We start from the raw sequence: 144,179 nt of genomic DNA, 5'->3' as shown, positions 1-144,179 counted from the left end.
TATTCAATAAGAAAGAAGTAGTATCAATTCTTACACTTTGCATATGTTTGAGAATTCTTTGATTTTCCGTTTGCAATTCCTCACATTTCTTCTTCCATTTTGAATTTTTAGGAGAAAGCAACATGGGTTCAGACTGTGCACTTCTTCTGATGACCTCCTCATACATAGCTTTGTACTAATTCCTTTCCCTTACCACTCTAACCATTTGTGCTCTGTTGAATTTGGAAATATCTACTCCTATATCTACTAAGACAATAGGATCAATTTCTCCCACCTTTAATTTCTTCATGTGTCCAAAATCCCTATCCACATCAATGATTGTTGGTCTCTTGTTTGGTGGATACAGTGCCCATAGCATTAGTTCTTCCTCATCTAGATCAAACCTTGACCCAATAAAAATGTCATTAACTCCCTGAATATCCAATTTGAATTCCTTATTATCAGAGTGCAGTAAACTATCAAAAATAAAAGAGGCACTCAGGTCCCATCGTGGAAAAAGAATTACTCTTGCCTCTAATAGTAATTGTCTCCCTCTTTGTGGAGTCATTTTCACCAATTCTGCTTCTATATACTCTTTTAGTTTCTTCAATAATTCTACCTCGTTTTCAGGTGCCACATTTGGGATAGACTCCCTCAGCATTTTGCCTTTGAAATTATAAAGAAAAGACTTAAATTCTTTGGATTTACTAAATACATCATCAGCCACAAAAGCAACATGTCCATCCAATCTCGCATCTTTATAAATTTCCATTTTAGTTACAATTTGATCATCTTCATTGAACTCTTCTTCCACATCTTTTGCCTGTGACCTAGAAATGGCTTTAGTGTCTTTTGGTTCATTATCTGACTTTTCTTCTTCTGACTCCATCTCCATTAACCTCTGTCTTTTGTCCTCCAATTGGTTGTTTAGGTTATCAATCAGTTCTTAAGCCTCTGGATCTTCCATGTTCCTAAATATATCTTCCGCTTCTAGACTCACATGCAAATAATCACCTAGATTTTGCCTTTTCTTGCAGCAGTGGATATATTCCTCAGTATCATAATTATTTATTGCAAAATGTTTGAATAAATTAAATTCTTCCATTAATTTCTTGTCAATTACATCATAGGCTTTTGTTGAAACAATTGTGAAATCTCCAAAGCTAAGAGTTCCTGGCAAGAAAGTATGGTTACGTAGATCCCCAAAGTTTTTAGCATTTGAGACACTCAATTGTCTGACAATCTCCAAGTATGCTATTTGATCGGGAACACATTTTGGCAACATATAGGGAGTTCCTTCAAACCCATATATCCTAAAACATGTGAATTCCTTATGGACATACCAATCTCCCCAGTTATGATTCACTATCTTTCTGTCACCAAAATATTTAGGTCTTAAAAATCTTTTAATATCATCTAAGATTGATTCATCACAAGGAAATCCATACATTCGATAAATTGGCTTTACTATCCATTCCTAAAATTTTATATAATTTGATCTTGTGTAATGAGAATCCCAAACAGAAGTCCATAATTGAATAGGTTGCTCCTCCCCATGCCTGTTTTTGACGTTAAGCCTCAATTCCCCGGGCCATATACCCCTAAAACATCCATAGAATAAGATTTAATGCATCAATAATGAGTAAAACTTAAAATTAGGGAAATTATTATCCCCGAGGTTCAAAAAACCCTCATGCAATCTCTCCACCAAATATGATGCATAATCAAACGGCCTGGGTTCATACATTTGAATGTCTGGAGCTAAAACTAATGGCCCAATACTCGTGAGGTCTGGAATCTCAACACCTCCTAACCCCCCACAAGACATATAGGTGTACTGAAGGTAATGTCTAAACAAATCAATGTTAAATGGTGGCTCGTCCTATTTTGTAAGTTCTCCCGCTTCTTCTTTATGGACAACTGGTTTCCACCCGAGGTATGTAGTGTCCATTCTTTGACATTCCTCTTCCAATTTCCTAAAAGACAAAGGTTTATCAAAACCAAAATCTAGGTTGAACACTTCATTTATAATGTTTACTGAAAACCTTATGAAGGCTTCTCCATATGGAGTCTGAATGTATCTGCCCGCAGAATTATAATTTCTCACTAGAATCTCTAAAACTTTCAAATTTGCAAAAACATTAGGGACAATTAGCTTACCCAGATTTGAAACCCAGGGGTTGCATAGCAACACCTCCCTATTTCTCCTCAAGTAATGGAATAAAAATAATTCATAGCCCCTGACCCTATTCCAAACATCCCCGACATCATTGTATCTATCTTCCAATTGATCCTGGCTAGGTAGATATTGTTTCGATCTTCTAGACTTAGGGCCAAGCGCTTGCATTTGATCAATCATATCCTGGTTCAGTTTTCTAAGTGGGGCGTCTTCTCCTGTTTTGGATTTTTTGGCTCCTAACTTTGAACTCTTGGCTGATCTCTTTTTCCTTGTAGAACTAGATGCCTCCATTTCTGCAACTGCAATTTCTCACTCTACCCTTTACGAATTAGAAGTCTCTATTCAACCAATTTCCTTCACTGTGTGAGACTTATGCCAGACACCTTCAATTATATAACAAATGTATTCATTGACAAACTCGCAATGATTAACATCCCATAAATTGGCTTCATGTGAACTCGATGCAAGCATTTAATAAGAGTCCTCTGCTTCAATTTTGAAATTTGACTTGACAACGACTCATAGGCACAGGTCTCTCCAATGTAATTTTATTTTGGCACCATCGACATAACTCTCTCCCTTTCTTCGATACATTGAGATTACCTATTGATCGACATATGTTGGTCCGATTATTTTCACAGCCTCCTGATTTCTTCTTACTCATCGGGATAACATAAGCCGATGACCTCTCTTCCTGCTGATCGATGTGAGTTATCCCGCTAGTCTCATCGAGCATCAAGATAGCTTAAAATGTGTTCAGGCGATGGGCATAATTTCCCTGATGTCTTTTCCCTCGACGTAGCTCCTCCTGATGCGTTATGTCTCCTCAACATAAGCTTTGCCAACATTCTCATCGGGAATAGTCTTACCGATAGCCTCATCGGCTATCGACAAGACAAGATTTCTCCATTGCCGCTTATGTGTGTTCTGCCGATGGACTTCATTGGTGTATTCTATCTTGATCACATGCTTCTACTTGTCTTAAGTGTTACCATCGGTTTGACTTTTGCCAATAGTGCAGATTTCAAATTTTTTGTAACTTTTGCTTTTCCTTATGAATACAAATGTTTATAATCTGCTTAATGGGTTCAATATAAACTGAACAAAACCTCTAACACAAAAATGGACTCCACTATTCCTAGTTATTCTTTAAGATACTTTTGAAGCATACATTTTGGAAAAATTTGTCAAAGTGAAATCTCATCCATATCTACCATCTGATAACAACACATGTTTTTGCTTCAAAGGAATCTTGGAAACCATTTGATAAGTAGCCACAATAACATTTTCATTTTTTATCACTCTAAGAAATGTCTGATAAACTTTCTATCCTCCAATCTTCACCTTGAGAGGATCTCTGTCCACCTTGTCTCATCTTAGTGCCACCTTCAAGCTGCCCAACTGATGGTTGGTTTACAGGAGCCAAATCACAGATGGACGGGAGTTGGTCACCTTCAAGCTCCTTTAAATGTAGCTACTCTTGAATTACTGCTTGGCCTAGTTTGTAAACTCTAGAGAATCCTAGTGATGCAGAGAGGCTATAGGATCCCTCAAATCTTTTTGAACCTTCCTGACCTTATCACTACTTTGATCTTATCAGAGTGCTTTGACATTGTTGTAATATAGATGTTGCTCTTGTGATATGTCAATGACTGTTGTTCATGATGTTACTGTGTTGAATGTTCAATGGTTTTGGTTCATTTTGCAATTTTTCTATGTTTAAGTATTTCAGTTTGGTATATTATACTGAAACATCATTTCATAACTAACATTTCAAGTTTTTTATAACTAGTTCTAAGAAGACTTTCGTACTTGCGACATCGTTTTTCTTAGTTTGTGAAGGTTATAGACCAAAGTTTCCATAGCCCGATTTTTTTGCTTGTGAAAAAAGATCATGTCAGATAATATCAACAAAGAACAAAATAAGGAGACAATTGCTAGATTGTGGTCTAGCTTGAAAAGAAAAGGTGATGGAAAATGTTATTGTCCCTGCAAAAATTGTAAGGGCTTAAATACTAGAAGACTTCTAATCACAACAACTGAGAAACATTGTAGGCAACATGGTCACATTGAAGGGGGGCATGATTATCATCCATTGGTAAGTTGTTCATTATATCGTTTTAACATTTTATTTTATTTGATAGGTAATGGGCCAAAGCCGATGAGGTATTCATACCTTACCCCCTTTGGGATTTGAACTTGTGACCTCTCTTTTAAGAACATAAGTTCTCTACCACTAGGCCAACTTAGGTTGTACATCGTTTTAATGATTTATATACATAAGAAATCACTTGATGATGAGATCATGATCATGGTTTATTTATGTCGATTGTTTTTATATAGGTGGAGCGCCCTAGGGCACATGATATGGACTGCCACAACCCGAAGAATGTGGTTTTCCAAGTGGAGGAACATTGTTGGTGTGAATATCGAAGATGGAGATAATGTTCCTATGGAAGAAGATGATCATGTGCTAGAAAACATAATTGAAGATGATGGTACAAATACATTGATCCACGACACATTCAGTGCTAGCGCAACTGATCATGATAAGATGACTTTGATGTTGTTCATGATGTACCTCTACTTGAGAAGACATACGAGCCCGTTACGAAGGCTCCCAAACAACTCTTCTCTCTTCTGTATTGTTGTCGGTGAACTTGAAGGTTATGAACAATTTATCCAACATAACAATCTCACGTATGTTAAGGTATGTCATATATGTCATCTTTTTTCATCTATTTTTGTTGTTATTTCATTATAGTTAATAAAGGGTGAAACATGCACCATTGAGATTCTTTATATTAACAAATTATATTTTTGGTTGTAGATTGATAGGTGAGTTTTTGTTACCACCATCAAATATTCTACCTCGCTCATACCGAGAATTATTTGCCATTATGAAAGATATTGGAATGGAGTATCAAGCAATAGATGCATGTCCCAATGATCATATTATATATCATAAACAACATGAATTTGCAATAGAATGCCCTGAATGTCATATGAGTAGATATCAAACAGATCCACTAACAAAAAAGGTGTCTCACAAGGTTGTTCGTTAAATTCCTATTATTCCACGTTTGCAATGATTATTTAGGTGCGAAAGCTTGGCGTAATTTATGGATTACCATGCATGCAATAGAAGTCGAGATGACATTATTCGAATGCCTACGGATGGTTCTGCATTTATGGACATAGACGAAAAGTGGCTACACTTTAAAGAAGAAGCTCGTAATCTCAGGCTTTCAGTGGCAGGGGACGATGTCAATCCACTTGAAGAGCTGAGATCTACTTACTCGGTGTGGCCTGTTTTTGTTATCAATAATAACATTCCTCCATGGATGTCAGTAAAGAGGGAGCACATAATGTTGGCAACGATTGCTCAAGGTATTTTTTCATTTAATAGTCATCCACATTAAATTATAAATATTGCAACAAAATGGTCATAATAATTATGTAATGTTTTTGTTCATTCAACTAGGTAAGTACCAAGTTAAAGATATGAATATATATATTGAGCCTCTTATTGACGAGTTGCTGGAGTTATGGAATGGTGTCACTATGTATGACGTCTCTAGACTAATAGGACAAAGACAATTTCAATTCCATGCAATGCTTGTATGGACAATTCATGATGCCCCAAGGCTAACACATTTTTGTGGTATGTTATAGTGATCAACTTGCACATAATTATAAATATAAAAATTATCATATTTAATGCAATTATACATGATCTTATATGTCTTCAAACAAAGGGAAAATTTGCATGTCTAGTTTGTGGTCCAAACATGAAATCTCGTTATTCAAAAAGTTTAGGAAAGCAGGTGTTTGATGAGTATAGGCACTTCCTCCACAAAAATGATAAGTATCAAAATACTGAAAAATATCTTTTCAATGGGAAAGAAGAGGTTACATCAAAGCCACGAAGAATGACACCTCGCCTATGGAAGTTGGAATATAATAGAATTAATTGTCAAGGTAATGTCATTCCATCTAATGGTTTATGTTTGGAATTTATATTTTTATATTGTGTTTGTTTACTGATGATGTAATTGATGATGATCGTCGTTGTTAACTTTTTTAACATATTATATGCCTCATGAAGGTCGTCAAGGCATAAATGACCACCTTCCAAAGGGACTAAAGAGTTATCCTAGACAATTTAGTAGGTTGCCCTACTACAAGCAACTACAAATTGTGCATTTGTTGATACTATGCATATTGGAAATTATATAATAAAGACATTATGGAAAATATTGGATGGAAGACGTGACAAAGAAAAAAATGTCGAAATTGGTAGTGACATTCAAGAATCCAATCATGCAATGAAAAATGTCATTCAATCAAATAACAATAGAGACCAAATTAATATAAGTGCCCTCCTTGGTTATTAATGGAACAACAAAAAAAAAATGCTATAAAAGAAGTCATACAAAAAATTCGATTTCCCACAGGATTTGCTGCAAACATAAACAATCTCATAACAAAGAAAAGTGAATTTGGGCCAGGGACGAAAACACATGATTGACATACCTTCATTAAGGTAATTCATGTTCTTATGTATTTACTATATATTTGTATACTGCATGTACTTTTTATTGTATTATGTTAGAAAACAATGAAAAAGATCATTTTATAATTGTTGCCGTACGTTCTACCTCTATCTCTCCCAGACCACTTCGACAATAATGTCAAGCAAGTTATATATGATCTTGGAAAATACATGAGGTAAGTAGTGATATTTGTTCAATTTGTAGTGATATTACTTGTTATATAATATATTGTAGATTATTTTATAAAGTCTCATTAATATATTTGTGTCTTGAATCTCTTGTAGGTGGTTGTCATCTAAAGAAATCCATAAAGAAGATATAAAATATTGGAAGAGAAAAATTCCTCATCTAATGTGTGAAATGCAAAAGTGTCTAACTTCAACTTTTTTCAATGCACAAGAACACTGTTATTCCTTTAAACAAACCAGGTAGACAACATCAGGAAGGTGATGGGGCCCCTCCAGGTAAAGAGAACCACTGTTATTCCTTTAAACGAATTTAATTGCAATTGGTGTATTGATTAATGTAACCTTTCGTGTTTCAACTCCAGAGGATTTAGAGGGTGTTCAAGATGTTGAGGATGAGGCTAGACAAAATGATCAGGAAGATGTGGCCCCATCAGGTAAAGAGGACCCCTGTAATTTTCTTTTAATTAATGAAATACTTGTAACAATAATAATAAAACTCATGAATTTAACCCATTTATTTGTTATTGCAGCGGATCCCCCTTTGCATACGCGTCCTCATCATGAGTACAGGACTAGTCATACATTAACTAGATCACGAGCACAAGGAAGAAGAACTGAAGAGGGGACAAATGATGACGACAATGATGGTCCCATTAGTCTTTAACTCCAAGCTTCAACAAGAAAGAAAAAAATAAAATGATTGTAATCTTATTATATGTTAACAACTGGATTTTATGTGTTAATGAATTTAATTATGTGTTAATGAATGTTAATGAATGATATGTGTTAATGAATTTTGATGAATGTTATGTGTTAATGAATGTTATGTGTTAATGAATTTTACGTGATAATGAACGAATGTTATGTTTCATTAATCGACGAAAGAATGTTAGATGTTAACGAGAAATTTAGAGTGATATTAGGTTGGGGGGGAGGGGTCAAATGAGCTTCCACCTTCGCATGGTTGGCCCTGTTAAGTAGAGAATATTAAACTATTCTTGAAATAAAGAGAAGCTCAATAAGGTAATGCACTTTTCAATATTTCATTATGCTCCACTATTAATCTTATTGATGCTAAGAATCTTGTTTGCAGGTTACATATTCAGTGTTGCAGGTTGTGAACATGCTTCTATGAGACAATTCCCAATTACAAGTAAATGCATGCCTCATTGGCTTTGTGAGTTTATTTTGTTCTAGAATAGACATACTTTCTCTGTTCATTCCTTAACATTTGTTCATTTTGTTTTAGAATAGACACACTACCTCATTTTTTCCATTCATTGTTCATTTTGAGTATTTTGGGTCTAATTTGAAGAAAGAGCATGCCAAAAAGGAGGTGGAACTGTTGGAAACTGACTGTTAAACTAAGTTACCGATTCTTCACTAAAACCCTTGGATCTTGATTTTGATTCTGCCTAGGTCCTGGTCCGAGATTGATTCCCCTTGGATTCCTCCAAGGTCCTTCTTAGGTGGCTGGGTCCTCAGTGATTATTCATCATCTGTTGTGCCTAATTTTGGGGCAAATTAATAAAATAGTGTTGGCTGCAAAGTGTACAATTTAAATTCTCATATACGCTACAACCTTTTGTAAGGGGTGTGATCTCACCCAAACTACTATTCAAATTGCAATTGTCATAAATACAAAGCCTATCATCATTGGTGCAATCTGATCTTTATTTCTATTTTTGTTGATTTCTTCATACTGTCATAAGGATGTGAAACTGCTATTAGTGATTTCTTATTGGTCAACTAGTTATCATATTGATTAGTAATCAGCTTTGAGATCTTCTAATAGTTATAGTGGCATTATTTATCACTAGATTTTGTCATCCTACTATCTTGATGACTAGATCTGGTATTGTCAATATTTTTCTGAGTGTTTCAAGACCTAATTAAGCATCATTAATCAAATCAATTTCTGTATCTATGCAATTCACTGTATGAGTGTTTACTTTGATTTCATTTCAGTCTGTCATAAACTAAATAAATTCAAGATTACATTTTCTCTCAGCTTCTTTTATATCATTGGAGTAGATTTTATGTCATATATATATATGTGTGTGTGTACGGACGTACCCGTACCCATACCCAAGGATTATTTTTTTTGCTGATTCCATGAATCCATACATGATTTTGTATCCGTATGCGTACCCGAATCGGTAACTTAGTTGTTAAATTGTCTAAAAACTATCTTGTCTCATGTATGACCTATGAGGGGCTTCTAACTGATGTAGAACTGATGAAATTGTCCTAAAAACTCCACCTTTTCAAGCCTCAAACTGATGATGAACTTAGAAATCCACATTTTCACTAAAAACTAATGCCTGAGCCGATGAATGATACTAAGAACTTGCATTCTAACTTGAAGTTCACTTAACTGAAACTCCCACCCTTTAGACAATTCTATGTGCATGTTTATGGTAGTCCAATCGACTAAAAAATACTATCATGACTGCACTTTCATTTCTCATAGAAGGTGATCATATCTCCATGTTGCATTGTCTAATCTCAAACTTATTGTCATGTGCGTATTTAGAACCTGATTTCTATCACAATCCTTATTCTTCACTCCTCATTACTGGTCTGCAACACTGTATCACCATTGTACTAAGCCTCTGTGCATGCCTTATGACTATTACATCTTTGAATGAATTTGAGTTCTTTTTTTTCTTTGATAGACTTGATCTTCTTGTCTCTCTATGACTATACTTTGTCTTTAATTTTCTTTGCGACAAGGTCTCTCTATGACTGTACTTTGTCTTCGATTTGCTTTGCGACAAGGCTTTTATGGACTACAATTGGCATTGATGGAATCTCCTTGTATTGCCCTTAAGTTTGGAGCCTTGAAATGGAGGTACACCTTATGATGACACTGTCTACTTTGTGTTCTACAATATTCTCATGTCTCCAACTCAGATGATTATCTTTTATGACTAGATATATCTTTTTAAGTGCTTTCTTTGTTAATCATTATCTCCTTGAGCTGTGTATGTCTAAGTTTGAAATAATGTTCTTGATAGTCTTGCTGCTCCCTATTTTGTAGAGTTTTCCTTAGGCACGTGCATTATCACATATTGCCCATTAAACAAGGTCTAGGACTATACCTAACCCTACATTGTTATCCATGACTGCATACTAAGTTCCAGGTCTCTATCTTTATAATATCCTCCTTTGATAATATTTTTAAACAACAATGTGACTATTTGTATGACTATTTATGAATGCTTTATGTACTGGCTGCAAGACATTTTTTGCATTTACTATTATGATTCCTTATGATAAGTCTTCTCATGCATTCTTGTAGCTATTCCATCTTTATCTTCCTGATAATGAAGTACCTACTACGCTTAATCCTTTGTAAGCTCACTGATATTAATCCTTTGAAATCAACAAAAGTCAACCCAATGGTAACATTGACAAGTAGAAGCATGTGATCGAGATAGCATACACTATTTAAGTCCATCGACATAACACACACTAGCGACAATGGAGAAATCTTGTCTTGTCGATAACCAATGAGGCTATCGGTAAGACTTATCCCGATGGACACTGGAAAAAGTAAAATACATCAGCAAAGGTTACGACGATAAAGGGTCATCAGTGTAGACAAAACATCAGTGTAGACAAAACAAGTCGGGATTTTTTTTTAAAAATGTTGGGGAAGGTCGGAATTCCGACGAACACCACAAGACAACCGATGATGTTTCCATACCTGTGATGACAAAAATGTCGCAGGATACAGCCTCGTCTGTCATCGTAATCATCAAAATTCCAACATCTCCTTGAAGATGGTCCATCGATAGAACACACACTAGCGGCAATGGAGAAATCATGTCTTGCTAAGACTTATCCCGATGGACACTGACAAAAGTAAAATGCATCGACAAAGGTTACGACATTAAAGGGTCATCGACAAAGGTTACGGTGATAAAGGATGCAATGAGGTCAGAATTTCGACATCTCCTCGTCAAACAAACATGCCGCCTAGTGGCAATGGAGAAATCTTGTCTTGTCGATAGCTGATGAAGCTATCGGTAAGACTTATCTCGATGGACACTGACAAAAGTAAAATGCATCGGCAAAGGTTACGATGATAAAGGATGCAATGAGGTCAGAATTTTGACGTCTCCTCATCAAACAAACATGCTGCCTAGTGGCAATGGAGAAATCTTGTCTTGCCGATAGTCGATGAAGCTATCGGTAAGACTTATCCTGATGGACACCATCCTTCTTGGACTGAGAAACCCAAAACAATCCCAAAAGTCTTCAAATCATGTGCCCAACTTGGAGTGAAAACCCTGCACACTTGATGAAATGAAAGTACACAATATAATACAGATTTATGCCCATTTGTGGGCTTATTTGGCAAATAAAATAAAAGATATTACATTTTGAGTGCTTGCTGCTAGCCCTAGGTAGGGTTTGGACAATTTTCACCAAAATGGCTATAACTTTTCAAATAAAGATCCAAAATTAATGAAACCAAAAGGAAATGAAATTATATTAATGCCACTTCAATCTCCAACCAATTTCCAAAGCCAATCAATGCATTTGATTGTGGAAAACATGTGGGTAACAAACTGCAATATTCAGAAAACTGAGAAAGAGTGCAGGGAATTCAGAAGTTTTTATTATTCAAATGTTCTAAAATTGACTGTTCTGCTTTAAAAAATTGGTCCTAGTTCCTCATTGTGGTATTGGTGCTCCTGAACCACTGTGTTATTGATCATATATTTAATATTTTGTATATTTAATGTATTATTCTTTAGGTGATGTCCATGTTCCTGTGCAAACACCGCCTCATCAGAGGCCATCATCCCCACCTATATTGCCAACTGCAATGTCGGCAATATGAAACATGCATACATCCACTAGTGCACATCATACTGACCTCGGAGTTGGTAGATCCCTCTTTTTCCCTCTCTTTTGTTATGTGTTTATTTCCCTTGAAGTGTTCTTTCTTGCGGGCATTTCATAGTGGATTCATTTTCTGTAGCAAGACATGTACATGAGGATGCAGAGGCCACTAGTGGTGATACAATAATATCATTTCTTGTATCTTCTCGTATTGCTAGTATGGGAACATTTCCGGTCACATTCGTGGTGCCCGAAGATTTGCTTCCCATAAAGATAGAGAAGGTTCTCGATACTTTAAAATTATTATGCTATATAGAGTAATTATAATTTACTTAGTGATCACTCATTTTGGACCAATCATCCCAGATGATTTGTTTGCAGGAAATGATATTTTTTATAAAAATCTTAATGAAAATACATTAGATATCTTCAGGCCCACCATACATAAACGGTGGAATGAACAAGAAAAAAAGTTAAAAGATGAGCTCATAAACCGTTTGGTTGGGTTGTTTGAAAATGACACATTCAAGAAAAGCAAGGTCCTTGACCAAGTTGGCAAACATCTAAAGTATGCGAGGGACCAGGACAGGACACATTTAGAGAAGAACAAAAAGTACGAGCGTCCCCCATGATTCCAGAGAGGGAGTGGAAGGACCTAATTTTGGCTGCAAAGAAGAGAGTTGAAAGGAAAAAAAGAAATACACCACCCGACATAAGAAGGTATGTGATACTATTAAGAATGTAATTACGTACTAATTACTCTTTATATTTATATAATTTAACTTATTTCAAACTTTTCATAGACTTCTCGACACATCAAAGGCAACTAAGGCAAGACTAGAAAAGCATGGACAATACAAACTCGGATCTGGTGGTTATATGAAAGTTGCCGCACGAATTGTAAGTATCAATAAATGAAATATTGCATCGAAATAATAAATTGCAAACAATTTTTTTAATCATTAAATAATACAAGCAAAATTCATGGTATTAAGCAAAAAATGTAGGGCTCTGAATTCAATAGAGTGCCCATAGAAGATGACATGAAAATTGCCTTTCAGGAGGGCTATAGAGTCGTGGTTGAACATCTAAAAGGATTGAGTGGGCAAACAAAAGAATCCAATGCATCCGTCAATCATGTAAATAAGCTAAATGAAAACTATTTAAAATTGAATACTTGAGCAATAATCTATTCGATGTTAATTTCCAACATAATGTGACTATATTTGTTTTAAATAATCATGCAATCATAACAATGCACATGACATTGGAATGCAACCTGCACATGATGGAACACAACCTGCACATGATGAAGGTCGTGGTGTGCATCCCAGTACTGGAGGTATTCACATGCTAAACAATTATTTTTTATGTAATGATCATTATAATTAAACATCTTTAATTGAAATTGGTGTGGTAATTAATGCAACCTTTTTTGTTTTTATTTTAGAGCATGTAGACCGTGGTGAGCAAGTTGAGCATGATCCAGGTAGACAACATCAGGAAGGTGATGGGGCCCCTCCAGGTAAAGAGAACCACTGTTATTCCTTTAAACGAATTTAATTGCAATTGGTGTATTGATTAATGTAACCTTTCGTGTTTCAAATCCAGAGGATTTAGAGGGTGTTCAGGATGTTGAGGATGAGGCTAGACAAAATGATCAAGAAGATGTTGTGGCCCCATCAGGTAAAGAGGACCCCTGTAATTTTCTTTTAATTAATGAAATACTTGTAACAATAATAATAAAACTCATGAATTTAACCCATTTATTTGTTATTGCAGTGGATCCCCCTTTGCATACATGTCCTCATCATGAGTACAGGACTAGGCATACATTAACTAGATCACAAGCACATGGCAGAAGAACTGAAGAGGGGACAAATGATGATGACAACGATGGTCCCATTAGTCTTTACCTCCAAGCTTCAATAAGAAAGAAAAAAATAAAATGATTGTAATCTTATTATATGTTAACAACTGGATTTTATGTGTTAATGAATTTAATTATGTGTTAATGAATGTTAATGAATGATATGTGTTAATGAATGTTGATAATGTTAATGAATGATATGTGTTAATGAATGTTGATGAATGCTACGTGTTAATGAATGTTATGTGTTAATGAATGTTACATGATAATGAATGAATGTTATGTTTCATTAATCGATGAAAGAATGTTAGATGTTAACGAGAAATTTAGAGTGATATTAGGTGGGGGGGGGGAGGGGCCAAATGAGCTTCCACCTTCACGTGGTTGGCCCTATTAAGTAGAGAATATTAAACTATTCTTGAAACAAAGAGAAGCTCAATAAGGTAATGCACTTTTCAATATTTCATTATGCTCCACTATTAATCTTATTGATGCTAAGAATCTTGTTTGCAGGTTACATATTCAATGTTGCAGGTTGTGAACATGCTTCTACGAGACAGTTCCCAATTACAAGTGAATGCATGCCTCATTGGTTTTGTGAGTTTATTTTTTTCTAGAATAGACATACTTTCTCTGTTCATTCCTTAACATTTGTTCATTTTGTTTTAGAATAGACACACTGCCTCATTTTTTCCATTCATTGTTCATTTTGAGTTTATTTTGGGTCTAATTTGAAGAAAGAGCATGCCAAAAAGGAGGTGGAACTACTGGAAACTGACTGTTAAACTAAGTTACTGATTCTTCACTAAAACCCCTGGATCCTGATTCTGATTCTGTCTGGGTCTTGGTCCGAGATTGATTCCCCTTGGATTCCTCCAAGGTCCTTCTTAGGTGGTTGGGTCCTCAATGATTATTCATCATCTGATGTGCCTAATTTTTGGGGCAAATTAATAAAATAGTGTTGGCCGCAAAGTGTACAATTTAAATTGCTATCTCATATACGTTGCAACCTTTTGTAAGGGGTGTGATCTGACCCAAACTACTATTCAAATTGCAATTGTCATAAATACAAAGCCTATCATCATTGGTGCAATCTGATCTTTATTTCTATTTTTGTTGATTTCTTCATACTGTCATAAGGATGTGAAACTGCTATTAGTGATTTCTTATTGGTCAATTGGTTATCATATTTAAATGGAACACATTTGTTTATTAACTAGCTTATATATCTTAAAACTTAATCTATATAAATTATTTCAAGGGTTTTAAATTTTTAATTATCTAAAATTATTAAAGTGTAATATAGAAAAAATTGATTGCCTTGATATATCTTTGAACTCCAGTTTAAGATTAAGTCATAAATGGTTGTTTTTCACTAAGAAAGAAACATCATTGTTTTTTCTTTCATCTGCATTAGGGGAAGAGCACCAATAGATAACATAGTTCCAATAACCGTCACCTTATTGTCATGTTGACCCCCCAATAGCCGTCATAGTGAAAACACCATTAATAAATTTGTTTTGTACCAATAGCCGATCATTTTTTGTAATTAATTGGCCCATTTGTGCACAACTATTGGAACATTTGTCCCATTTGTGCACCACTATTGGGACATTTGTCAACAAGTACTAGCGATTTTGAGTTGGCGGTTACTGGAACATCTTTAGTTAGGTATCAGGCTACACTTTGAAATGTGTACTTTTTGACCTTTGTGCATATAACTATTTCCACAATGTGCATCGTTACTACCCAGAAGTCAGATCAATAGCTATAAGCAGTTAAGTCGCATACGAAGACAACTAAAAAAAAAATCAAAATCCGATGTACCGTTTAAGATATGTGGGTGCGCGAAGTTAGCCATGATGGCTATTGGTGCTCTTCCCCTACATGAGTATTATTTCTTGTGGAAAAAAACTAGCATATGACTTGTTTAAAATAATGGAGCTTATAAAATACCATGTCGTTACAGATTGTGAAAGTTATTTGTATGCCTTATAATTCTACATACTATAACATTATATTATTATTAATCATTATTTAATAATAATGAGTGTATGAAAAATGGTAGAAACAAGAGTGAACTTGGACATTAAAAATACTTTAAAAAAAAAAGAAAGAGAAAAAACTGAAAATATGATTTTTTAAAAAATTTTAAAAAGAATATTTTTTACTATTCCACTTAAGGTTAAAAGGTACTTAAAACTTTGATAAATTCAAGAGATCAATTCTTTTGTTCATGACAAGAAATTTGAGCCATTTTAAATAATTTTGAAGTATTATCAACCGATAAATATTTTTCAACTTGTTAACAAAAGACTTTACTCAAGCTATAAAAAAAATAAAAAAATTGCTATGATGAAAATTTTCTATCAATTGCGAGTAGTATAATAATGTAAAATTGAAAGGAAGCAAAGGTACATAAAACACTTCCACCACTAATCTCAATGGGGGAGATAATAAAATTTTCATACAAATCTTTATCATCTATAGAAAGAGAAACACATTCAAGTAACATGCATGAAAGATTACCACCATGATGAACAAATATACATGGGAAAACCCTTTTGGGAGCAAAATCCCACACTCCAAAAACACAACATTTTGTTTTATTAGTAAACAATGTGATTAGAATATAATATCAACACTAAGGTTCTTTACAAGAATCTTCAACAATCATTCCTAAATTCTAGAAAAAATTCAAACATAACTTTACTTACAAAAAAACTTTACTTACAAACTATAAGCAATACCAATATATAGACTTTACAATGCATAGAGGAGTGAGCCCAAGGTGGACATCCAAATCTATGTGGCATGAATTAAGTGGCTATAAGAATTTCCTTGAAATACATAGTACCTACATACATGCAACCCCCTTGCATGTAAACACTATCTCACATCTACAAGACCATATGTCAATCCTAGCACCCTCCTTCACATGCATAAGATTCCTCAACATGCAGGTACCTACATGCATGGGCACCCACATCTAAAAATAAGTTTTTGTCATCAAATTTATCATAAGATGCTCTTTCACCATCATAAACCATCATACATCAATGTGTCATAAGATTTTGTCATGTTGTCATAAAATTTGTTATAACATGACACATAACACCAACATGGTGTTATAGTGTGACACCTACATCCACGTGCGCAATATGCATATCATTATAATCATCTTCCAAGCAAGATGTCACCTCATTGGTAGGTCCCACTAAATGGCATGCCATTAGTAGGAAATCAAATAAATAAGTAATAAATTAATGTAGAGACTTGCAAAGGTTGAGAAATCTTAATCCCAACATTCTCCCACTTGTCGAAGGCCTTTCAAGAGTTGATCAACTGTACAAGGCCATGAGGCCCATGGCACTACATCATCATCTAAACTTCTCTATGCTCACAAGTTTTGGCAATGCATCTACAACATTCATCTCCAATTTTACCTTCCCATCCTCCACCATATCATGAACAAAAGGAAATTGAATATTGATATGCTTTGTTTTGGCATGAAAAGTAGGATCCTTTGCTAAGCAAATGACACTCTGACTATCATAACATATACTAATTATCCCTATATAAACCCAATATCAAATACAACCATCTGATCCAAATGGCTTCCTTACAACCATGAGTAGTTGTCATATACTCTACTTTTGTTGCAGACAAAGCAACTATAGCTTTTTGAGCTTACTGATCCAACTAATCACACCACCGAACATAGTAAAAACATAACCGTTGGTGAATATTTCGCTATCAATGTTGTCTACCCAATATGAATCTACATATCCACAAATACTCACACAATGTCAAGGGCTAGTTGGATAACCATGAAAAAAAAAGGAATATTTGGAAGTACCCCTCAAATATATGAACACAACCGTAGATAATAATCACACCACAAAACATAGTAAAAACATAACCACTAGTGGATATTTTACTATCAATTTTGTCTATACAATATGAATCCACATATTCACAAATACTCACATAATGTCAAGGGCCAATCAGATAACCATGAAAATCCTAAGGAATATATGGAAGTACCCCTCAAATATCCAAACACTCTCTTAATTGTGTCTCAATGCACCCATCTAGGACTAGCCATATATCTACTCAAGACTCTCATTGCTTAGGCAATGCCTAGTCTAGTATAGACCACATACATAAGACTACTAATAACACTCACGTATGGTATAATAGCCATGTCTTCCACCTTAGTAGAAGATTTTTGATAATGATCCTCCATAGATATCTTTGTTCTTTGTACAACATGATCTACCATGGATCTACAAGTTGACACGTTGAATCTCTCACATACTTAATTCACATACTTACTTTGGCTTAACCTAATGTTTCCATTAGCTCTATCTCTTTTGATATTTATTATTTGAATGTAACCAACTACACCTAAATATTTTGTTTCAAATTGTGCTGACAACTAAGACTTCAATTTAGAAACCAAAGATTTTTCATTCTCAAAGAATAACATATCATCCACATATTATACAATATTCAAAATGTGACTGTTATTAGTTTTGAAATAAATAAAAACAATGGTATGTAGACCTTTGAAATATCAAACGAAACCCATAGGTGTCAAACTTTTGGTAACACATTCTAAAAGACTATTTCAAACCATACAAAGACTTTTTCATCAGACCATACAAATACTTTTTCAACTTGCAAACCAAGTTTTCTTTACCTTTTACCATGAAATGTGTTGGTTGTTACATATAGATTTCTTCTTCTAAATCACCATAAAGGAATGTTGTCTTCACATCCATCTACTCAACTTATAAGTCGTAAGCTACAACTAGAACTAAAAAGATGCTAGCTTAGCAACGTACTAGAATATATCACCATAATCATACTCATTTGTAATCAACTATTCTCTATGCTTGTCAACACTACTATCGGGAACAGACTTCTTCATGAACACTCATTTTCATCCAACAGGTTTACATCCTTCAGGAAAAGGTATCAAATATCATGTATTATTCTTCTTCAAAGCAGTCATCGCTTCATCCATGTTGTTCATCCAAGAATCTACATCACTCATACCCGTAGGCTCTTTGATAGTCCTAGGCTCATTAGTGTTAGAAATCAAAGAAAAAATACAACTAAAATCTAACAATTAATAATTAGAACTTTCCATTTATCACCTTGTTCTCATATACCTCCTCAATGGTTGTGGTTGAGGTTCTTCTTCTTCTTCTAAACTTTCAGAACTACTAGATCTTTCCTCAATAATAGGTCCAATTGGAGTATGTAGTTCATCTTTCATTGGAGCAGGTGCAACTTGAAGTAACTCCTTTTTTACCTCTCCTTTATCTAATTGTAGTTCAATATTGGAAGGTTTCATATCTCTAAAAAGTACACTTTTTCTATAGAGAGACTTCTCAGCCACTAAATCCCAAATCTTGTACCCTTCCATACTGACACTATAACCAATGAAGCTATGCTTAATAGTATTTTTCTCCTACTTATACCTTTTCTCATTCAACACACAAGCCTATGCCTCAACCAAATAATTTAAAATGTCTCTTTGAATGCTTCTTTATTGAGCACACCTTGATGGGTTTCTTATCAATAAGTGTTGATGTAGGAGATTTGTTTACAGATATCAAGAAGTGACTATATAGCTTTAGTGCAATTTTTTTCTTCAATGTTTGCACCATTAAGAATACTCCTAGCGCTTTCCACCAATATCTTGTTCATCCTCTCCACAAATTTATTCTATTGAGGGGTGTATAAAGTTGTTTTGTGCCTCTCAATCCCATGGTCCTTAAAAAACCTATTTCTTTTGAACAAAACTCACCACCATTGTCAATCCTCAAACACTTAATCTTTCTACAAGTATGATTTTCAACAATATACTTAAACTCCTTAAATTGACTAAACACTTCACTTTTACTTCTAAGAAAATAAACAAATTTCCTTATATTGAATTCATCAATGAATGAAATAAAGTACACAAATCTAAAAAATGAAGGAACATTTATAGGATCAAATACATTTGAATGTACTAGATCCAACAACTCAAAATTATTGTGTGAACTAGAATAAAACTAAAGACATTTTTATTTATCATATATGTTGTATTTGCAAAAGTTGAACTCGAGATTACAATCTTCAAGCCCCTCAATGAGGCATTTATTTTTTAAATTTCTAATACCCTTCTCACCATTGGACCAAGTCTCTAGTGTCATATCATTGTCTTTTCCATTGGAGGTTTCATCTCCAAAGCATTAGCACCCTCGGGCACCCAAAAAGAATGACCATCATATGTAGAAGCAACAAACCTTTTCATAGCTCAATTTGATGGTGAGGATGGAGAATTAAAATCTCTTTTCTTCAATTTCATAGAAGAACTATTTGCATTGAATTGTACAAGCATCCACTTTATATAGAGAGACAATCCAAACACCCTTAACAAACATCATAACATATAGTCATCTTGTATCCTCCTTTTGAGAAAACAAACTGCACACTCACATCATTCAATATACTTAAAAAAAAGTAGGTTGCGTGCAAAACTAAAGATATGTTGAACACCATCAATCCTCTTCAATCTACCATCAGGGAATCTAATCTTTACCCTTCCACAACCAACAATATTCAAATGAGAATCACCATCAAGATATGCCTTTCCATCATCATATTATTCATACTTAGTGAGCCAACCCCTATGCAAAGTCATGTGAAAAGATACACCTACATCTATCAACCACACATCTTTTGATGCAAAAGGTTCCAAAGTTGTGACAAAGGCATCTACATCATCCAAAGAGGATTTATCAAAGTCAAAATTAAAGAATTTTTTTTTACCTTTCTTTTTCTTGTCCTCCTTGCACTCTTTGTGAAATTGACCAGATTTGTCATAGTTCCAACATTTCACGTTGGACTTTCTAGGAGACTTAGATCACCCCAAGGATTTGGACTTAGACTTTTCATCCTTCTTACCTTTCTCTTTTGATCTACATGAACAACAAGGGCCTCCTTAGCTAATTTGAATTTTTTTCTTTGTATCTTTTCAGAGAGTAAGGATGCAACCACCTCATCCATATTGAACTTGTTGGGGGTACTCTAAATGGCCATTACAAGATGGTCGCATGAGTCTAGCAAAGAACATAACATAAGCATGTAATCACATTCTTCTACTATCTTATCACCAACATAACCCAACTGAGCAACTATCATGTTAAAAGCATTTCAATTATCAACTATACATCCTCCATCTTCCATGTTCTTAAAACACATTTTCTTTCTCATTAACAACTTGTTTACCACGAATGTAGGTCGATAAACATCTCCAAGATTTTTCCAAATGTCTTTTGAGTCTTCTCTTCAAGGACATTTAATAAATAGAATCTACTAAACAAAGCCTTATACAACCCTTAGCTTTTCAATCTATTGTCTCTCAATCATCTTAGGTCATGTTGGTTGGTTTTGATCTAGATATTACCTATAAATCTAAATCTACAAGAATATATTCCATTTTTAACTTCCATAGTTTAAAGTTGCGGCCATTAAATTTCTCCATTTCAAATCTATCAAACTTGCTTGCCATCTTCCTACAATAATATTTCGTAAGACTTCTACAAAATCTCCCACTCAAACATAGGTGAGGTACAAAAAACTTGCAACCCAATGTTGTTGGAAATAATCATTATGTTATGTTGTCATATTATGTTTATGTTGTCGTCGGTAATAATGAATTACGACAGTTAGTTAGTTAGTCGTCCCGAAGGGCAGTTGGACGCGACGGTTGGTCACACCCCTTCGGGTATTATATATTGTATACCATTCCTTCTTAGTATCATCATGATAGTGGTATTTGGGGTTTAATGTTATAAGCACCTGATGTACATGGACTGTTGAATTAATACAGAGACTGGTTATTTAATATATTTCCATTATGTTCTATGCATTTACTTTCTGCATTTAATCGTTTACCCGTATGTGGCAATCATTTGGCGCCGTTGCCTAGACATTCTCGGGAAAGGAAGGAGCGAATGGCGTACGGACACGATGGGCCTACCCGTTGGTGAGATTAACCCAGAGGCCAATGACGTGCAAACGAAACAATTATCGTTGGGACACAGAGCGTGATGGCAAGAGGCGAAGGGGAAATTGAACCCTGTAATAATCCCGACACAATGTTGATATAAATTGTGGCTGAAAGGGAAAATAAAAATAAAAATAAAAAATAAAAAAATAAAAAAAATTTGTACATGGTGTGTGCTTGCTATGTACGGAAATGATTTATGCCAAATATACTAAATAAGGACAAAAATAAAAAAGATACAAAGTGACGAATGGGAAGTGTTACAAAGAGCGTTGAATCTTAGACAACAAATAGAATGAAGGTGTAGGCTAAGGCAGCTTGCCGAGGGATGACCGACCGAGGGGTTGCTCAAAGGGAACCCAGGAGGTGTCATGGAGGTTGCGGAGGCAAAGATAGACGGAGAGAATTACACTCTCTACACTGTCGTAGGGTTGCCCGAAGGGAACCTAGGAGTCACGGAGGGTGCTGAAGGAGAACTCTACAGTTCGCTAGAATACCACCGTAGGGTAAGAAGTCGCGAAGAGTTGGTGGAACAAACAAGGCAAAGTCTAAACCCGATCGACTCTACCAGAGACCTACTAAAGAACTTGTCCATTTCGGAGGACAACCAGAGGGAGATGACCGAGGGTGACGGTACGGCCGACGATGCCGAGGGAGCACAAGGGTACCGTACGGGAGGCAATTTGTTTGGTTCGGGGTCAACAACCTTCTCCGGAGGACCCACAAGTGGAGGGTTAGGTGCAGGAAGTGAAGGCGGAGGATCACTAGGTACAAGATCACAAGGCACCAGAGGAGCGAGACCTAGCGGTGGGATGGCAAGTAAGTAGAAGTTTTCGAAGTTCAACGGCGACGGGAAGGAAGATCCCGTCCGCCATTGCCGCACTTGCGAAACCATATGGTCAGCGAACGATGTTACCGACCAGGACGAATGGGTAACACAATTTCAAGCAACCTTAAGGGGAGTGGCCATCGACTGGTACTCCGATATGGATAAGACCAAAGTCTACACATGGCCCAACCTGAAGAAGGAGTTCGGGATAGAGTTCCGCCTCCTCAGGGATGACAATGAAATAGTAGCCGAAATCTATGGCACAAAGCAGAACAAGAACGAGACTGTCCGAGCCTATAGTCAGCGGCTCAAAGAACTGTTGGGGAAAATGGAGAGTCAACCAGCGGATGGGTTGAAAAAGAGATGGTTCATGGAGGGACAGAAACACTCCATCCAGAAGAAGATGAAAATTGTTCCACCAACCTCGTATGAAGATGCATATAATAGAGCGATGGATCTCGAGAGCGAGACCAAGACATCCAAGAAGAAAAAGAAGAAGGATAGCTCGTCTGAGGATGATGACTCTTTCGAGGGAGGAAACAGCGATGGCGAGTCCGCAAAAAGGTGGAAAGCCCTGCAGAAGGACATGCTGAGGATGATGAAAGAGCTTAAGGTTATGAAGGGAGGTCCGAACAAGACCGACGAAGGGGAGCTTTGGTGCACAAAATGTAAGACGGACGGCCACACAAAAGGCTCCTGCCAAAAGAAGGCCTATTGTGATATATGCCAGTTGATGGGGCATCCCACCAGGGAATGCCCCTACAAAATGAAAACATGAAACCAACAAGTATTGCTTACATAGGAACAACCAACTACATCGGGCGGTACCGACAGCTCCCAAGCGAACAACAATGCAACAACGGGAGGCTACTGAGATAACCGGCGGGAGGACGAAACAACAATAACAATACAAGGAGTTAGATCCAATACGACTCCAAAGGTCGACCGATGGTACAATGCAGAGCGTGCAACTAGTGGGGGCACTTTGCCCGAGACTGCCCGAAGGGAGAGGCCACACAATATTTGTGCAAATGGTGCGGACCGGGAGACCACAAAGATGCCACCTGCCCGAAGTCCGGCATCAACTTTCTCAATATCGAGGAAACCAAAGAAGAGGAAGTGCTGGCTGTAACCCGCGACCAATCTAGACACACAATGTGCCCAGACCTGGAGATGGAGAAGCGAAGGGTATGGGAAGCACAAGAAGAAATTGAGAAAGAGATACGAGAAAGGGCGAAGGCGAAGGGTACGACAGGTACTTCCAGCTGACCGAAGGCGGAGGAGGCTATACTAAATCAAATTTTAAAACTGGAGGTGCCTATGAAGGTACACGACCTCCTCCAGATGATGCCTCAATTACGAATGGCGTTGCTGAATAATCTCTCCCAACCACGCACCAATACCAACCACCGCACAGATGTTCCTGGGGGGTCTACAATAGACCCCATGCTATTGGCAGTTAACACTAGAAGGAACCCGACCATTGTGGAGATGGGTATCCTTGGCACCATTCTAACCGATACCATCGTCGATGGTGGATCAGGAGTGAATGTTCTTCCAGAAGAAACCTGGCGGAAGCTGGGGAAGCCGACGTTGTGGCCATCTACATTCAATCTGCTGGGAGTAGATCAGCATGGAATCAAACCCATCGGGATACTAATGGGCCAACAAGTTACCATCGAGACACAACCCTTCATACTGGACTTCGTGGTAATCCCACTAAAGAAAAAAGGGTATGATGCGATCTTAGGGAGAGGGTGGTTGGTGGCAGCCAAGGCCACCCACAACTAGAAGAAGAACACTTTGTCTATGGAGAATGGAGGAAGGAAGTTTAACATAGACCTCGGGACACAGTTGGTTAGTGAGGAACTAGCATCATCTTCAGAATCAGAGGGTGAAGGAGAAGGCAACTTGAGGAACGAAGGACGGGGCTGCAGGGAGCCCAACGACAAAGGGATTCTCAAACTAGGAGAGTGCTCCGAGGATGAGACAAGGTCATTGAATGGGCTCTTCCACTGGCAGATGGAGGATTACAAAATGTTCCAGAGCTATAGGCTCGAAGTAGAGGAACCAAAGCAAGCAACAGAGGAGGTGTACCTGCCAAAATACAGAGAATATTGGAAGGGAGACGCCCCAAACTTCAATGACGCAGATAATCCCAAGATCATTCATGTCAGCAATGATTGGAACCCTATGTGGAAGGCCGCAACCTTCAAAATATTTATTATTCTTCTTCTTCTTATGAACGGGAAGGAGACCGTGGTTCTTGTAGAATTTATGGTTCCAGGTCTTCGGATGGCCATTGAAAATAGACTTACCATCAACGGGTCCAAATTGAAACCCTACCATGAGAAGTCGGAAGGACACCGAAAAATCCGGAGGGGGACCCAAGAGGATGGAAGGGGACTCGAGAGGCACGAGACCAAAGCGGGAGACTCTCAGGTGAGGCAAACCGAGAAGGATGAAGGGCAATCCCAGAGGCATGGGACCCAAGCCGAAGACTCTCAACAATTAGATTAGGAAAAAAAAAAAAAGAGATATTGAGAAAAAAAGTGGTGGTGGAACCACCGTGCAGTGGGCATCATGCGGTGGAACCACCGTGCAGTGGGGCACCGTTCGGTGGAACCACTCTGCGGTGGGACACCATACGGTGGACCACCGTCGACGAAGGTCACCAGCCTCAAAGGGTGTTCACCTACCGTACGACCACTACCGTACACCCGCACGGCCAAACAATATCCACCCTACGACCTTCCCAGACACCGTACAACACCAAGCTTCGGGTGACCCCAGTCGTGGTACGACTCAGCCACCGTACGACAGCCCACTCCATCGTACGACAGATAACCTTTGTACGGGCTCGGGACATTACAGTCAGTAGGCCTGAAGGAGCACGACGACAGCAGCAACGGTTTAAAAGAGGGTGAAAGGAAAAATACCACGACACGGTAGGGATAAACGGTGGTGATGGGTGGTAAAAAAAAATAACAACCAGATTTAAAATCATTTGATAGAGTCTGGAGCCAGGATACTGAAAATTTAGAGTGGAGAAGCAGGTTTTTGGCATCTTAAAATATCACAAAAATTGATGTGCGCAATGGACTCCCGTGTGGTTATGAAGGTGTTAAATTGGTGTTGGCGACGGGGGCGCTGCCCCTCGACCCCGCTAGGGAGCTACTTCAAACCCCGCTAGGGGCACTACCCCTAGATCCCTAGTTTATTTTTGAGCTACAATACACTTTTTGAGTTGGGCGAAGGCATCAGAGAAGTCACGGTAAGTGTTGGGTTGTCCCGTACCGTGAGAAAGAAGCCTAAAGCTAAGCAGTGGCAGGGAAGCCATAAGCCATAGAGGGAGACAGATTTGGAGGTCGCGAACAAATAGAGTCCGAGGGAAGGCATTGTAAGCAAGCACACTAGGGAGTTATTTAGTTCAGTTATCAACCTTTGGGGAGTTTGATGGAGGATTTGAGGCGTCTCCTAGCCTTTGTGCCAGAAGGTTGTGGCCACTTCCAGGCATGAATGGTACGCTTTGAGGAACTCGGAGTATGTCTCGGCTGGACGAGAGGTTACCTTGGTGGATGCACAGAGGGCTCATGAGGAGCTGACCACCAGGTTGGAGGCAGTACTAGCGTGAAACTTCGCTCAACGTACCCAGGAGTTGGATGTCGAGAGGGCAACACGGGTGGCTATTGAGGACAAATTGGCTAGAGAGACAGTATCATTTGAGTAGCAGTTGGTGGAGGCTGAGACTGAAAAGTTTGGTTTAGGCACCGGAGGACTGTGATGTCAAGGAAAAAAAAGAACTCCTTGCGGAAGCAATAATGGTGACATCCGCACTTGAGCATCGGATGGTAGCAGAAAAGGGTTTTCAGGAGAGGACGCAGCAGGTGTATAAGTTCCAGGCTCGACTGGCGTCAACAGTTCTCTACCTTGGTTCTATTTAATGTCATCTCTATTTTGTATTAAGTCGTCTGCAGATGATGTTGCCGGGAATAATCATTATGTTATGTTGTCATATTATGTTTATGTTGTCGTCAATAATAATGAGTTACGACAGTCAGTTAGTTAGTTGTCCCGAAGGGCAGTTGGACACGACGGTTGGTTGCACCCCTTCGGGTATTATATATTGCATACCATTCCTTCTTAGTATCGTCATGATAGTGGTATTTGGGGTTTAATGTTATAAGCACTTGATGTACATGGACTGTTGAATTAATACAGAGACTGGTTATTTAATATATTTCCATTATGTTTTGTGCATTTACTTTCTGCATTTAATCATTTACCCGTATGTGGCAAACACCCAACAATAAAACCAAAACTAGCCAGGCTCTGATACCAATTGAAAGGAAGCCAAGGTGCAAAAAATACTTCCAACACTAATCTAAGTGGGGGAGATAATTGCAATTTTCATACAAATCTTAAATATGTATAGAAATGAAGCACATTCAAATAACATGCACAAAATATTACCACCATAACACACATATATACATGGGGAAAACCCCTTTGAGAGAAAACCCCACACTCCAAAAGCACAATACTTTTGTATTATCAGTAAACAATATGATTATAATACAATATTAGTACTAATTTTCTTTGCATGAGTCTCCAACAATCATTCCTAAATTCTGGATCAATTCCGACAACAAAACTTTACTTACTGAAAAGCTTCACTTACAAACTATGAACAACAACACTAATATATAGAATTTACAATGCAAAGAGAATTGAGCCAAGATGGGCATCCAAATCCATTTAGCATGAATTGGTGGATGTATGAATTTCTTTGACATGCACAACACTGGCATGCATGCAACCTCCTCGCATGTAAAGCATTGTCTCACACCTATAAAAGAATATGTCAATTCTAGCACCCTCCTTTGTATGCATAAGATTCCTCAACTTGCAAACTCCTACGTGTATGCATGAATCACACATCTAGAAATAGGTGGTTGTCATAGATTCCACCATCATATGTCAATGCGTCATAAGATTCTATCATAACATGACACATGGAACCAACATGACATTATAGTTTGGTCGACCAATTGGGATGCCTACATCAACATGTAGCTTGCATGTCATTACAATCATCTTCCATGTAGGATGACACCTCAGCAATAGGTCCCACTAAATGGCATGACATCAGTAAGCAATTAAATTAATTAATTAATTTGTTGAAACACTTAATCCCAACAAAAAACAAGTATATTGTAGTAGGTGACATAAAAGAGCAAGTGTGGGTACCAAACAAGGTGGGCTGAATTGGTGGAGAGTCAAGCTAGAAAATAATAATATATAAATCTAAATATGAATCATTTATCTTCATATAATTTCCTAAAAAAAATGTTAATGCTATCACTAAGCCTAATATATATAAACATGTAATCTAAACCCTTATTATTTTCATATAATCTTTTGAAAAAAAAAAGTGAAAGCCCTAGAATTTCCTTGTAAACTTTTTTGGTTCAAATCTTAATTTATGAAAATATTTCATGTTGTATCCTAAGATTTTGTTGTCTAAAGTTAAAAATTTGAAACCTAAAACATATTAAAGAAATCAAGAATGCAAGATGAGTTTCTCTCATATGTAATAGAGTTTGGGGTCAAGTTAGATTTCACCAATAGTGAAGAGACACTTAAATTGAAAATCATATATGTACAAAGTATAAGGACAACTCTTCTTAAAAGCTAATTTTCATTCCAAAATCAGCTATATGAAAAATAAATATAATTAAAGACAAAAAAAAACAACCTACAAATCTATAAATACTATGAAATCATTTATCCTTTTTATAACAAATAATAGACTAGAGGGTACAAAGATTTCTCACATCATGTTTATTACATTATAACCATGGATATCATATGACTATGTGAGCACCCTATTGATATTTATTTTGCACTTAATGTTGAATTTCTTTTAATTTCAAATTAAAATGATCTCATGAAGGTAGAATCTGATATGGAGATAATAACTTGTGTAAATTATGTTAGTATCAATTAAAGGTAAAAATAAAATTAAATGTCATCAATTTATAAAATTGCAAAGTTAAATGCATCAATGAATCTCAATGGAATAGTCAATCTAAAATATATTATAGAATGTTCTTGCGATTAAGAATATCCATCGTCGTGCCATAATCCTAAATTAACATTATCTATAAAACCATGCTTTTTTTTTATATTTAGTCAACTAATAAAATTAACAACAATTAGATTCATATATGGTAACACACCATTTGTTTATTCACCCTAAATCTAAATATTAGTTAAACCACATAACAAATAACATAAGTAAATACACCTCAAATAATTAGAAGGAAAAACAATGTTTTTCTATTGAAACAATAAGCCAAGTATTGCTCTAAACCGTTAATATTCTTTGGTGGTGCAACAAATGCAACAAGTTATGTTTCAATCAACATTGATATCTTATTGAGAATAAGCGAAGGGAATGTTTTGTCACCCATGCATGTCAAGTTGTATAAGCAATGTCATTAGATTTCCACAATCCATTAGTCTATCTATATAATGCTTCTAGATTTGATTGTGTGAGTTTTTTTGCATAAGCATTAAATTGTATAAAATTAGAAATAAAAAAGAGATCATTCATTTGATTCTTCCATATCCCATGTCACACATGCATGTCAAATTGTATAGAATTAGAGATAAGAGGAGATCATTTGAATCCTTTTGATTCTTACATATCCCACTCAAAGCACTCCAATAATTTAAGAAAAGCACATCAAATGCATTGCCTAAATAGTTCACGCACTAGTTATGCACGTGAAAGTCGCTTGAGCCATCCCATCATAAACTCCTTTTCTCCTCTAACCAAAGGAATCTTCATACCTAAAAACTTTGTGAAAATTTGTGCTAGAATACATGATACACCAATCCACAAAAGTTTTTCAATCACCATAAATCTTTAAGCTCTTTAAGCTATCTAACGAGGAATATTTTTACAGGCACTTCCTCAATTCTGTTCTTTGAATGTCTAACCTCAAAAGAAATTGCAAATATATGGAGCATTTTGATCAGCATGCATCCTGCTATATTACCTGTAATATATTTCATTCAAAACAGCAACTAACATACTTAAACAATGTTGGACAAATGCTAAAGAATGCAGTCAATTATGTACAAAAGATATTCCTCCAAAACCTCCATGTTTTGTCTTGTGCTGTTAGGTGCATGTCCTTGTAATATAGATAGGTTACAGGTAGAATACTTAATGAGGAATGAAAAAGTATTATCTTTTATATTATGGATATATTCGATAATATTATTTAATATAGATTTTTAAGAGATTTGCCAATCAGTTTAGCAGTGTTTCTTTCTAAGGGTAGATATGTAGACAATCTATGGTTAAGAGTAGATATGTAGACAATCTTGTAAATTTGTTTGGAAGTATGGTTGAACATAGAATCAGTAAGTGGGTAGAAGAAAAATATAAGAGGCTAGGACAAGTAGGTTTTAGACCAAAACATTCAACAACAGATCATAGCACTACTTTGAGGCATATTATTGAAAAAAAATTGATGATTAAAAAAAAGAAACTTCTTATTGTGGGACTCGAAGAAGCTTTTGACCCGGTTCCCATGAATAAGTTATGGAATAGAAGGAAGGATCTTGGTGTCCTAGAGCAGCATAGAGTGGCAATCCATAGATTTTTTGAAGAAGTTTGAGTAAACATTAAACTCAAGCAGACCTTTTAGAAAGCTTTACGAGCAACATTGGAGTTAAGATGTCTTCTATCCACTATCATATTTGGCTTATATATTGACAAACTAGAAGAATAGCTAAATTTGCAAAGAGGGGAAAGTGTTTCTTCTAGGAGAGCATGCCGTGAGACTTCTTTTGTATGCCGATGATCTTGTTTGATTACTAGTTCCACAAAAGCACTTGTAGGTCTAGCATATTTGCAAAGAGGTGGGTATGCAAGTTAACACCAACAAAACCAAGATCGTGGTCTTCTCCAATAGAAAGAAAAAATCAGCCTCTCTTTTATTTTGAAGGGAGTATCCAAAAATAAGTGACAAATACCTTGGGATTAACTTCAACAACTTCATTGGGAAACTTGCAAAAGGAAAAGAACTTTGAAAGGTTGGAGAGTATTTTTTGTATTGCAAAACAAAAAAAAGAGAGACAAAGTTTTGGGATTGGAAAATTATCCAAATTCTATGTGAGCTATTAGATATTCTAATGGTCCTTTATGGGAGTGAATCATGGTCTATGATCACTTTAGAATTTAAAATGGAGACAAATCAAGAGGATTCAAAAAGTGTGATCATAAGCAAATTCAAATTAAAAACTTTGGTTCCTTATAAGATTCTTCTTATTGAAACAAGTACCTTCCCTATTGATGTTATCGCTATGATTTATCTCTTAAGATATCTGAAAAAAATTGAACATACAGAGGCATATAGATGGCCTACAATTATCACCAAAAAAGTCTTGAACAAAAGAAAACATCTAGTGGATGAACAAATAGAACAATTGCTTAATTCCATATCCTAATAATAACAAAGAAACAAAGGCATTTGTTATGAATAAATTTTTCAAGTATATGTGGCAAAAACATTAGGAACGATGAGGAAATGATCCCTTGATGAATTTAACCTCACTTGTGATGATCGACAAGAGCTCTATTTATTGACAAATATTCCTGGGAGACAAAAGATACTCATAGCACAATTGAAGACTAACTTACATCATTTTTGGTGTGGCACACAATTGGAAGAGACCTATAGAAGAATGGGAGGAAATGGCATGTGTTTGCATAGCTGAGGAAGTTGAATTAGAAAAAGAATTTATTTTATAGTGCAAAGTTTATAGCAACATTTTGGCTATCTACATGGATCCTTTAGCAACAATTTATTACAAGTTTTAGTGGATAAACAAATTGAATACTTGCTTAAATCCATATCCTAATAATAACAAAGAAACAAAGGCATTTGTTATGAATAAATTCTTCAAGTACATGTGGCAAGAACACTAGGAACAATGAGGAAACAATCCCTTGATAAATTTAACCTCACTTGTGATCATCAACAAGAGGTCTATTTATTGACAAATATCCTTGAGAGACAAAAGATACTCATAACCCAATTGAAGACTAACTTACATCATTTTTGGTGTGGCACACAACTGGAAGAGGCCTAAAGAAGAATGGGAGGAAAAGGTATGTCTTTGCATAGCCAAGGAAGTTGAATCAGAAAAAGAATTTATTTTACAGTGCAAAGCTTATAGCAACATTTTGGTCAACTACATGGATCCTTTAACAACAATTTATTACAAGTTTTGTTCAAAGAAGAGAAAGTTGAGAAAATCAAGAAGTTCATCATAGGAAGAAAAAAAATCAACAATTAAAAATGCTAAAATGATAGGATCTATTATTTAACAAACTATCTTTGGGCTCATGGGCATTAAAACCTTCTATTTTATTTTGTTTTATATGCAATGTGAAAAAAGAAATGGCAACCTTAATTGAATATTAGGCATGATTTTTGGAGAAAGAAGTTCATGGGATTTGTTTCAAAGTTTTGCAATGCCTTGCACTTATGTATGGATGCAAAAGATGTAACGAGGATCTCCCATCTACAAATTCAATTATTTCCTATGACTTTGCCAAAATGAGGACAATATAAAAATTTTATGTATTAGTCCACCATGAATGGGATAAAACAATTTTTGTTGAGGCAAACTATGCACCCTTTGAGCTCATCCTTAATTCCTCCCACAAAAATGCTATTTATACAAGGGCAGCAGTTGCTTTCATGGCTTAACTTTTCACATTCTTTCATTGTCTCTCGCTCCAACTGACTAAATCTATACTATCTGCTCTATAATTAGATGTCCTATTAAGCATAAATGGCCTTAAAGACTAGGCAACTTTTCCCAACAAGAAGTTTCCAGGATAACTCAATTGTGTTGATGCTAAGTATACTTTACAATGTATCACCGAGCGTGAGTGATGAAGTGAATAACACAATAATATATTTGTGCCTGTTGGATTCCATATGCAGACCAATAGCAAAATAAACACTCCCAACATCTGGTTTTACAATACCCAATGACATGAACATAAATCATTATGTCAATGACAACAATAGAAGTATCATTGGCTGAGTTATTGATAGGATAGCCAACCACTTTTTTGTTCCTAGACCCTGTCCATAGGATAGTTAAACACTTAATTATTCCTAGACCTTTTTGGAAAAAGATATTGGGCCATTACACATTATACTGAAAGTAGATAAAACCTTGAAAATCTATCATAGGAGAATCAGCTTCATGGTATTTTGTAAATCAAAACTTTCTACAACAATGATTTGTTTCCAGCTTCCACAGATGATTGCTATGATTTTTCTTTTATCCAAAGTAAATGGATTTCTTGCTTGATGCCATACACAACCTAGAATATAAAAATGATTTTTAAACGAGGGTTAGATTATGGGTACCTTTCTCAAACAATGGAGAAAGATATTAAGGTAGGCCAAAGCTTTGAAAACACCATCGAAACATCAAACGCCACTAAATTCTGAAAACTCAAAAAACAACTAATGGAAACCAATAAACCAATCATAGGCATTACCGATATACAAAAGATCATACCCTGGCACCAATCCCTTTCATAATTGTCATTTGATTAACCCCTGCAACACACCTTCCAAATAGATCTTTATTTTCTATGTACATTTGATGTGCTACAACTTAAAGCTAACATTTAATACTTAGCATGATGCTTAGTAAACTCACAAAACAATTAGCTTTTCCAAACGTCCCCCAAACAATTTGAATGTTGCACTGCTTGTTGTTAAAGATGTACATTCAAGACAAACATATAATATGCCGGCTGTTCATTGCATGAACAAATCTATACTTCCTTGTACAATCACACTAGTTAAAGCATAACTGATTATCAGCTAAAAGCTTTGAGATTTCAGCAAGGAAACTCATATCGTCTTTTCTTTCCACAGGTAAACATCTTTGCACATTTGTCTAGAATCAACTGTATTATATCATTAATACCTCCTCTTCCATATCTTATGGTTCTCAGTGAGGTGCACTTCCCAGAATTCTCTTTGGTTGGCAGATAGTTTTCATTGTTAGGAGCATGGAACTTATGTCATTTCAGTATTTATGGGATCCATATTTGTCATTGATTCCTGTGGTTCATTATTTATCACAATTTATTATTGATGGAGATTATTGCATGGTCATTTCAATAGCATAGAACTTATGTCATTTCAGTATAAACGGGATCCATATTGGTCATTGATTCCTGTGGTTTTCTATTTAGCACGATTTATTATTGATGGAGATTATTGCATGGCCTGTGTATTTTGTTGACAGCGACATTGTACGCAGTGAAGTTCCATAGAAAATCATAATCAATTTATGACTGCAATGTGGACAACCACCAAGAAGAACAAGTCATATTTACCATAGACTCAGTAAGTAGAAATTCCCAGCTACAACCTAAACTAGGAGGACCTAAACTGGGGGAAGTTAAACAAATAAATAAATTACTTATAACCACACAGTTGCTAAACTGTAACCTAATGCTTCTCGATTATGAGAGCCCAAAAAGATTCCATGGTTAACAGACAGATAGTCAACTCTAACAATAAAGCTAATAAAAAAACCCAATAGAATCATGATCAGAAAATTTACAAGACCGTTCACTGATAGAGACAAAAAATTCAAGGGGTTTTGCAGAAGAAAAACATTTATAGCCTATGTATAGGAAACAATTCTACCAAAAAAATGTTACAGTGCTCTTCATTTGATTTTTCTTTTGCTATATCAGTGAAGAGACTTGTATTGCTATGTTACAGTGCGTTTGTAGTCTGGACACCAGAAAAATGCCCAAACCAGTGCACCCTTCCATTACTCAAATGGTATCAAGAGGATTTCAAGAACCAACAACATGGGGGAGCACTAGATTATTTTGAATTTAAAAGCTTACCAAAAGGAAATGATAATTAAGAAGGATAGAACTTGACAAGGAAACCTAAATCTAGAACGTAACTTGATTCATTTAATAACTCCTTTCTTGTGAAAGAATGCCAACAAGAAGGTGGTAAATAATTTTGATGTCCATTGCATAAAGATACAGCAACACTAAGTTCAGTCATAAACAAATACTGTTGGAAAGATATCATCTTTACATATTACATTAGAGAAATCTACAGAGTGCTCGCGTGCTCAGTTTCATGACCACTATCCTTAAACTCTCATATAGACATTATAGCGATAGATTTACTAAAACATGAAACACTTGTCTGTAATCCCAAATCAAGGAGTAGGAGAGCACCAATATGCAATGTGTTCATCCTTGCGTGCATTGCTCACAAGGCCTCCACATTGCAAGCAAATAAAACTGCTACCATCTTCAAAAGCATCCATTACAATTTGCATTCTCCCATTTTCTGCTAATATGGAGGTTCCACTTGTATCTGCTAGAAGAGATGCTGCATTCATATGATTGCTATTAAAAGGTGATGGTCTGATAGGTGCATTAGGTGACGCTTCAGTAATTGCACACTCTGCAAATAATGAGGCAAGTTGATCAGCAGAAAGATTTGATTCCCTCCTCCTACTATATAACTCCCGGGCCCTATGTAAGGTATGCATAACTGCTGACTCCCCTCCTGCAGCTTTCAGTGCCATCACCACCTGCAAGAACCAGCTCCAATCAGTCCAATTAGCCAATCTACAGAAGAAATAAAAATGAAAAAAAAAACTTTGTTACATCAATTTCACATGGGTTGTGCTGAAATTAAATTCAAGTATTAGGTGATATACGTACTTAACTAATAAGACCTTTTCAATACAACCAAAGATTCACAATGACCTGAAAATGTTTCATATTTGAATTTCTCGACAGTTTCAAACAGAAACTATAAGCACCATAGCTGAGATTTGACAGGCATTTTCAACTTTCTTGTTGATTTTGAACTTATTAGTACTTTCACTGATCGAATTTCCCATCATAACCGATACCTACCAAATTGGGCTAAACATACAAATGATGTCCATAAACTTTTGTTAACCATCATGCTCATATGGATTAAGAACAAGCCACCCGGTTACAAGTTTATTGTTAGCAATACTTGAAATAAAGCTGAGTTATTTACTTGGAATTTAAAGATTAATAAGCTTATTATTCAAATTAATGGTGAATTGTCTCCAAAATCGCACCTATAATTGCAAGAAAAAGGTCAGTTCATAATTATATATAAAATGTAGGATATAAATAAAAGGGTGCTACCCCCTATGATAGCAGTTTGTCAAAAAAAATGTTGACTTGGCTTTGAGAAAAGTATGTTTAAGGAAACAACTTCAAAGGCTTCCTTTGTCATCCTTGGGGATTCAATATATGAAATGTAAAGAAATAAGATATATTTTATAAACCTCTATTTGTAAATAAAATTAATTTAACAATCAAATTGAATTAGAGAAAATGAAAAACATCTACCAAACAGAAAATTTGTACACTAAATTAGTACTTGTAGTCGTAGGGCAATTTTTTGTATATGTAACTTTATGGCCAGTAAACTAAATTTAATTGGTAGTCATCAAAACATCCATTGATCAATTGAAGGGTGGGAGAGAACATCAATGATCAAACCTCGTCCCTAAAATGCAATTCAATGATGTTGAGCTCATAGAGTTTTGACTGGTTTCAAGGGAGTTTGGTTATGATAAAAGTTCTGTCATTAACACATTTCACATTTTAAATGTGCAACTGTGTATGAGACTCACTTTCAGCAATTCACTTAGATGCTAGCACTGTGTTTAAAACAGTGTTAACTTTGACCTTTAACAGAAGAAATAACATATCATCACATATACACATCTTGAAATATTAACCTTTGTTTTTCTAAAATTTAGAAAACAGCATGCTCTCACTTAATGCAAAATGCATGTGTCAAGCATTAATATCACCAATACTTCTAATATAATTTTACCACTTTTCTAATAGTACAAGAAAGTTGTATCTACAATTAAGCCCGTAGATTCATATTTATTTTAAAACTTCTGCATAGCAAAACTAAGAAAGTTTCTTATAATGAGAATGGTTATATTTAGCCCATGAGAGACCAATGGCCAATGCATCTTCACTTGTTCATACCAAAAAATATCCTTCGAGAAAAATAGATGATAGAAGACATGTTGCTTTTCAAAGTTGAAGAAAAAAATTTAGTGAAATGTTCACATTTGTCAACAATCCACAAAACACAAAAAAAAAAACCATTCTATCCACTTAAAATCTTTAGAAATCTGTTGTCAACATGATGTCTATGCATTGCACGTAATGCTGGGAATAACATGTATGTGCATTGCTTAATTTTGGATAACAAATTAGTAATGAATATCATGTGCTGATGAACTCTATGTATTAATTCAGTTGGACGTGGATTGAGATCACAGTTTCATGAACATGCCAATAGAAGGGCAGATAGTTAAAAAAAAATGTGTTGAAACAATACGCAATTCAATCAACCAGGTGCTTGTTAACTGTCCAACCATCTCTGAAAGATAAAACTGCATTTTTCTTCTGCTCTTTTGGGTATCTATCTTTTATAGCATACAAATGCAAGAAGAATGTGATAATTTTGTATTCAGTACCTCTTATTATCTCAGTAATTTGGGCAAAATGCTAATACTAATAAGTTATGTAAGAGGATCCATCTCAAAAACAACCCAATGGATCAACCACTCGTTTGATTTTAATTCATCACCAATGTCTACAAAGAACAACACTATAATAAGTGTGAAAGAGTGTATCAGCAAACAAATGTCGAAGTCTGCAGCAGCAGTCACAACCTTATTCAAAGGCAGCTCATGTACTTTATGGTGTTATATATAGATATATTGATGAGACATGGCAAAATGGATTGGTGCCTCTTATTAAATATATTCGCATGGGATTGTATTATAGCGACATCTACAGATATATTGATGAGACAGCAACATGGGCTAGTGCCTTTTATTAGATATAGTAACATGGGATAGTGTACTAAGCTAGATGTTTTAGATAATTACAGAGGCTTATCGTATATATTAATTTTGAATGTATCTCCATGCACATCTTTATTCGGTTACAAGCTTCCTTAATTTAGAAAGCTTTCCTTTAAAATCTTTCTTCCTCTAAAAACTTCCCTTTCTTTTTTTTCTCTTAGAAGCTCTCTTTTGTCTGAAAGCTTCTTTGTATATCACTGTCCTCTATAATACCTATTGCAGTAGATTGTACCACATACGTACAGTTCTAGCTATATCTTTGTTCCTCTCATATTGTTGAAATTGTCGTCATATCAGTTGGTATCAAGACTTCTCAATTGTGGCATTTAAATCTTAGTCAAGAATTTTCATCTTTCACCTTCAATGGACCTAACACCCATAGGCCTCTCCTAATCAAGGCATTAGATGTTAACCCCCTTGAAAGTTCCTCCATCTTACCGTCCACTGGATCTAATCTTCCATAGCCTTTAAATTTGGGGATATACTGAAATTGGCCTTCTAGTCATTTTGCTGAAACTGGTTTCACAAAAATGCCTTATCTTGCAGAACAGATTTCTCCTAGTGGAAGCATCCAATCAGAATGATGTTTGCATTATCAAAAGGTAATCTTCAAGAGCTTTCAGGAAAGTGATTGTATTAAAAATTCTGACAAATGTTCAAGGAGTGCAACCTTGAGAAGTTAGCTCTCCGGAACTTTTTGTCCATTTTTCCAATTGTGATCCAAATAAAAATAATGAAAATTTTCGTTATGCCGAGAGAACCACATTGGCAGCAAAGGGATTGTAATGGCAGAGTGTTCACAAAAACTCATTTGTTGTGGACATATTATAAGTTTTAATTATATATTAGGTGGCTGACAAAACACAACCATTAAAACAAAAATACTTTCCCTCTAAAATTAATATATTCTTACAGCATTTGAATATACGTAAAAATGTTTAAATACTTAATTAACTGGCATGCACAGTCCACATGTCACCGTAGTGGCTTTATTTAAAAAAATTACACGTGGTATAGTGTAAAAGAGATAATTGAAATATTTAAATACTATAATTGTATATTATTATTTGATAAGCTTAATTTAATTATAATTGTTCAATAAAATAGAATAATTATATAATTGAAAACTAAAATAAATATGAATATAATTATTATATTATTGTTTATTATAAACTAGCACATATATCTTAAATATATCTATTAAAATATGCACAAGCGATATCAATCTCAAGGCACCTATCCAACTTGTGTAAAAAAATCTCACTCTGTAAAAAATTTAATATAGGTGCCATGGTACTGACATTTCTCAATATCTTTTAGATAAATGCATTTAAAATATCTAGATTAGTATTTTGCAATGTAAGTGAGCAAATTAAGCACCATATGTTGTAGTAAGGGCATTCTTGTATCTACTTTAGATGTTTTTTGCAATCTAGGTTAATCTTCACTTTGTATTGTTGTGAAATAATGACTATCATTTGCTACAATCAACTACAAGTTATCATGAACTCTTTGAATGTTAGCCACATAGACCATGGTAAAAATATTGTTTTGGAAAATACAATTGTCCTACAAGAATCTCAATTTGTGAGCAAGTCCATCTCTTCAACTACAATTAGCTGTTACTCCTTGATTCAATTGGAATTTGAGCAAACTGATAATGAAACTTATCTTGTTCAACCCCTTCCTCAATTTATAGTGGGCTTTGATTCTAAGGAAGCTTCCTCACAACTCCAAGATGGACTTTTCACAACTTCAATGCTAGCATCTATTGAACACACCATAGGGGGGGGTGTGCGGGGGGGGGGGGGGGGGTTGTGAATCAATCCAAACCTCTAAATACTTTACTCTTGATTTTTTAAACTTCAAACCACAATTAGCTTATTACCACAATTATGAAACATGAAAGCAAAAAGCACAATAAACACATGAACACCAGATTTATGTGGAAAACCCGAAACAGGGAAAACCCATGGTGAGAATCACACTCACAATATGAATAACTGATTAAAATGTTTTAAAAAATATCACTACACCTGATAGGACTTGCAAGACCAAGTGCGCACAACCTTAGGGCAAAATACAAAGAACTGCACAAGCTGCCATAAGGAACACACCATCTTCTAGTAAGTGCAGGGAATAGATGAATTGAAATGAACAAGATCTCTTGATCATGAAATTGTCTTTGAACCATTGTGTCAAGTGACCAATATCATGGCAAACATATCTAACATCAATCACTGTCTCAACACTCTGTCACACTGAAGATATCATCATTAAAGTTCACAAACTGACTTTCGCACCAAATCTGCTTGCATATCATTCACATCCACTTCACATCAATTCACACACATTCCATACCTCAACTCATACAACTGCACATCTATATATACAAGATTATTCATTAAAACCCTCAACTAGCTCAGCCACAGACATAATATACAATATTACATAAATTAGGCCACCCAGACCAATAATACATAATGTGGTCTACTCCAAGAGATAAAGGGGACCCAAACACATCACAACACATCCATTTAAATTGATTCCAACGAACTACACATGCTAACACATCCTCCAAAGTCGACATTAAACAAAACATGTAGATAAACAATAAAGTATGCCAACCAATCGGCCCAAAAACATCCTCCAATACAAAATACATAATGTGAATCTACACATGCCATGATGAGACCCATAACAACATCCAAACTCAACCTGCATATCCCAACCAAAAGACCATGATGCAAATAAGATACACCACCTCAATCAGCCAAAAACCAAACTGGCTAACACTTAACACATAACTTAACTTGCCAATCAAACTGGAACTAGAAAACTGAATTGGAACCCTGCACAAACCAAATGAACATGTCCTCCAAGCCGCAACACTTGAATCTACATATCTGAGAACCGCCAAGCATTCTCTGGACCAATTCTAATAAACAACCTCATTGTCAAAAACAGCAACAACCAACTCTATCATCTGAAAAACAAAGGACTTAAAAACCTAACAATGCAATGTACACAAATCATAAACATTATATCCAGAACAACAATCTATAATCTTCACAAACTAGAGGAATGCAAAGCATTCTCCCACTTGGACATTAAATACTCTTTCCTGCATATAAATACCGTTTCCCACATATTGAAACTTCCACTACACCAGTCTTCTGAAAACACCTCAATACAGCCACAGCAACATCAAAACACTCATTTCCAGACCATCTACAACACACAGTGACATCAATGACAACACAACTCAACACAACTCAAGTTTCCAACAACATCTCCTCTTCCTTCAAGGCCCACATAATTTAATCTATTAAGCACATGAGCCATGGTGAAGATATGGTTTTGAAGACTATAAATGTCCTACAACAAGATCCTCTTGTAAATAAGTCTTCTCCATCTACAATCCACTACTCTTCAATTCAATAAGAAATTTAACAAACTGATGATGAATTCACATTGTTTCTATTTTCCAAAGTTTTGGAATAAGAGGATTGTGGACCAAAATTTGGGGCCACTTGAGAGGGTGGCTTTAATACATACATACATACAAAAATACAAACACACACACATATATACATGAATATAGAATTAATATTATTAATATATATTTATTAATTAAAGTAATAAATATTTATAATTATTAGACTAATAAATATATTATATAGTTATAAATATAAGTCTTCCCCACGATTCTTATGTTTGCTTAAACAAAAAAATCCTCATTATTAAATTATCTCTAACCAAATCTTCATTCTTCAAAGAACAAATGGTGAAGTGAGGGAATTTGATTGCTAACCAGTCTAAATGATGAGGGTTGCACAATTGAAGATAGAAAAAATGTCATTCTTGAATCTTTTTATATATTTTTTCTCTAATCTTAGAAACTCGAATTTTTTTATAAAAATTAATAACATCCACCACCACCCTAACCTCATTGCTTCGCACACTCTCTACTAAGCCCAAGTGTCCACGATGTATGAATTATAAAATTTTGATCACCAACTTCCTAAAATTAAGATAAGAGGACATGCATCGAGTAAACAAAAACAATAAGAGTTGTTTTAATAGTCTACTTTGCCTCAACACCATGTAAACATTCCTTCTTTTTTTCAAGGTCAATCATTGTACATGCCATCATGTTGTCTATGTGTTCAAAACTTGACACAAAGCAAAATCATTATTATGACATAGAGAAACTTTGGCCAGAATGAGGATTCCCTGACACCCCCAATATGGTTGAGGAATGCCTAAGCAATAGTTGTAAGACTTAGACTTGGCAATTAGTCGACAGCACAAAAATTTTAAAAACTTGGGACTCAGCAAAAACTCGACAATAGCTCGGGAAGTTTTATCGAACATTTTAAAACTTATAACTTTCCAAAAATCTTAAAAAACATATTACTAAATTTGCAAAACATATTATTGATTTCCATTATAAAGAAATCAAAATTAGAGTTTAGTACATAACATAGACCCCAATGGGGTTGAGGGGCACCACCCCTCGTGGGGGTTTGAGGGTGATACTCCCAATGGGGTCAAGGGGCAATGCCCTTGATGGATTCACTATCACAATATAAGGTGGGGTCAAGGGGTGGAGCCCCTGCCACCAAGCCCAAAATAAGGCTTTGAAACCACATAAACCTTCATGGTGCACACCATTTATAGAATTTCATCACTTAAGAGTGAAATTAATTTGTTTGGCACTTTTTTGTTTACAAAAATGTTTTAAAAATCATATAAAAATTTTAACATTAGGAATTTAGGTGAAAAAACCAAAGATATACTTCTTCAGGCAAGTTTTTAGTGAGTTTTTGGCAAAAATCATTGCAAGTTTTTAGGCAAGTAACTCGCCATGGTTTTTGACTCATGAGCTTTGCGAGTATCTACGAGTTTTTCAACTATGGTCGAAGCATCCCCTAGCCATCCCAAGGGCTCCCCCAATATACCCCGTAGAGGGGGCCATTCCATGCTTCTACAAGGATGTCTCGAGGATGCCCCCACCTATAGGCAGTACTCCGAGGAGAGGTGAGGAAGGCGGGGGGTGGGGGAGGGATGTGCATGAAAAGGTGGGTCCTTGTGGAACACAACATTATTTGTCTCCCTTCTCAATTGAGAGTAGGTCTCGAACCTAGGAAATCTTCCTCATAACTCTTAGATGGACTTTTCAGTTTTCAGAACTTCAATGCTAACATCTTCTCATATTACTTCAATGCCTACCATAAGCTCAATTCTTTATCAAAGAGGGCACCTACGAACTTCTCAATCAATCCCTATCATGATTGAGTTTTATGCTGCAAATTGAATCCCCATACAACTATAACATCATCTTTACAATATTGAGATCTTCATGTAGATGATAGACTTCTAGAGCTTGAATCTTCATATGTATTTCCTAGTCATTTTTTTTTTTTGGAGAAAGGCCCTCGGTTAAGGAATAGGCATGTACTATTGGCGAAACCCTAATTTCTAGCTTTCAATCTAACAAGGAGTCTTTTTCAGTTTTGCCACGAGTCAAATTGGCATATCTCCGATAGTTCTAGATGGAGTCATTCTTTCAAGGCTGGGAAACACTTTGAGCAAATTTCTCTCTTTAAACCCAAAAATACATAGGCTAATACATTCCACATCTACAAGGATACAAGTGGAGATAAAAATCTTCAAAGGTTTATTGGATGAGGTATGATTCAAAGACCATTGCCTAGGTTTGGAAACAAGTGTTGAATTATGAGAATATAGTCTTCAGATGTAGAAAATGCTTCCCAATGGATCATGTTGTTGTCAACTACTCATCCAATACGTAGTCAACCTCAAAAAAGGCTACATGGTGGACTAGTGCTTGATTGTCATATCTCGCTATTACGAGGTTGCCTCCTGAATCCTCCTCAAGTGATGGGAGCTCTCATTCAAAGGGATCTTTGCATCCAAATAAGTTATCAGCTCTTAGAAAACCCCTACTAAATAAGTAAAATATGGGATTCCTCCTACTTCTTCCCCACCATGTTATGCAGATATAGTGAAGGTAGTTCCATTGATCAACGAACAATTTTATTGTCAATGTAGACACAGAGGTATAAGTTTCTTCCATGGTAAATCTAGTAAGAAGGCAAATACCCTTTAATCCTCAAATAAGCAATAGCTCTCCAATAGTCCAAAAGATTGCAATTCCCTCTTTGTTTAAAGCTATTAGGGCTTGGTCATCTAGCTTAACACAAGAGGAGGATTTGAGTTTTGGGGATGGCATTTGAGAATCCATTATGGCACAAATTAATCAATCTTTCTCTGCTTTTCCACAATCATCATAGTATGAGGAAGAGGATCAAGAAATAGGCTATATAGAAGTTCATAATCAGATGGAAGCAACTAAAATACAATGAATAGGATATATGATTCTTAGTTCTCATAAGAAAAAAGAGTAAGCTTAATTACGATCTTGCATCTGTTCTATTAAGGCTAAATATTGTAATGTGGCAATCATACTAGTGGTTATTTTGGGGGTTGGGACCCCTTATTTTATCTTTTAAAAAAAAATCCAAACTCTGCAAGAGGAAGAATGTCAAGACTCAAGCCTTTTATGATCTTTGAAATGGAATTAATCAACATAATGTACTTCCCTTATCATAGTCAAGAAACCAATCCTTGGGGAGACTGTGTAGGGTAATTCATATGTTTCCATATGGCTCTAAATATTTGAAGTGTAGTGAATTGATTGTAGAAGAACCAATCTTCCTTTTTATGCTTTAACTTTCTCTCAAGGTTTTTCTAATAGGGTCTACTTAATTCTTTTGTCATCAATCAATATTGGCCTATTAGCCCCTAGTCTTGTCAATAATGGATTGACAAAGCAATTCTCAAACAAGACATGTGAGGCAAACTTTGTTGTACATTTCCATGTGAGTCTCCCACCATGGTGTGTAGAATAAATGGCAGAAAACAAAGTAATCCTTGAACCTCTTATGGATGATCTCTTCTTGAACTTGACTTAATGTGAGTTTGATGGGCTAAGATTTCTCCAAAATCAAATAATGTATTTTGATGTGTATTTTCATTTTCCACAACAAAAGCAAGAGATGCAAGGTATAGTTCGTTCCATGCATCTTGTACTATGACTTGATAGTAGCCTTGGTAGGTTTCCAAAAAGTAGGGCACTAGCTTACTTAGCTCCATTGCCTCCTCACAAATAGTTGCCTTGACCTTTGGATCACTCTTGATTTTGTAATGTGGCAACTTCACTCCTCTATAAGTACTCTTTTCTCTTAATTGAATACTATGTTTAAATTCAATTCTGCCCTAGCCTCAACAGTTGTTTGGAAAACCTTTTGAATTGTTTACCTATTTAGAGTGAAAATCGAATTCCCCAAATGCATCCCTTATAGTTGTAATGGATGGAATTTGCCACCTTGGGAAAGGCAAATCCCCGAGGACAAATTATCCCTCCCATTACCTCTTTGAACAGGCGCAACGCTGAGCCAGGGGATAAAAGGAACGCTCAGGATTTGTCAGAGAAGCAAGATGAACCTCTGGCGAACTCTGCAAGGTTCTATAACCGAGGCAATAGCACGGTGCACTAGTCTCTTAGATAGACAGAACACAGAGCTAGGCAAGGGCACTTGGTTCTTACGGACAGAACTTAGAACAAAAACAAAATCAACTAAACTACTAACTATCTAACAAACTAATCAGCTATGAATAAATATAGAATGTGCAGAATGCGGATGAAATAATCTGTGAACTAATTAAGCAAAAATGTAAAGCAGAAAGGACATAGCAAACAAGGAACCTGAGAAGCTCTCGGGTTTAGAACGCCAGCGTGGTGCACGGACACCAGCGCACTGCATTGTCATTTGTATGTCCAGAAAACACTAAATCTCAGAGTTGAAGCGCTGGACCAAAACCTGTACCTGCGCACACAAAAAAGGGGGAAAATGTTGGGGCTGTATAGGGGCCTGCCTCAGTCAAACCCCCGTTTAGGTGTTTCCACCACCATGGACAACCAGATTGGTATAGATTGGAAAAATAGATAACTTAGGATAGATTGGAAAATTGGTAAAAAGAAGCAAAGAGAAATCTAATTCCTATTGCATGCGAATAAATATTAGAAGATTGATAAATAGACTTATTAATGCAAAGGACTCATTGCATGAAAGTGAAATAAAAGAGAGAGTATGTTTGGAAATCAAACCCTCGATATTTGGCACTGCGAGCGTGATGAAGCTCACTTGGTAGATGAATTGGTAAGAAGCTGCCACGAGGTTGGGAAGCTTAATGTTGGTATTAATAGCTTGCCCTTTGATGTTGAAGTTGCTTGAGAGAGCTAGAGAGAGCTTGAGAGAACCTGAGAGAGCTTAAGAGAGCACAAAGATCAAGAGAGCCAAGAACCTCCAAAGTGGGAACCCTTTCAAATGAGGTGAAGAGGGTTTTTAATTTGAAACAAATGCGGGGAGCCGTTACGGCATGATGCAGGCCAAAGGACACGCGTCGGCGCGCATCTAAGTCACCGACACTTTTGAATTTTGACCGTTTTCCAGGATGTTAGCGCAGCACACGGACATCCCTGCGTCGCGCTTCCATTCGTCGGGAATAGGCCCCAAAGGGTTGGCAGGGCTAAGCAATGATCCTTGGAATGAAGGCCTTATAATGACAAAATGTTACAATTTTGATCACTGGGTCGTCATAGATGCCTTAGGCATCATGCACAAGTGTCATAAATGCACTGGGCATAATTTAGGACACTACATTTTGCCCCCACTTTAGAGGACTGATCAGCCTCAAGGATCAATCGCACTAAAGTAGTTTAGAAGGCATGTTCACCAAGCTCACGCCGGGCAATAAATGCTGCCAGGATAATAAATGCGCTTCGGAGACACTGCGGAAGTCACAGGAGTCAGGTCCGCGATCACGAACGATGCCCCCAAGTTTTGGTTAAGAAATGTAGCATCTGAAAAGACAAAGAGCATGCTGCAAAACAAACAAATGTGTCAACACGAAAAACGGAGGAAGCTACTCAGGCGAGAAGAATGATTAAGAAGCGTTAGTCCAGAAAGAAATGAAAAATCAGATGTAGGCGAGTATATGCCCCCTTGTGCTTTGCCCCCAATGAAGGTGGGGAAAACAGGAAGGAAAACAAGCCAAAATTGTCCCAAAGAAGATAGAAGCCATTTTGGGCAGAAATTTAGCCTATATACTCAAAAGTGGGCCCATGGAAGGGTCATTATTACTATTCACTGTAGGCATTCGAGCTCAGAATTGTATAGAGCCAGAGCGAAAATGCCTCGCAAACGGGAGCTTAGAGCGAGTATGATCGAGGAGCTTCGCACCGCAGTGGAGCAGGGCAAGGAGCCCAACCAGGTACAACTCGAATCATGCTCATTTTTGTTGTTTTTTGCATCCTTTTAGGGTTTTTCGCAAGACCGTAGCGCAGGCGTCCAGGGGACGCGTTGCCATCCGGCCAATGTGCATCCGTCTCGGATGGGCATTGTCGTCTTGTTTGGACACTGGTGTCCAAAAGATGTGATGTCTTCTGGGCGCGCTAGCGTCTGTCGAAAATGATGATGAAGGATACTGATGGAACAATTTATGTTGTTTGCATGTGCAAAGATTGCCCGAGATGCAGAAGCACACTACGGGGCATCTATTGCAGATGCTACATGAGAGATTGGAGGATCTCACATAGGCTGAGTGCCGACTACTGCGTAGGGTTGGCCTATGGTGGACCTACAGTCTCCCTGAGTTCCAGTTTCATGCCCCCATGCTGGCGGCATTGATGGAGCGCTGGGACGCCGACACATGTCATTTCACCTACCCACAGGGGAGACGACCATGACTTTAGTGGACGTGTACCAGATCCTACGACTTCCCATTAGAGAAGAGCGAGTCAGCACAATGATCCTATCACAGCGGGAGCTCATCGCACAATAGGAGTGGGCTCTAGGTTGGCATATAGATAGCACAGGGCACGTGTATCTGCGAGCACTTGGCTAGGGCCGAGTCGTCATTCCCCTCATTCGGCGCATCATGATCGCGACCGTAACACTACGGGTTCTGACAAATGGCTGACGATCAGAGCTGGCAGCAGGGTTTGTGCCTCTTATCAGAGAGATGGAGGAGAGATAGACCGTATACGCATGGGGCCGCAACATGTTGGCTCATCTATACTATGAGCTTTCATGGTACGTGCACCATGAGTACCATAGTCTGACTGCGTGTACACTACTACAGGTGTGGGCCTTTGAGCATATCACGTGCACCCGACCTGTAGGATTCCTAATGCCTATGCCCTTGGACATGCCGCGAGCACACACCTATCCTCTACGACGCGAAGCGTGGCGCACATGAGACCTTACCTTTTGGTGTGTATCGTTTGATCAACTTGGGATCGATGACATCATCTGGCAAGCGTACCGGGAGATGGGGGTCTGGGTTGCAGACCGACTGCAGCTACCACTGATGCAGAGAGACCGATTCCTACTCGGCCGGCATGATTATGTGGTGATGCCCTACTACTAGCACTGGTGCACGAGACAGTTTGGACAGGTGCAGACAGTGCCACTCGTCGCTCCTACCTACGCACGATCGGCCAGGAGCGCTCTGAGGCCCCAAGACCTTCCTTGCCCCACCATGGGGGATGTCCAGGACAACTTCGAGCGTAGTGACGATGACGACATCAATCCACAGCTGGATATAGATGATGTTGGAGTCACTGCCAACTTCGCGGAGTGGTGGGAGAGAGTTGCTCCGACACCGATCTTCCCACCAGACGCAGTAGGAGATGTGGGGGTGCTGGGAGAGGATGAGCCCGAGGGCTCACCAGAGGCAGAGGAGGAGAGACCAGGCCAGCGGCGGCGGACGAGGAGTCTGAGTCCAGATAGACCGGTCGAGTAGGCACTCCTAGCAGCTTTGGCTATACCACCAATAGTTGTCGCAATTGGCGCAGAGGGGTCCAGCAGCAGGGCTCCTTCATGAGATCCAGATTGGATGGCAGGTGATCCTAGTATGCATATGCTATTTTCCGTTTATGTATTTTTACTTCTTTAGATACGCATACATAGGGATAGATATTTTTGATATGATGAGGTACTGATGCAAAAACTTTTCTGTGTTTGCAGAGGGCGTGGCAGAGTGGCTGAGTTTTGTCTATCAATCACTCGCAGAGATCATCCCGGATGCGTAGTCTCGGGGTGCTGTGCTGATGCCTATTGGCCCATCCAGGCGGCAGGATGACACGTCCGTCTGTTCAAGCCTGTAGCACGGTTGTGGACAGCGTATGAGGAGGATTGGGTGGAGCTAGTGCAGGGAGTAGCACAACTAGCCACTGTGACGGGGCAGCGGGATCAGGCCTTGCAGGAGGTATGAACTGTCCTGAGAGAGAGAGAGACCGGGCAATGACGCGAGCCGAGAGTGCCGAGAGGGCACGTGACGCTCTGCAAAGCCAGGTCGATGACCTCCAGCGACAGTTGGATGCTGCCTAGCAGGGTTCCGCGGGTCACCTAGACCACCCCCGACTGCCTCAGCTAATGACGGATCTAGATGTTGCATGCCAAAGAGAGATCGACCTGCAGGAGGAGTTGATGACGCAATGGGAGACCGTTGTGGAGCTACGAGGGGAGCTGAGGGGTCTGTGCTCGCGGAGCTCTATAGCCGCGAGGTTGCAGTCCACATCAGTGCGACAGCCTCTAAGGGAGAGCAGGATCCACCAGCGCCAGCCAGCTTAGGGACACGTCCCCCAGCCCGAGGTCCACCAGCAACAAGCCAGGATCCATCAGCACCAGTGGGCTGATACCTTTTAATGTAGATAGATGATGTATAGCATTCTTTTTTATATGTACACGGATGTACTTGACATATATATGACAGCATCACTTGTTTTTGTAGTGATGTGATACATGTACATGATACATTATACATATATATATGATGGGATACGACATTTTGATCTTCTCTCCTGTGTTATCATGGATGGATGTTTTCATTTGTATTATATGCTTATGTGATGTATGATGTAGATTAGATGGCTATCATGATTTCATTTACATGTCGTTATGTTTATACATGAATGGTGAAATACTATGATGATCTATGGGTTTTAGAATAGAGCATATGTACACACGCACACACACACACGTGGATATGGCTATGCATAGTCACTTTATAACACAATATCAAAGGCTTGTGTTGAGAAAGGGTACGCATCAAGACGTGATCACCGTAGGGAACTAGGCATCACGTACAAGACACAAATTATACATTTTTCTACGCATAGTATCGACGCAAGTGCGCAGCATTGATAGGCTCTTTGAGAGGGGTACCGTCCATGGAAGATAAACCATAGGCACCAAAACCATACATAGAAGTGACGATATAAGGACCTAACCAATTCGGACTAAACTTTCCGCATTGGTCAAGTGGCGCATTGACATTTCTCTGGTTCTCATAGAGGACCAAGTCACCTATTTGGAATGTTCTGGGAAGTACATTTTGGTTAGACTGACGAAATTGAGATTTCTGATAAGCCTAAAGGTGTTGAAGGGCCTTAAAACAACGCTCATCTAACAACTCCAGCTGATTCAGATGAAGAGTGCGATAAGAATCATCATCGATGACTCCTTTCAAGGAGATACACAAAGAGGGGATCTCCAATTCAAGAGGCATGATGGTGTCAGCGCCATGCACGAGGTTATAGGGTGTTGTTCCTGTAGCCGTACGGACACTTGTGCGATAGGCCCATAATGCATAAATCAGTTGCGAATGCCAATCCTTACCATGCTTAGTGACAGTCTTGCGTAAGATTTGCTCGATGGTTTTGTTAGATGCTTCCGCTTGATCGTTGGACTGTGGATAGTAAGGAGTGGAATAGCGATGTTGAATGCGGAACTTCTCGATGAATTGCTTGACTTCCTTGTTCTTAAACGGCGTACCGTTATCAAAAATGAAGGTAGCAGGTATACCAAATCGAGAAATGATATTATCCATGATAAAACCACAAATCATGTCAGCGGTAGTCGAACGCAGTGGTACTGCTTTGACCCACTTCGTGAAGTAATTTGTAGCAGTAATAATGAAGGTGTGACCTTTAGACGACGGAGGATATATTTTACCAATAATATCCAGTCCCCAAGTCTGAAAAGGCCATGGAGAGACTTGACTACAGAGCTCCTGTGCAAGGGCTCGAATCAAGTTGTTGTGTTGTTGACATTGAGGGCATTTCTTAGCAAAAGAGAAAGAGTCTTGCTCCATCGTTTGCCAATAATACCCCATATGAATAAGTTTGTGCACCAAAGATTTACCACCAAAATGACTACCTCCAGAACCCGAGTGGGCTTCTTGAAGGGCCATAGGGATCTTGGCTTTTGTTAAACATCACAAAAGAAGACCATTGTATGATCTCCTGTATAATATGTCAAATAAGAGGATATAACGGGTAGCTAATTTCCGAATTCGTACACATGAACTTTACTAGCATCTTCGAGAAAGCTTTTGGTCTTTAGATAATCGAATATATGTGCAAACCATTCTCCTAAGTAAAGATGAGCACATATGAGATTGTTTTGATATGTGCTATCTGAAACAATCGGAGAGTGAAGGACTTGCACCACAAAGTGGTACTCAGCTTGACCAAAATCGGGGCCTACAAGGGAAGTTGCGTTTGCCATTGCATCGGCAAGACAATTTTCTCTTCAGGGGATGCTATCGATCGTGTAGGTAGCGAATTGTTTCAATATAGTCAGAAATAAATCCCTATACTGAGACAACTTTAGTTGTTTCACACGATAGGCACCTGTCACTTTATTTACAATGAGTTCAGAGTCTCCATGGATGCGGATATGTGTCACACCCATGGCAATCGCGGCATGGAGTCCTGCAATCAAGGCCTTGTACTCAGCAATGTTATTGGTGCAATGAAATTCTAAGCGGAATGAAAGAGGAACCGGTTTTCCTTCAAGTGAAACAAAGACTACACCTGCTTGGGAACCAGTTTGACATCTTGAACCATCAAAATACATGTCCCACACAGGGTCTCGATCAATGATCAAGACATCCTCGTCGAGGAAGAGATCTAAGGTGGGAAAAGATTTGCCTGAGGGAGCGTCGGCTAACTGATCAGCGATAACCTGTCCCTTAATTGACTTCTGAGAGATGAACTTCAAGTCAAATTCAAAGAGCAACATTACCCATTTAGCCAACCGTCCCGAAAGATCAGATTTAGCAAAAAGGTGCTTAAGAATATCATTTTTGGCAATGACTCGTGTTTCTGCATGGAGAATGTAATGCCTTAGCTTCTGAGTCGCGAACACGAAAGCTAAGCACTGTTTTTCTATGGCAAAATATCGGGTCTCATAATCTATCAATGTTCAACTAACATAATAGACAACTCTCTCTCGACCTTCATCATCACGCTGAGCTAGCAATGCTGCTAGAGCATGAGATGTGGCGGAGAGGTATAAAAAGAAAGGTCTATCAAACATAGCTGACATCAAGATAGGAGGATTAGTCAAGTAATCCTTGATGGAATCGAAAGCATTTTGACAGTCTTCATTCCATTTAAAGTGAACATCCTTCTTCAGCAATCGTGTGAAAGGGAGAGTCTGATCAGCCAGTTGTGCCACAAACCGACGGATGGCTTGGATTTTCCCTTGCAGACTACGAAGCTGAGAGATGTTTCTAGGTGGAGGCATGTTGACGATAGCATCAATCTTATTTGTATCTATTTCAATCCCTTGGCGAGAGACGATAAACCCCAAGAGTTTCCCCGCGTCAACGCCGAAGACACATTTGAGAGGGTTGTCTCATTTTATATAACCAAAGTCTTTCAAAGAATAGATGTAGATTTTCAACATGTGTTCCTTGTGCTAGGGATTTTACCAAAATATCATCAACATAATCTTCTAAGATCTTATGGATGAAATCATGGAAGATCAAAGTCATAGCTCGTTGATAGGTTGCTCCTACGTTTTTCAACCCAAACGGCATAGCAAAAAGTCCCCCATGGGGTCGTGAAGGCGGTCTTATACTGGTCATCTGGCTTAATGCAAATTTGATTATAACCCAAGAAACCATCCATAAACGAAAGCAAAGCATAGCCTGCGGTCGAATCGACGATCATATCAATATTTGGGAGAGGAAAGTCATCTTTGAGAGATGCCTTATTCACATCCCGAAAGTCGATGCAAATGTGGATTCTCCCATAAAGTTTGCTCACCGGTACAATGTTCGAGATCCAAGGCGAGTAGTAAATAGGCCTGATAAAGCCAGCTTTTAAAAGCTTCTCTATCTTGGTCTTGACCAACAAAGCAACCTTAGGATTCATCTTTCAAATCTTTTGTTTCATCGGCTTAGCGTCAGGACTAAGCACAATGTTGTGTACCACAATTGACTCATCAATGCCAGGCATCTCTTCATAAGACCAAGCAAAGATGTCAGGGAATTGGTGTAACAACTTGGAATATTCTTTCGATTCTTCAGGGGGCAAGCACTTCCCAATCTTTATAACTTTATTGGGAGCCTTATCACGTCAGTAGTCTCCCTACGTGAGAGCGCACTACTGTCATCCGAATGAGAAACATACATTTGCTCTTCATTACGAGAAAGCGGTGCCCCCTATGCAGCGGATTCTCCAAAGTAGGCTTGAGCATTCAAGCAATATGGGAATCGGCGTTTATGATGATAAGAGGGCAGCTCCTCGTAGACACCTAGAAATTCCTTCAAGGATTCTTTCAAAGGGAATAAGTCCAAAGGAATCTCAGCAAGGGATGCACTAATATCAATGAGTTTTGGATGGACAAGCTTCAAAGGCAGGGGATCGGTCGAAATCATGTTCACTGTCAACCATGGTTTCACCTTTCGTCCCATATGACGGTACCCTAGTCTAGTATTGTGGTGGCGAGTTTCGGCCTCTAAAGGGATCCAAATACCATGCTCATTAGGCCCACAACCCCTTCCATCATACCCAAGTTGAGAAATCAGCTTGTATCCAAGACCATAGATCTCTTGAAGCTCCTTCCCTGATGGTGGTTTGGTATAGAAAAGATGATCCAAATGGCAAGCGTCACCCGGCTTTATGGATGCATAATCATCCTTCGTAGTCGAAGTGAATGATATCTTTGGAAAACTCAAGTGGACAGGATCTACTTTGTATATACCAACATGGGAGTCAATGAAGTCCAAAGAACCCCAGTCGTCACCTACGCATGCATTGACTCTCGACGGAGAAGACGACTCTACTGGAGATTGCTGCTTAAGCGGCGGCTCCAACGTTTCCGTCTTAGGAGTGTCAATCGTGAGAGACTCGGATGACTTCTCCTTTTAAGCGACTTCCTTAGGGATCTCTTCTTTCTTACACTCTTCCTTTTTAGGGTACCCAATTATCACCGAAGAAGACAAACTTGGTACCCAATTATGAAATGAGGGTGTAGCAGCAGCCTGACCCACTACGGCAATTTGACATAACTGCATAGCTTCAGAGTCGGCTCTAACTGCGACAACCTGGTTATCAGCTACAAACTTCACCGCTCTATGAAGCGTAGAAGAGACGACTCCCAAGGCATGAAGCCAAGGTCTACCTAGAAGAAGGTTGTATGATAAAGGACCTGGCATAACATGCACAAGGGTTGGAACGGTTACCAGTCCAACCTTCAAGGATAGTATGACAGTTCCTACAACGTTTTTTTCATAGTTGTCAAAACCTCGAATGTACAGAGAGGATGCCGCCAAAGATTTTGGATCTACTTTGATCTTTGGTAGCAAGTTCAACCCGCAAACATTAAGTGCAGAAAAAGTATCAACCAGAGTTCGTTTGATACCCACACCATTCACATGGACAATAATCATCAAAGGATCCGCTAGATTCCTCACCTCGGGGGGCGAAAGTTCATGCGGATAGAAAGTAATATTCGGCGAATCCACACGAATATGATCCATCAACGCATTCACGTCAGCCGGTCCCACAGAGGAAGGTAGCAAGATCTTTCGAAAAGCTTCCTGCAACATACCTTGGTATACCGGGGCGATTTGAAGCAAATCCCACAGTGATATCTTAGCTGGAGTAACCTTAAGTTGCTCGATAAGATCGTAATCACTTGGTTGCTTATCCGTCGACACAGGTGCCTTAGGAAGAGTCGGTTGAGAAGGTGGTAAAGAAACTTCTTGTTGTTGTCCGAGAACTTGCTTGTTACTACGAGTGTTGTACGTATGTGCAATGGTGTTATAAGACGGCTGTTTAGATTGTACAAATCTGGCATATAGATCGGAAGTTTCTCCTTTGAAAGGCTTTCCATTGATGGACATAACCTTCTTGGGAGAAGGACTAGCTGTCGTTACATGAATGAAAGGTCTCTTAGGCCTTTGAGGGACTACGGAGACGACAATGACATTCACAGATGCTTTCTCTTCGCATGAGGATGTTGAGGAAGGCGACTCATCCTTTGAACTCTTTTTTGGAGGAGGTTCATCAAGGAAGTCGTCTAAGACTTCATCCAACATATCGAAGTCATCTTTCGAGAATGCCTTATCAAAGGCATTAAACTCCGAAAGGAAGAGATCCGACATTTAGATCATTCACGTCAGGTTCACCAAAATGTAATGGATGGAATTTGCCACCTTGGGAAAGGCAAATCCTCAAGGACAAATTATCCGTTCGATTACCTCTTCGAACAGGCGCAACGCTAAGCCAAGGGATAAAAGGAATGCTCAGGATCTGTCAAAGAACCGAGACGAACCTCTGGCAAACTCTGCAAGGTTTTGTAACCGAGGCAATAGTGCGGTGCACTAGTGTCTTAGATAGACAAAACACAAAGCTAGGCAAGAGCACCTGGTTCTTACGAACAAAACTTAGAACAGAAATAAAATCAACTAGACTACTAACTATCTAACAAACTAATCAGTTATGAATAAATATAGAATGTACAAAATGCGGATGAAATAATATGTGAACTTCTTAAGCAAAAATGTAAAGCAGAAAGGACAGAGCAAATAGGGAACTTGAGAAGCTCTCGGGTTTAGAACGCCAACGCGTTGCGCTATCGTCTGTACGTCCAGAAAACACTAAATCTCAGAGTTGAAGTGCTGGACCAAAACCTGTACCTGCGCACACAGAAAAGCGGGGAAATGTTGGGGCTGTATAGAGGCCTGCCTCAATCAGACCCCCGTTTAGGTGTTTCCACCGCCACAGACAACCAGATTGGTATAGATTGGAAAAATAGATAACTTGGAATAGATTGGTAAATTGGTAAATAGAAGCAAAGAGAAATCTAATTCCTATTGCATGTGAATAAATATTGGAATATTGATAAATACACTTATTAATGCAAAGGACTCATTGCATGAAAGTGAAATAAAGAGAGTAAGTTTGGAAATCAAACCCTCCTTGATATTTGGCACTGCGAGCGTGATGAAGCTCACTTGGTAGATGAAATGGTAAGAAGCTGCCACGAGGTCGGGAAGCTTGATGTTGATGTTGCTTGATAGAGCTTCAGAGAACCTGGGAGAGCTTAAGAGAGCACAAAGATTAAGAGAGCCAAGAACCGCCAAAGTGGGAACCCTTTCAAATGAGGTGAAGAGGGTTTTTAATTCAAAACAAGCGCAGGGAGTCGTTATGGCACGACGCGGGCCAAAGGACACACATCGGCGCACATTTGAGTCATCGACACTTTTGAATTCTGGCCGTTTTCTGGGACGTTAGCGCGGCACGCGGACGTCCCCGCGTCGTGCTTTCGTCTGTGGGGAATAGGCCCCAAAGGGTTGGCAGGGCTAAGCAATGATCCTTGGAATGAAGGCCTTACGATGACAAGATGTTACAATTTTGATCACAGGGTCGTCATAGATGCCTTAGGCATCATGCACAAGTGTCATAAATGCACCGGGTACAATTTAGGACACTACAATAGTATGAGTAGTCTCATCATAACACTCACATGCCCACTCCATCCAATGCAAGGAAGATAGTAGGTACTACAACTTTGGCTAGGTCAAAGACCCAAGCATTGCATACTAGAAGAGGTGAAGTGCCCTTATAAAAAATGTCAAACAATCTTTCACCTAGCATTTGGGTCAGTGAGTCACTAATGTCACTTTTAGTATCTTTGAAAAGTTCCTCCGCAAACTCCTCATTACTAGTAACTCTCTTGTACCTTTTCCCAGCCCACATGATGACCTCAAAATTTCTTTGGCTAGATTTCTCTTGGGAGGCATTTGGAATTTTCAAAATTGATAATTTCCCTTGGTTGTAGGATTGAGAGTATTGTATTTTCCAATCAGAAATGGGCATATGGATAATTGATGGTTATAATTCTACTAAAAGTATTAATGTTAAACAATTATAGCGTTCACCAACAATTTAAGTGGACTGAAAATTAGCAATGGAAACCCTAATTTAATTAATGCAGATTTTTTCTAATTTTCCCAAACAATGATGTCTTTAGGCTTTTAGCCCTTTTGAAGACAAAACTTAATTAGATAGAAGGCTCTATATGCACTTACTCATGAAGCCAGCTTACAAAATCTTCAATCTACAAGTGACAATTCAAAAAGCAAGAGAGTCTTTGGCACAGCTATCATTTTTTATAATTAATTTGTAGACTGAAAGAAATTAGGGCTTGAATTAGTTTTTATTACTTAAAATTTGAGTTGACACTTGAACTTGCATTAGTGCCCTTGACACCCTTGCCCCTTTTCCTTTGAAACGATGATACGTGTCCCATCACAAAACTTTCATAACTTTTTTGTTTTGATCAACCACCCACATTAATTAACATACAATTAATGAATAGGGGTAAAACAAGGAAACATAAAGGTGAGTGCCATTACATTTTTGTTGATTTTTGCAAATTGATGTGACTACGACACATAGCATGCATCGATGGTAAAGATCTACCTAGGAAAACTTACAATTGAACTTTTGCTGAAAGAGATTGAATGGGTCAAGCATTCTTGTGCCATTGGATGACACATAATGAGTACTTATTTGTTCCTTACACACACCCATGTGAGTAACCCACATCCTCACTATTCAACCAATGATATTAAGACACAAGCCACTAGTATTTTAGAAACCATTTTTACCTCTCTAGATTTGTGACCTAATAGTTGAAGTAACTGGATCCAATCACCCATGTTGATATATGCAAGATCAACAATCAAGCATAAAATGGATGAATACAAGTGGCATACCACGCACAAGATTTGAGAGTATTACCTACAATAGAACACTTCAAAGCTTAAAGACATGAAATTTTATCCACAACCAATGCTCCTTATACAATCTCTAGCAAAATCAATGGCTAAGGTTTACACAAATTCAAATTAGAAATAGTTTGCTCAATGAGAAATCAAATAAACTATGATCAATACTATAGTCTTGCAACTATATCATTAAAATTCATTAGATCATTACCAAATCTAGTAGCCCACATTGATCAACACAAGATTAGTGATCCAAAAATGCAAAACCCAACCTTTTGCCAAAATACCTAGATAAACTAGATTAAAACACATCGTCATTGATCAATGACTAACAGGCCTTTGAGAGATTAGCAAGCACTACTCAACCTTTATTTCAAGAGCTCTTAACGTCTAGCAATGTTCATTGTCTAGATTTGCTAGTATAATTTCCACTTACTCCAATAGGATCAATAACAAATTGTCATGTGTACCACCTTTCAAGTTAATTGATAATTTTACCAATGACCTAGATTCCTTAGTGGGTATGTTGATGAACGTGCCATAGCTCATAGCCAATATACCAATACACAAATGCATAAACATGTCAATTGTCAAAGAAAGTATCACTTAAGTGACATCTAACTATCGATAACCAATCACTTTTAAAAAATAACAAAGGTGTGCAGTTCCAACAACTACTTGGTTTTACAATACAAATATAATAGTTGGTCATGGAAACTTAATAAATCCCTTGTCGAGATACCTACACAATGGAAATTTTAACAAGGCCAAGGGAAAGTTGCTTTAGTAAAATAAGACAAGAAAATTTGGCACAATTTTGAGCCATAAAAGGAATTATTGGATTAGTTGTCAACAAGTGTATTAAATCTATTTAGAAATCAAAATTTTGACCCTTTTGACATTTTGATTCCAATTTATTTATAGTGTTACAATACTTGGCGAGTCCCAAGGCGAGTAATCCTCAATGAGTTTGGGAGACTTGCCTGTCGAGTACACACCAAACTTGCCAATTCTAGGCGAGTCTAGCAAGGTATGCTCGACCATTTTGATTACTTCTTTTAAAAAAGCATACGACCTTTCGATGCTTGTTTGATATATGACATGCCCATCTAGGATTTACAAAAAAATATGAGAATAGTGTGTGCCATGAAGGTTTGTGCAGTTTTGAAGGTCTTCATTTGGTTTGGTGGAAAGGGCTCCGCCCCTCGACCCCACCCTGTATCGTGACAAGGAATGTACCGGGGGCACTACCTCTTGACCACGTTGGGGACCTAGAACCCCACAAGGGGTGCTGCACCTTGACCCCACTAGGGTTGCTGCCCCTCAACCCCCTTGGGGTGTTGCCCCCACACCCCCATCAAACTATAAGTCTAATCAAGTAATAGGCCAACGATGAATCATGATCATAAAATCTACAAAATACATATCCCCTATTGCGAATCTTTGCAACTTCACAATTAAAGCCATAATCAAGGATTATCTTGTTTCATACATTGGGCAACTTGTTTAGCATACAAGGATTGCCATAGGCAAAATTGGCATGCTACAAACATTTTACTGTCGAATACAAGTTAAATCATAGTTGGCAAGAAATGTCATTTTCATAACGCAAGATTGTATCAATCATGCCACACACAGACAAGTCGTAGAACAATCTCATCTATTAGTAGCCTAGCTAAGGTCAAACTAGAACATAATCATTTATCTTTTTACTTAACTGTTCCTCTTTGACAATGAGCTTGGCAACAAAGCATGTAATCTTGAAGGCTTCAAGAAAACTTCAATAATAAATTCCTCACATGAATATACACACCAATCACAGAGACACAAGTAAATGTCATGGCTGCATCATCATCCAGGACCTATCTTTAGATGCTAGTGCATGACTTGTCAAGATGTTGAGATCAGTAATGCAGGCTCCTCTAAGCCATAGACATATTTTTAGTTTTGATATTTGTTTTGATGCCATGGATTTCATATTCCATGAGTTTTGTATGCATTTGACAATATTTATATATCTAAATGTGTTATTCCTTCAGCTAAAATTTGTGTATGTGATCAAAGTAGCTTCTATTTCATGGGATTATTGTGCCTTTAAGGTCTATTTATTAAAGGGTGCATGAAACAAGTTTTAAATCCTTAAAAATCTCTGAATTTCTTGGGTTTTCAATTTGTCAAGTCTAGGTGCTGAGTCCAAGTCCAAGTCCGAGTAAAAAATCAGCTTGCCAAGTCCAAGGCAAGTGTGTTGTTCATAGTTCCAAAACCAACAAAGATTACATCTCTACTCAGCAAAAGCTTTATTGAATCCTATACAAGTAAACAGTATGCATTTTGTCATATAATATCCAAGAAAAAGGTAGTTTCTCTTCTAGGCTCCTTAATTCGTAGTTCAATAGAAAGCAGAGTGTAACAAGTACAAATAAACAATTGAAAGTGCTTTACTTTGGTTTTGAACCTATACTGGGCCTTAAAAGTTATCATGCTCCCAAAGAGGAAATGTAGGGACTATATTTTCAAATAAAAAATTGTGACACAGCTTATACCCTATATTTGTTCCCCAATTATTTGTAATACAACATAGAATGTTGTACTCTTAAGTTCTATCCATTCTCTCAAAAATTTCATTCTATTGTAGAGAGTAACAAGTGTCATAATGCTGTTTCATCCCATGCTTACAGCACTAGTCCTCAAACTAATTGAAAAGATACCCACCACCATTATATAATCAAAATGATGCTAACTTCAACCATATTTGGTTTTCAACTAAGTGACAAAATTCAAAAAACCAGTGACAAGTTAAAACATCTTATTTGTTTTTGAGGAAGTACACCCATGTCATCTTCGAAAATTCATCAATGAACAGAGAAATATACTGACTATCCACCAAATGAACATTCTTTCATATCACACAGATCATTGTGCACTAATTGCAAAGGGCAGTTGGGCTTCCAAGTGGATTTCTTTGGGAGTCTTTCCCTACTGTGTTTACTCAGAACACACTATTCACACAAAATACTCTCTGTAAAGTGGCCAATCCATGGACCACGTTATGTTTTTGCAAATTAAATAAGGAATGAGCATTAGGATGTCCATACCATAAATGCCATAAAAATTTGGGGAGACACTAATCCAATCTCAAAAAATGTTGCAATCTCTTGGGAGGAGGCAAGAAGCTTGCAATGCATTCTAAGAAAATTTCCATCCCTATAACGTGTATAAAATATTTTCTGCCCATCCATGATGCAACTGATATATATCAACCCCTTGTCAAGCAATCTGATAGCCCACCTTTTTGATAGTCACCACAGAAAAGTAAATGTTTCTTCAAACCAGGGACCCATCTTTGTGATAATCACCACAAAAGAGTAAATGTTTCTTCAAGGCAGGGACATACACCACATTCTTCATAATTTTGATTACACCTTCTGGAAGTAAAATTATAATCAATCCAATAGCCTTAAATTATAAAGAGATTTATCTGCTAGTTTACAAGTGCGAGAGATGTTTCTTTTTAAAACTCTGTAAAAATGTATCCTACAGATCACATGTTTGGTTGCACCAGTGTCTAATAAACGTAAATCTGTAGACTTGTCCTGCACTTCTGATTTCATATACACTTAGTAGACTCTTCTAATGCTATAAAGACTGGGTAAAATCTTTTCTAACCCATCCCATTCATGTTTGGCGTTTTGGCTAAACTCTGGTTTATTGATTTTCTCATAACATATTCTAAAATTTTCTGCAATATGACTAGGTTTTACACACCTGGTATACGATACTTCCATTTCCTCTACCTGTAACTTGGCCTCTGCCTCTATAATTGGAACAGAAATTGCTATTTTGCTGAGCATTGTTATGATTTTGGCTCGTCTTACTGTTATTATGATAATTGCATTTGCCACTACCTCGTTTATAGCCTCTAACCCTCTTGAATCCTGAGATTTGTTGGCATTAGATGAAATACTAGCTGCATTTAGAACTACAAAAACCCTTTCTAACCATGTTTGGAACTTGCTCCTCTACCTTGTCTATAGCCACTACCCCTCTTGAATTCTGAGAATTGTTGACATTAGATGAAATTCAGAAATACTAGCTGTGTTTAGAATTACAAAAACCCTTTCTATATCATGTTTAGAACTCACTACAACTGCTTGACTTATTGCTTTTATGTGGAAGACATAAATCATGTTGACTCAAAAGTTATGCCACTTCACTGAAACATGTAGCATTTCTACAAAATTCCTATTGGAATCTAGCAAATCTGTCAAAGCCATTGTGATGATCAAATCATAATCTTGATGCCCAAACCCAGCCTCGGCATACTCTGACTAAAGATTTCTAAGCCTAGATATATATCCACAAGCACCACCACCTTCAGACAAGGAAAAAAAGAATAATTGCATATGGATGTCTATCTTCTTATCCTTGGGTTTCTTATCATACAAGTCAGATGACCTCTTCCATGCAATTTAACTATGAGGTTCATTTTCAATGTGGACATAGGTAACTCTGGTAGATCCACATTTTAACAATGCAAGGGATTTAGCATCCTTCAGGTTCAAAAGCATCTAATTCATCTTGGTTACTAGGCAAAGTAGGATTTCCTATTTTTATGACATCACAAAATTCATTGAAAGGAAGGGTGGCCTCCACCAAGCATTTCCAATCTGTGGAATTGGCAATGTCTGGCAATAACTATCTAACAAATAATCTTGAAACTTATCATTTTGAAAGCAAGATCTCACAAAATCTGACACATAAAAACAACACATTTCACCAGAAAGCACAAAACACTTCAAAAAATTTGGCTATGGGGTCTTTGAAGTTGGAGCTTAGTGCAAGATATATTGTTTGACGGATCATTGCACTAAGACCCTATTCAAACAAATAATTCAATTAGCACCCTTACATGCCCAAAAATCCATCCTTATATCTTTGATATAATATCCAATTCACTAAAGAAAACATAATCATGCACTAATTTCTCCACTATTACCGTTGACCAAAATATAAGAAAAATAAATAAAACTCTCATAATACAGCACTATTTATTAACTAGAACACTTACTAATATTAAAAAGTCATTAGATAGTTGTGATTTGAACCTAGCACTTTTAGAGTATAAGAGAAAATTTTAGCAAAAAGTATTTTACCAACTTTCCTCGGTGTTGTGACGTTTTCAAACATCGCCCCATTAAAATGGGGACCCCCTCTTTTTGCTCGGTTTTGCCTGTTTCTCTCTCTGCTTTTAGGGTTTTGAGTAGGTGAGTCAGTCGTCTGGACCAGGGTTAAGCCTTAGGGTTTCCGTTTCGATGATTTTAAGCCAGAGTCCAGTCCAATTTTGAGAGATTGTTGAGCTTCCTCTCGTAAGATGCAATTTTGAAATAGGGTAAATTGTCAGGGGTCAGGTGAGTCTGTCTAGGTTCAGTCGGAATTTTGAATGCAAGTCCGAATTTTTGCCTAAGTGTTGATGATGGAATTGTGAATTTTTTGTGATTTTGACCAAACTTTGGAAATTTTGATAATTGATCCTAGGCATTGGAAATAGCTTAATTTTGCCTTGTGAAGTGATTGAGGTCCTAAAATCTTGATATTTTGGCCTGTGGAAGCAAGTTCGCTCCTGTCCCTCAGCCAGGAACCAGGGCGAAAATGATATTTTATGCATCCTGGTTATTAATTTGTTTCATTTGTCTTGTGCAGGGTCGCCAGGAGATGCGGTCGAACGTAAATTGAAAGCTTTGAGGATTTTGAGATTCGAAAATGGCAAATTTTTGGAGTTTGAGGCCAAATCGCTCCTGTCCTTCAGTCAAGGACCAGGGCGAAATGACTCACTTAGACCATTTTGACCTCATTTTGATCAAATTGAAGCGTCAAGGACGTAATGGAAGGTGAAATCAACATGATAGAGCGCCAGGATTGAGTCGTTTGCAATAAGAAGTTGAACTTTTGCCCTCAAGGACAAAAAATCGCTCCTGTCCCTCACTGAAGGACCGGAGCTTGTTTCTCAAAATTTCACTGTCCTTGCAGGATCAAGACGATTTTTGGATTGGAAGATATAAAGGAGGGCATGTTCTGTCCATTGAATATAATTTGAAGAAATTTGCAAACAAGGAAATGTGCCAGGAACAAAAATCGCTCCTGTCCCTCACTGAAGGACCGGAGCTTGAAATCCAAAATTGCCTTGTCCTTGAAAGATTTGAATGATTTCGCGATTTGAGAAGAACAAAGGAAGTACATCTTATCAGTTGAATATAACTTGAAATTACCATAATGAGGAAAATTGGCCCTAGAAGCAAAATTGCTCCTGTCCCTCTGCCAGGGACCAGGGCGAATTTTAGTGATAGCTCCCGTCCCTCTCCAGGGACTAGAGCGATTTTCCTTATAAAACAAGTTTTGGGCAAAGATCAAGTGAGTGTTAAGTTTGAGGCAAGCAAAGGAGGCGTAACGAACCCATTGAAGATAATTTGAAGAGTGCAAGATGCCAATGAAGCCTATTTTGTCCTAGGCGCTCCTGTCCCTCTCCAAGGGACCAGAGCGATTTCTTCCTAAGACAAATTTCTCACCAATTTGAAGCAAATTCCATGTCAAAGATGAGTGAAGGGGAGCATAGCGGATCCATTGAAGGTAGTTTTAAACGTTGGCAAAGAATGATTGAGCCTACAAATGAAAGTTCGCTCCTGTCCTTCAGTCAAGGACCAGGGCGAAATCTTGGTTATTTTGCCTTCCCCTTCGAATTTTAATGACTCCAAGCCAAGGTACAAGGCGGCAATGATATTGGAAATGTTTCGAAGAAGAGTGAAGTTGCAAAGACCGCAAAAAGTGATGGAAATAGCCAAAGCGCTCCTGTCCCTCTCCCAGGGACCAGAGCGAAATATGCAAGTATGCTTAAATTTTGAATGCCTCTTCCGTTTCAAACGTTCAAGAAGGAATAAAGGACATTATTTTACACTTTGAAGGCAATTGGAAGTTCATAGGATCAAATGTTTATACCAAAAACAAAAGTTCGCTCCTGTCCTTCAGTCAAGGACCAGGGCGATATTCATTAAACTAGTCATTTCCTTCAAAAACTACGTCAAGGCGAGGTCGCACCAGGGCGAAAATCACTCAAGTATCAAATTTCCCTTGCAAAGGACAAGTTAAGTATGCGTAGAATGAATGGATGAAGTTATTTCTTGCCTTGTGACGTAAGTTGGCAATTAAAATGATCAAGGATCAAGGAGAAAAGCAAAAATCGCTCCTGTCCCTCAGTCAGGGACCAGAGCGAAAATGGTCTAGGAGGCATTCATCTCAAAACATTGAATCAATCAAGCTCAAGGTTCCTATTTAAAATGCCAGTTTCAACGTAGAGGAAGTGACTTTGAACGTAAAAAGCGAGAAATTCAAGAGCAAAATGCTAAAGCGCTCCTGTCCCTCTGCCAGGGACCAGAGCGATGAGGTTAATATTCATTATTCTTCCCATGTCTAGGTGCCAACATCATTTTCAAATTGCATTAAATGCTAAATTTCGATGAGCCTTGATATTTTTAATTAAAATTGGCATTTAATGGGTGCGCACAAGGCATTTAATTAATTAATTTAGCCTTTTAAAAAATCGAAATTATTAATTACAAAGGCATTTAAATTAATTAATTATTAAATTAAATAAAAAGAAAGAGCGCTTGGGGTATTATTTAATGTTTTTATAAAGTCGGCCTCCTTTTTATTTAAAATTTTGTTTATTATTTGCCTTATTTGCAAGGTCGGCCTCATGGGTAAGTGGAAGGTGAGCGCTCTATATATTGGAGGTGTTTTTTTTTTTTTTCAAATCATTCATTCATCCATTATTCCAAGTGCGATTTGGAGAAGAACAACAAGGTGCGAAATCCAGAAGCTAAGGAGGGCGAAATTCATCTTGAAGGCTATTGGAGAGGCGTATTTCTTGCTAGTTTGGAGGATAATTTCCAGATTTTTGAAGACATTTGAAGGCGAATTTCCAGATTTTTGAAGAGGAAGGTGGAGTTCTTTTCCAAGCTAAAGGAGGTGCATTTTATCCAAGGGAGGTCTTGATCTACATTTTGCCTAGCGAATTCTCCTATTTTTGCATCTTTTTTTAGAATTAATTCCCAAGTGGAGGTATGGCGTAATCACCTTGGCACCATTTTTGAAGATTTAAATTTTGCTTTGAAAATCCTAAATTAGGAAATGATAACTCAAGATTTATCATGAAGTTTCCTAATTAAAATCTTGAATCTTCCTTTTAAAGTTTAATTTTTAGATTTCAAGATATGTTACTAATTTTGAAATGTTGTGTAGGTACCAAGATGGCGACTCCCAAGCTCGAAAGATCCACAAGTCGGAAGACTCTCCTCAAGGAAAATCAAGCCAGATCAAGGACGGTCAAGCAAGGACAAGGGCGACCTCCTCCAGCCTAGCATCGACAAGGACGACCTTCTTTGGACTAACGTCATCAAGGGCGACCTCTTCCAATCCAGCATTCCAAGGCGAGGTACATCATCATCCTGCAAATCAAGGACACAAGAAGTCAAAGCAAAGGGTTCGTTGAAGAAGTAGATAGTTCCAGATGAATTAATTAAAGCTAGCTTCTCAACAACATTAAGTTGAATATCTACCAAATTACAAGTGTCAGACAAGGTGGCATCCCAGTCATCGCTCATCCAGTCAGTGTGGTCCACCTCAGCATTTCCAGATTCAATGTACCTAACTCATGGAAGGTGGCACAAACTTCTATGTACCTACCCCGGCTATTCATTGGTCGAATTTTCTAGAGAGGACATGTGTCCAAGCAATACAATTTTATCATTGGTCAAGCATTAAATGTTATGTAATGGTTGTAACAAACCCTAATTAGGGTTTTCATTGTAAAATCTTGGCCATTGATCTCGAATTGATCTAAGCCATCGAATTGTATTGAGGCCACTATATAAGCCCTAGCATTTCATTTTGTAAAGGGCAATTAGCATATAGTTAGAATATAGTTAGGAATAGTTGGAAGTATTAGAATAGCAATTAGAGTAGATTAGAGAGAGAAGGCAAAGATTGTTGCCAAGATGTTGTTGTAAGAAACTTGTAACTTCATTGAAGAAATGGTGAAATTTATGGGTCGATTCGACAATTTGCATGGTCTTTATACTTCTCATATTTGATTTCGTGTTATTAGATGAGTGGAAGAAATATGCTTGATTGATGGTGAAATTCGTATATCCATACTACTAGCAGTTTGTTGATTGCAGACTTGCCTTGCGTAGTCAACTGGAATCATTCAGCTTAAGCTTAACTTCAATTGTCGCTTCTTCATCGATATGCATCAACTTGATGGTGTCTATGCCTGCAGTGATGATTTGAACATCATAAAGCTTTCCTTCGAAGATCGCACTAACCTTGTGGAGATGTTCCTATGATGTCAAGACAAGACTTAGAATTTCATCAAAGATCATTCATTGCTCTTACATTCTTAGTGTTAGGATTAGATCCTTTCCTCGCCCTCATCTTTTTTCCTTTTTTTTCAAATCTAAGCTAGTGAAGAGCCTGTGTTCCAGCAATATTCAAAGCAAATCAGAAGTTCAGGCATCAAATGTAAGTCCCCTTGTGATTCCAGCAAATCACATCATACCACAAAGAGCTTATCCACACGTAGAGACCCTACATACAAGAACCTTGAAGTCATCCCGATTGATCCTTTTCGAGACATCTTCAGCATTCGGAGGCTTTACTCAAGAGAGGATAAGGTACCTTTAGGTATTTTATTCTGTGTTTGATAGTGTACAAAATACACGTCAACACTCGGGAAACTTGAACTTTAAGCCACATTTATTTCAATTGAAGGTATTTTCTGGATGGGAAAGTTAAAAAAAATTGCAAGAACATCCCTCACAGTAAGATATGGTTGGATATTAGCATATGTGTTATATCTGAGGGACTTCAGGAGAAATCGTAAGCCACAAAACTTTGGGAAGATTTTAACCCATATAAAATGCCTTTGAAAAGCAATGGCATACCATATGGTTCCCAAATGCACAAAAGAATTGAATCAAAATCTCACAAGGCTATACCCCATACAAGTATTGCTTCAGAATAAAAAAGAAGCTTCTTCAGTTCAGGTGATACAAAAAAAAATTTATCCATAAACCTTTTTTAATTATCATACCATCTTCACAAAAAGACATCATACCAATAAAAGAAGTTGCCACCCCTTCAATTGCAACTCATCCATAAAGAATAGAACTGCAGAGAGAAATCGCTCTCCACAAGCTCATCCATTCAATACAGATGATGTGTAGAATATAATCCACACAAATAATGTCATACAGCATCCATAAAAGGAATGATACAAATTTATGATAAATTTTAAGTGTCATGTGGTTAGCCAAATTCTCATACAACGGAGAATGAAATGAAGAAACAGAAAACGGAAAGAAAAAAGTCCATACAAAACAAATGAAGAAGCTAAAGGCTGTACAATAAACATAAGATTCAAAGAACTCAATTTTAATGTCATATCATCTGGTGAATTGAGAAGATGCCCGTTCAGTTCACGTCATATGATTTTTTTTTATTTAATAGATCCTACCTTTTTCATATCATATGGTCTTCACAAAAAAGACTGTCACACAAATTAAAAAGTAACAACCCCTTCAGTTGCAAATTGCCCATACAGAAAAAAAAACACAAAGAAATCACTCATCACAGGCTCATCTGTAATCCGTACAATAGAGATGATGTATAGAATGTAATCCACACAAAATCATGCCATAAAATATCCTTACAAAGAGCTATATAAAGTTATGATAGATTTGAAGTGTTGCATGTAGCCAAAATGTGATAAATGGAGAATGAATGCTGAAACAGAAGGGAAAAAAAGCCATATGAAACAAAAAAAGACATCAAAAGCCATAAAAAAACTTTGTATGGTCAAACATATACGATACAAAAACTCAATTTTAATGGTGTATCATACAGGTAAAGGTATAGATCTCCAATTGTGGGTGCTTCAACACTAATAAGTCTCAACAAAAAATTTCCCAAGCACAATTTGAGCAAATATAAGAAACACAGGCTTCCCTACCAAAGCTCTGATACTGTAGTTTTGGAATATCACATAGACTAAATCGGCGACATCTTGCTTCGATTTCAGGTGGAGTAACTTTTTTTTTTGACATCAAAAATAAAGTACAAGAGAGTGAATATGAATTGTTAGCCACTGACCCAGTGAACAATGCACATTTAAACTTTACTGATTTGTAAATAGACAGATATTCACTCCTTGCTCTATCCACACAAATCTCAAATGTTCCAATTAATACTTGACTGATCTTCTCACTTCTTTTGATGTAAACTAGCATCAACGTCCATAAATTGGAATTTGTTAGGTACAAACAGCAACAGGGAAGATTAACAGTATTAAGGGAGCACAAGCATGACAATGGAGAGAACACAAGAATTTGATCTGGAGAAACCAATTGTGGGTGAAAATTCTGGAGTAGTGAGGTATTACCTCCTCTAACCACCATCTTCTCTGCTGGTTACAGAAATTTAGAACCTTCTAGAGGCCTTTGTGGACACCTTACACAGTGATTCTGGTGTTCAGACACCTAAACAACAATGCCACCACTCCCTAGCCTTTCAAATTACAGTTTAACATACCCATCACAAATTGACCATTGGAAAATAGCAGAATTACAGACGTTATAATCTAAAAGGAAGCCATTCTAAATGTTTTCAAGGGGAAATTGTAGACCCATGAGTTACCAAAGAGTTCAAGAAAAAAGTTCTAATGTCTTAGAAGCCCAACAGATATGAAAAGAAGCCTCAAAATTCTCTTCTTGGCCACAACTCTGCCATTTTGTCTTATGTGTGACATGTTTCATAACAGTCGAACATGTCACATGTGCTCTGTTCTAATAGTGACAGGCTCATCCATTTTGAACCCTATCAGAGATGCCTATTTTTTTAATGATGAGAAATTCCTTGGATGTATAAATCACCCAGGTGGCTTCTGTACATTTTTTCTACCTCTATCTCCTGCAACTGTTTGATTATGCGCCTCAGGGAAATGGTTCTTATTTCATGTCTAGCCATTGAGAAATCTTCAAGGAAGTAACTAGTTTGGTTGTCAATCTTCTTGATCAGCTTAACTGATCCATTTTGGACTATTCACCAATATTGTAAGTTCATAAGTCATAACCTATGCAAAGGACTTTGGATCAAATCGTAGCAATTTATTCAACCCTATCAGAGATGCCTATTTTTTAAATGATGAGAAATCCCTTGGATGTATAAATCACCCAGGTGGCTTCTGTACGTATTTTTCTGCCTTAACATGTCCTGCAACTCCCTGTTTGATTATGTGCTTCAGGGAAAAGGTTCTTATGTTATGTCTAGCCATTGAGAAGTCTTCAAGGAAGTGACTGGTTTGGTTTTCAATCTTCTTGATCAGTTTAACCGATCCATTTTGGATCATTCACCAAGGTCAGTAGACCCCCAGATTAGCTCAGCAACAAACTACCCATGTGAAAGACAACTATTAATAAGTTGACCTTATTACGAACAACATTATTAAGGGTGTCTCACAAGGAGATGCATGCCCAAATATTGTAGGTTTGTAAGTCATAAACAATGCAAAGGACTTTGGATCAAATCCTAGCAATTTATTCAAATTCACAAATATCACCAATTGCCTACATTGTTGAATGATCAATCTGAATCTTATACATTGCTAACCAAGAAGTATTGTTAAGGCAAGGTGAATACTTGCACAAGAACAGTCAGATGAAAATGCCTGAGGGAAATCTACATGAGACCACTTAAACCAGAAGCTCTGGGTGAGCAAAGTGTAGCATAAGGAAAGCATGACCAGGGCATGGATGGTAAATATGAGAGTGGAAGCTAATTCCAAAGAAACCCAAAGAAGGGCAAGGTATGCACAAAGCCAAAACTGTCCAAGAAGGAAGTATCTACCTGAAGGAGCAGATAAAAAGATCTGCCCAAGCAATTATGAGTTTGTCCACATGCGGATGACATGATAGGACAGCCTGGAGGAGAAACCTGAGTATAATTCTTAGCCAAGTATAGCTCCTTGTATGGATATTTTATGGATATTTTGTATAGCCTTCTGATATAATTCTGAGTACAAGGAGCTATTCTGGGTGACATGAATCTCAGCCAAGCATTTAAGAAAGGAGTTGCATAAAAGAGTTGGCAACCTAATCAGAAGGCTGTAGACCTGTAGAAGAAACAAAGCCAAAGGGACAAAGGGAATGCCAATGATAGATCTATAAGGAGCCGAACAGGAGAGGGAGAGAGAGAATAACCGTAAGATAGGAGATGGGCATTAGCGTGAATCGTCTAAGGTTTAAGTGATAGGCCAGTGGGTAACTCTTCCCTATCGGATTCTTGTGGTCTGCAGAGGACCTGGATGCAACAGGAAGACTACATCCATTCAATATTTGGTTCAATTGCTGGTAACAACTCTATTTGTTGCTCTGGGTAAAGATATGTCTCAACTTGGACTATATTACTTATTAGTCAATTTGGCTGGGAATTATCTTTGGTGTAAGGTTCGGTTCAAATCTGGGGTAAATTAGAACAAGTTGAGTGTTGATTTGGCCAAGAATCTGTTCCGTATAATCAAAATTTAGCTGCCCATGGTAATTTGGAGCCTAGGGCCTGGCTGGAGAGAAAAAATTTCAATCATTTGTATCAAGTCTTCTCTGCTGAGTTAAAGGGGTATTTTTTTTATTAGTTCCAGCATATTGTCAAGATCAAATGAGGAATCTTGGGATGAAGTACTTCTGGATGATTGAGAGATGGTAAAGATTACGTGAAACAGACAATGTTCAGACAAGAGTGGTGAATATTTGGTGGAAAGGCACTTTGAATGGTTATTTGCTGGAATTTTCAGTTTCAATGTAGACCTGTCCTAAGGAAGTTGAGATACATTTTCTTCAGGCTGAACCAAGAGGTACTGTGCTTGAGTCCATTCCATTTTGAAAACTAACACTGGATTTGGGAATGAAACCCTAAGGATGGAAGACAAGACTCTTTTAGCACTAGAACTACATGGAAGAAAGAGGGCACCATTGACACTGAATATGCACAAAAGAGATTGTAGAAGGTAGATTCTTCCAATTAACAAAATATTGTGGAAGAACCTTATTCCTTAATTTCTTTTCTCTCATATCAATGATGGCCTCATTCCAAAATTAGGAATAACTCTAACCATAGTGCGATGTGCTTACCTAGTACCTTCTTGAGGCGAGATACATGAAAGATGTTATGGATGAGACTGTTTGCAGGTAGGTCTAGTTCATAAGCAACCTCACCGATCCTCTTTATAACCTTGTAAGGCCCATAGAATCGTGGCTTGAGTTTCTTTGCACTACTCCCCTTAAGGAAGGATTGTTTATAAGGTTGCAACCTTAGGAAAAGTAGGTCTCCAACTTCAATGTACTTTGGATCTACGACAATCAGCATACATCTTTTGTTGATTCTAGGAGTGATGCAAGTTGTCTTTGAGTGTGTTTAAAATATCTACACTTTGTTGCACCAAGTCTCTTGCTCCAGGAACTCTGTTAGCTATAAGAATCAAATCTCCAAATGATAATGCCTCATACCCATATAGTGCCTTGAAAGGACTCATCCATATTGACATATGATGATTAGTATTGTAACAATATTCTCCAAGATATAGCCATTTGACCCAAGCTTTTTGCTACCTTGTGATATAGTTCCGCAAGTATCCTTCGAGCCACTTATTTACAATTTTGGTTTGCCCATCAATTTGTGGGTGGTAGCTAGAGCTTGGGGTAAGTTCTGTCCTAGCCAACTTAAAGAGTTCTTGCCAAAATAAACTGAGGAATCTACTATCTCTATCACTAACAATGTTCTTAGGTAGCCCATGTAGTTTGAAGATTTCCCTATAGAAGAGATCGGCTACTTGTGGTGCTCTATATTCAAATTTCAAATGATATTACATGAAAGTGAACATACATAGTTTGCCTATCGACCACCACAAATATACAATCCTTTCCTTGTACCTTTGGAAGCCATGTCATAAAATCCATTGAAATGCTCTCCCATTTTTTACTTGGTATTGGCAAAGGTTGTAACAATTGGGTTGGACATGTCTACTCTATCTTGTTTCTTTAGCAAATCATACATTCCCTGACATGCTTCAAAATATCCCATTTGAGGCCTTTCCAACAAATCTTCCTCTCACTTGTTTGTATGTTTTGTAGCAACCCTAATGACCTGCCAATGGAGTGTCATTATATGCCCCCATAACCTTTACTTTCATTTTCAACCCTAGGATTAGATATATTCTATCTTTGTAGAGAATGAGCTCCTCCACCACCTTGTACTTATCATCTTGTAGTTTCCATTCCAATATATCATTTGCTAATGCATTATTGGCATATTCTGCAAGTATTGAATTTTTCCAATCTGCAGAGATGTCCGTCATAGAACATAGGTGAGGTCTTTGTGATAAAGCATCAGCCACAACATTATTCTTTCCCTTCATGTACTCAATATCAAATTCACATGCTTGCAACTTACTAACCCACTTATGTTGTCTATCATTTAGATCTTTTTGGTTTAAAAAGAATTTTAGACTGTTATGGTTGATCTTGATGATAAATCTTCCACAAACTAGGTATTGTCTTAACTTATCTAGGGCTTGCATAATAGCTAGCTTTTCTTTGTCATAAATGTTGAAAATATTAGCTAAGTTCGGATATCTGATTATCAAAATTTGGTGTTGTCAAATGACAATCAAATTTATATGTATTATTTCAATATACTTGTTATTGAGCTGGACCCAAATGTAACGTGGGAAAAGGCAATTCAATGTGTGATAGGGCTGGGCCCAAAATGTAACGTGCTAAGGCATTGGGCTGGACCCAAATGTCCAACGTGGGAAAGGCAATTAATAAAATAACATTAAATTACAAGTGTTGCAAGCCGACCTAGATGTCTACCTCCAAAAGGAAGATATATATATAACAACTTCAAGATGAAGTCAAACACATTCATTATTACTTGCAAATGCGATCTGCTCTCCTATCTTAGCGATCTGCTCTTCTACTCTTGGCGAATCTGTTGTTCCACACTTTGGCGAACTTCAAGGACATTGTTAAGCAAAGTTGTCAAGATTGTTTATAATTCTGCTTCAGCCAATTAAAGTCATCTTCTGCTGATCTGCTCCTTTGGTTACCTACAGCTGGTTAGGGGATCATCCTCTATCACCTTGGCAACTTGCTGTTTGGACAGCAATCAGAGATAAGTCTGTTAAGTTGTAATTGCCTATCATTGAGATAATACATTATACATTTAAGGCTGGGTTTTTCACCTCCAAGAGGGAGGTTTTCCCAGAGTATTGGTATCTTGTGTTTTGTGTTTTTACTATTTATTATGATTAATTAGTTTGTTTCACATCTGAGCACTTAAAATTAACATGGTATTAGAGCTTTAGGTTCATTCAAATAATCAAATTATTAGTTGCTCTTCACTTTCAGTTTGTTGTTTTAGTTTTGCAAGATGGTTACAGATCTGAAAGTAGAGGATAGACTTGAAGGTGCCCTCAATTTCACATCATGGAAGGTTTGTGTCCTCCTTGCTCTTGAAGAATTAGAGCTGTTATAGTTTGTGGAAGATATGGATCTAACTCAATCTTCGGATCCGGAAGAGCTAAAGCAATTCAAGAAGAATGCTCTCAAAGCAAAGAAGTTCCTTATTGATTCCATGAAGGATCATCTTGTTCCAGTCATCTCCAAATTGAAGACAGCCCGAGAGATGTTCAAACATCTAGAAGGGATATATGAGATCAACAACATCAACCGGACACTCACATTGAGGCAGCAACTTCTTCAAGTCAAAATGTGCAAAGGAGATTCAATCATGTCCTTCTTCATGAAGATTTCAGAATTGAAGGACCAACTCAGCGCCATTGGAAGCGAGGTTGTGGACAAGGATATTGTCATGATTGCATTGAATGGTCTTCCTGTCTCTTGGGATCCTTTCATTCAAAGCATAAGTGGAATAGCTGAGTTCCCTTCCTTTGATCGCCTCCGGTCAGATTGCATTCAAGAGGAGTCTCGCCTAGCTGCTAGAGAAATGCATAAAGGCTCTCATGGAGGAGATCAACATGTGCTTGCATCTCAACATGTTAGAAGGAAGGGAGGCCATTGGAAGAAGAACAACTTCAAAAGAGATAGAGACTTCAGACCTCCAACTTTCGATTCAAGGAAGAAGCCAAGGGATCTTTCACGTGTCCGTTGCTTCAGATGCAACAAGTTTGGACATTATGCCAAAGAATGTCAAAATTCGCCCACGCAAGGGGAGGCTAACCTGAATGAAGTTGCAAACTCAGAGGATAATGAAGACTATCTCTTCAATTCTGCTTTGTCCAAAAATGTGCCAATCGATAGCAACACTTGGTTGATTGACAGTGGTGCATCTAGACACATCATGTGATATCGAGAGCATCTCTCAGACTTGATGGAGAAAGAGTCCAATCTTCATGTGGTAATTGGTGATGATGCACAGTATTCGGTAAGAGGCTTTGGTAGTACTTCTTTAAATTTAGAATCTGGTATGTCCTTGCATCTTAGTAATATTTTAATTGTCCCTGGAATTAAGAGGAATTTAATTTCCATTTCTGCCCTAGAAGATAAAGGTTATCAAATAGCATTTTTTAAGGGTAAAGTACTTGCATGGCCTAAGAAATCTAGTATTAAATCTGTTCGTGTTATTGGAAATAGATATGATAGTTTGTATAAGCTTTCAGCTAACCCCATTCGAGCACTCATTCATGAAGCTCCTGAATCTAGCGAGCTATGGCATAGAAGGCTCGGTCATCTTCACTATCAAGCACTTCCTTCACTTGAAAGGATGGTTAAAGGTATGCCTAAACTTAATCAATCTCATGATGATGCTTGCAAAGGTTGTGCATTAGGTAAGAACACTAAAAGTCCATTTCATAAAAGTGAAAGTAGAGCTAAAGAAAAACTAGCACGTGTTCATTCTAATCTATGTAGACCTATGTATGTTCCTTCACCTAGTGGATTTCTATACTATGTTACATTTATAGATGATTTTTCTAGAAAGACTTGGATTTACTTTCTAAAATCTAAAGAATCTGATGAAGTGTTAAGTAGGTTTAAAGAATTTAAAGCTCTAGCTGAAAATATGTCTGGTAAAAGGATTAAAGTGTTAAGATCTGACAATGGAGGTGAATACACCTCAAGTAGCTTCAATGACTTTTGTGTAGAAACAAGAATTAAGGAGTTCTGCGTTCCCAACAATCCTCAGCAAAATGGTGTAGCTAAACGAAAGAATAGAACCATTGTTGAAGCTGCCAAAGCTATGATTCACGATCAGGACCTGCAGATCTTCTTATGGGTTGAAGCATCCAAGACTGCTATGTACATTTAGAATAGATGTCCTCACCGTAACCTGAAGAACATAACTCCCCAGGAAGCTTTCACAAGAGTCAAACCAAATATCAGCCACCTAAGGATCTTTGGAAGTCATGTCTATGTTCATGTGCCAAAGGAAAAGAGGACTAAGTTAGAGCCTTTCGGGAAGAAGGGTATCCTTGTTGGATATGGTGAATCTTCCAAGGCATTTCGCATCTACATTCCTGGTCAAAGGTACATTGAGGTAAGTAGGGATGTCACCTTTGAAGAAAATATTGCTTTCAAGAAATCAAAAGGTTCTCTTATTGATAATGATAAAGAAGTTAATGATAATCAAGATATGGATATTGATACTAACCCTGAGATTCAGAGGGAGCCTATTGAGCCTCCTGAACCTATTGATCATGATGATCCTCATGAGCCTCTAGTTCCAATTGATGGACCTAGAGATATTGCAGTTAGCAAGAAAAGACCACTTTGGGTTAGAAGCACAATTCAAGATTCAGAAAAGTGTGCAGCTCCTAGTGGCACTTTCAGAGAAAGTAAGAGACCTCAGAAGCTCTTTAACTATGCTACAATGATGTGCAACATCATTGAGTCTAAACCATCCAACACAGAAGAAGCTATGAACAAGCAAGCTTGGAAGCTAGCTATGGACGAAGAGTATCAAACCATCATCAAGAATGATGTCTGGGATGTTGTGCCTAGACCTAAAGGTAAGTTTGTTGTTTTTTCTAAATGGTTGTTTAAAATTAAACATGCTGCTGATGGTAGTATAGAGAAATATAAAGCTAGATTTGTAGCTCGTGGTTTTTCTCAAAAAGAAGGCATAGATTATGAAGAAACATTTGCTCCTATTGCTAGATATACTTCTATTAGAACTATTATAGCTATTGCTGCAGCCAAAGGTTGGAAATTACATCAAATGGATGTAAAGACTGCCTTCCTTAATGGTGTTATTGAGGAAGAAGTCTATATTGAACAACCTGAAGGTTATGTGATTCGTAATAGAGAAACTCATGTGTGCAGATTAAAGAAAGCTCTCTACGGCCTCAAGCAAGCTCCTAGAGCATGGTATGAAAGAATTGATAAGTACTTAGTTAGTGTAGGATTTTCTAAGAATGATGTTGATCCTAACATTTACTTTAAAGTATTTAATGGTGAAATGTTAATTCTGGTTTTATATGTTGATGATTTATTTCTAACTGGTGAAGATAGTCTTATCATTAAGTGTAAGAAAGAATTAGCTACTGAATTTGAAATGAAGGATCAAGGTCTTATGCATTACTTTCTAGGGTTAGAAGTGTGGCAAAGACCTAATGAAATTATTCTAAGTCAAGGAAAATATATTGTTGATATATTGAAAAGATTTGATATGATGGATTGTAAACCTATGTCTACTCCTATGGAAACTAACTTGAAGAAGTTGAGTATTTCTGCAGCTAACTCTGATTTTGCAGATCCCTCAGAGTACAGGCAGTTGATTGGATCCTTGATGTATCTAGTCAACACTAGACCAGATATCTATTATGCAGTGAGTGCACTTAGCCAATTCATGAACCAACCAAAGCATGTTCACTTGGTGGCAGCCAAGCACATCCTAAGATACTTGCAAGGAACTATTGGCCATAGATTGAAGTATTCAATCAACATAGCAATCAACTTGGAAGGCTACTCTGATTCTGATTGGGTTGGAAATGTTACTGATAGGAAAAGCACTTCAGGAATCTGTTTCAACTTGGGTTCCGCTATGATCTCTGGGGCCAGTAGGAAACAGTCCTCAGTTGCACTAAGTACTGCAGAAGCTGAATACATTGCCTCAAGTGTGGCAACTAGAGAAGCAGTTTGGCTTCGCAAGCTTCTTGCTGGGTTGTTTGGACAACCATGGGAATCCACTGTTATTTATTGTGATAACCAGAGTTGTATTAAAATGTCTAACAATCCCGTGTTTCATGAGAGGTAAAAACATGTGGAAACTCATTATCATTATATTCGTGATATGGCACAAAGAGGTGCTATCCAGCCAAAATATATCAGCACCGATGAATAGGTTTCTGATGTTCTCACCAAGCCCAAGCTCGGGTAAAGTTTGAGTACTTCACAGAGAAGCTTGGAATGGTGGAGAACTCAACATTGATTGAGAGGGAGTCTCAATCTTAGTGATGCAATTCAGTTTGCATCTTCCACCCTCTGCGGGCAATGCAAGGTGACTGTGTATCCTTCTCTAGGATAAGGTTGAGGTGTAAAAACCTCTTCCACCCTCTGCGGACAATGCAAGGTGGTTCCTCTGCGGGCAATGTAAGATGGACATTATGAAATGAGTTCATGATATTTATATGTTTTTTTTTTACTATAGGTATACTCTATGGAGTTTATACATTCACTCTTGCGGGCAATGCAAGATGAAAGTCATGAATGGATCATGACATGTGGCAATTATCCTCTTTAGCTAAGAGGGAGTGTTGAAAATATTAGCTAAGTTCGGATATCAGATTATCGAAATTTGGTGTTGTCAAATGACAATCAAATTTATATGTATTATTTCAATATACTTGTTATTGGGCTGGACCCAAATGTAACGTGGGAAAAGGCAATTCAATGTGTGATAGGGCTGGGCCCAAAATGTAACGTGCTAAGGCATTGGGCTGGACCCAAATGTCCAACGTGATAAAGACAATTAATAAAATAACATTAAATTACAAGTGTTGCAAGCCGACCTAGATGTCTACCGCCAAAAGGAAGATATATATATATATATATATATATAACAACTTCAAGATGAAGTCAAACACATTCATTATTACTTGCAAATGCGATCTGCTCTCCTATCTTAGCAATCTGCTCTTCTACTCTTGGTGAATCTGTTATTCCACACTTTGGCGAACTTCAAGGACATTGTTAAGCAAAGTTGTCAAGATTGTTTATAATTCTGCTTCAGCCTCTTAAAGTCATCTTCTGCTGATCTGCTCCTTTGGTTACCTACAGCTGGTTAGGGGATCATCCTCTATCACCTTGGCAACTTGCTGTTTGGACAGCAATCAAAGATAAGTCTGTTATGTTTTAATTGCTTATCATTGAGATAATACATTATACATTTAAGGTTGGGTTTTTCACCTCCAAGAGGGAGGTTTTCCCAAGGTATTGGTGTCTTGTGTTTTGTGTTTTTACTGTTTATTGTGATTAATTAGTTTGTTTCACATCTGAGCACTTAAAATTAACAATAAATCTTTGTTGGGTTGCCTTCCTTATCATCTTGAGGTATTTCTTGATCTTGCATTATAATATTCTTTAAATGGAATATCTTCTAAGGTTAGTTTTATCACAAAAGCTTGCACCCTTGCTGAGCTATCAACTTAGCAACCTTGTGAAACATGGAAACAACCCTGAAGTGTGGGACCTTGCGCAAGGGGGTTGAATCTCTGGAGAAGGCCGGCTTCCTTCTCAATCCAAGGTGCAGGTGTTGAACCAACTCAACACTTTAAAACTAACTCCTAAGCCTACCCTAACAACTTGCAGAGGTAAAGGAAAGAGAGAATGCTTGAAATGAAAGGAGGTGATGCACCAAGAAGAGATTGTTTCTCTCCCCACCGAAATGACACAAGAAAATCAACTGAAAACACCGAGGAGATGCACAACTTCAGTTGTACGAGTGACCCCAATGCATGTATGAAGGTTAGAATTCACTAAATGCCAAGAGGGGAGGAGGATTTCCACAAGTCACACTCAGAAAAACAAGTTAACATGGCATAGATGGAGAGAAAAGCCACAAGACATACTCCTATAATGAAGGTAAGAAAGCATACACAGCATACATAGGTTAGAAGGAGGCAAGAATAGTGATTTTCAATTAATCATAAGGCCAAAAGCCAATCTTACAGTTGCAGAGATGCAAAAATAATTACAAGTCTTTAAGAGAAGAGAAGAGCATAAGAAAGCTCAAGGCAGCAAGGAGAGAACCCTTTACAATGAGGCTTAAAAGCCATTATATAGAAAAATGGGTTACAATGGTGATCATGACCCCTGCATGTCAGTCTAGAAGTGCAGGGAAGTGCATGCACTTGACTTGTACATGCAAGCAACCTAGCCATACCCACAAAGGGAAACCCTGAGAAGGTGGATTGACTGACCTTCCAAAGTCAGAGTATGCAGTCATGACACAAGTGACCAAGCATGGCCATGTACCTCTCTTGATGGAAATCCTGCCAAAAACATTAAATGCACCCTTGTGGCTCCACAAAAGAAAGTGTACAAGTCCCCAAAATTGTCGGAGCATTAAAAGGAGTGTCGATCACGCCATCCGGAAGTGTTGCAAGTCGGAAGTAGGCTTGGAAGACTTCGGAGACCGGACTCTCAAAGTGAGGAAGACAAGAGAAGGAGCAAGGAACTTCAGAACCTCGGAGTTCCGAGGTTCCGGGATAGGAGAAAGGAGGGCTAGGAAAGGAACTTCGGAACCTCGGGCTTCCGGAGTTTCGGGATAGAGAGGGAAAGGGTTAAAGAGAGAAGGGGAACTTCAGAGACCGGAGTCACCGTAGTTGGGGAACTTCGAGGACCGGAGTCATTGTAGTTGGGGAACTTCGGGGACCGGAGTCACCGTAGTTGGACAAGGAACTTGGGAACCTGGGGGTTCCGGAATTCCGAGATTGAGGAACTAGGAACTTGGGAACCTGGGGGTTTCGGAGTTCCGGGGTTGAGGAACTAGGAACTTCGGAACCTGGGGTTCCGGAGTTCCGAGGGAGGAGAACAGAAGAAAAGCTAAGGGAAGGAAGGGAACTTCGGAATCTTGGAGTTCCGGAGCAGGAAAGAAAGAGGCTAAGGCAAAGAAACCCCGAACCTTGGGGTTCCGGAGTTCCGAAGAAGAGAAAGAGAGGGCCAAGGAACTTTCGACAAGGCAACACTTCAAACCATGATTTCATTGCTTTTCTCCTTGATCAACTGGGCAGCGCTGGTCCATGGAACATATCTCTGATCGGTTCTCACTGATGGACCAAGGGTGTCATAAAATGACAACAGTTAGGATCAATTCTTGAATATGTTTGCGCACATTCATCAATGTCATTTGATGTCATGTTGGGTTCATCTTCTTCTTCTCAAGATTGCTCCTCTCTTGGTAAGAATGTAGGCCTTGTCTCTCTAGGTGAAGATCATAATTGAGTCCTATTGTTATTCTCGGAATGGTTTGAATCAATATCTCTTCCATTGGTTTGGTTAGGCCTAAGAGCACTGATTGTGTTATTCATGTTTTGAACTGCTTGAAGAAACAATTGTGCTGTTCATTGTTGTCTCTCCATTAAGCTTTCAATTCATTTACCTGATTTCCCTCGATATCACCCATTTTATTCTTTGAATTGCTTCTAGTTTTCTCCTTTCTCTTTCCAAGGCTCTTTGAGCTCTTTGGCTCAACTACATATACTTATTTTTTTATGATAACACTTATTTTTTGATCCTCAGGCTGGCAAAATCAAGGCTCAGATACCAATTGCAATCTCCCCTTGTGGGGTATTCTTTAAAACAATAATATTTACTCCAAATATGATAACAATTTTATCAAAGATTAAGAATTTATTATAATATTTGGGTCAATAAAACATAGCACAATACCCAAAGTTGATCAAATCATGATTTCTTTGGAAATACTTTACAAATCTGCTGAATTAGAGGGTTTTGTCCCTAACTCAACAGTGACAATACCAAGGACCCCGTCCCTAGTATGTCAAGGGCATGAAAGGATCACCTTCCAACCCTTAGACAACCTTGGAGGGTTTTTGTCCTCCTCAACCAAGATTTGGATCCAAACTCAGTAAGAGCATGAAAAGTCCCCAACATTCCAATTCTCGTGAACCAGAAGGGATTTCGTCCTTCCAATTTGCAAATACTACCTAGAATTAAAAACCAAAAACTTGATGCATTTGCTAGACTATTGCTGATTAATATTTCTTGATGGATTGACAAAGTCAATCTTGAATTAATACTTAAATATTTTATAAATGGTTGCTGCTTGAATTGATTTTCTGAATTATATTTATAGCTGAGTGTAATTCTGAACTTATATTCTGAATTGATATATTGAATTGGTTGTCAATTGGTGCTGATTTGATTGTCAATTGATTTCTGAATATTAATTTCTGAAGTGATTTATTCCTGAATGAAATTCTCCCTGATGCCCCTCTCCAAAAAAAAAGTCTCCCCATTTATATCTTCAATTTGGAGGGAGTCACACCTCTTCATAAATCATTGCCTTTGCAAGAGCTGCACCTCTTAGTTGAACACTGCCTTCACATGGTTGATTTAATTTAATTATATGCTGTTTGGAAACTGGTGCCCAATAACATCTTCTTAATTAGTCCCAATAGACCATTTTGAAAAATCACTGCCATTGTCATTTCCTTTGCCAAGGATAAAGGCAGAGATATTAGAGATTTATAATGCTGCAACTTTCTTATGGTGGAGGCATGTCATATTCATTCATGAGGTGGGGTGCATGAACTTGGCTGGAGGGATATTGACCGGGGTTAGTTTTGGGCCCATGGTATTGGAAACCATTTGGTGGTTTCCAATTCGTCCCTTGCCTGCAAATCAAGTGTGTGGCATTGTTTACAATGGTTTTGTGGCAAGTTTCCATAGCATGCTGTCAAAATGATCACAGGGTTGAGGATACATGATCAATATAAGTGAAATATATCTATACTGTAATCATCTATTTGACAATATATTGAGTAATATATTTGTCACTGAATTTTTTTCCTAAAAGGGTTTCCTAGGGTATATCTAGTATTATATATGTGAATTCTTTGTCTATTTTTTTGCATTGTGGATTTGAATGTATCAAGCAATACTCTTGTTTAAATTTATTTGCACTCTATTTCCTTTCATTTGGTATCAAAGCTTTGGTTGCTAAAATCTTAGAGGAGGGCATTTTGGCCCTGTAATAATATTCATTTTATTGGGAGATTTGCACAGGTGAATCCAGGCTTTGTACACAAGGAAATGGGGAGCACTTCTAGACGGATGGCAATTGAAAATTTTAATGGACAAAACTTCAAGTTATGATAGCTCAAGATGGAGCATCTCCTTGTTAATGGAGACCTATGGATTGTTGTTACAGGAAAAAAGGAAACCATTGGAAATGGATATGCACATAACTAGGCAGAAGTTGATAGGAAGGTAAGAAGTTTAATCCAACTTTACCTTGTAGATTTGGTGGTACTGAATGTCTCAAGAAGATACTTGCTCAAAAGCTATAGGGGAAGATAAGGTCTTTGTATCAAACAAAGTCCCTAGGAAATAAATGTTTTTAACAAAAGACTTAGTCCTTAAGGATGAATGATGATGATTCGGTGACAAAGCATTTAAATGCTTTCAACATTGTGGTAAGCTGGTTAGCATCTATTAATATATATGGATGAGGAAGATAAGTACATTACCTTATTATTTCCTTTTCCAAATTCATGGGATAACTTACTCAGGGAAATCAGTAGTACCTCTGCTCAGTTGAAGCTTGAAGAGGTGGTTGCAACCTTCTTGTTAAACAAAATAAGGTAGATGTCCATGGAAAGTGGTGCACAGGATGCCTTATTTGTGAGATGTGATTCTCACTAAAGGCAAGAACAAGACTGGAGATAAGTAGTCTAAATCTCTCCAAGAGTCCAAGGTGAACTGTTGGAGTTGTGGACAATCAAGACATTTGCAGACTAAAGAAGGCAAATAAGGTATTAGATGATACTCTCCTGTAATGTCCCTTTGTTGTAAATGCCCTAGTTTTGTCTTTAAATCCTACTAGGGTTGGGAACTGTTGTCACAAAAGCTTGCACCCTTGCTGAGCTATCAACTCAACAACCTCGTGAAACATGGAAACAACCCCAAAGTGTGGGACCTTGCGCAAGGGGGTTGAATCTCCGGAGAAGGCTGTAATGTCCCCTTCTCACTAATGACCTTCTAGTGGTCCATTAGCCTATTCCTGAGACCCGTAGGCTAGGTGGAATGAAGAATGAGGGTCCAGCATTGATGAAACAAGGACTTACTATTTTTAGTAAGTCAGGGAATGGCCATTCTGGTGTCACTGTCCTACTGAGTTCTCCATGTTTTGCCTCTGGACGCGATGATCATGTTTTTTCTGAGCAGTAGTTCTTGACTTACTGTTTTTAGTAAGTGGCTGTGTGGCACAGTTCTATTTTTGGCAGTAGACAGGGTTCTGATTCTGCAGCTGTTTTGTGGTCGTCCGGGCTCAGTTTCATCCTGGTTGTGATAATAATCAGTACGGGAGTCATTTGCGACATAATTAAATATTATTTCCTTATCCTAAGGTTAATATTTAATTAATCTAATTATTGGTTACTGATTTATTAACTTTGGGATTAATGCCTATTTTATCCTAAGTTGTGGCGAAATTCATGTGTACTATGGGATGTCGAAATATTTTAGAAGAACATCATTTCATGTTGCATCTCCATTATTTGCCAAGTGATTTACGTGGGTCCTCCCCCTTTTTGGCGTGAGTCTTGACTTAGGAAGAAAGTGGCGCTACACTTGGGTCCACTTGTAGTGGAATGAAATTCAAATGCAAGGCGTTGAATTTGGAGGAATGGCATTTGGATTTGAGGAATGAAGTTATAAATATGAGGCTTGGGCTCCCATTTGCACTATCTTTGAAAATTGCATCGTTATGCTGCCGGTTTGGCTACTGAAAATCTGAGCTTCGAAGTTGGCTTCCTAGCTAAGTCTCAGTTTCATACTTGCAAGATAGTACCTAGCTGTGTCCTTGTATTCCCATTGCTGATTGGTGAATGAGTTGCAAATTATGGAGTGTTCTATGTTGGATTTGTGTGTTTCTGGTTGCTGGTCGCGGGACTGCTGAAAGTATATTTTGCTCACACCTCTTAACCAGGCGACTCCATCATTCTGGGTACCGGCTCATCCTTCCTTCCTTGCCATAGCGATACAATGTGTGAGTTTTTAGCATTTTTAAATGAGCAATGAATTTATTAGATAAAATCGAACTTCCCAGGTATAGCGTGGGTTTTTGCACTTGCATTGGGATGTGTGCCAAATGAATAGTGGGTTGTTTGGGTTGTATTTTGGATTGGATGTTGTGGTTAGTGTTATATTGGGGGATTGGGATTGATTTCATGTGATTTGGGTGAAAAATGAGGGAGTTATGAATATTTTGATGTTTCCATAGGCTGCTGAATTGTACTTTCAGCCTGCAGATCAGTGTAACAGAAAATTATAGTCTTGTTGTAGAAATCTGCAATTATTCTTCTCATCTCATCTCTATGTTGTAAGGTTGTTTCAGTAGTACTGATCATCCCTTCTTTCTGCTTTCATTTGTAATTCCCACTGCATAAGTGGAAGAGGCTGGCTTGCCGCCTTCTAAGTTTTGTAATTCAGATTTGGTACTCAGTCCTCCTACTGAATAAGTGGTCGAGTGATAAGTTCAATACAATGGTCCTCCTGCTGAAATATGCGGTAGAGTGATAGCTTAATGTAATGTCCTCCAATTGAAATACGCAGTAGAGTGATTGAATTTCAGTTTCTTGTCATTTTCCCTTGGTCGGTTTACCGCCAAGAGTTTGGTTTCTATCCTGCTGGATAAGCAGAAGGGGCTGGCTTGCCGCCCAGGCATTGTAATTTCAGTTTGATTATTGTTGCTAACGATCCCCAGAACACCGTATGCTCTCACCCTCCCAGACTGGGCTCTCGGTGAACAAAAGGTGGAAGGGTTCCCTTTCAGTAGTTTGGATTATTTCTCTAACCTTAACGGGTTATTTGTTGTGGATGAATTGTTATTGGCCTAAAAAAAAAATTACTGGAATATTACAAAGGCCAACTTCCTTCTCAATATAAGTGCAGGTGTTGAACCAACTCAACACTTCAAATCTTACTCCTAAGCCTATCCTAACAACTTGCAGAGGAAAAGGGAAGAGAGAAACGCTTAAAATGAAAGGAAGTGATGCACCAAGATAAGAGATGTTTCTCTCCCCACCCGAAATGGCACAAAGAATCAATTGAAACACCCAGGAGATGCACAAACTTTAGTTGTGTGAATGACCCCAATGCATGCATAAAGGTTAGAATTTGCTAAATGTCAAAGGGGAGAAGATTTCCCACAAGTCACACTCAGAAATAGGTTAACACAGCATATATTTGAAAGAAAGTCACAACATACACCTATAATGAAGGTAAGGACAAATACACAACATTCATAAGTTGAAGTAAGGCAAGAATGGTAATTTCAATTCATTCAAAGGCCAATAGCCAAACTTACAGTTGCAGAAATGCAATAATATACAAATCTTTAAGAGAAGGGAAAGAGCATAGAATAGCTCAAGCCAGGAGGGAGAGAACCCTTTACAATGAGGCATAACAACCTTATATAGAAAAACTAGTTGCAAAAGTTGTTGGAGCATTAAAAACCTTAAGTGTCGATCACACCATCTAGAAGTGTTGCAAGCCGAAAGGAAGTCAAAAGACTTCGGAAACTCGGGTTCCCGAAGTGGGGAAGACTAAGGAAGGGATCTCGGAACTTTGGGATTCTAGGGAGAGGAGAGGAGGCCTAGCAAAGGAACTTCGGAACAAAAAGGCGAGGGAACTTTGGAACCACGGGGTCCCGAAGTTCCGAGAAAGAGGAAGGAGACCAAGGGAAGGAACTTCGGAACCTCCGAGAAAAGAAAAGGGCAAGGGAAAGGAACTTCGAAACCTTGGGGTTCTGGAGTTCCGAGGAAGGGAAGAAAGCGACAAAGGAAAGGAATTTCGGAACCTCGAGGTTCCGGAGTTCCAAGGAAGGGAAGAAAAGGAAGCAGAAGAAAGGAACTTCGGAACCTCGGGGTTCCGGAGTTCCGAGAAAAGAAGAGAGAAGGCAAAGGGAAGGAACTTCGGAACCTCAGGGTTCCGAAGTTCCGAGGAAGAGGAAAGAGAAGCTAAGGAAGGAACTTCCTCCAAACAAGACAACACTTCACACTTCCTAATTCTACTGCTTCTCTCTTTGATCAACTGGGGCAGCGCTGGTCCATGGAACATATCTCTGATCAGTTCTTACTAATGGACCAAGGGTGTCATAAAATGACAACAAGAACATTAAATTAATCATAAGAAATCTCTAACTTATTGGGGGAATTCAACCATAGAGGGGCTAGGATAAGGTGACTTGATAGGGTGCCCTAGAGATCCTCTGCCTTAGGCCCAAGAGCGGATATACCATCCCTCTTGGCCTAATGTGGCCCTTTCCATCCATATGAGGTGGTGTATCTAGTGAGGCGTCCTATAACCGTTTCCCTTCATCATGCCATCCTATTCCACTTCCTATGATTGGATTCCTTAGCATATTGATCCACCATGATAGAGGGTTGGGATGCATTTATAATAGGGTGTCCTGGAAATCCTTCCCTTGTAAGCCCAAGGGCAGCACTCCTTGTACCCACTTGGCCTCATGGGACCCCCAGTCACCACCATGAGGTGGTGTACTTAGAAGAGGATACCAACGCTGTTTCCCCTCCTTGTAAGCCCTCAAAACCCCTATCATGGCTCATTATAACATTTAAGCAAAACATACAAAGAGTCCTACATTATGGCATATATATATGTGTGTGTGTGTGTGTGTGTGTGTGTGTGTGTGTATATGTGTATATATGTATATATATGTATATCTATATATGTGTATACATATGTATATATATCTATATATATGTATATGTGTGTGTGTGTATCATATTTCTAAACTGTATGCAAATCAACAGTGAGCAAGTCATAAACAAGATTCGTTATGCTATGTATATCACAAGAACTCATACCAAAATCAAAGTATATGATCGAACTGCTGCATGCCTTAATTTGTTATTAAGATCAGGTCTGATCTCTTCGATAGATACTTGTTTTTATTCTTTTACTTAATGATCTTTTTCCATTGTGGTCCTCTCCTGTATATATCTTAACATTTCGATGAAGGTATGCATCCTTTGGAAATAACTGCCCTTTCATAAGGGATCGTGTCCCCTTAGAACTGACTTTTAGTGATGCCTTTTCATAATTGTTTGTTACCACAATGATTCCCTTAATCGCTGCCTTGGAAATTATATTGATCTTTGACTTGTTAATCACTGCTCAATGATGATCGCTGATTTTCATGCATGTATGCATTAACTTGGGCCCCCATAGTGAAGTCGGCCTGATAGCCAATAACGAATTTCCACTGGATAATTATTTATATTTGGATTTATTAATAGGAGAGTAATTTAATAAGTCGGCCTTAACAGAATTTACTCTTTAATCTCAGTCGGCCCTTGTTTAATAGCTATGAAGGCTATGATTTGAGTTTTAAGACTGCAACATTTATTTGCAAAGGTTGTGACATCAAACACTGGCACGGGATATGACACTTCCTTACATTCAAATTCCTCTGATAAAGAAGTTGGAGATTCGTACATGGCATCCTCAAATGCTCATGGATGTGATGATGTGTGGCTGATAAGAAGTGGTTTTCTGAATATGAAAGATACAATGGAGTGATATCTTTATGTGTATTGTTGTCCCCAGCTGCTAATTGAATGTTTGTTTGTTTACCCCCTTCTGCAATGTATAAAACAAGTAGGAGATTGTTAGGAAGGTGTGTTGTACACACTGCAAAGTAATATTTTAATACTATTGTAATATTAGGTTCTCACGGATTTGGGCACCACATCAGAAAGAGATCTCGAAATTCTTCTTGTAAGGTTGATCCCACCAGTTGGATTATCTTTTATGATGCCTAAAGGGAGTTGCATTGGAAACATTTACTTGAGGGTTACAATAAGGCGTTGATGGAGCATCTTTGATTGATGTATGTAAGAGTATCTTATAAGAGGAATTATTGCACCAAATTAAAGCACTTGGTTTGACTAGGTGGACTCCTTGATTGTAGGGATAAAGGAATCTCACGGAGTTCCATTCATTCATGAGATTGGGCATATCAGCCTGGCTAGTGGACTATTGACCAAGGTCTGGGCTCATGGTTTTAGGCCCATGGTATTGAAAATCATTTGCTGGTTTATTGTTTGTCACTTGTCCATAAATCAAGTTCTTGGCATTGTGTTTTATAATAGTTTTATGACACGTTTCCAAAGCAAATACAAATAGGACTAACCAAGGGATTGAGGATATAGGATCAGCACAAGTGAAATCTCTCTATATTGTAGCCATATATTTGATAAGATATTGAGTGGCATTGTGCTTGTTGATGCCTTTTTCTTTGAAAGGGTTCCCCAAGGTATATGTGGTGTTTTTGAACCTATCTAGCATTACTTCTCTTGTTTAGTTTATCAGTACTCTATTTCCTTTCAATTTTTACATCCATTCAGTTTCTGAACATCAGAATCCTTTTATTCATAATGTCTCCTTAGCATATAGATGCCAAGAAATATCCTACAAATAAGGCAACAAGAGGATTATTTTGTCGTCTACCACCTAGTTACTTGGCTAATGAGAATTCTCACCCACATCTCTTAACTGACATGTGAATGCTTCTTTTGAATAATGCGTATTATGATGCATCATAACCATAGTAGCAAGTTTGAAAAAGTTTAATGTTGAAAAGGAGAATAGTTTTCCAAATTTTGTAATTTAAAAAAGGTTTGAATATACATAACATACAAAATTATGTGAAATCACAGAAATAGAATATAAATATGATATAAAACAAACATTTCAATTGCCAATATGCGTAGAACTTCAAATTTTCATTTATCAGAAGATAATAAGATTTTATGATGACATCCATTCTCAAGTTTCTCTAGTCTACATCATAGGGCCATAAGACTCTAAAATGATAATTTGAACATTTGAAAAAAAAAATTGCTACATGATCTTCGTCACAATCATTAACATGACTAGGGTCAACATCCCAATCCAACACATCTGCACTAACACTATAGCATTAACCACAGCTGGAAAACTTGGACCTCAGAGAGAACTCAGAAGGCCAAAATTTTGACTTGGATTTGGGACTTGACAAAACTCAATAAACAAAAAGAAACATAATTACACAAAAAAACTGAAACTAATGCATTCAGAGAACACATAAATCTATTTTAATCATCAATTTGTCATAATTCAAATATTAAATATGTCATACCGCCCTCAAAATAATATATGCCAAGGACTCAGAATGTTTTTTGCAGGACTCAACAATCTTTTTACAAGACTTGGTTGAGGCTTAGTCAGTAATCAGAAGAGACTAAGCACGCAAGTCATGTAGACTTGTCATGGTTTCATTTTGGACTTATGAGTCGTGCCAAGTCTGAGCGATTTTCCATGCAAGTTTCCTAACTATGTCATTCACCATATCTATCATGCTTTTCAAAGCATGCAGGCTGGAAAATAAAATTTACAAAAAAAACTGTGGTTGATGTCCCAGTCAACATGTTAACTTGACATTGGCAGATTTGATCTAGTAGTTTCAGCCCCTAAACGAATTGAGATTCAGTCAAAACCTAGTATAATAAAAATAGCATCTAGAGATTCTTTAATCTGATTTTACACGGACTATAGTGCATTTAAAATGGTAATAGTTTTGAAGAGGCTCATAAACACAAGGTTATGTTCTCATTCCAGCTGTTATTCTCCTTGAGTTTGATTTGAACCAGTGCACTGCCTCATGCCTTCTCCTTCATTCATATTTCACCAAACTTGATCTCAACTACCATAAATTTTAATCTTTCCTCACCCTCTTCCTTGTTTAATTGGCAACCAGTATGGATTGAAATCGGCAGCATTTGATTATCTTCCTTCACAACCTTTCTAACTACAATGTATAACATCTGCAATTTTCAACTCCTCTTGCATCATTCTGAACTGCCCATTCTCCTCTTTGTCCAAATCTTCACTTTAAAGGATTGGCAAATGTTTTGCAACTCTAGACAATTTTACCACTGTCTTTTATTCCTTCTCTCACTCCTCACTATTCAACAGGATATTGTTGATTGCTTTTCTTTGGACAGGACTTTCCTCTTTCTTATCAAGAAGTCTTTCCAAACTGTGTATATTCTTTATTTCATTAGTGAAATAATTAAATCTATCAATGCCTGAGGAAGCATTACTGCAACAGAAGATTTCTTTAGAATATTTCCCAACAATACAAGACTTTCTAGGTTTCATCCCACTCCTTGCTCCACAATTTGCCTAGTCTACTATAGTACTCCTCTGATTCCAAACACATTGCAATGAAAAGGGCAATATTTTTTTTGTTATTTGGATTCTTTGATGGTTTATAACTCTATATGGTTGTAGAATAACTACTTCCTCACATCCCCACCAAAAATATCATGGGCATATTGATATGTCAGATGACATTTATAAATAAGAGAAATAAGAGGAATATATATTCAAACTTGGTGATATAACCCTTAATTTGAACCACTTCACAATATTCATGTTGATGTTTCTAACTTGGTACTATTGGCACCTAATGTGAGTCTTACCGAGGAATGGAAGAAATTCTATATGGTTGTGAAGTTATTTGCTTCCTCACATACCCTCCAAAAATATCATGACCACATGTTAAAAACTTATATGCTATTTATTAACAAGAGAAATAAGAGGAAAATGCATTTGGCCTTGGTAATGTGAAACTAAAGTTGAATCACCTCATGATATTCATGTTGACATTTCCAAACAGGTAGTAATAACACCTCAGTGCACTCTTGTTGTGGGACTGAAGGCTGTCATTATTGCTGAACTATATAATCAAGTTCAATTCAGCTAAGGGTGGAATAACAGCATAATCAAGAGAATTAATTACCTGAAATCTGATCATTTTCCATATAAAGTTTTATTGTCATCACAAAATCTATACAGATGCACCCACTATTCCAAGATCAACCTTGCAATATGTGAAAACGGTACTCAAAATATCAATCATACTAGAAAATATAATTATAGTACTGTTGCCTATATGAAATCTATGCAATATTTACTATAAGAGGGGGTTTGAAATAGCAATTCCTATCTCATAAACCTAGACTAAAGCAGAAAGTATGACTAATCCTCCTGGCTTCTCCACTCATTTCAAAATGAATAATATAATGGTCGATTCCCATATGCTCTAGGCTAAAGAAAAATTCGGTACTAATGCATCAGATAATTTACTACAAGTATGCACAGGTACAACTATTGCACTTTTGACATTCATAGGGTTCTGTTCACTTCAATTGTGATTAGCAATAAGCCTCACATCACCGGAATAAACTGGCATCCAGCAATAAGCAGAATATGTTCCTCTGCTGGAGAATTTTCCACATCTGAACATTGAAATCAGGTTACTACTTGATCCCTGCACTACACTAACTCAAAATTAAAAACCAAACAATGAAATATACAGTCAATAGGAAACGTGAGATACAGGTTTGTTCTGAAATAGGGTAGGGGAGCATATGAATAAGGGTACAGCTATATTAGATTGCAATCATCAGGAGATGCGGATATGGATACTAGAACAGGGTCCCAATCCATTGGCATGAACACGATTTTCCTAGCAACTATGAGTTTTTCTGAAAAATAGTTTTGAGATACCCAATAGTGATTATGAATAAAATCATAAAAAGCCCATATCAATCCAATCTTACACTTACCGCCAGAAGTGCTGTACAAGATTACCATAAAGACAATAATAATGAACTATGCAGCTGGCCTCGATGAAGAAGACCTAAAACAAACAAGCTCTTGAAGAAGTCATGTGAGGGGTTGAGAAATCCCTTGAATTTATACTACTTGATGAATACCAATAATGGAATTAAGTCTTGTACTTCCAAATAGTACATGTTTAAGTTGTTTCAAGGGCCAAACACAGGGAATCGAAAACCATTTTCATTTTACTATCTCCAGAGCTAAACATAGCAGAAAGATACATTTATATCCAATAACAACATTGCCAAATGACTCTATAGGAAAAAATTGCACAGGAAACCTCTAGATTATAATACTCCTAACAATTTTGGCGTGACTTTGACTATATAAAATAAAAATTTGACAGCCAATACATACATCTAACGAGCTGAACATAAAAACAATCTTGGCGTGAATTTGACTACCTAGAGAGCCCAAAGGGCTAGTTGGGTGTGAAGAGAGACTTACAGCTTGTAATGCTTGAGATGGACTTCCTTCGTTGATCTTCTGTCTGGCTAATGCAAGCAGCGACTGAATGTTTTCCATTTGATTTTGTTGGTTTAAGGGATTGTTTTCCATTTGATTTTGGTGGTTTAAGGGATCTTCATCAATATCCATTGCCCTCTAATCTGCTTCTACTACTGGTTGTATATGTATCCCACAATGTATATGATAATATCATTCAAAATAGAGCTCACTGCTAAAAATTTGGTAAGCTTTCAAAGGCAAAACATGAACACCATTTTACTTACTTTTTAAAATTACCTTTTTGGTCACAAACTGGTTAATAATTACATCATATTTGCAAACTTTTAAAAATTCATTTCCTTTTATTTTAATCTGACCGACTAATCGTGGGTAGGATTGAGAAGATTCCCTCGTTTACTAGAAGCAGCATTTTGTGGAGTTTGCATTTAGTCTCATCTATCAATTTGGTATTTTTTAAGAACCAATTTTCGAATATAAAAAAAAATTATTATTATTTATTTGTAATTAAATTCAGTATTTTTTTTTTTAATATTAAATCATGTTTTTGAGATTTGAACTTAAGACCTTCCATGTAGATAAGTTATTATAAATTCAATATTTTTTATTAATATGAAGATAAGTTATTATATTTGTTAGGATTAAGGTGTAATCAATCTTGTAAATATAATATTTATATTGTTTATTTTCTTAATGTTATATGCAATTTAGTCATAAAGGTGAAACCAAATTATCAACAGTGGTGAAAGAGCTCATGTAATGCGAAGGTACTTTGACTATTTGAACTTTACGAAGGACAAAATACTTAGGCATCCGCCTTAGAAGCTTTCGTTTTGGGTTGTTTGGACACATGTAAGATGTTGTAAGAGCATCTATGACAGTCAGGATAGAAGACATAAGATTCTATGATAGCATCTATTATGGAATATTACTATCTTGGTCCTTAGGCACCCATGTAGGTGAGATGTCTATCTTGGTCCTTAGGCACCCATGTAAGAGCATCTATAAGTGGCTATTTTGGGCTACATGATGATGGTGTCTAGATGGGGGTGTTGGATTTTGTATGAGTTTCATATCACATAGGATTCATTTGTGTATATAACGAGTGACTTGGAGAGATTCTTCATCAAGTTTTGTTCAACCTTTTGAAGTGCAAGTATGTAAGTGTTATTGAATTCTATAGAGTTTTCACGAGAAGTGTATTGTTACATAATCTTTTTGGATTAATAATATACTTCTCTCTCTTTCTCTAGTGGAGTTTTTTTCTCTTAGGGGGTCTCCCCACACACATCTAAAGGGTCAATCTCTAAGTTTCAGATTTTCCAACACTTTGCTTAAGTAATCTTTGGAAGCTTTCTTCATCTTGTTTATCAACAACTTTTTATTTAAAAAATAATTATTTTGTATTAGGGATGCTTTATTAAAAAATTATATAAATATGGAATATTATTGTTAAGAGGGAATAAAATATTTTCTACATAGAAAATTGTTGTTAGTTAAAAAAAATGAAGTAAATGGTTTAGACATATAAGCTAAAGTAAAAATTATATGAAATAAGGCATTGAAATAAATGTGGGAATTAAATGAATGATATTTAGACAAAACATAATTAACAAAAAATGTAGTATAACGTGTATGCAATTGATTTATTGTGTGAGAGAAAATTAGGACTAATTAAATGAATGGTTTGTAACTTTTATTTATTGTTTTGGATCACTTTTGCAATTATGGAAATGATATGCACAATTACAAATCTAATACAAGCACAAGAATTTTGAACTTTGCTCTGCAAATATAATCTCTGTTGAATTTGGATATCTACTTTTGATTCACCTTGATAAATGTGATTTATTTCAATTAATTGTAATGTTTAAGAACTTCTTTAGGGAGTTTTGCTACACATGGATTATTCTCCATTTGCTAAATTCATAAGAAATTAATTTAATGACCTTTAAAAAAGATTGAAGATGAGAGGTATTCGTCTAAATAATGTTCTAGATGTTGATGCAAGTAGGTAATATGGTAATGACTACTCTATCTATGCAAATAAATGGTCCCAAGATGCTCTTACCATATTATCTAAAATGAATTAAGGTTATTCCTTGACTACAACTATAAAGATAAAGATAGCAAGTGAAACATTTCACATTTTGAGTCCACATAATGGCCAGTAGGAAGTGTTGGGTTGGCTAGTAGGAAGTGTTCGGTTGACACTAAATTTGAATTTAAAATTTAAAAGTTATGAGTTGGGCTGACTCTATATTTACATTCTTATATTTTTATCAATATTTTGAAGGTTTGCATTATTTTACATATATTTTCTACTCTTCTCCAAAAAAATTGCATTCTTTTAATGAAACTAATTGGAGAGGGCATACAAGATAATTGATGTTCCTTTCTTGAGTATGGTCATATAATGTATTTTATAATTTTATGTCATCTTTAGTTGTTACCATTTCTTTTGTTGTTCCAGAGCAATATTGATTGATGTTGTCACCTTGGGAAGTAACCTTCTTCTTTTTTTATGGTTGTAGAGGTATCCTGATGACTCTTCCCAGCAATTCCCACTAGACCTTGGGAAATAACCTTATTCCACCATAAGTAGAATATTTATCTTCATTTTCCTTTTCTTTTTTCTCATAGATTGTACTTTGTTTTAAATAATTACTAGAGTATACTTATTACATCTTTCTATTTTTTGCAAGTTTCCAAGATGGAACACTCATTACAAAGGATCATATATCAAAAGTGGCATCCATATCTATGCACTTATCCTTTTTATGAGTGTAAGAATGAATTTTCTTTCATGATGACTACTCAATTCTACTTTGTCATGTATTCTCAAAGAAGTTTGCATGCAGGTCAAATTAGGAACAAATTTTGATGGTGAAAATTGCATACCTTACACATTCCCTTTTAACTTTTTTGTCATTTTGAACCTATTATCCTTTGTGCAATGGCAAGTGTACAAGTAGCATGATTTCTATTGAGAGTTGGCATAAAAATTGAGCATTATATAATTTTTTTTACACTCATTCCTAGGGATCAATTCTAATCCTCGATTTATCCATTTTTCACAAAAGTTCATATCAAAAATTTGTCAAATAAAAAAAATGTATGAACCTTAATAAAAAAATGGATAAATTGAGAATTAATATTAATCCTTGGGAATGAGTACAAATAAATCATCTATAACGCTCAATTTTTATGTCAACTCTTAAAAAATAACATACCACTTGTACACTTACCATTGCATGCATTCAAACTACTTTGAGAATACATGTTAAAGTAGAATCAAGTAGTCAACATGAAAGTAAATTTATTTTCACACTCATAAAAATGAAAACTATATGGATATGGATGTCACTTTTGATATAGTCTCCTTCGTAATGAGTGTTCCATCTTGTAAATCTACTAAAATAGAAATATTTAATGAGTAGCATCTAATAATCATTCAAAATACGTTATGATGTCTACAACCAAAAGGAAAAGGGAAAGGGAGAGAAATACTCTACTTATGGTGGAAAAAGGTTGCCACCTAGCGATGGAAAATTCAATAGATATTGTTTTAGAACAACAAAAGCAATATGTTAACATCTAGAGATGGCATAGGATAATAAGATAGACATTATGACCATACTTAAGAAAGGAATATTAGTGACATTGTATGCCCCTAAAATTAGTTGCATTAAAAAAAAATGCAATTAATTTGTAAGAGAGTAGAAAATATATGTAAATGATGCAAAACTTTCAAATCTTGAAAATAATATAGTAATATAAGGATTTCATCGTGTCATAAACTAAAAAGGATGGTTAGATGTTCTCATGAAAGCACATATAATGGAAAAAAGTAAGATGACCCCCAATTGATGCCTCCAAGTAGGTGTTAGGGTTTAGGAAGATCCGGAGAAAATACAAATTAACAATTATGTGCAGATACAAACACAAAAGATGAAGACAAATGCATAACACAAATAACACAAAGATTTAACATGGTTCACCCAAGATGGGCTACATCCACATAACACAGTCATCCAATCTTTTCTTATTATCTAGTAAAATCAGTACAACACCATTACATTGTCCGTTTACATTCCAGACACTTATAACCAGCTATTTTTAGGGCAACAATCAAAGTCAGTTATTTTTAGGGTTTTTTCAAAGTCATTTTTTTTTCAACAAAAATGACAAAAAAAAAAACCCAGTAAAGATACATAACGAGTGTACAATACTTTGCATGATTAGTCACCATATATCAAGAATCTCCCACTTGGAGACTAACCAGGCTCCACAACAAACAATTTCCCACTTGGAGACTGATCCCGGACGACGTTGTTGAACTTGCAACTCCCATTGGATAAAACTCCTGGACTCAGTTGTTCCTTAATTCCATGATTTTCAGTCAAGAAGGCTGAGAGAAACTAAGGAGGAAATCAACTGCTCTGATGGGACTACCTTCATGAACATATTTGCAAGATTGTCACTTGTGTGAATCTTCTCAAGCTGTAACTGGTCATCCTTCAAAATAGATCGTATGAAGTGGTACCTAAGCTGAATGTGTTGTGTCCTCGAATGAAGAGTAGAATTCTTTGCAAGATGAATGACACTCTAGCTATCTGTATACAATGGGCTATACTGTTGCATCTGGCCCAGTTCCTCTAGAAAATGTTGTAACCAAATCATCTCCTTGATATCTTTAGTAGCAGCTACATACTCAGCTTTAGTGGTTGAAAGTGCAACGACCTTTTGCAATCTAGAAATCCAATTAACTACAGATCCCACTGTAGTACTCCTCCTTGTATCAATATCACCTGCCAGATCGGAGTCAACATATCCTTGTAGAGTAGCATTTGATCCTTTGAAACATAATGCCTTGCTAGAAGTACCTCTCAAATACCTAAGAATCCGTTTGACAACATTTCAATGTTTCATTCCTAGATTGCTCATATACATGCTCACAACTCCCACTGCATGTGCAATATTTGGTCATGTGCATACCATCGCATACATCAAACTGCCAATAGCTGATGAATACAAGATGTTAGACATTTTATTTACCTCTTCCTATGTCTTTGGACACATCTTCTGAAATGACTAGTCAAAGGTGTAGCAACTGCTTTTGCATTCTGCATGTTAAATCCTTTAAACACCTTCTTTATATGCTCACTTTGGGACAAAGTTAACGTTCTATTTTTCCTGTCCCATGAAATCCTCATACCAAGGATTTGCTTAGCTGCACCCAAACCCTTCATAGAAAATGACTTTGCTAATTTCCGTTTAAGTTCATTTATATCATGCATGTTAGACCCAACAACAAGCATATCATCAACATAAAGTAATAGGATAATATAACTTCCATTATCCAATCTCTTAAAATAAACACAATGATCAGAATGACATATGTGGTAACCTTGTTCAACCATGAAACTATCAAATTTCAAATACCATTGTTGGGGTGCTTGCTTTAGGCCATGCAGACTCTTCTTCAACCTACACACTAACTCCCCCTTACCTTTTATCTCATATCCATGTGGTTGTTGCATATAGATTTCCTCCTCCAAATCTCCATGGGGAAAAGTTGTTTTAACATCTAATTGTTCAAGATGCAAGTCTTCTACAACCACAAGACTTATAACAGTTCTAATTGAAGTCATTTTTACAACTAGAGAAAATATTTCATCAAAATCTATACCCTTTTCTATGCAAAACCTTTAACCAAGAGTCTGACCTTATATCTTTTCTATCCTCCATCCTCCTCCTTCGGCCTATAAACCCATTTATTTGGCAAGGCTCCTTTTCCTGCAGGTAATGGGACTAAGTCTCAGGTCTGATTCTTCATCAGGGAATACATTTCCTCTTTCATGCCTAGCTTCTAATGTTGTTTGGCATCCACCTGCATTGCTTCTTCATATCATTTTGGTTCACTAGAATTAGTTCATAAAATAGAATACAAAGAAGGATAAAATCTTTCAAGAGGCCTACTTAACCTTGTAAAATGTCTAACACTTGCGGGAGTTTGTGGGATATTTTGTTGTTGCTAAGCATCGAGTACGAATGGCATTTTATTTTTAGGAATCTCATCCAGCACCACATATTCCCTTTTGACATGTTCATGCTTCTTTTCCTGCATTTTTTCATTATACATGACCGTCTCACTGAATATAACATCTCTACTTCTAATTATTTTTTTATTTTCAAAATCCCATAACCAATAACCAAAGTCATCCATTCCATATCCAATGAAGGTACATTTTTTAGATTTAGCATCAAGCTTGGTTCTATTTTCTTTATCAACACTGACAAAAGCTTCACAATCGAAGGTTTTTAGAAAACAATAGTTTACTTTTTTACTAGTCCATTCCTCCTCTAGAATTCCACCATCCAAAGGATTTGAAGGTCCTCTATTTATCAAATAAACAACAATATGTACAACATCTACCCAAAATTGTAGGGGCAGTCCATCATGCAATCACATGCTCCTTGCATGCTCCATGATGGTCCTATTCATTCTCTCAGATACACCATTTTCTTGTGGGGTTCTTGGAATTGTCTTCTGCCTTTGGATTCCATTGAAGGAACAATAATCTTCTAATGCTTTACTGCAATACTCGCCTCCATTATCAAATCTGAGACACTTCAACTTTTTTCTTGTCTCATTCTCAACCAAAGCTTTCCATTTCTTAAAAGTTTCAAAAACATCTGATTTCTATTTTAGGAAATATACCCATGTTTTCTTGGTTGCATCATCTATAAAAATAACATAATAACAAGATCCACCAAGAGATGATACCTGAGCCGGTCCCCATACATTTGAATGCACAAGCTCTAATTTCTCACTCTTCTTCTCTTTCCCAAGCTTGAGAAATCTGACTCTTTTCTGTTTACCATAAACACAATTTTCACAAAATTCTAAATCAATTTTCTTCAATCTTGGCAACAAATTTTTAGAGTGAAGGATTTTCATCCCTTTCTCACTCATGTGCCCAAGTCTATGGTGCCATAGTTTTGAATATGTCCTTGCAACATCTATTGTAGTTGTCCTTGCATCAACTTTTTCTGTAGCATCTAAAGTAGAATAAGTATTACCAGTACACAAATATAATGTTCCTACCTCTGTACCTTTAGCTACTACTAATGTAGTGACCTTCTAGACATTGTCTGTAAATGTAAATATGCAGCCTTCACTGCCCACTTGTCCTACATAAATTAAATTTCTTCTTAAATTAGAAACATTCCTTACCTCTTGCAACAACCAGTCATTTCCATTCTACAACTTGATCTTTATCTTGCCTTTTCCAACAATCTGGCAAGGCTCATCATCACCCAAATATACCTATCCAAAATCACCTTGAACATAATCTAGAAAATATTTTTTATGGGGTGTGGCATGAAATGAAGCCCCTGAATCTATTACCCAAGAATCATTAACATTATCTAAACATAGAATCAAGGCATCTTGTAAAGTATTTCTTGCAACATTAGCTTCCTTACCGTCATCTTCATTTTTGTCTCCTTGTTTATTTTTTTGAGACCATTAATCTTTCTTTAAATGTCTTGGCTTTCCACAGTACTAGCAATCCTTTCTTCCTCTAGATTGAGAGTGTCCTTTCTTTGACTTTCCTCGCGACTTCTCACGCCCAGGGCCTTTTCCTCTTTTCTTTGATTTTCCCCTGTTCTCTACATTTAAAATAGTACCTGATGATGTTGAAGTCTCACCTGTGCTTTTCCATCACATTTCTTGGCTTAGGATAACACCAACAACATCATCAAATTTTAAGGTATTTGAACCAGAGAAAGAGTTACTTACAACCATAACCAATCTATTCCAACTTTCTGGCAATGAACATAAAATAAAGAGAGCCCTAACCTCTTCATCAAAGTTAACTTTTACAGAAGTCAATTGGATGACCTAATTGTATTAAATTCATTTAAATGATCTGCTACAAATCCTCCCTCACTCATTTTCATATTAAACAAATGCTTCATAAGAAATACCTTATTCGAAGCTGAGGGTTTCTCATACAGTTTAGTAAGTGTCGCCATTAGATTTGAAGTCATTGTTGCTTTTTATATATTGAATGCTACAGACAGTGCAATGCACAACTGAATGGTTCCCAGTGACTTTTTGTCCAAAATATTTCAATCTTCATCTAACATCGTGTTCAATTTATTTGAATTTCCTTCCAGTGGCCACCACAGATCCTTTTGATACAGGTAATACTCAATCTACATTTTCCATAACTGATAATTCTTGTCGTTGAACTTCTCGACCTTGACTTTGGTTTCTTCCATTGCTCCCATTCAAATATGAAATTCCCTACCAATTTACAAAAATACATGGCTTTGATACCAATTGTTAGGGTTTAGGTAGATTTAGAGCAAATACAAATTAATAATAATGTGCAGATACAAACATAAATGATGAAGAAAAATGCATAACACAGATAACACAGAGATTTAACGTGGTTCACCCAAGATGGGCTACATCCACAAAACACAGCCGCCCAATCTTTTCTTATTATCTAGTAAAATCAGAAGAACACCATTACATTTCCCTTTTACATTCCAACCGCTTATAATAAGAAATTTTTAGGGAAACACTCAAAGTCGGTTATTTCTAGGGTTTTTTTAAAGTCAAATTTTTTCAACAAAAATGATAAACAAATTTTCCTCGGGGGTTGCGCTCTCGAACCCCTGCTCTTAGGGGCTACCACCCCCAAACCCTCACTTGAGGCCTAGCCCGACCCCGAACCTCGACAAGAATACATAACAAGTGTACAATACTTTGCATGATCAATTGCCACATATCAACAATAGGACTATAAAGCAAGTGAAGTAACCATGAGAGGATCTTGGTATCACCAACAAGCAAGAGATATCATTATGATAAGCATCAAAAGTGCTTGAAATATGTGGAATAGCTGGATGACCTTTTTTTCACCCAATATTGGAATTTAAAGATGGGTCTTACTTAATGTTAGAATTGTTATTTGGTACCCGAGTAGTAGAATCTCTAGATGGAAATGGAATCATCAAATATAAGTTTCTTTACTTTTTGATAAGGATGTCAAGGCTTGCCTTTCTTTGGTATATATGGAGGATGAGAAACAAGGTTTTCTTTTTTTTCTTAAGGTGGATGCCAAGAATTATGCATTGCTTCATTTTCTTGAGATACCTTGGGAGCTTATTGAATCAAAGAAGGGAGATTTATTTTTCCTATACTTTGTTGACCTGGAACTCTTTTGTGGTTATTCTTTTTTATCTAGATACATATTATCATGATGCTCTCAGGGAGATTCCATAGGAGTTGTCATACATGTATCTAATGTAAAGTGATTTTTAAATTAGAAAATGTACATGTGCATCTATTTTTTATTTTATCATTTTATCACCATGAACTACTTTTAAGCATTGACAAAGCCAAGACCTTATGAGCAACATAGAAATTTTTTAAAAGGATGGAGTGACTTGGAACAAAAATTCAACTTCCTTAAGCCCATTATGCATTGCAAGGTATCAATAAGTACTCTAATTGGGAATATTTAAGGAAATAACAATGTGTGTGTGTGTGTGTGTGTGTGTGTGTGTGTGTTATTGTAAAAAATCATCATGCAAAAAGTATTATTTAAAAATATTAAATTGGTTAGCTGGGTCAATAAGAATATTATCATATGGGTGGCCACATATATTAGATTAAAGATTGAGCTTTGATACTATGTTGAATTAAAGTGAGAGCTTTGATACCATGTTGAATTTTGTAACACAAAAGATTGTAATACAATCCTACAAGATCAAACAACAAACTAGAACACCTTCCATATAAACAAGAGTGTCAAGAAAAATATGTCATATTCCTCAAAAGAAAAGATTGCATGATTGAATTACAATTGTACAATAAAGTTCTTATAAAGAAATCACAAAGATGTCCTAAGCTAAATTTAGGAGAACTAAATTGCAAGCATGAGGAGCTAAATAAAGCTCAACTAAAACTAAACTAAAGTATCACTAAATAAAGTTAAGCTAGAAAAGCATGATTCTAGCACAACTCTAGATATAAAAGCATAACTCTAGAGAAAAAAAAGGTCCAACTCTATTTATGCATAACTCTAGATAAAAAAAAGTTCAACTCTAGCTAAACTAGTTATGCTTTTTTTCTTAAGTTCACTTAGTTGTGCTTCTAGTTGCTTAAGTTCTCTTAGTTGTGCATCTAGTTTAGCTAAAGTTGAGTTTTTTTTAGCTTCTCATGCATTCACCTTTGTTCTCCTATTTATGGCTTGGAGCATCTTTGTGTTTTGTTTATAAGCAAGTCATTATGCATTATAATCTTAATCTTGTAATCTTTCCTTTTGGGAGATATGGCATATTTTTCTTGCTGCTCTTGTTTGTGGAAGGCATTATAGTTTGTTGTTTGATCTTACAAGTTTGTGTTGCAAAATCCAACATGGTATCAGATCACAATTTTTACTCTAACATGGTATCAGAGCCCAATCCTCACTTCAACATGGTATTAGAGCGTGGATTTAGTAGACACCTTCTCAATATTTGAGGGCTTCTTTTCTTAGAAGCATTGTAGGGTCTAGGTCTTCCTTCTTGTGTGGATTTGGAAGTGAACAATTTTTTACCATCTTATGGAGCAAAACGAGCATTAGAAATTTTTTGAAATTTTTTGGGTAAAAGCACAAAGTTATTTCACAGTTTTATAAAGGAAATGGCAAACGTTGATTCAACTTTTTAAATTGAATCAATAGAAAGTGTGATATATGTTTTGAATTTTGAAATGATTTAAACTAATAAAATGTGTATTTTTTTATGTATTTTATGTTTGTAATTTAAAAAATAAAAATAAAAATTATCTGAATATACTTTCTTATAAAGTAGACACTATAATTTAGTTATCAATAAAATACTAAAATAGAAGTTACATGAGGCATCACATTTTATATAGTAAATTTTACCTTTTTTTCTTCAATTTTTTTGTGTATATTGATAACTTGAAATTTTAGTGGAAAAATATATTTTTAACTATTTTTTATGTATATATATATTTTCAATAAATTTTAAAAGTTGTGTGTATTAAAATATAACTCTTTCCATTTGGTGTCACCTTTTTTCTTAATTCTTTATCCAAATTAGAAAAAAAATTATATCTTCTTGAAATACTCTTTTCTCTAGTGCATTTATTTTTTTCAAAAATTTTAAATAAATTTTAGTATTTTTCCTTTACAAGATAATCAACCTTGCATTTTAGTGCTAATGACCTACTTTCAATAAAAATAAAATATAAAATGTAAAAATTAATTAAAATATTAAAAGATATATTTTGGAAAATTCACTTATAGATCTATAAAAGGGTATTTTTACATTTCAAAAAAAAAAATTTTTATAAGAGTAGGAGTTGTTGAAACATTGAGTTTTTCAAAAAAAAAAAAAAATGGTAATTAGACCCGAAATGGTATAAAATATACATTTAGTAGACAATTCCAATTGGAAAAGTTGTGGCCCATATATAAGATAGCTATAATGAATCTCTATAGATCATATGTTTGACTGAAATTAATTTTTTATTAGAATTACTTGAATTTAGTTGCGCTGATAAGTTGGCTTGAAACATGACATAGTTTTGTGCTTTTACCCTTTTCCATTTTCAAAACTTTCTATTTTCATAAAATTTCTATTTTTGGGAACTTCCTAATTTGTGGAGACTCTCTATTTTCAAAAAGTTTCTATTTTTGGAAAGTTTTATTTATAGAAAATTTCTATTTTGGAAAGTTTCTATTTCAGAAATTTTCCATTTCTGAAGCCTTCTTCAATCCCTTTTAACATATAGTTGGTTTTTTGGCTATATCTTGGAAATACAGTGTCCCTTTTTAGCCTACCATATACCATTGGAAAGATGCTTCAAAGGACTATTTAAATTGCAGGTGGTTTAATATGATTTTTCTCTTGGTGACTCTAGTAGGTTGTTGAAGTTAGCTCTCCCTTTTGTGCTTCTGATGCCATAACTTGGGCAAACATACTCCATTTTTTGACTTCCACATATTGTCAAAAGGCTCTCAAAGTCCTCTATCCAGTTGTATCATTATTTTTTCTAGATTTTTTTTTTCCTGGTAACTTTTATTTATTCTTATGTGTTTTTCACTTTATGGTTGATTACTTGGTCTTTTTGACTTCTAGAAACTTTCTATTTGCATTGGATGACTTCTCTTTAGTTGTCTTACATGTATTTCCAGAATTTTGCCCCATTTGGACATTTTAAGCATCATTTTCATGCACTTCCTTGTTTGTAGATGCATTGAGATAAAATGTAACTTAATTGTATGGTTTTTGGGGATCTAGCACATTCTATTGTGCCTTAATTTGTACATGCATTGTATTATAAAGTGCCATTGGGGGTTGTTTAGTTCCTTTTGTTTTTCCATCACACCTTTGTCTAGCGAGTGTTCCTCCACAATGACATCAAATTTTAGTGATTCTTGTCTCATGTGTGTGTTCATTTGTTGCATACCCTTTTTCAATTGTAGGTACTTTCTTATGCACATTCAGATATTTATTCTCTTTCATGCACTTCATGGTGACACACAATTTCAATGGACTTGTCATGCCTCTCCCTTGTCAACATTATGAGGGTTTCTATTGTTGGTGCTAATGCTTCCTTGGTTTCATTTTGGAGCAAGCTATATTCAGTATTTGTTCCTATGTAGTATCCAGATGCAGTGGCTATATTTCCATTAGATGGAGCTTTTACCATATAGACACTCTTGCATTTTAGTTTTATGGATGTGACTCATCCTTAATTGATAAGTGTTCTTCATCTACTATTGGCACCTGTATTTTCAACTAACAATTTACTCTTACATGGTCGAGTAGTGTCATTGGGGTCACTCTTGAAAATTCATGTGCCATTTGTATTGTCGACTAACAGATATTTTTCCTTTATTTTCCATCTGACTGTTTGAGTAGTGTCATTGGGGGCACTCATGTAAATTATTGTCGTCTTGATCATGATCATCATCTTGGCTTTAGAGGAGGTTCTTCCTTTAGCACTATAGCAATTATCATTCAACAACTATGTATAGTTTCTTCGTGCTTCAGAGGATGTTCTTCATGTTCCTATTCTTTTGGGATATTGATTTGGAGGATTCTTAGTTCTTCATTCATTCCTTTAGCAGTTCATGTTTGTTTCATGCATTACATCTCTTATTTTTTGGAGAGGGGTTTCTTTCCCACGTGGTTTTCTCTATTTATCCATTTAGAGAGACATACTTTTTGTACATGGGTACCTCATCAGGACTTTAGTTGTTCGGACTCATCAGGCCTTTGGTTTTCTCTATTTATTCATGCATTTAGAGGTTTTCTACTTCACCCTAAGTTTCACTTAAGGGGGGTGTTAGAGCATTTTAACAACTAGTTATGCTTTTTTGCTTAAGTTCACTTAGTTGTGCTTCTAGCTGCTTAAGTAATCTTAGTTGTGCATCTAGTTTAGCTAGATTTGATCTTTTCTTAGCTCCTCATGCATTCATCTTAGTTAGATCCTATTTTTGGCTTAGGACATCTTTGTGATTTCTTTATAAGCAAGTCATTATCCATTGTAATCTTAATCTTGTACTTTTCTTTTGAGAAATATGACATATTTTGCTTGCTACTATTGTTTGTGAAAGGTGTTTTAGTTTGTTGTTTCATCTTGCATGCTTGTGTTGCAAAATTCAACATGGTATCAGAGCACAATATTTACTCTAACAACATATACTTCCTTGAATATACAATATTTACTCTAACAACATATACTTCCTTTTATTAGAATCTTCATAAAATAAAAGAAAAATAGAGGTGCGGGAAGAGAGGGAGCTCTACCATGAGTCATGCCACTAAATTATCCATATGTGAATGGGAATAGGAACTAATATGTTGTTGATCCATGGTATCTAAATATTTACATGCATGTATGCCATGCTACTAACTAGATGCTTGGGTATATGGTGAATTCTATATTGTTAGATTGAGTGTGCTAAGGAAAAGAGATTGTATATATTTGTAATTTTAATTAGGTAGAGAAATCAAATGATTATCTTTTTCATTATCATCCTCAACATGTATACCATTATTATTTATCAAAACATGTATATATGTTATAAAGCAATACAAATTTATGTGTGATGGTCATTAACCCTTTGATAGTTATAAAATACATTCTCATTATATACCTTAGGGAGTTCTTTAGATGTATCTACATTTGAATGAATGGGATAAATAGTACTCAAATCAAAATTTTAAAATAAAATTTGAAACTTGTTATCTAGAGTTTTGCTCAATTGCAAGAATCTTCTAGTTGTTCAAGACTTGAAATAAAGTACAATGAAAGTGATAGTGATGTGATTGGTATGAAGCGTGTTTTAGTTATTTTCATTATTCTTTTGAAAAGTATTATATTTTGAAACTTTCATGTATAAGGCACAAGAGGGCCCATATCCAAAGTCACTAGAACCAAATTAAAGTAATGATTTTTTAATAAAAAAATACAACCATTCTAATATACATCATCTCAAATAGGAGGTAATGTACTCTTATATATCTCAAAATCCCTTCTCTACCTTTTTTAATGAATTTAATGATACATGTGAGCATCATTGGAAAATCTCTTATTAGGTGCCAAGCTAGTAGATCTCCTTGTTGGGATGTTGCCTCTCCAACCCTTTATCGGTTTCTTCTTTTTTCTATATTAACTCCTAGTTTCAATATGGTGTTATTTTGTGAAGTAATGTAGTATTAGTGGTGAAGTATTATGGTGGGAAATAAATCCTTTCTCTATTGTGTGTGGTTATACTTATTGGTTTCCCTTTATGTATCATGGTGAGTTATGGTTTAAGCTCCTTTCTATAGCTTGTGTAAGTACTTTGTTACAATTTTTTTTAATTCTATTTAAGCTTAGGTGGTATTTTATTGAGCTTGGTAATCAATTTTATGGCTCCAAACTATCAATATATTTTTACAAGGGACCTTTTGTTTATGGGGGAAGGTGTTAGATCATCAACTACATTCATTTTTAGGTGTTTCTCTTGGTCCTTATTGAATATGGTGAAGATTATTTTGGGTCAAGAGAGTGTTAGGGACACTAGTACTTGTTTTAATTAGGAGCTTCACTTGTAGAAAATTTTAAAGATAATTTCGATGTGGGATGATCTCAAGGGACATGTAGGGATGACTTATTGGTTTTGTTGTTCACTCCAACAATACAAAATTCTTTATGGTGGAAGAGATTGGTTTTATTAAGGAAGAAATATTATTAGGTGATGCTAAGGAGAAAGGGGAGTTTGAAATAGCTACTAGTTTACATGCTTTCAAGGATTATTCAACCCCATCATATGAGGAAATGAATTAAGGACCTTGTAATTAAAATTTTGAGCTATGTGGTATAATTTTTAAAACTTGACTTTTGTTTTGTAATATATCTATACAATGTTTAAGGCTTCATTTGTTTCTCACAAAAATGATAATTTAGAGGTGGTAAGTGCATTTACACTCTCAACTCTAGCTAACTCTAATTAGGAGGTTATTCATGATATTTATTTTGAGTCCTTGAATAACTCTAGTGGTATGGGAAGTGTTACTTCTAAGCATGTTCTAGTCATATACCAAGGATGCAATGTTATGTCTAATGTGTTGGAGGATTCTCTAGATTCTTAAGGTGGGAACAACAGATAGGATGTTACTTGTATCGATGCCTTTATTGTGTTTCCTATTTATATATGTAATCATTATGGATTTGGTTATTTGGTACTTTAATTTAGGGCCTTGTTCATTTGGGTTTTCTTCTCTTTTCATATCAAGGTTGTATGCTTTCTTCCTACCTACTATTTCATGGAATATATTTTTCTATTCTTTTATAACCTCTTGTTGGTTATAATTATAGTTATTTTGGTCATTAATGAGTGTTTATTTAATGGTTTATTATTATTTGTGGGAGGGACCTAATAAATAACTCTCTATTAGTATATAAAAACATCAACAAAATAATTTATAATTCACCGTAAGGAAAATGATGGTTCATTTTAGTACAAAGAGATTGAAATTAGATAACATAATCATCAATGCATTCATTGTAAACTTGGGCACACTCAAATCAATATAAAATGATACTTTTAAAATCTTTATTCACTAAAAAATGGCTAAGGAAAGTTGTAGCGATACTTTAAATTAAATAAGTAAGGTTAGAAGTTGAGTCCTTACTAAAAACAAAACCATGTAAATTCAATAATTAAATTCCATTATCATTACAAATCACTTCAAAATAAATAGTATAATAAAATATGCATGTTCATAAAAGGTCTATAATGGGGAAACTGTCATAGACAAATATCAAACACATAAACAGGGGGAAAATACCAAGTTCCTATTGAATAAAATGCAATAAAAGAATTGTAAAGAATATTAATGTCCTAAGTGATGTCTTCTAAATATGTAGTACTAGAAAACCTGTATGTTATTCCCTTAATCATAGAGTATACATATGGTTATGAGTAGTCGGCTTGTGGCTACCTTAACCCCTAATTAAGTCATATTATCATTATTACATTGCTATTTAGTTAGTTAGCCTTGGGCCTATATAGTCATAATATACTTAGCTAGGTCAGGCTTAGGCCTATATATTCATATTTAGGTTTCCCTGGGTAATATCCTAGGCATAAATAGAGCATAGATAGGAGGTAGTGAGTTTTATTTAATGATTATATTGTGAAACCTATTCTAATTGGAGATATTCCTAGACTTGCCCCCTTGAAGTGGCTTTTTTTTTTTTCTATTATACATTGAATTTACAACATAATTCATATTGTCTTCCTCATTTGTGCAATTTATTCAATTAGAAGAGCATGATCTTGGCACCATGAAGGCAAGGCATTTTTCTTCAAAATTGAAGGTCATTTTGGAAATCACATATCTTTCAAATTTAGGCAAATTTGTTTATAATTTTTAAAGGGTTTTTGGAGAAAATATTGAAGTACCTTCAATCCAAGTTTTAGAGAAATTGAAGCATAATTGAGCAATTTATTACAAAATTAGGGTTTCTACCCTAAGTTTTTATAAAGAACATATCTCACATATTTGAGTGAGTTTCTTCCTAAATATTAAAGGGTTTTTGAGGAGATCATTGAAGAGTCTACAGACCAAGTTTTAGAGATTTGGAGTATAAATAAGTTATTTATTAAAAAACAAAATTGGTGTTACTAATAAATTCACTTTCAAGGTTGTTGTTACCAAATTTCGCTACAGCTAAATTTTGTGGCCTCTTACAGGCCTTACACATTTTATTTGAAGAAAGGTACATAATTTTTTTTCAAAGGTTTCTTCATTATGCACATCATGTTTTAAAAATTGAATTTCATTTCACATATGCAAGTATTTCAAGAAAATAATAGTAAAAGATTGCATAGAAATAGCTTTTTCATTACAAGAAATGTGTAAGGTGTCCCACACAAGCCATGGGGATAACTGACTAAGCTATAGACATACATTCTCATACAATTACACAACTAAACTACATAAACAAATGAAAGAATGAGAATGATAGTAGGGTGACCCGTCATTGTCTAGAATGATGAGCCTGAGCTTGAAGGAGTGGTTGGATCTTCATCTACTTGTCCATCTTCAATTTCTCTTGCTCCTATCCCATCAGTACTTGCAAGAGATTTGAAAAATGTGTTAGAGCAATGAGGATAACAGTAATTTCACACTCAAACTCATCAGAATACATAGTCTATCTGCATAAGAATACCAAAATATATGTCTACAATTGTCAGGATATCAGATTCAAAAGAAAGGAATCAATGTAGATAAGGTGCCAAGAAATAGCATCAAGTACCATGTTTTATCTAATTTGTTTGTTTCATGTGCAGAAATATGAACTTTCATTTCATAACTATCAGGTATGTGGGTTAAAATGGGCTCCCACAAGGGTTGAGCTCAACATACCAGTTATCACTCACAAGGTGACACTAATCAGCTGCCAGACATGGGATACAATCACATCCATAGTGCCATATACTGTCACTCATGACAGTAACAACTTCCGTCTAGTAGCAGTACATACAACAATGACTGTGATGGTATCAAATGAAAAACAAAAAATTAGAGCCATCACATGAATGATGATCTATCAAGAGCATGTATAATAAAGAGAGAACTGGTCACAATAATCATGGATTAGGACAGTCAAGCAATGACAAGAATATGTGACAATGATAATGAAGAACATTAAAGTGAATAGCCTCCAATAAAGGATGCAAATAATGCAGTCATGATAATGATAGTAAAGACAGTGCAATAGAGAAGTCACAGTGTCTTTTAATGTATTAGTAGCTAGAGATGATATAATAAGAATCACAATTATTCTCCACATTTCATTAATTAGGACAGTCAAGCAGTGACCCAAGGAAACCACCAAAGAGTGATGATAGAGAAGTCTAATGGCATTAATGATCTACAAAGGTACAATCATGGATGAAGAAAAGATATCACACGTCTATGTCAAAGTAGTATCAGTTCTTGGAGTTTTCTCAAAGCACAAATTCAGTCCCAAACAGTGATAGTACTAAAACACACACATGGTAGTTACATCCAACAAGATAAAGAGTAGTCTCTATATCAAATAACAACATCATACAACGTCAATAAAGATAAATGTTAACTCAACCATATCAATAATAAGGTCATTTAAGGAATAGAATCAAGAGTATAAAGACTCAATATATTAGCAACCCTTAATTCACAATAAGAACTAGTGGAAGTTTCATATCAAAAGTGAATATCAAAAAGGGTGTAGTCCCAATAGACAAAGCAACCTATAAAGAGTTGCAACTTTAAAACAAAGCCCTCAAAATCAAGAGGTCAAAGTCAAACTCATGCAATAGCAGAGTAGTCAAGAGATTGTATGAGAGTTTGTTATAAGTTTCCAAATAGTGATGACATACATCATAAGAGACAATGTATCATCTTTGGTTCAGGGTGTAATGAGTGAAGGATAGATGCAATTCCGTATGAATCAAATAGAGAATAGACATAATCAAGGTGCACTCTAGAAAAGAGACAATAAATATGAATCTTGAACTAGAATAGTGCAAATGATAATAGTCATGGAAGATTTAAGAAAAAGCAGTCTATACAACATTAAATCATCATGACAGTTGATGAAAATATAGTTTTCATAGCACAAGAAGGAGCAACATTCATAATAGTTAATTCAATTAATCTCATGCATGTTTCAATAATGATATTTCTAGGGTTTTGAGAAATAGTTACTGTCACAAAACAATGAATGTGACTAATCTAGATTAAGAGCATATACGGTCACAGAACAACAAAAGGTTGTCTACCTTTCCAATTAGGATAATAACTAGACTTGAAGCCTTAACTAAGGGATTCGACATCCATTTTGAAAGCTATCATTCCTATGGCTGAGTTTCATTTACTTGTCAACCCAGGGACGTATTACTTGAAATGGGCCAGCACTATGTGTACACTAAGTTCCAGTAAAAGTCATTTTATCCTACTGCAACAAATGAAGTTACTAAAACAAGCATACAAAGATGCAACAACTAAATGGCTACATGAAATATTAACAATTGAAAGATGATTTAAATGAATAACTGTTATCTATGTTCAAAGCTAGCAAACAAGAACTACACTGTCTTCTTTGGCTGCAGGAACAGTCACAGGATCTGGTTCTAGTGGCTGCAGGAATAGTCAATTGCCAGAACAACTACTACAACAAAAGAAAACTTAATTCAACAATTACACAGGATTACTCACCAATTGGCCCCCTTGGATGAGCATATCCAGATTTCATATGCTTCTATATGATTAGAATAACATAACTTGATTCATTATCTCCAAAAATTGTTACAATACATAAATCAGGGAAAATACTACTTAGCTTTGAGAACTCTGTCTAACCTTTGTGAAGAGGTTCATAACTTTATTTATAAGAAGATTATAAAAAAATGTTAACTACCTAGACCACACCCATGAGAATAGGCAAAAAAATTTATTACAACAAGGAAGAATTCAACCACAAAGATCGTGGGACTTTCATCATTACACAACCATGAATATAGCATGACGATTTTCACTAGATTGTCGCCTGCTAAAGATAGTCATAAATAAATCTGGTAGTACCTCACTATTCTTCAGCTGCTCCACTCAAACACTATCTCCTTTATTGTCTTCAATGCTCTCAACCGCCTTGAAATATCTCTAATGACTTGCATGGCACAATCCTCCAAACTCGTATAGCTTGACTGCTTCTGCAACTAGTTATTTATTCCCGCATCAATGGTTAGTGCATGCAAACACATACGTATCCATTTTTTGTCAACCATAACATTTATGCATCCATACATGAAATTATCATAGTAATTCTCATAGCTACAGGAATATTTAGCCAAAATAATACAAGGTTATGTAGGTTCGGTTAATATTCAATATGCACACAGGTCAAAACTCTAATATACCCTATGACCTTCACATTGTTTGATTACACAAATTAAATCATGAAAACCATAACAGACATGGACACAAAAAGAGCTATTATTTCAACTCATCAAAGGCAATCTTCTAGAAAAGTTTAGTAGTAAGGAATGCATATTAACAATCATCTTCAACAAGACAGTCTTAATGTGACTTTTCATGATCACTATCAAGAAAAGGAAGTCAAGGCAAAATATGAGATTGTCAATAATGGAAAATCTTAGCAGCCTTAAACAATCATCATCTGAGCCATTTTTCAAAGGCACAAACCAGTATACAGAATGTAGCCAATGCAATCTTAGTAGTCCTTTCATAGTCTTAAAACACAGTGATGTGAATTATTCAAGAAAAGAAGCCAATGGAGGATTACAATAGTGTATAAAGAAAGATCCAACCCAAATTCTTATTCCTATGATTAACAAATGAATAACAAGTATGCAGGCCCTAAATGAGAGACAATCTCCAAGAGCAGTGATCTACAACATAGCCATAAACTTCATAATAAGAGCATAACACAGTCTCAAGGACCTACATCAAGACAGTCCATCATAAACAGTTATAATAACATTAAGGACAATTAGAAATAGTGTGAAAAGGTTACTTCAAATGCAGGTATAAGAACATTATAGTACAGTACTATATGTCAGCATAAGAAGATACAATCCTCCAAGGTCAAAAGTGACATAGGTCAAGCAATAAAAAGGCAATATTTTGAATATAAGACTCCACTGAGATACATGTAAGGAAGTTAAGTAGCAAAACAACTTCCTACACTAACCTTGAGAGGAGGGTAATGAAAAAACTTTTACAGATCATCACAATAGTTACAGAAAATAGAAATAGATATAATAACATTCAAACCATAACACGGTGATTTATGTGGGGAAAACCCTTTCGGGAGAAAAACCCCACACTCCAAAAGTCGCTCGATATATTATTCAGCAATCAAAACAAATTACAATATACTTACAGAGCAATCTCTTCACAGGAGTACCACTAATCAAAGATTCAAAGGTAACTCAATAGCCATAAGACTCTTACACACAACCTTTATCTCACGCACCTCATATATAGGAGAATGGAATCAAGAGACAACTATCTGCACTAAGGATGCCACAATGGAATGGGATTGCAGAAAGGAGGAACCAGACCATAGTTGAAGCAACAAGAACAATGTTGATATAAGGGGATGTACCTAAAATATTTTGGAGAGAAGCAGTCAGCACTGCAGTATACACAATGAACCGGGTATTGGTCAAGAAAGGTAGTGACAAAACTCCCTATGAATTATGGTATGGTCATACTCCTAATGTTAGTTATTTCAAAGTCTTTGGCAACAGGCATTACATAAAGAGAGATGAGTATACCGAAAATTTTGATCCTAAGAGTGATGAAGGAACTTTCCTTGGTTATTCAACTAAGAGCAAAGCATTCAAGTGCTATAACAAAAGAATCAAGAAGATTGTGGAAAGTGTTAATGTGAAAGTTGATGAGTATTTTGACAAATCTGATGATACCAGCAAGTCTGATGCAGTAGATGAATAGAAGTTAGTTATCATTGAACCGAAAGTTCGAAATAATGTTGAGCAGAATAGTGTGGAGGATGTTGCTCAATTGGTAGATGAAGAAGATGAAGAACAAGAAAAGACTTCTATACCGGAACCAGTTATACCTAGATACGTAAAGTTGAATCACTCTACAAATTAGATAATTAGATATAGGAATGTTGAAGTACAAACAAGAAGAAAGATCAGAGAAAATGCTTGTCTGATTTCCACAATTGAACCCAAGACAGTGAGGGAAGATATCAAGGATGATGATTGGATAAAGGCTATGGAGGATGAGCTTGATCAAATATAGAAGAACAACACTCAGTCACTTGTCCCCAGACCAATTGATAGAAATGTGATTGGTACTAAGCAGGTGTTCAGGAACAAGTTGAATGAAGATGGTGAAGTGGTTAGGAAAAAGAATAGACTATTTTTCAAAGGATAGGTACAAGAAGAAGGTGAGGATTATGAAGAAACCTTTGCACCAATTGCTAGACTTGAAGGAGTAAGAATTCTACTTGCATTTGCAGCATTTAAAGGATTCAAGGTATATCAAATGGATGTAAAGTCTACATTTTTTAATGGAATTCTAGAAGAAGAGGTTTACATTAAACAATCGGATGGGTTTGCATTGACTGAAGACAAGGATATGGTGTGCAAACTTCATAAAGCTTTATATGGGTTAAAGCAAGCTCCAAGGGCATGGTATGAGAGACTCAATTGACACCTGATAAAGATTGGATTTAAAAGAACCAGTGAGGATAACATCATTTACTTGAAAACAAAAGGAGAGAAGTGATGGATTGTAGAAGTGTTTGTAGATGATATCATATTTGGAGGAGATGATGACACAAGTCTAACTTTTGCAGAAGAAATGAAAAAGGAATTTGAAATGTCTTTGATAGGTGAAATCAAATTTTTCATTGATTTGTAGGTCCAACAACTAAAAGGAGGAATCTTTATCAGCCAGTCCAAATATGTGAAGGAAGTATTGAATACCTTTGGAATGGAAGACTATAAATCGGTTGGAACCCCTATGGTTACTGGTTGTAGATTATCCAAGGAAGATGATTCAGATCCAGTGGATGAAACTGAGTATAGATCAATGATTGTTAAACTACATTATATTGTTCATAACTGACCAGACATTGCTCATGCAGTTGGTATAGTGGCTAGATTTTAGAAAAGTCCCAAAGAGATTCATATGGTGGCAGTAAAGAGAATTTTCAGGTATCTTAGAGGAACTATTGATTATGGATCATGGTATCCATACAAAGGAAAATTCTCTTTGAAGGTGTTCACAAATGTTGATTGGGTAGGTAATATAGATGACTAGAAGAGCACAACCAGTGGTGCCTTCTTTCTAGGAGGGAGATTGGTATTCTGGACTAGTAAGAAACAAAGTTGTATTTCTCAGTCTACGACAGAAGCAGAGTATGTGGCTGCATCTATGAATTGTACTCAAGCAATATGGATGAGTCATGTATTAGAAGGATTCAATGAGACTATGACAGAATTGGTGGTCATATATTGTGATAATACAAGTGCAATAGACATTTCAAGGAATCTTACATTGCATGCTAGGACAAAGCATATTGAACTGAAGTATCATTATTTGAGAGAAAGAGTGTAGGAAAAGAAAGTCAGGATGGATCATGTGTCAAGCAAGGAGCGGTTGGCAAACATATTCACTAAGCCTTTTCCTAAAGCAACCTTTGAGTATCTCAGAGGAAAGCTAGGGGTTATACCCCTATAGAAGGTCAACTAAGATATTGTTGCATCATCAATCCAGTGGACTAATTGAATATCTTTCACTGTGGATTGATGAGAAAAGGGCTACTCCTTAGGGGGATCAACACAGATGAAGAAAACAATAGCAACAGAACATGAATTTGACACTTTGCACCTTTGGCATTGTTTTCAAAGGGGGAGAAGAAAATAAAAAGGGGGAGACGAAATGTGATAGAGAGATGAAGAAAAGTAAAGGGAGAGAAGAACAATGAAGAGAAGAATGAGAATAACTGATGAAGGGAGAAGAACAATACAACAATCATAACAATTTGAGTTCTAGTTTTGTATAGTGAGCTTTTGGTGTTGCTATTTTGGTGTTGCAATCAATGCCAAAGGGGGAGATTGTTAGGATAACTGAAGGAGATGATGATGAGATGAGAAGATGATCGATAAAGCTGATATGATGGGGAGATTGTTGCAACTGATGGAGATGGTGATGAGATGATGACCAATAAAGATGATGGAGATTGTTAGCTTGATGATGCTGATATAGTTGTGATAAGTTGTTTGATGACTTTATTTGTGTTTTCATTGATGGCAACCATGTTTGTTTAGTCATCTAAGTCATCTAGACCTACCGGTAAAGCCTAACCGATAGTGGAATGTGTTTGACAACAAAACTGCTAAGTTACTGTCAACCGGTAAACAGGAACAAAGGGATGATTAAGAGATTGTTAAGGACAATTGGAGAAGAGTTAGATATTGTGGTTTTATAGGAGTTTTGGAGACAGGAACATGCACTTGTGTTCCTAACCACATCAAGTTTGGTGAACCAAAAAGCATATTTATAATTGACTGATATGAACTTTGTGAAGAAGAATGGATACCGGTATCAGATCTTTAATAGGTAATGATTTAAGGTTTGGCAGTGGATCTTATCATGATCATAACTTAGTGATGACGTATCATAATCCATGTGCAATGATAAGATGGTGTTTGAGCGCGTACAAGAATCATATTTCTTGGGAAACAATGAAGTGCTTATTAGAATGCGACAAGGGTTTGATTGCTTATCAAATCGATGTGCGATGATCATTCAACGATGGGAATCATCTAGAAATTTGTTGTAATGTATTTTGGCAGAGTGTTTTTCCGCTCTAAATGTAAATTCATTGTATCTTGTTGATGTAGTTAGGGTTATGTAGCTGACCTAACTGAAAAGGGTATTTAGGGATACTCGGAGAAGAGAATTTGTGTCGGTGGTTTGAGAGTAAGGTATTGTCAAACTAGATTGAAGTGTTTGCATGTATGTAGTAGAGTTGTGCTCAAAAGGATCTGTACTATCAAGCAAGGAAGTGTTGTAATCAGATCATTTGCCCTGTTGTTCCCTAACAGTTACAACAATTTGAAATCCCTTAACCAGGTAGATCGTAACAAGTTTGAATTGTAAATCCCTTCATCGGGTGGCTCATTAACTTGAGTTTAAAATCCTCTAACAAGGTTACTCTTAACAAGGTAGAGCTCCTAATAGAGCTAAGGTAAAATCCCTTGACCGGGTGACTCCTAACAGGGTCTTCTCTTAACAGGGCATATTATAAAGCTCTTAACCGGGCTAGGCCTTTAACCAGGTGCATTCCAAAAGAGTGCAAATATTTTGTGGGTGCTAATTCCCACCATGGTTTTTCCCAGTTGGGTTTCCATGTGAAAAATCTATGTGTTCATGTGGTGATGCATTGTTGATTTGTGCATTTGATATCTTTACTTAGCTTGCATATTGATGAACACTTGAGTGAATGGTATGGTAAATCATCTTAAAGGATTGTTTAAGTAGTTACCGGTACTGATTTTTGAAGTATTGCAAAATTGTTTTATTACTGATTCACCCCCCCCCTCTTAGTAATAACCATATCCTCATAATAACACCAATAAGGTGTAGCTGACCTTATCTCCCTTCTAGATTCCCTATTATGTGTCCCTCCCTTTTTACAACTCATTTATATGTCTTATGTATTTTATATTTCCTATTTCAGGAGTACAAACTTCCAGAGCCCATAACTTGAGAACTGTGTGTCCTATTGACAAACTGTTTGAAGCACCAGAAAGATCACGAAGTGCTTTATTGCCTCGTAAGATAATACACTACTTACACCCACTTTTAAGGACGTTTTGGGGCCTCTAAAGTCCTCAAAATCAAATTTAAACCTTTCATTGGACCCTCCAAAATGAAAAAAAATTAATATCTTCAAAACTAGCTGTGATTTTGCGATGTAACTTTACTGGAATGCTTATCTAGCTAATCAGAAGCTTCAGGGAGAATTTTACATTATTTAATGCTCAAATGAAAACTTACTATACGAAGAAGTTGAGAAAGTACAACTTCTGAGATCCCAAGAGCATCTATATGCAAGAATACCTGTCATAAGAGAAGATTGGAGACTAAACACAAAAAAGGCTCAGAAAAAGAGATTAACATTCAGAGAGGGAATGAAAAATAAAGTTACAATACAATCCTTATGACAAGAGAATTATAAACCCTAAAGATGTGCAACCCTAAAGAGATAAAGAGTATTTAATAATTAGAATAATTATTAAATACCTATAATATTATTAAATGCCTAAGTTTAGCTTAAGCGTAGAGTATAATAGAGTAACAATTAAATAAATAATTATTAGCTAATACAAGATAACTCTAACAACCCCCCTTAAGATGAACTTAGGGAGTAGCTAAAAAACTAAATGCAGGAAAGCAAAAATGCAACTATAGGAAGAAAGGAAAAATTTGGGTCCTGGAAACAAGGCCTGATGAGGTACCCAATCACAACCAAATCTCTGTGAAATAAAGAAATAGAGAAAACCACATGGGAAAAAACTCTACTCCAAAAAGAGATGGGAAAAAGCATGTAAAGAAAAAAAAATGAAGCAAGGAAGGCCTCAATGAGACCCCCCTAGGACAAATTCCTTCACCCCAAGCATAGAGCACAACTGAAGATAGAGTGAAGGTGCAAAAGGTTTGGTGAAGATGTCAACAACTTGCTACTCTGTAGGAATGTACTCCAAGATGAGAAAGCCATCTTGAATCAACTGTCTGATGAAATGCATGTGAAGCTCAATGTGTTTAGACCTTTGGTTCTCCACTGGGTTGCGGGAAAGGCAAATGGCACTCTGATTATCACACCAAAGAATAGTGGGACTATCAAGAGGGAACCCAAACTCAATCATCAACTATCGAAGCCATAAGACCTCCTGACTAGATAACATCGCTGCTCGGTACTTAGCCTCTGTAGATGATAATGCAATAGAAGATTACTTCTTACAAGACCACGTGATAGGACCGAAACCAAGGCAAAAAACAAAGCCAAACGTAGACTTCCGATCTTGAGCATCACCAGCCCAATCTGAGTCAGTGAAGCCAACAATGTGAGGGTATCCTGAAGTATAGTGAATGCCAAACTATGTAGTGCCCTGAATGTACCTCAAAATATGTTTGGCTACTTGCCAATGGCTCTCATGAGGATCATGGGAGAACCGAGAGACAAGACCAATCACAAAAGAAAGATCTGGGCGCGTATGTGTCAGGTATAACAAACTGCCAACTAACTGCCTATATAAGGTAGAATCCACATAAGGTGTAGAAAAAGTGGTAGACAAAACAACACCTGACAGAAATGGTGTGGGTGTAGGCTTGTAAGTAAGCATGCCAAATTTGTTAAGCATATCAAGAGCATACTTCCGCTGAAGTATGGAAATCCCATCGGAAGACTGAATAACCTGTAGGGCCAAAAAATAGTGCAGAAGACCACGATCTGTCATCTCAAACTGCTCCATCAAGGCTCGCTAAATATATTGAATCAAGGAGGATGAGCTACCGATAATGATAAGATCATCAACATAGAGCACAAGAATAACTATATCATCCCCTTGACGTTGAATGTAGACTGTAGGATCAGAATGGCAACGTGTAAATAGTGTGAAAAGAAAGAAAGAGTCCATCTTCTCATACCAGGCTTGAGGAGCCTGTTTGAGACCATATAATGAATGTCAAAGTCTACAAACCAAAGAGGAATCCTACACAAATCCCTGAGGCTCCTCCATATATATTTCCTCACAAAGGTCTCCATGCAAGAAAGAACTCTTCACATCCATTTGAAAAACTGTCCATCCCCGTGAAGCTACCAGAGAAAGTACAAAGCAAATAGAATTCATCTTGGCGATAGGAGCAAAGGTCTCGGAGTAATCAATATCCTCCACCTGAGAAAACCCCTTCACAACAAGACGAGCCTTATACTTATAAATAGAACCATCTGCAACATACTTGGTACGGTACACCCACTTGCACCCAACCAACTTTCTTCCCTTCGGAAGAGGACAAAGATCCCAAGTATGATTCTTCATCAAAGAAGAATTCTCCTCATCCATGGCCCTATCCCACTTTGGGTGACTTGTCACCTCGGAAAAAATTCTTAGGATCATCTGAAATGGCATGACTCAGAAGGTTAGAACTAGATGTTTATGCATGGGTATGATGAGTGTCAATAGGATCCCCTGCTATAGAACCAACAACATCAATTATAAACTGGGCCCACTTGGGCAAAGGTTGAGTAGCGGGTGGTGGTTATGGTGGTGGTGAAGATGGACCATCATCTGGATCATCCTCAAGGAAGAAGGAATCCTCAAAAGATGAAAAGGGAGGAGGAGGCAGTGAGGGAGAAGTTGTTGATGGAGAATCCATTTAAGGAAGGTGCTCATCAAACTGGACATCCCGCCTAAACATGACCTCTCTGGAATTAGGATCAAACAACATGTACGTCTTAACATCCTCACAGTAGCCAACAAAAATGAGTGGTCGGATCTTCCTCTCCATGGATTTCCTCTAAGCATTTGGAATAAATGCCCAAGCCTCACTACCAAAAAATCAGAATGAAGAAACATTAGGCTTGACATGGGACCACGCCTCCTCAGGAGTCAACTGACGCAATGCCTTATGAAGCATCTGATTTTGAATATAGGTGGCACAATTAACTGCCTTAGCCCAAAAAGCAGGCTGCATAGAACGTGACTAAAGCATGCAATTGGCCATATCTCGTAGTTTTTTTGTTCCTTCTCTCAGCAACACCATTCTGCCGAGGGGTGTGAGGATTTGATAACTGATGCTATAAACCATGCTCTATGTAGAAATCTGTAAAAGTTTTATTCACATATTCTCTCCCATTATCTGTGCGTATCCTCTTTATAGAAAGACCAGACTGCTTCTCTACAAATATCTTAAAGACTCAAAATGAATCAAAGACATCAGACTTGTACTTAAGAATGTACACCCATGTGCATCTAGAGAAGTCATCAATGAAAGTGATCACATACTTGGACCCTGAAAAGGAGGGAGTAAAAAATGACATAAGTACACTATGGATCAAATCCAAGGGTACCTTAGTACAGGTGGCTCTTCCTATAGGAAAAGGATCACAATGATGCTTGCCAAGTGTACAACCTCGATATACACCATCAGTACAGGATATCTAAAGGAGCCCAATAACAAGTGCTTGTGTGCTCATCTGTTGTAAGTATATGTAGTTGACATGGCCAAAACACTCATGCCACAGTCTACTCACTGAATCTGCATGTACTACAAGAGAAACACCTGAACCATCTGGACTCTCAAAGCCATCAAACCGATATAGCTAAGAATCAGGATCAACACTGCCAATAGCCACAACTAAATCAAGATCATGGAGCTCTTAAATAACCACATCATGTGGTGAGAAATCAACCATTTTATCAAAGCCAGAATGAAAAATTTGATAAACAAAGAGGAGGTTCATAGAAATGTCAGGAGCCAAAAGAACATCCTGAAAACAACCCCCTATCAACATAACAAAACCTGAACTTGAAACTGAAAGTTGTGCTGAGTCACCAACTGCAATCTGTAAAGTATTACTATGAGCAAGTGAGGTAACAAGTTGCGGTGAGTGTGTCATGTGGTGAGAAGCTCTTGAATCAATAATCCAAGTGGATGCAGAAGGGATAGCTCGTGCAGAAAGAGCATGTCCTTTCTTAGTAGAAGAGGAAGATGTAGGCTGAGGAGGAGAAATATGATGTTGCTACATGGCTGCCTCCAAGGCTTCTAATCATTTCCAATAGCAAGAAACTGGATGACCTTCTTTGCCACAAAAATTGTAAAGTTCATCTGACTTCTTCTTAGTCTTGGAGGAAGACTCACCAGACTTAGAAGAGTGCTCCTGTTTGGGATAGGACTTCGGTTTGTAATCCGACTTAGGTGGTGGCCTGGAGGAACACTCACTACTAGCTGAATCCTTCTTAGGCTTCAGTTTCTTCTTCTTGTTCTCTTTAGATGTCTGAGAAACCAATGCTTTCGACTTTGATCCAGTGAGAGTGTCCAACTGAGATAGGTGAGCCTGCTCATGAGTCAAGTGATCACATAAGATATCAAAAGTAGGCATGGTGAAGCATGTGCCCAATGCATCCATAGTAGAATAAAAGGTGGAAGCAAATATCTGATAGGGACCTCGAAGATTAGAGAGAATCAGGTAGATACACTCTGGGTCTGTCTTATTTTTACCACAACTGTGAAGGATAGATTTGGTGGTTTTGAACTTGTTCAAAAAGTCCTCAATGTGAGGAAAAGATTCAGGTAACAAGGAAGAGAGCTCTGCCTCAATCTTTAATGCTCTGAACTCATTGATAGTACCAAAGAGAGTTTCAAATTTGGACCACATAGCCTAAGGAGTGAGCAAACCATCAAGGTGAAAAAATAAGTTGTCTGAAACATGTAAGGAGATGACACCCATAGCCTCATCCATCTTATTCTGGTGCTGAAGAATCTCAAAAGGATGCTACAAAACTGGTTGATCCACATCTAAACAGGACTACAACCCCCTTGATCTGAGAAGCTGCATTATATGAGCTTTCTAGAGTAACAGTTTTGGGATATAAGAAGCTCAACTGAAGAATCTGCCATGTGCATCTGTATCTGAACCTGGACCTGCTCTTGATTATTTTTAATTAAGTGATCTTTCAGACTAGACAGAAGATGTGGAAGGGGTTTTTTTGTTTTGAGTTTAGGTGTTCTAATTTTCTGAAGTTATAGAAAAGAGCAAAAAATAACACCCCCACAACATGTAAAACAAAAAACCAGTACAATCTGATAGCCAAAAAAGAAGACAAGAGCAAAGAAAATGTGTCAGACACTATCTTGTGTACCTAGTGATTTTTATGGAAAAAATAACTCCAAATATGATAATAGCTCTCCAAGACCTTTCCGACGCTTATTCATTTTCTGAAAACGGAGTCCTTATGCCCAAGTTATGGCTCTCGGAGTGCAGAAAAGAGTACTGACTTGAATGGAAACAAATAGGTACCAAATGAAAATATTAGAAAATTTCACCACCAGATCTGATTAGGGATCGAAAAGAGATTTTCAGTGCCTATTCATTTTTGAAAATCCGACTCCGTTTGCCCAAGTTATGGCAAAAAAACCTCCCCCAGTCAAAAAAGGGCTTGCAAGAGGAGGAGAGGTGGCGAAGATGGAGAATGGGCTGAGCGATGGTGGAGATCGGGTGGCAGCCAAGTGGTGCAGAGGGAATTCGGGTGGTGGGCGGGTGGAAGGTGGCTGGGCTGCTGGCAGAGCGAGCGGCCCCGAGTGAAAGGCGACCGAGCATTGGCAGCGGAGAGCGGGCAACCCTGGGCGGCGGGGCGGAAGGCAGTAACCGCCGACTGCTTAAGCTGGCCATGGTGGTTTAATAAACCTCCAGTGGCTGGCAGTAGCAGTGGCGGCCTGGACATGTCGTTAAAAGGCACCAAAAAAAAATTTTTAAAATTTTTTTTGCCTCGGAAAACGTGCCTACAAAGGGCAAACTCAAAATGTTTTCCCAGAGATAAAGTTGTCCAAACTGAACAAAATTTATATGAAAATGGGGTTTCTGGTAGTAGCAATGGCAACCTGGACATGCCGTTAAAAGCCCCAAAAAACAATTTTTTTAAAATTTTGCCTCAAAAAACGTGCCTGCAAAGGGCAAACTCAAATTTTTTTCCCAGAGATAAAGTTGTCCAAACTGGACAAAATTTATATGAAAATAGGGTTTTTTGGGTGTTCTGAGCTCAATGGTGAGGTCCTTTTGAGCTTAAAATTCTCAGGAACAAAAAAGATACCCTAGATCCAAACTAAAAACTTTGAAAAAGAATTGAAACCCTTGCCTCCAGAGAAAAATCTTCTGAAAAGAAATGAGGAACAAGCAGTAGCAGATGTAAACTCTAATACCATGAAGAAGTTGAGAAAGTACAACTTTTGAGATCCCAAGAGCATTTGTATGCAATAATACCTATCACAAGAGAAGATTGGAGACTAGACACAAAAAAGGCTCTCAAAAAGAGATTAACATTCAGAGAGGGAATGAAAAATAAAGTTACAATACAATCCTTAAGACGAGAATTAGAAACCCTAAATATGTGCAACCCTAAAGAGATAAAGAGTATTTAATAATCAGAAGAATTATTAAATACCTACAATATTATTAAATGCCTAAGTTTAGCTTAAGCATAGAGTATAATAGACTAATAATTAAATAAATAATTATTAGCTAATACAAGATAACTCTAACACTATAAATAGTAACCTCATTTAAATGCAAGGTTGAGACATAATTTTCCCAACAAATATCCCACTTGCCGAGCACCTTGCAAGAGAAAAGGGATTATCAACACAATAAATCAATTGTTAGGAGAAATAAGGCCCATAGATTCCGAACACCATCTAAACTTCTCTGTGCTCAAAACCTTAGTTAAAGCATATGCAACATTCATCAAAGTTTCTACCTTAACCAACTTCACCCTGCCATCTTCGGCCATATCTCTGACAAAATGATACTGAACATCAATGTGCTTGGTCTGAGCATGAAATGTCAGATTCTTAGCTAGGCAGATCACACTCTGACTGTCACAATAAACTGTCACGACTCCTTGTTTTATTCCAATGTCTGAACACAGTCTCTTAAGACAAATGACTTCTTTACAAGCATGAGTAGCTGCCATATACTCTTCTTCAGTAGTGGACAAAGCAACCATAACCTGTCACTTACTCATCCAACTAATTGCACCATCAAATAGAGTAAACACATAAGCACTGGTGGATCTTCTATTATCAATATCACCTGCCTTGTTTGAATCCACATAACCATGAATATCAAGGGAAATCATGTCTCTAATTGAATTACCATGATAACACAAAGAATACTCTGAGGTACCCTTCAAATATCTGAAGACTCTTTTGACTGCATCCCAATGAACTCTACTAGGATTAGACATATATTTGGACAGAACTCCCACTGCTTGGGCAATGTCTTGTTTAGTATAGACCATATCATATATTAAACTTCCAACTGCACTTTGGTAAGGCACTCTGATCATGTCTTCCATCTTCGATAGGGATGTAGGACAATCTGCAATAGATAATTCTGCTCCAACTATAAAAGGAACACACAATGGTCTACAATCCTGCATGTTGAACCTCTGTAACACTGAATTCACATACTTACTTTGGCCTAGCCATAGATTTTTGTTCACTCCATCTCTTTTAATTTCCATCCCAAGAATGTGTTTTGCTGCACCAAGATCTTTCATTTCAAATTTAGTAGTGAGCTGAGACTTTAGTTCTGAAATCATACCTTTCCCTTTACCAATGAATAACATATCATCAACATACAATGCAATGTACAAGAAATGATCACCATCAGTTTTATAATAAACATAATGATCTGAATTAGAACGCTCAAATCCCAAACTCAACACATATGTATCAAATTTCTGGTACCACATCCTAGGACTCTGTTTGAGGCCATACAAGGATTTCTTTAATTTACAGACCAAATTACTTTTACCTTTCACCATATAGTGCTCCGGTTGTGTCATATAAATATCCTCCTACAAATCACCATGAAGGAAAGCAATTTTTACATCCATTTTCTCAACCTCTAAATCATAAGCAATATCAATAGAAAGCAAAAATATAATGGATGTCATTTTGGAAACAGGAGAAAATATCTCACCATAATCAACACCCTCAACTTGAGAGTAGCCTTTTGCAACCAACCTTGCTTTATACTTCTCAATGCTTCCATACGAACCAATCTTTTTCTTGAACACCCATTTGCAACCAACAGGCTTCTGTCCTTTAGGCCATGGTATAAGATCCCATGTATCATTCCTTTTTAAAGTTGCAATTTCTTCATTCATACCTAATGCCTCTTCTACACATTTCAATTCATCCACATTAGTATTAAAAGAAAAAATACATCTCCAATCATCAGGTCAATACCTTTCAGGTGGTTATCTATATCTTGTAGACCTTCGAACAAGTTAAGTTGGAGGTTCTTCCTCTTCTTCTAAAGATTCAGAGCTAGACGAGCTCTCCTCAACTTCTTGCCTATCTAGGGGTCTTGATTCAACTCTTTCAGGTGTAGAAGGGAATTGAATCACATCTTCCTTTTTAGTATGTTATAGCTGTAATGTAATAGAAGGAGACTTAATCTAAAAATAACACTTCTACTATGAATTACCTTTTGTGCAATAGGGTCCCAAAGCTTGTATCCTTTCACACCATAATTGTACCCGATGAAGATACATTTAACAACCTTGTTCTGCAAGTTTTCTGCTTCTCCTTTGGCACATGTGCATATGCCTCGCAACCAAAAACTCTAAGATGTCTCAATGAAGGCTTGTGACCCGACCATGCTTCCATAGGCATTTTATCAACAAGAGCTGATGTAGGAGACCTGTTAATCAGGTAGCAAGTAGTGGCAACAACTTTAGCCCAAAACTTTTGTTCTAGACCAACACCACTCAACATACTCCTAGCCTTCTCCATTAGTATCCTGTTCATTCTTTCTGCAACTCCATTCTACTGTGGAGAATATAGAGTTGTCTTCTATCTATTAATGCCACAGTCTTTACAGAATCTATCAAAATCATTAGAGCAAAATTCACCACCATTATCAATCCTCAAAGTTTTAATTTTCTTTCCAGTTTGCAACTTAACCATTGCTTTAATTTCTTCAAATTGACTGAAAACTTCATATTTACTCTTTAGAAAATAAACCCATGTTCTTCTACTAAAATCATCAATAAATGAAACATAATATGTAGATTTTCCAATCGAAGGAACATCTATAGGACCAAACACATAAGAATGAATAAGACCCAAAAAACCACAAGTTTTATGAGAACTTGAATAAAACTAAATGTGGTTTTGTTTTCCATAAATGCAATGCTCACAAAAATCAAATTCAAGATTACAATCATTCAAACCTTCAACAAGGTTTTTATTTTTCAAGGTCCTTAGACCCTTTTCTCCAATGTGACCAAGCCTCTAGTGCCATAACATAGTCTTCTTTGTAGGCAACTTTGCTTCAGAAGAAAGAGCCCCCTTAGGTACCCAAAATCCATCTCTATTTGTTGAAGGTGAAACCCTCAAATCTTCCACATATTTACTTTTTACAGAAGTGTTATTACACTCAATAGTGTATGCGTCTAGCTTATATAAAGTGTCAAACCCGACACCTCTAGCAATTACCATAGCACCCTTAATCATCTTACATCCTACTTTAGAAAAGACTACCTGCACACCCGCATCTATTAGTTTGCTCATAGATAACAAATTTCATTTTAATCTAGGGATATGCAACACACCATTAATCTTTTTTATTCTACTATTAGAAAACCTGATTCTAACTTTATCTCGACCAACAATGTCTAAATGTGAATCATCACCCAAGTACACCTTACCTCCATTTAAATTTTTCATATTCAAAAAACCAATCTCTATTGGCAGTCATATGAAAAGATGCACTTGAATCAATTAACTAGGCATCATTACCTGCATGATTCACCAAAGCTGCAATAAATGCATCACCATCTTCCTTCTTGGACTCAAAATCAGAATCAATCTTCTTCTTTTTCTTCTTCTTTTCTTCTTTGCAGTCCTTACGGATGTGACCTAGTTTACCACAATTCCAGCGAATGACTTTGAACTTTCCAAGAGATTTCAATCTCTCTCTCGATTTGGACTTATCGTGCTTCTCATTCTTCTTGCCTTTCTCCTTAGGTCTTCCACGAATAGTTAGGGCTTCTTTCAAAGTATGAAATACCTTCCTTCACATCTCTTCACCAAGTAGGGCACCCACCACATCTTCAGACTTCAAAACAATAGAAGTACTATCGATAGCCATAACAAGAGAATCCCATGAATTAGGCAAAGAACAAAGCAAGATCTAGCATTTCTCCTCTTCATTCATCTTAACACCGACATATACTAATTGAGCCACCAAAATATTGAATACTTTTGGGTGATCTACAACTCATCCGCCCTCTTCCATCTTCAAGGAATACAATTTCTTTCTCAAAAAAATCTGATTTAATAAAGATTTTGCTTGATACATTTCACCAAGCTTAGTCTATAGCTTCTTTGCAGTGTTTTCTTTGTGGACATTGATCAGAACAGAGTCTTCCAGGCATAGTCTGATTAGACTATTGGCTTTTCGGTCCATAACATTATACTGGGCTGCCACAGTAGGATCTAAGGGCCTTTGGACATTCACATCAACAACATCCCATAGATCTCTATCTATTAGTAGATCTTCCATCTTCAACTTCCACATCTCAAAATTTTTTCCATTAAATTACTCCACCTCTATTTTCCCTAATGAACTTGCCATCTGAAAAATTCCTACAACAAGATAAAAAAGTGTCTTCTGCAAAAGCTCCCACTCAAATTTGGATTAGTTCAAAAAACCCAACAACCCACAACTGAAACCAAAGGTGATCAAGCTCTGATACCACTTGTAAGGAAGTTAAGTAGCAGAACAACTTCCTACACTAACCTTGAGAGGAGGGTAATACAATTTTTTTTTATAGATCGTCACAACAGTTACAGAAAATAGAAATAGATATAATAACATTCAAACCATAACACAATGATTTACGTGGAGAAAACCCTTTCAGAAGAAAAACCCCATGCTCCAAAAGCAGCCCAATATATTATTCAGCAATCAAAATAGATTAAAATATACTTGCAAAGCAAGCTCTTCGTAGGAGTACCACTAATTAGAGATTTAGAGGTAACTCAATAGCCATAAGACTCTTACACACAACCTCTATCTCACGCACCTCATATATAGGAGATACAATACAAGAAACGGTCAAACGGTATTATAAAAGCATGGGCTAAAACCACCCAATAAGGTGTTTCTGACCTTATCTCCCTTCTAGATTCCCTATGATGCATCCCTCTCTTTTTACAACTCATTTATGTGTTCGATGTATTTTATATTTCCTATTTTAGGAGTACAAACTTCTAGAGGCCATAACTTGAGAACCGTGTGTCCTATTGACGAACCGTTTGAAGTGCTAGAAAGCTCATGAAGTTATCTATCACCTTGCAAGACACTATGTCACTTTCACCCACTTTTTAGGATGTTTAGAGCCCTCTAAATTCCTCAAAATCAAATTTAAACCTTTCATTGGACCCCTCCAAAATGAAAAATTTAATATCTTCAAAACTAGTTGTGATCTTGCGACATAACTTTACCAGGATGCTAATCTAGCCAACTAGAAGCTTCAGGGAGAATTTTGTACCATTTAGTGCTCAAATGAAAAATTACTATAAATAGTAACCCCATGTAAATGCAAGGTTGAGACACCATTTTCCCAACGATACAATTACAATCAAATAGGGTCGTGTGAAAGAGAAATGTATCAAAAGAACTGATTTCCAATGTCCATATATAGTGACCATTCTTGATGGCAATTGAGAAGTCTTGCTGCACCTTCAAATACCTGAAGCATTCCCCTTTGCCAAAAGTCTGCAATATTAGAATCAACAATAGTCAATATTGATCTAAATACTAAAATCTTGCAGTGTGCATCTCAACATCAGTTTGAGATATCATTCAAGGCATAAGTGCAATTAGTAAACAAAAGACAATGATTTTTTTTTCATTGAGATGATTCATTACATGAAGGAATTAGGTAGTGATGTTCAAGACCCTAGGATAGTAAAAAATAATGATTGAGTCATTAGTGAAGATAGGAGTCCTAAAGGAAAATATAGAGAAATCTTCACTATCAACAGTAAATAGTACCAATTCATAGATAAAAGAAAGTCAATACCATAAGAGCAAGAAAAAGGCATAAAAGCAATAGTTAGAGTGGCTAAGGCTCCCAAAACCAAGAGAAACAACGTGACCGTTTCACATATATGCATTGCATCAATGATCCATATGGAGGTACAAACATCATTCAAACAACAAATTTGAAGAGCCCAAGGCATAGATGGCTATAACAATCATGATAGCAGCATTCCATTCGGATGTCATAGTTAGAAATAAATCCCTCATCATAGCATTCACATTAGATGAGATGATAAAGACCCACAGTTCAATGCAATAAGTGAGCTACACATTATGAACTTAGGACAATAGTTTATTTTCTTCAGTAAAATCACCATCACCAAAAGCCCTAATATAAGGTTGGTGAAATATTCTGCAAAATGATAGCCATAGTGCATATCAAAGAAGCATGGTACACAACAAAAGAACAAAAGTCCCCGAGGAACCAGAAAAAGACAGTAGATCTCCAAAATTGCAGCCCAAAGAAGCAATACAGAGTAGCAATATGGTATAAGGCTTTCAATATTTACAACCGTGCCAATGGAGATCAGTAACACTATTGTAGACAATGAGATTTAAAGAATCCATTATGAACACAAGATAGTAAGAAGGATTTACAAATCACAATGATCAAGCAATGTTTCATCTGTACGGGCCAATATAAAAGATTCAAAGATCATGAATGCTCAAAACACAGAGACGGTAAATGAGGAAACAAAATTGTTGAAGTCATCATCCAAAAGGATGGAGCAAAGATGGTGATAAGTTAGAGAGCCATGCAAGCATAGCCACAGTAGCTTCAACTTCAAGAATAATGATATTCATCATGGATCCCCAAGGTAGTGTATCTGCACTTAATGACAGAGCAGAAAATAATAGAGCCAAGAGCTTGAGTATATGAATTCATGGCAAGGATTGAATACAACAGTCTTTTGAAGGATTTGAAATTGACATTCAAACCCATATTATAACCAAGAGACCAATGTTGATAATTTGGAGCAATCAACACTCATAGCTGTTAGAGATACATATTTTAAATGATAAGGGGACCATTCAATGACTGAATCTTGCAATAGAATTTCACAAGTATACAAAGCGTACAAAACAGTCTCCAAGGTTCATGTATAGTCATAATAATATCAAGATTCAATTCCCAGCCAATAATGAATGCACAAAAGAACACTCAGAAAATGGACAATCATGGCTGTTATAGAATGGATAACAATACACATATAGAGACTAATATCCAATCATAACAACAAAGAGTTCAACAACAACACTGTTTTATTGTGCTAATGTACAACCAACCATGAAAAATACAACTCATAGAGCTCATTGCAGCTGAATAAAGAGCAGAGATCATTCTCAAATGAGAGCATCCACCATACAAATCTGAGTTAAGTCACAAAATCAGCTTGTTAAAGAACAACATATAGATATGTTGTGGATCTTTCACAAAGAATACAAAAAATGACAGTGCAACTATTATTAGGGTTTTTCAAAAAATTCTTCATACACCAAACACAAAGAATGCATAAATATCACATCCATCTCACAAAAGGCACAAATATGAATGATCGACCATAAAACCCTAAGTATAGAAATACACAGTGAATGCAAAAAATTTGCATCTACCTACAGGAAACAAACCTTAGAACAACTAGATAAGGAGCCATGCATACGATCACAAAGGGAAATTGGCACATAAATTACTCTCACAGTCACCAATAAAAGCAACTACAGTCTGCATGAAGAAAAAAACATTCAAAGGATATTTAACATGAAACTCCAATGCATGCATGAATAGAAAACAAAAGCCTTCATCTTCAACTAAAAGAAAAGATAGAGCTACAATCAAATTTCATGAAAATAATGGTGAAGATAAGAAGAAAGAAACCATACCATGCAAGAGAAAATTTGAACACATGTGAGAAGATAAAAAAAGTCCTTTGTTTTAGCATCAAGTCAAGCCCCTGTTCAAACTCCTATAGCAGAGAAAAAGTATGCATGGCGGCAAAGTCTTCTTCAGAAAAGACCCAAAAAGATGAAAATGAAGTAATTAGGGTTCAAGAATATCTTCTATCTTCATGCCCTAATTCATGGCTTGAGGTGTGATTTTAAATTTATTTGTAAAAAATAAATCATGCATATAATATGCCCCATGGTCAAGACTTCTAGTCTTTCGACCTAAAGCTATATGAAACCCTATTGATTATAAGAGTTGAAATTATATTCAGTTATAAAAGTGAAGTAAATAAATAATTAATATTTTATTCTATTACAATTTTCAATAAATATTAAAATAAAATTATTAAGAAAAGCAAAGGCAAAATATCTTTCATGTAAAATTTAGATAAGGGAGAGGTTTTTTCTGTTCTTAAGCTATATTTGGCATCATGACATGCAATTTTTCAGAGAGGAGTTAGTTCTTTTTTCATATGGCTATTTTTAGCAGAGGTGGCAACTTTGTTTTCAGCATAGGGTATCTTTTTCCTGCAGTTTTAGTTGAGGGCCTATTTTCAGCATTAGGAGCTATTTTTGGCAGTGTTTTGCATGAGTTTTTTAATGCCATTTTGGGAAAATCCGCTCAAGGTTTTTTCTCATGCAAATTTTCATATTAGGATTTATCGAAGGAGAGTTTTCTATATATTCTTTTCTCCTCCATTATTCCCTCTGGTTCTTTCTTTTTTGCTTACACATTTTAGCAAAAAAGCATTGTTTCTCAAAACTCATCAATTTTTTAGTTATTGTAATAGAGTTATTTCTTTTTTAGTTGCAATACAGAGTCAATTTCCTTATCAGTATTTCTTGCTTTTTCATTGTCAGGTGAGCGATTTGATAGAGTTATTGTGATTCTTGCAATCCTTTACTCTGTCTTGCTTTTACTTTGCAGAAGTAGGATAATTTCACAGTGAATTTAGGTTTTGGGTTGTGTTCATTTGGTTTCCAATTCTTTGCATGTGAAAATCACTTTTACTACATGTAGAAGTTGGATAACTTCGAACCTTTTCATGAAATATTTATGAATTTGGTGATCTAGTTGATTTGTGAGGTGTTTTTATTCTTTATTGCAACTGTCATAGTTTTAGTGCAATAGATAAAAACTCCACCATCTTGATGTATCACCTTCATTAGTATAAGTTTTATTTCGCATGCTAGCCTTTTAACTCTTTTTTCACAAAAAAAAGGTTGTAGGAGATTCATCAAGACAAGAAGCCGCCCTGATCTCCAGAGATCTACTTTCAAGATAGGCAACCCACAGGCCTGAAAGTATACCCATGTGTCACAGGATTGCTGAGTTTTCAGTTTAGCCATCATGGGTGCAATCCTTCGTGACAACAGTTGCAATTCTGCAAATTTGGTGGAGATATTCTGGGTAAGTGCTATTTTGACCCTCTTAAGTTATTGAAGAAATTTCAAATAATTTAGATTTATTTTTTGTAATTTATTGCGAAATTACTATTTTCCATCATGATGAGTTTGTCAACAAGAGGTAAAAAGAATGTCACCACACCAAGGATATCTCTAGATAAGGAGAATGTAGAAATTAAGGATATTATCTCTAATGAAGATATAAACAAAGTCAAAAGTGATATTAATTCAATAAGGAAGGAGGTGAATGATGGAATTCCAAATATGAAGAAGGGAATTGAATTAATTATCAATGAAGTTGGAAAGAGACATGAATGAATTATCAGGGAAGTTGGAAAGGGACATGAATGACTTATCAGGGAAGTTAGAAAATGACATGAATGACTTATTAGGGAAGTTGGAGAGGGACATGAATTGCTTATTAGGGAAGTAGGAAATTATTATTCATGGGATGAAGTATAAGGGAGAAAACCCTCTAAATAAGGTGGAATATAATTCTTTTATGGGACATGATTTTTGTGGGTTTAACTTGAATATCAAGAAGGATCATCTCTTTAATAACCATATTCCTAGGCAATTCATACCCAATTTGAATATGAGAAAGTTTGATAGAAATAATTTGATTGATTGGTTTTTCCAAATAGAGTAGTTCTTTGATCTTCACCATGTTCCAAGTCAACAAAAGGTGGCTATGGATTCACTATAATTAGAACTAGAACAATTTATTTGGTATTGTTGGTTATGTGATGAGAAAAGAAAGAAGATTTGTGTGGTCACTTGGTCAATTTTTCAAGAGGAACTAGCTACCCATTATGGAGATAATTTTATGGATAGCTACTTTTACCAACTCACTAAATTAAAGTAAACAAGCTCTATCAAGGATTATGTTCAACAATTTAGAGCCTTGTCTCTAAGAGTGGAGAATATTTTAGAAGAAAATTTGAATGAATTATTTCTTAGAAGTTTAAAGGAACACATAAAATATTTGGTGTGTTTGATCTAACTACAAGATGTGTCACAAGAAACACTCATGGAAAGACCAGTTGAAGAGAAGTTTCTTGCTAATAAGCTATTGCAGATATGGTGTTGTCAATGATATCAACTAGAGATTGTTGCAGAGATAGTGTTGTCATTAATATAAACATGTGATATGTTGTGTTGTAGATTTGGAGTAGTGTGTTGATATGGCATTGTATGTTCTTGTGTGGGTACCCAAAGGGGGAAATAGTTACAGTTGTATTGAAAGTGTGTTCAACCTATAATTATATGATTGAAAGTTCATGGCTGGATGTCAAAATGTGCAATTAAAATTTTATAGTTGGATGTCAAAATATGTGATCCTTTGAAGTTCATGGTTGGATGTAAAATGTACTTTGATTGATAGATTATTGCAATGAAATAACTCAAGTATGATATGTTAGTTTGGGTATCTATGACTCAGAAGATTGTACCACATTTCTCTAATGGGAAAAAACTCTCCCCCAACCATGAAAATATTGATACGCGTATGATATGTGTATGAGAATACACGTACGAGAATAAGAGTACAAGTACAAGAATATGAGTACGAGGAAAAGATTATGAGAATATTCTTTTAGTGTCAGGATTAATTTTGTTAATCAACTTTGTAGGTTGCCCTAAAAAGTGCATGATATAGACAACTGTAATGAAAAAGGCATTGTAATAGTGTTATACTGTTTTACTAGATAATAAGAAAAGACTGGACGAATACGTTCTGTGGATGTAGCCATCTTGGGTGAACAACATTAAATCTTTGTGTTATTTGTGTTGTGTTTTTCTTCATCTTTGTGTATTTGAATTTGCATATAATTGTTAATTTGTATTTGCTTTGGATCTACCTAAACCCTAATAGAAGGAATAGGATTATTCATCATATTAGGAAAAGGAGAAAACTTGGAGAAATGACTCTAAGATTTGAACTTATATCTTCCATAAGATTTTTGAAACTTATGCCCATCATATAATATCATTAGGTTTTAACATTTTTACCTAAGACCTAATTTCCTCCTTGAGGAAACTTATGAAAAATTTGATTTGATGATGAAGTTATTTGTCAATCCTTTAGTTCAATTAACAAGTTTATCAAATTCAATTTGGTAGTTTCATATAAGATTTCGTGTCTTAGTCAAAGCTCTTGTAAAAAATTCATATGGACTAGGTCCAAATTAAAGAAAAATAAGCTTTATAATTTTAATCCAAATAGTTTTAGGATTGGCCTTTTTATAACATCTCTACCATGAGATTGGTTCATTTTCAAAGTTAAATGAGGCAAGAGGGACCATGACTCCCCAAGGAGAACTATGGAGAGTAAACCATTACTAAGCAAGGTAGATACAATTAACCTCCACAATCAAATTAGCAAAAAATGGAATTTGAACCCTGAAGTGTTCAACTGAGTAAAAAATAGATTCAATATTATTAGAGTGGCCATCAAATGATTCACAATTAGTTATTTGATTGAAATTAAATAATATCTAGGATTTTCCATTATTAAGGGAGGAGATGTGATACTCAAATTCCTCTAGTTTAGGAGTTACAATAATATTAGTTTCCTTGGAGTAGGTATTCACCATTAGTGTAAGAATTTACTATTAGTGAGCTTAACAAAGCAACTGAACAATGATAACAAAAGTATAAGAATGAAAAAAGAACATTTTAGTTATGAAACATTAAAAAACAAACTAAATGAAATAGAAATGTTTAACTTTTCTATAAGATAGTAGTAATAACAATATGATTCAAGGGTGAATAAAAGAGCATATATAATTGTAGCATCACAAATTGTACACCTTTATTAGTGTGTCCAATTACTCTCCTAGCACATATTTTAGTATTTATCTTTACTCTATACATTATAGGGCCTTTATTGAAATTAATTAATATTTAAATTAATATTATGGGTCTTATTCTACTTTATTACATAATCACACTCATTTGGGCCCTTAAGTCTAGGTGTGCCCTTTATTATTATATCTTGATATATCCCTAATCTTACCCTAATTTCAACTCTCAAATCATATTTCTCATTCCCTTGCATCTTGGTTTGAGCCATCAAGTTGGATTTAACATTAGAATCATGTTATCTCACATCCTTAGAAAATTAGAAAAAGTTGATAGGACCAGATAGTATACTACCTGGTCTTGAACTTTTTTCCTGAAATTTTGAGAGAATAATAAGGCAGTATACCCTATTCAAATATCACTTCGTGTCAAAATATATCAATTCTAAGCTGGCCTAATGGTGTTTTTAATTATAAAATCCATATATAAGGCATCCCTCCCAATTTGTTTTCAACATTACATCTTAAACAAATACTATCATCAATTTAAGAGTAATTATTCTTCCTTAGGAGCATATCTGATTCAAGGAGAAGCATATTACATCAATGCATCTTCACATTATGTTTCAATCATAATTTCATGACAAATTTTATGTGATTTATCATGTCATTGCATCAACACATGAAGGACTTATCCTAAGAGCATTGCATCACCTATTGAAGGTATAATTATCTATATTCAGGCATTTCAACCTTACCCTCAAAATGAAAGCTTTTCCAATTTAGTTCAAGTTTAATTTCGATTTTAATTTGGGTTAATTCCAAACCCAGGGTTTGACCTAAGGTAAACCCCTATCCAAAACCCCCTTTCTTTTGTCTTGTGCGTAGTTACAGGTATTCGATGAAGTGAGAAGTTTTTGGAAGATCTCAACAAACTAGTGTAGGTTTCTTGTCAAAAGTTGGGCCTAGTTTTTAGGGACTAGGGCACCCCTTGCCATGTTACTCCTTATTTTGCTCCGGAATTCAATGACATAACTCAGACAGTCTTAGGATTTAGATTTCCAATTTGTATCTCATTACAGTGTCTGAGATTAGGGCATACAACGCCCTGGTCCTGTTAATTCAAGCTCATATTTTTTATCATAGGTGCATAGTTAGATTCCCTATCCACTTTTGTACCTGTTGTGAAGTTTCTATTTCATTATCAGTTAGCATAATCAATACAAATTTTTAGTTCATGCATGTACCTTCTTACCTTAGATTTAACATTCAAATTACATTATTCCAATTACATCTTCAACTCAAACAAAAGGAGGATAAGAATTCGATCAACATTAAACCCTCTTCCTAATAGAATTGATGTTGGATCCATTGACTTCATCCTCTTTATGTTGTGATTCATGTGAAAGTTAGCTCATTTCGTAGTTTACAAAGCATAACTTGTGAAACCCTAATTTTCCAACAATTACATTTTGGTGAACCCGACATTCTTACACTTGCATTAATTCCAGTTTTCATTTTCAAATCTGATTTGTATGCACTTAAACATTCATATTTGCAACCATTTTTGAAACATATAGCTTATGCACTTATAGTTACATGCATTTTGAGGTATAGTTCACGACCATTGCATTTTGGTGAACCCGACTCTTCTTACACTTGCATATTTCTGATTTTGAGTTTTAGATCTAATTTTTCAGTTTTAGATATATTCATTTCATAGTTTTATTTAAAAGAAAAATAAAATAAAAATATTATTTTATTCATTTTATGTGTTTGCATGCTTTAGTACATTAGATCTTTTGATTGCAATAGTTAGCATTTCTTTTCTTAAATGTCATATTACTCTTTAGAAGACTATCATTCATTTGATAATCTATTTTCTTATAATGACTATCCTTTTGAAGAAGTATATAGTAGAGAAGAACTTGAGGAGGATTTTTATGGTTTCCTTTATCCTAAGCCTTCTAAACCATCCCTTTGCCAAAGGTTAATCAACATAATGCATAGGTCGCTTAATAGTGATGCCATTGAGATGTTGGATGAAACTCTTCATGACTACATCTGTCCCTCTAAATCATCCTCTAAATATCCAAAAATTCACAAGGATATTATCATGCATGTCAATCCTCTTTATGAACCCTTACCTTCTATCAATCCTATTTATGAAGAAGATTTTGTGATAATTTTTTTTGATGTGGCTAACAATCCTCTTTATAAAGCTTTAATTTCTAGAGATCAGGCCTTAATGAACCATGATAGTTCCTCTTATAAATATTCTATTATTCATAACAATAATTTGGTGCAAGAAGAGATTATTAACACTTCTTTTGCTACTCTTTCTCTTAAGGATGAAGTTTTGAAAATTGATGTTGATCTTTCTCCTGAAAATGGTCTCTCCCTTGAGAGTATCTTAGAGTAAGAGGATGCCATCATAAACACCTTCCTTGATGTCACTTTAACTTCCTTATATGGCATCTCTCCTAGAGAAGAAGTGTTGATGGACATTGATTTACCCTCTCCCAAATTTGGTCCTACTAATGAGGGCACATTGGTGCAAGAAGAGGTTATGAACACTTCTTTCAAAACTCTCCCTTCTAATGATGAAGCTTTGAAGAATGATGTTTATCCTAAAATGTACCTCCCCCATGAGGATCATTTCATGTCAGTGGATGATATTGTAGCTACCTTTCCTAATGATACCATATCCTCTTTGTTGGCAAGAGACACTATACTGGTAGATATTAGTGCATGAGGAATGTTTTGGGGGTTGTCTTTGATGGCAAATCAGATCAAAAATCACATCCGGTATATGTTGAATTGGTCTACCGAAAGTTTGATATCCATTTTGCTAAAGTCTAGAAGGTGGAATACAGTATGTGGTAGAGTGTGAGTACATTGAGAAGAACTTAATTTTGGTTGTGTAGTTTTGGTTGTGATGGAAGAGTTAGGTGATTGGATGTTTCAGATAGCTTAATTCACAGTCCTATCCTTCGGTATTGATTCTCGTGCAAGACAGAAGATCAAGTATCCAATATTTTAGGAAGAATAGGGTTATTTTGGTGTAGTGTGTTATGCAAAATCTTTGGGATGATTTCGATGATTGGTTTTGAGTTTGAGGTGGTTGAGGCACCATGTGTGAATCATATTATCATTTGTTTTAGGTCCACATATGAACTTGTAATCAAATTGAGCTGACTTATTGTTACACATTTCAAGTTGTGTGTTATGTAGTTTTTGGACCAACACAGAGTTGATTTAATTTAGTGGTGTAGATATATTAGACTAATCTATTTGAGTATATTGGCGATCGATGTGAGTGTGCAAATATTGTATGAGTGTTGGTACACAATTTCATGTGCACTATCTTTGATTTTGTGCTTCGGTATATGTAGAGCAACAAAACAAAGTAGGTTGTAAGATTAGTGTAAGACAATTAGTTTGCGCTTAACCGGAACTGCATTTTGGCATTTGTAGATGTTATTCATCAATTCAGGCATTCTTGTTATCATTTGTAATCATTTGTAGGACAATGAGTCCTCTAGGGTTGTAGCCCTCTTTTGTAATTGAGTAGTGAGCTCTAGGCAGTGTACCTGAATGCATGTGCATTCCCCTCTTGTAATATTATTATACTTCTGATCATAGTATTATAATATTGTAGGTCTCAATCCCACCATGGTTTTTCCCTTTTTGGGTTTCCATGTAAAAATTCTGGTGTCATGGTTTTGTGCTTGTTTGCATTTAGTTTTTGCACATTTCTTTTATTCATTTGCATCTGGTGGTTTAAGAATCAGTTTAAGAAAATTGTTAATTGCAGAACACTGATTCACCCTGCCCTCTTAGTGTTCATTGATTCCAACAATTGGTATTTGAGCCTAGTTCCTTTGAGAAATCCTAACAACTTGAGGAAGATATGGAATAGTGAATCAATGGACTTTGGTTTGCAAAAAAAATTATATTACCACTCAAAGACCTAGATGTAGCAAGGAATGAAGCAAGTAGCCTGAGAAGAAATTTGAGTGATGCTGAAAATTTCATTGAGTCGTTGAAAGAGAAAGTGAACACATCCAAAGAGAAGAGAAAGGAGCTGATGGACAAACTCATGGAGAAGGAAGAGCAATGCATTGATAATCAAGACAAGATAAATGAATGTGAAAAACTTGCTAGAGATAATGCACTCCTGAAGAATGAAATGCAATCCATTGTGATGAAGTTGACAAAGGAGATTGAAGATAGGAAGAAGAATGAAGAAAGGCTGACTAGGTCATTAAAGGATAGATCTGATGAATTTTGCAGACTAAATCATGAAAATGACTTGCTGAAGCTTGAATTGATACAATCCAAAAATAATGAGCAAGAACTTGAAAGGCAGATCATAATTTTGAGAGATGAACTTACCACTGCTAATGAGTACAAAGACAAATTCAATGCTAGCTCAACTAAGCTAGATGCGATGCTACAGAGTCGGAAGAATAAAGTTGATATGGGAGGACTTGGATATGAAAAAGGGAGAAATCTTTGGATCTAGTCAAAGCAATCATCAAAAGAACAAGAGATCTCTGGTAAGATAGCCTAATGCTTATAAATTTAATGGTAAATTTTTTGTTTGCAATAAATTTGATCATATGGCAAGTTAATACATAAATAGAGCTATTCAGAATAATTCATCATTCTCCGGACAATGTTTCAATTGCAATAAATATGGTCATAAGTCAGTTGAATGCAAAAGTATGGTAAATAGGAGAAATATAAGATGCTATGCTTGTGAAAGATTTGGACATATTGCTAACCAATGCAGATCAAGGGGAAATCAAGGTGATTCTCTACAAAAAGGATTAGAATGGTGATGGAAACACAACACATAAGAAGCAAGTTCAAATGTTAGTGTTAGCAAAAAAAGACTATCCTAAGCAAGCATATCAAGAGAGATATTAAACATGAAATGGAAATCATGCAAATATGAAAGAGATAAACTACACTCCTCCAAATGTTGACCAAGATGTTCATAGTTGCTCCTACCTTGTTCCTCTCCTCTCCAAGTTCCACATGAGTGTAGCTCTCAGCTTTGCACTACTATGTAAGTCTTATGGAGATTCAAGATTGAAGATGATTATGAAAATATGCAAATGTAAGCTAAGAATGAGAAAACATGAGTTAATTAAGCTATTATCAATTTTAACCAAAAGACAATGTGGATTATGATTTTCACTCTAAAATGCTCTCTCAAATTCACTATAACTTAGATGCATACAAGATTTCTGGATCTGGATGAAGAAGGAATGGGCTCTATTTATAGGAAAAACAGGGCAATAGATGGTTGAGATTAAGTAATCTCAACAAAGGCCAAGATTGATGGGTTTATGATCCATGTAAGGGTTTTCAACCCAATCCCAGGATGACAAATGTCATCATGAGATGGCTTGAGAGGAGACAGAAGAAGCATTAAATGCTTGAGATGACATGAAGGTTAGCTTGGGAGGTAAGGTTAGGCTTGAGTTGAATGAATAAAGCCTTTATCCAATGAATAATGCTTTTATCCAATGGACAAAATCTTGTGCAAGAGTTAGTGGGGATAACCATGGTCAAAGTGATAACTCAATGATGAACGGATAGTACCAAACCGGTACTGAGAGGGGGGGGGGGTGAGTTAGTATAGAAAAAAACACAATCCTGAAACCAGTTAGTCAGCAGACACTGTGCTTTGGCAGACAAACAGTAACACCGATCTCAAACAGAGTACAATTGACAAAACCCATAATAGCTGAGACAAGCATAAACCGGTTGACACTTATCTTTTCATACAATCTAGTACTTCATTTCCATTTCACCCTAGTGTATGAACAGGTAATCTATCATCAAACATATATAAGTAGCTAGATCAACATGATTTACCTTCAGACACAATTCACTTAAACCATCACATGAATAACACCACACATGACACACAGATTTTTCACGTGGAAACCCAACTGGGAAAAACCACGGTGGGGATGAATATCCACAAGCTATTTTTGAACTCTTTAGAAGTCTGCTCTGTTAGGAGCCTAGTCCGATTAAAGACTGATATAATAGGTTCTGTTAGAAACCGGTCCTGTTAGGGATCACCTGGTTAAGGGATGGCTAGAATACCCTGCTAAGGGTTAAACACTGTTAAAGGTTACCTTGTTAGAGGATTTCAAGAACTCAATGGTTTTGAGTCACCCTATCAAAGGATTTACAGTAAGCCAGTTAAAGCTACCCTGTTAAGGGAATTCCCAACCGTTGAAGTGGTTAGAGATCAATAGGTATTACAATGATCTGGTAACAACACTCAATGCCAATGCAGATCCGCTTTAGCTCCTCTTCACCTTCTACACTTACACTCTATAGGTATCACTTCTCTCCTCTGGTCTAGCAAGAATCACGTATCTCTTCACTTGGATACATGCACACAACTTTTGCCAACAAAAAGAAAGAAACACAATAATGACCTTATAGGAAACAGACAGGTTGGTAGCATAAACCCTAAACCCTAAACCTGTTAGGTTAAGCAATTCAAATGGATCAATCCTGACTGTTGAGCACATTGCATTAAATGCAACAGTCTTGAACCGATCTCAAGACATTCTCCATTGTTCATTTTCCACCGCTTTCATGGCGGCTGATAACCCATCACACATTTTCACTATTTACAGACTTCACACATTCCTGAGGTAGAAGGGAAAAATCTCCTTCATGCAAGATCCTTCACGCGCACAAGGCTAACGTGGCAACAAGG

The 144,179-nt window shown here is 36.5% G+C and overlaps 1 protein-coding gene across 1 annotated transcript; it reads right to left on the bottom strand.

The window, feature by feature from the left end:
* Nucleotides 1–34,559: 34,559 nt before the first annotated feature.
* On the bottom strand, nucleotides 34,560–93,578 carry LOC131036019 (uncharacterized). The gene is made up of 2 exons (XM_057967814.2): nucleotides 93,263–93,578; nucleotides 34,560–35,219 (listed from the first exon to the last, which is right to left on the bottom strand). The coding sequence occupies exons 1-2, from the start codon at nucleotides 93,410–93,412 to the stop codon at nucleotides 34,839–34,841; spliced, it is 531 nt and encodes a 176-aa protein (XP_057823797.2). The 5' UTR covers nucleotides 93,413–93,578; the 3' UTR covers nucleotides 34,560–34,838.
* Between the last annotated feature and the right edge of the window lie 50,601 nt (nucleotides 93,579–144,179).

The sequence above is a fragment of the Cryptomeria japonica genome, chromosome 3 (genome assembly GCF_030272615.1).
Source record: "Cryptomeria japonica chromosome 3, Sugi_1.0, whole genome shotgun sequence".
In the NCBI taxonomy this organism is placed as follows: Eukaryota; Viridiplantae; Streptophyta; class Pinopsida; order Cupressales; family Cupressaceae; genus Cryptomeria; species Cryptomeria japonica.
This window is presented reverse-complemented; position numbering and strand designations above follow the sequence as displayed.

What these genes read in the sequence shown, in the direction of transcription:
- LOC131036019 (XM_057967814.2), bottom strand. Translation starts at nt 93,412, where the DNA reads ATGGATATTGATGAAGATCCCTTAAACCACCAAAATCAAATGGAAAAC. An exon ending in CATCTCAAGCATTACAAGCT is followed by an intron (nt 35,220 to 93,262) that starts GTAAGTCTCTCT and finishes TGGTTCTTGCAG; the next exon opens with GTGGTGATGGCACTGAAAGC.